Here is a 131,563-nt window from a genome sequence, read left to right as displayed (position 1 = left end):
TGAGTTGTCTTGGGTATGTCTGTATCAGCTTTGAGTTGTCTTGGGTATGTCTGTATCAGCTTTGAGTTGTCTTGGGTATGTCTGTATCAGCTTTGAGTCGTCTTGGCTGTATCTGTATCAGCTTTGAGTTGTCTTGGGTATGTCTGTATCAGCTTTGAGTTGTCTGTATCAGCTTTGAGTCGTCTTGGGTATGTCTGTATCAGCTTTGAGTCGTCTTGGGTATGTCTGTATCAGCTTTGAGTCGTCTTGGGTATGTCTGTATCAGCTTTGAGTCGTCTTGGGTATGTCTGTATCAGCTTTGAGTTGTCTTGGGTATGTCTGTATCAGCTTTGAGTCGTCTTGGGTATGTCTGTATCAGCTTTGAGTTGTCTTGGGTATGTCTGTATCAGCTTTGAGTCGTCTTGGGTATGTCTGTATCAGCTTTGAGTTGTCTTGGGTATGTCTGTATCAGCTTTGAGTCGTCTTGGGTATGTCTGTATCAGCTTTGAGTTGTCCTGGGTATGTCTGTATCAGCTTTGAGTCGTCTTGGCTGTATCTGTATCAGCTTTGAGTCGTCTTGGGTATGTCTGTATCAGCTTTGAGTTGTCTTGGGTATGTCTGTATCAGCTTTGAGTCGTCTTGGGTATGTCTGTATCAGCTTTGAGTCGTCTTGGGTATGTCTGTATCAGCTTTGAGTCGTCTTGGGTATGTCTGTATCAGCTTTGAGTCGTCTTGGGTATGTCTGTATCAGCTTTGAGTCGTCTTGGGTATGTCTGTATCAGCTTTGAGTCGTCTTGGGTATGTCTGTATCAGCTTTGAGTCGTCTTGGCTGTATCTGTATCAGCTTTGAGTTGTCTTGGGTATGTCTGTATCAGCTTTGAGGTGTCTTGGGTACAGCTTTGAGTCGTCTTGGGTATGTCTGTATCAGCTTTGAGTCGTCTTGGGTATGTCTGTATCAGCTTTGAGTCGTCTTGGCTGTATCTGTATCAGCTTTGAGTTGTCTTGGGTATGTCTGTATCAGCTTTGAGTCGTCTTGGCTGTATCTGTATCAGCTTTGAGTCGTCTTGGGTATGTCTGTATCAGCTTTGAGTCGTCTTGGCTGTATCTGTATCAGCTTTGAGTTGTCTTGGGTATGTCTGTATCAGCTTTGAGTTGTCTTGGGTATGTCTGTATCAGCTTTGAGTTGTCTTGGGTATGTCTGTATCAGCTTTGAGTCGTCTTGGCTGTATCTGTATCAGCTTTGAGTTGTCTTGGGTATGTCTGTATCAGCTTTGAGTTGTCTGTATCAGCTTTGAGTCGTCTTGGGTATGTCTGTATCAGCTTTGAGTCGTCTTGGGTATGTCTGTATCAGCTTTGAGTCGTCTTGGGTATGTCTGTATCAGCTTTGAGTCGTCTTGGGTATGTCTGTATCAGCTTTGAGTTGTCTTGGGTATGTCTGTATCAGCTTTGAGTCGTCTTGGGTATGTCTGTATCAGCTTTGAGTTGTCTTGGGTATGTCTGTATCAGCTTTGAGTCGTCTTGGGTATGTCTGTATCAGCTTTGAGTTGTCTTGGGTATGTCTGTATCAGCTTTGAGTCGTCTTGGGTATGTCTGTATCAGCTTTGAGTTGTCCTGGGTATGTCTGTATCAGCTTTGAGTCGTCTTGGCTGTATCTGTATCAGCTTTGAGTCGTCTTGGGTATGTCTGTATCAGCTTTGAGTTGTCTTGGGTATGTCTGTATCAGCTTTGAGTTGTCTTGGGTATGTCTGTATCAGCTTTGAGTCGTCTTGGGTATGTCTGTATCAGCTTTGAGTGTCTTGGGTATGTCTGTATCAGCTTTGAGTCGTCTTGGGTATGTCTGTATCAGCTTTGAGTCGTCTTGGGTATGTCTGTATCAGCTTTGAGTCGTCTTGGGTATGTCTGTATCAGCTTTGAGTCGTCTTGGCTGTATCTGTATCAGCTTTGAGTTGTCTTGGGTATGTCTGTATCAGCAGGTGTCTTGGGTACAGCTTTGAGTCGTCTTGGGTATGTCTGTATCAGCTTTGAGTTGTCTTGGGTATGTCTGTATCAGCTTTGAGTTGTCTTGGGTATGTCTGTATCAGCTTTGAGTCGTCTTGGGTATGTCTGTATCAGCTTTGAGTCGTCTTGGCTGTATCTGTATCAGCTTTGAGTTGTCTTGGGTATGTCTGTATCAGCTTTGAGTTGTCTTGGGTACAGCTTTGAGTCGTCTTGGGTATGTCTGTATCAGCTTTGAGTCGTCTTGGGTATGTCTGTATCAGCTTTGAGTCGTCTTGGGTAAGTCTGTATCAGCTTTGAGTCGTCTTGGCTGTATCTGTATCAGCTTTGAGTCGTCTTGGGTATGTCTGTATCAGCTTTGAGTCGTCTTGGCTGTATCTGTATCAGCTTTGAGTTGTCTTGGGTATGTCTGTATCAGCTTTGAGTTGTCTTGGGTATGTCTGTATCAGCTTTGAGTCGTCTTGGCTGTATCTGTATCAGCTTTGAGTTGTCTTGGGTATGTCTGTATCAGCTTTGAGTCGTCTTGGGTATGTCTGTATCAGCTTTGAGTCGTCTTGGGTATGTCTGTATCAGCTTTGAGTCGTCTTGGGTATGTCTGTATCAGCTTTGAGTCGTCTTGGGTATGTCTGTATCAGCTTTGAGTCGTCTTGGGTATGTCTGTATCAGCTTTGAGTTGTCTTGGGTATGTCTGTATCAGCTTTGAGTCGTCTTGGGTATGTCTGTATCAGCTTTGAGTCGTCTTGGGTATGTCTGTATCAGCTTTGAGTTGTCTTGGGTATGTCTGTATCAGCTTTGAGTCGTCTTGGGTATGTCTGTATCAGCTTTGAGTCGTCTTGGGTATGTCTGTATCAGCTTTGAGTCGTCTTGGGTATGTCTGTATCAGCTTTGAGTTGTCTTGGGTATGTCTGTATCAGCTTTGAGTCGTCTTGGGTATGTCTGTATCAGCTTTGAGTCGTCTTGGGTATATCTGTATCAGCTTTGAGTCGTCTTGGCTGTATCTGTATCAGCTTTGAGTTGTCTTGGGTATGTCTGTATCAGCTTTGAGTCGTCTTGGCTGTATCTGTATCAGCTTTGAGTCGTCTTGGGTATGTCTGTATCAGCTTTGAGTCGTCTTGGCTGTATCTGTATCAGCTTTGAGTTGTCTTGGGTATGTCTGTATCAGCTTTGAGTTGTCTTGGGTATGTCTGTATCAGCTTTGAGTTGTCTTGGGTATGTCTGTATCAGCTTTGAGTCGTCTTGGCTGTATCTGTATCAGCTTTGAGTTGTCTTGGGTATGTCTGTATCAGCTTTGAGTCGTCTTGGGTATGTCTGTATCAGCTTTGAGTCGTCTTGGGTATGTCTGTATCAGCTTTGAGTCGTCTTGGGTATGTCTGTATCAGCTTTGAGTCGTCTTGGGTATGTCTGTATCAGCTTTGAGTCGTCTTGGGTATGTCTGTATCAGCTTTGAGTCGTCTTGGGTATGTCTGTATCAGCTTTGAGTCGTCTTGGGTATGTCTGTATCAGCTTTGAGTCGTCTTGGGTATGTCTGTATCAGCTTTGAGTTGTCTTGGGTATGTCTGTATCAGCTTTGAGTCGTCTTGGGTATGTCTGTATCAGCTTTGAGTCGTCTTGGGTATGTCTGTATCAGCTTTGAGTCGTCTTGGCTGTATCTGTATCAGCTTTGAGTTGTCTTGGGTATGTCTGTATCAGCTTTGAGTTGTCTTGGTTACAGCTTTGAGTCGTCTTGGGTAGGTCTGTATCAGCTTTGAGTTGTCTTGGGTATGTCTGTATCAGCTTTGAGTTGTCTTGGGTATGTCTGTATCAGCTTTGAGTTGTCTTGGGTATGTCTGTATCAGCTTTGAGTCGTCTTGGGTATGTCTGTATCAGCTTTGAGTCATCTTGGCTGTATCTGTATCAGCTTTGAGTCGTCTTGGGTATGTCTGTATCAGCTTTGAGTCATCTTGGCTGTATCTGTATCAGCTTTGAGTTGTCTTGGGTATGTCTGTATCAGCTTTGAGTTGTCTTGGGTACAGCTTTGAGTCGTCTTGGGTATGTCTGTATCAGCTTTGAGTCGTCTTGGGTATGTCTGTATCAGCTTTGAGTCGTCTTGGCTGTATCTGTATCAGCTTTGAGTCGTCTTGGGTATGTCTGTATCAGCTTTGAGTTGTCTTGGGTATGTCTGTATCAGCTTTGAGTTGTCTTGGGTATGTCTGTATCAGCTTTGAGTCGTCTTGGCTGTATCTGTATCAGCTTTGAGTTGTCTTGGGTATGTCTGTATCAGCTTTGAGTTGTCTTGGGTATGTCTGTATCAGCTTTGAGTCGTCTTGGGTATGTCTGTATCAGCTTTGAGTCGTCTTGGGTATGTCTGTATCAGCTTTGAGTCGTCTTGGGTATGTCTGTATCAGCTTTGAGTCGTCTTGGGTATGTCTGTATCAGCTTTGAGTCGTCTTGGGTATGTCTGTATCAGCTTTGAGTCGTCTTGGGTATGTCTGTATCAGCTTTGAGTCGTCTTGGGTATGTCTGTATCAGCTTTGAGTCGTCTTGGGTATGTCTGTATCAGCTTTGAGTCGTCTTGGCTGTATCTGTATCAGCTTTGAGTTGTCTTGGGTATGTCTGTATCAGCTTTGAGTTGTCTTGGTTACAGCTTTGAGTCGTCTTGGGTAGGTCTGTATCAGCTTTGAGTTGTCTTGGGTATGTCTGTATCAGCTTTGAGTTGTCTTGGGTATGTCTGTATCAGCTTTGAGTTGTCTTGGGTATGTCTGTATCAGCTTTGAGTCGTCTTGGGTATGTCTGTATCAGCTTTGAGTTGTCTTGGGTATGTCTGTATCAGCTTTGAGTCGTCTTGGGTATGTCTGTATCAGCTTTGAGTCGTCTTGGGTATGTCTGTATCAGCTTTGAGTTGTCTGGGTATGTCTTATCAGCTTTGAGTCGTCTTGGCTGTATCTGTATCAGCTTTGAGTCGTCTTGGCTGTATCTGTATCAGCTTTGAGTTGTCTTGGGTATGTCTGTATCAGCTTTGAGTTGTCTTGGGTATGTCTGTATCAGCTTTGAGTTGTCTTGGGTATGTCTGTATCAGCTTTGAGTCGTCTTGGCTGTATCTGTATCAGCTTTGAGTTGTCTTGGGTATGTCTCAGCTTTGAGTTGTCTTGGGTACAGCTTTGAGTCGTCTTGGGTATGTCTGTATCAGCTTTGAGTTGTCTTGGGTATGTCTGTATCAGCTTTGAGTTGTCTTGGGTATGTCTGTATCAGCTTTGAGTCGTCTTGGGTATGTCTGTATCAGCTTTGAGTCGTCTTGGCTGTATCTGTATCAGCTTTGAGTTGTCTTGGGTATGTCTGTATCAGCTTTGAGTTGTCTTGGGTACAGCTTTGAGTCGTCTTGGGTATGTCTGTATCAGCTTTGAGTCGTCTTGGGTATGTCTGTATCAGCTTTGAGTCGTCTTGGGTATGTCTGTATCAGCTTTGAGTCGTCTTGGCTGTATCTGTATCAGCTTTGAGTCGTCTTGGCTGTATCTGTATCAGCTTTGAGTTGTCTTGGGTATGTCTGTATCAGCTTTGAGTCGTCTTGGGTATGTCTGTATCAGCTTTGAGTCGTCTTGGGTATGTCTGTATCAGCTTTGAGTCGTCTTGGGTATGTCTGTATCAGCTTTGAGTCGTCTTGGGTATGTCTGTATCAGCTTTGAGTCGTCTTGGGTATGTCTGTATCAGCTTTGAGTCGTCTTGGCTGTATCTGTATCAGCTTTGAGTTGTCTTGGGTATGTCTGTATCAGCTTTGAGTTGTTTGAGCTTTGAGTCGTCTTGGGTATGTCTGTATCAGCTTTGAGTTGTCTTGGGTATGTCTGTATCAGCTTTGAGTTGTCTTGGGTATGTCTGTATCAGCTTTGAGTCGTCTTGGGTATGTCTGTATCAGCTTTGAGTTGTCTTGGGTATGTCTGTATCAGCTTTGAGTCGTCTTGGGTATGTCTGTATCAGCTTTGAGTTGTCTTGGGTATGTCTGTATCAGCTTTGAGTCGTCTTGGGTATGTCTGTATCAGCTTTGAGTCGTCTTGGGTATGTCTGTATCAGCTTTGAGTCGTCTTGGCTGTATCTGTATCAGCTTTGAGTCGTCTTGGCTGTATCTGTATCAGCTTTGAGTTGTCTTGGGTATGTCTGTATGAGCAGCTTTGGGTATGTCTGTATCAGCTTTGAGTCGTCTTGGCTGTATCTGTATCAGCTTTGAGTTGTCTTGGGTATGTCTGTATCAGCTTTGAGTTGTCTTGGGTATGTCTGTATCAGCTTTGAGTCGTCTTGGGTATGTCTGTATCAGCTTTGAGTCGTCTTGTATCTGTATCAGCTTTGAGTTGTCTTGTATGTCTGTATCAGCTTTGAGTTGTCTTGGTTACAGCTTTGAGTCGTCTTGGGTGTCTGTATCAGCTTTGAGTTGTCTTGGGTATGTCTGTATCAGCTTTGAGTTGTCTTGGGTATGTCTGTATCAGCTTTGAGTTGTCTTGGGTATGTCTGTATCAGCTTTGAGTTGTCTTGGGTATGTCTGTATCAGCTTTGAGTCGTCTTGGTATGTCTGTATCAGCTTTGAGTTGTCTTGGGTATGTCTGTATCAGCTTTGAGTCGTCTTGGCTGTATCTGTATCAGCTTTGAGTCGTCTTGGCTATGTCTGTATCAGCTTTGAGTTGTCTTGGGTATGTCTGTATCAGCTTTGAGTCTTGGGTATGTCTGTATCAGCTTTGAGTCGTCTTGGGTATGTCTGTATCAGCTTTGAGTTGTCTTGGGTATGTCTGTATCAGCTTTCTGTATCAGCAGTCGTCTTGGGTATGTCTGTATCAGCTTTGAGTCGTCTTGGCTGTATCTGTATCAGCTTTGAGTCGTCTTGGCTGTATCTGTATCAGCTTTGAGTTGTCTTGGGTATGTCTGTATCAGCTTTGAGTTGTCTTGGGTATGTCTGTATCAGCTTTGAGTCGTCTTGGCTGTCTGTATCAGCTTTGAGTTGTCTTGGGTATGTCTGTATCAGCTTTGAGTTGTCTTGGGTATGTCTGTATCAGCTTTGAGTCGTCTTGGGTATGTCTGTATCAGCTTTGAGTCGTCTTGGCTGTATCTGTATCAGCTTTGAGTTGTCTTGGGTATGTCTGTATCAGCTTTGAGTTGTCTTGGTCTTGGTCGTCTTGTAGGTCTGTATCAGCTTTGAGTTGTCTTGGGTATGTCTGTATCAGCTCTGAGTTGTCTTGGGTATGTCTGTATCAGCTTTGAGTTGTCTTGGGTATGTCTGTATCAGCTTTGAGTTGTCTTGGGTATGTCTGTATCAGCTTTGAGTCGTCTTGCGTATGTCTGTATCAGCTTTGAGTTGTCCTGGGTATGTCTGTATCAGCTTTGAGTCGTCTTGGCTGTATCTGTATCAGCTTTGAGTCGTCTTGGCTGTATCTGTATCAGCTCTGAGTTGTCTTGGGTATGTCTGTATCAGCTTTGAGTCGTCTTGGGTATGTCTGTATCAGCTTTGAGTCGTCTTGGGTATGTCTGTATCAGCTTTGAGTCGTCTTGGGTATGTCTGTATCAGCTTTGAGTCGTCTTGGGTATGTCTGTATCAGCTTTGAGTCGTCTTGGGTATGTCTGTATCAGCTTTGAGTCGTCTTGGGTATGTCTGTATCAGCTTTGAGTTGTCTTGGGTATGTCTGTATCAGCTTTGAGTCGTCTTGGGTATGTCTGTATCAGCTTTGAGTTGTCTTGGGTATGTCTGTATCAGCTTTGAGTCGTCTTGGGTATGTCTGTATCAGCTTTGAGTCTTGGGTATCTTATCAGCTTTGGTCGTCTTGGCTGTATCTGTATCAGCTTTGAGTCGTCTTGGCTGTATCTGTATCAGCTTTGAGTTGTCTTGGGTATGTCTGTATGAGCTTTGAGTCGTCTTGGGTATGTCTGTATCAGCTTTGAGTCGTCTTGGCTGTATCTGTATCAGCTTTGAGTTGTCTTGGGTATGTCTGTATCAGCTTTGAGTTGTCTTGGGTATGTCTGTATCAGCTTTGAGTCGTCTTGGGTATGTCTGTATCAGCTTTGAGTCGTCTTGGCTGTATCTGTATCAGCTTTGAGTTGTCTTGGGTATGTCTGTATCAGCTTTGAGTTGTCTTGGTTACAGCTTTGAGTCGTCTTGGGTAGGTCTGTATCAGCTTTGAGTTGTCTTGGGTATGTCTGTATGAGCTTTGAGTCGTCTTGGGTATGTCTGTATCAGCTTTGAGTCGTCTTGGCTGTATCTGTATCAGCTTTGAGTCGTCTTGGCTGTATCTGTATCAGCTTTGAGTTGTCTTGGGTATGTCTGTATCAGCTTTGAGTTGTCTTGGGTATGTCTGTATCAGCTTTGAGTTGTCTTGGGTATGTCTGTATCAGCTTTGAGTCGTCTTGGCTGTATCTGTATCAGCTTTGAGTTGTCTTGGGTATGTCTGTATCAGCTTTTTGTCTTGGTTACAGCTTTGAGTCGTCTTGGGTATGTCTGTATCAGCTTTGAGTTATCTTGGGGATGTCTGTATCAGCTTTGAGTTGTCTTGGGTATGTCTGTATCAGCTTTGAGTTATCTTGGGGATGTCTGTATCAGCTTTGAGTTGTCTTGGGTATGTCTGTATCAGCTTTGAGTTGTCTTGGGTATGTCTGTATCAGCTTTGAGTCGTCTTGGGTATGTCTGTATCAGCTTTGAGTTGTCTTGGGTATGTCTGTATCAGCTTTGAGTTGTTTGATGTCTGTATCTTTGAGTTGTCTTGGGTATGTCTGTATCAGCTTTGAGTCGTCTTGGGTATGTCTGTATCAGCTTTGAGTTGTCTTGGGTATGTCTGTATCAGCTTTGAGTCGTCTTTGTATCTGTATCAGCTTTGAGTGTCTTGGGTATGTCTGTATCAGCTTTGAGTCGTCTTGGGTATGTCTGTATCAGCTTTGAGTCGTCTTGGGTATGTCTGTATCAGCTTTGAGTCGTCTTGGGTATGTCTGTATCAGCTTTGAGTCGTCTTGGCTGTATCTGTATCAGCTTTGAGTTGTCTTGGGTATGTCTGTATCAGCTTTGAGTTGTCTTGGGTACAGCTTTGAGTCGTCTTGGGTATGTCTGTATCAGCTTTGAGTTGTCTTGGGTATGTCTGTATCAGCTTTGAGTCGTCTTGGGTATGTCTGTATCAGCTTTGAGTCGTCTTGGGTATGTCTGTATCAGCTTTGAGTCGTCTTGGCTGTATCTGTATCAGCTTTGAGTTGTCTTGGGTATGTCTGTATCAGCTTTGAGTTGTCTTGGTTACAGCTTTGAGTCGTCTTGGGTAGGTCTGTATCAGCTTTGAGTTGTCTTGGGTATGTCTGTATCAGCTTTGAGTTGTCTTGGGTATGTCTGTATCAGCTTTGAGTTGTCTTGGGTATGTCTGTATCAGCTTTGAGTCGTCTTGGGTATGTCTGTATCAGCTTTGAGTTGTCTTGGGTATGTCTGTATCAGCTTTGAGTCGTCTTGGGTATGTCTGTATCAGCTTTGAGTCATCTTGGGTATGTCTGTATCAGCTTTGAGTTGTCCTGGGTATGTCTGTATCAGCTTTGAGTCGTCTTGGCTGTATCTGTATCAGCTTTGAGTCGTCTTGGCTGTATCTGTATCAGCTTTGAGTTGTCTTGGGTATGTCTGTATCAGCTTTGAGTTGTCTTGGGTATGTCTGTATCAGCTTTGAGTTGTCTTGGGTATGTCTGTATCAGCTTTGAGTCGTCTTGGCTGTATCTGTATCAGCTTTGAGTTGTCTTGGGTATGTCTGTCTTTGAGTTGTCTTGTATCAGCTTTGAGTCGTCTTGGGTATGTCTGTATCAGCTTTGAGTTGTCTTGGGTATGTCTGTATCAGCTTTGAGTTGTCTTGGGTATGTCTGTATCAGCTTTGAGTCGTCTTGGGTATGTCTGTATCAGCTTTGAGTCGTCTTGGCTGTATCTGTATCAGCTTTGAGTTGTCTTGGGTATGTCTGTATCAGCTTTGAGTTGTCTTGGGTACAGCTTTGAGTCGTCTTGGGTATGTCTGTATCAGCTTTGAGTCGTCTTGGGTATGTCTGTATCAGCTTTGAGTCGTCTTGGCTGTATCTGTATCAGCTTTGAGTCGTCTTGGCTGTATCTGTATCAGCTTTGAGTTGTCTTGGGTATGTCTGTATCAGCTTTGAGTCGTCTTGGGTATGTCTGTATCAGCTTGAGTCGTCTTGGGTATGTCTGTATCAGCTTTGAGTCGTCTTGGGTATGTCTGTATCAGCTTTGAGTCGTCTTGGGTATGTCTGTATCAGCTTTGAGTCGTCTTGGGTATGTCTGTATCAGCTTTGAGTCGTCTTGGCTGTATCTGTATCAGCTTTGAGTTGTCTTGGGTATGTCTGTATCAGCTTTGAGTTGTCTTGGGTACAGCTTTGAGTCGTCTTGGGTATGTCTGTATCAGCTTTGAGTTGTCTTGGGTATGTCTGTATCAGCTTTGAGTTGTCTTGGGTATGTCTGTATCAGCTTTGAGTCGTCTTGGGTATGTCTGTATCAGCTTTGAGTTGTCTTGGGTATGTCTGTATCAGCTTTGAGTCGTCTTGGGTATGTCTGTATCAGCTTTGAGTTGTCTTGGGTATGTCTGTATCAGCTTTGAGTCGTCTTGGGTATGTCTGTATCAGCTTTGAGTCGTCTTGGGTATGTCTGTATCAGCTTTGAGTCGTCTTGGCTGTATCTGTATCAGCTTTGAGTGTCTTCTGTATCTGTATCAGCTTTGAGTTGTCTTGGGTATGTCTGTATCAGCTTTGAGTTGTCTTGGGTATGTCTGTATCAGCTTTGAGTCGTCTTGGCTGTATCTGTATCAGCTTTGAGTTGTCTTGGGTATGTCTGTATCAGCTTTGAGTTGTCTTGGGTATGTCTGTATCAGCAGTCGTCTTGGCTGTATCTGTATCAGCTTTGAGTTGTCTTGGGTATGTCTGTATCAGCTTTGAGTTGTCTTGGTCTTGGGTAGGTCTGTATCAGCTTTGAGTTGTCTTGGGTATGTCTGTATCAGCTCTGAGTTGTCTTGGGTATGTCTGTATCAGCTTTGAGTTGTCTTGGGTATGTCTGTATCAGCTTTGAGTTGTCTTGGGTATGTCTGTATCAGCTTTGAGTCGTCTTGGGTATGTCTGTATCAGCTTTGAGTTGTCCTGGGTATGTCTGTATCAGCTTTGAGTCGTCTTGGCTGTATCTGTATCAGCTTTGAGTCGTCTTGGCTGTATCTGTATCAGCTCTGAGTTGTCTTGGGTATGTCTGTATCAGCTTTGAGTCGTCTTGGGTATGTCTGTATCAGCTTTGAGTCGTCTTGGGTATGTCTGTATCAGCTTTGAGTCGTCTTGGGTATGTCTGTATCAGCTTTGAGTCGTCTTGGGTATGTCTGTATCAGCTTTGAGTCGTCTTGGGTATGTCTGTATCAGCTTTGAGTCGTCTTGGGTATGTCTGTATCAGCTTTGAGTTGTCTTGGGTATGTCTGTATCAGCTTTGAGTCGTCTTGGGTATGTCTGTATCAGCTTTGAGTTGTCTTGGGTATGTCTGTATCAGCTTTGAGTCGTCTTGGGTATGTCTGTATCAGCTTTGAGTCGTCTTGGGTATGTCTGTATCAGCTTTGAGTCGTCTTGGCTGTATCTGTATCAGCTTTGAGTCGTCTTGGCTGTATCTGTATCAGCTTTGAGTTGTCTTGGGTATGTCTGTATGAGCTTTGAGTCGTCTTGGGTATGTCTGTATCAGCTTTGAGTCGTCTTGGCTGTATCTGTATCAGCTTTGAGTTGTCTTGGGTATGTCTGTATCAGCTTTGAGTTGTCTTGGGTATGTCTGTATCAGCTTTGAGTCGTCTTGGGTATGTCTGTATCAGCTTTGAGTCGTCTTGGCTGTATCTGTATCAGCTTTGAGTTGTCTTGGGTATGTCTGTATCAGCTTTGAGTTGTCTTGGTACAGCTTTGGGTATGTCTGTATCAGCTTTGAGTTGTCTTGGGTATGTCTGTATCAGCTTTGAGTCGTCTTGGGTATGTCTGTATCAGCTTTGAGTCGTCTTGGCTGTATCTGTATCAGCTTTGAGTCGTCTTGGCTGTATCTGTATCAGCTTTGAGTTGTCTTGGGTATGTCTGTATCAGCTTTGAGTTGTCTTGGGTATGTCTGTATCAGCTTTGAGTCGTCTTGGGTATGTCTGTATCAGCTTTGAGTCGTCTTGGCTGTATCTGTATCAGCTTTGAGTTGTCTTGGGTATGTCTGTATCAGCTTTGAGTTGTCTTGGTTACAGCTTTGAGTCGTCTTGGGTATGTCTGTATCAGCTTTGAGTTATCTTGGGGATGTCTGTATCAGCTTTGAGTTGTCTTGGGTATGTCTGTATCAGCTTTGAGTTGTCTTGGGTATGTCTGTATCAGCTTTGATGTCTGTCTTTGAGTTATCTTGGGGATGTCTGTATCAGCTTTGAGTTGTCTTGGGTATGTCTGTATCAGCTTTGAGTTGTCTTGGGTATGTCTGTATCAGCTTTGAGTCGTCTTGGGTATGTCTGTATCAGCTTTGAGTTGTCTTGGGTATGTCTGTATCAGCTTTGAGTTGTCTTGGGTATGTCTGTATCAGCTTTGAGTTGTCTTGGGTATGTCTGTATCAGCTTTGAGTCGTCTTGCGTATGTCTGTATCAGCTTTGAGTTGTCTTGTATCAGCTTTGAGTCGTCTTGGCTGTATCTGTATCAGCTTTGAGTCGTCTTGGGTATGTCTGTATCAGCTTTGAGTCGTCTTGGGTATGTCTGTATCAGCTTTGAGTCGTCTTGGGTATGTCTGTATCAGCTTTGAGTCGTCTTGGGTATGTCTGTATCAGCTTTGAGTCGTCTTGGCTGTATCTGTATCAGCTTTGAGTTGTCTTGGGTATGTCTGTATCAGCTTTGAGTTGTCTTGGGTACAGCTTTGAGTCGTCTTGGGTATGTCTGTATCAGCTTTGAGTTGTCTTGGGTATGTCTGTATCAGCTTTGAGTTGTCTTGGGTATGTCTGTATCAGCTTTGAGTCGTCTTGGGTATGTCTGTATCAGCTTTGAGTCGTCTTGGCTGTATCTGTATCAGCTTTGAGTTGTCTTGGGTATGTCTGTATCAGCTTTGAGTTGTCTTGGGTACAGCTTTGAGTCGTCTTGGGTATGTCTGTATCAGCTTTGAGTCGTCTTGGGTATGTCTGTATCAGCTTTGAGTCGTCTTGGGTATGTCTGTATCAGCTTTGAGTCGTCTTGGCTGTATCTGTATCAGCTTTGAGTCGTCTTGGCTGTATCTGTATCAGCTTTGAGTTGTCTTGGGTATGTCTGTATCAGCTTTGAGTTGTCTTGGGTATGTCTGTATCAGCTTTGAGTCGTCTTGGGTATGTCTGTATCAGCTTTGAGTTGTCTTGGGTATGTCTGTATCAGCTTTGAGTCGTCTTGGGTATGTCTGTATCAGCTTTGAGTTGTCTTGGGTATGTCTGTATCAGCTTTGAGTCGTCTTGGGTATGTCTGTATCAGCTTTGAGTCGTCTTGGCTGTATCTGTATCAGCTTTGAGTTGTCTTGGGTATGTCTGTATCAGCTTTGAGTTGTCTTGGGTATGTCTGTATCAGCTTTGAGTCGTCTTGGGTATGTCTGTATCAGCTTTGAGTCGTCTTGGCTGTATCTGTATCAGCTTTGAGTTGTCTTGGGTATGTCTGTATCAGCTTTGAGTTGTCTTGGTTACAGCTTTGAGTCGTCTTGGGTAGGTCTGTATCAGCTTTGAGTTGTCTTGGGTATGTCTGTATCAGCTCTGAGTTGTCTTGGGTATGTCTGTATCAGCTTTGAGTTATCTTGGGGATGTCTGTATCAGCTTTGAGTTGTCTTGGGTATGTCTGTATCAGCTTTGAGTTGTCTTGGGTATGTCTGTATCAGCTTTGAGTCGTCTTGGGTATGTCTGTATCAGCTTTGAGTCGTCTTGGGTATGTCTGTATCAGCTTTGAGTTGTCTTGGGTATGTCTGTATCAGCTTTGAGTCGTCTTGGGTATGTCTGTATCAGCTTTGAGTCGTCTTGGGTATGTCTGTATCAGCTTTGAGTCGTCTTGGCTGTATCTGTATCAGCTTTGAGTTGTCTTGGGTATGTCTGTATCAGCTTTGAGTTGTCTTGGGTATGTCTGTATCAGCTTTGAGTTGTCTTGGGTATGTCTGTATCAGCTTTGAGTTGTCTTGGGTATGTCTGTATCAGCTTTGAGTTGTCTTGGGTATGTCTGTATCAGCTTTGAGTGTCTTGGGTATGTCTGTATCAGCTTTGAGTCGTCTTGGGTATGTCTGTATCAGCTTTGAGTTGTCTTGGGTATGTCTGTATCAGCTTTGAGTCGTCTTGGCTGTATGTCTGTATCAGCTTTGAGTCGTCTTGGCTGTATCTGTATCAGCTTTGAGTTGTCTTGGGTATGTCTGTATCAGCTTTGAGTCGTCTTGGGTATGTCTGTATCAGCTTTGAGTCGTCTTGGCTGTATCTGTATCAGCTTTGAGTTGTCTTGGGTATGTCTGTCTGTCTTGGGTATGTCTGTATCAGCTTTGAGTCGTCTTGGGTATGTCTGTATCAGCTTTGAGTCGTCTTGGCTGTATCTGTATCAGCTTTGAGTTGTCTTGGGTATGTCTGTATCAGCTCTTTGAGTTGTCTTGGGTATGTCTGTATCAGCTTTGAGTTGTCTTGGGTATGTCTGTATCAGCTTTGAGTGTCTTGGGTATGTCTGTATCAGCTTTGAGTCGTCTTGGGTATGTCTGTATCAGCTTTGAGTCGTCTTGGCTGTATGTCTGTATCAGCTTTGAGTTGTCTTGGGTATGTCTGTATCAGCTTTGAGTTGTCTTGGGTATGTCTGTATCAGCTTTGAGTCGTCTTGGGTATGTCTGTATCAGCTTTGAGTCGTCTTGGCTGTATCTGTATCAGCTTTGAGTTGTCTTGGGTATGTCTGTATCAGCTTTGAGTTGTCTTGGTTACAGCTTTGAGTCGTCTTGGGTATGTCTGTATCAGCTTTGAGTTGTCTTGGGTATGTCTGTATCAGCTTTGAGTTGTCTTGGGTATGTCTGTATCAGCTTTGAGTTGTCTTGGGTATGTCTGTATCAGCTTTGAGTTGTCTTGGGTATGTCTGTATCAGCTTTGAGTCGTCTTGGGTATGTCTGTATCAGCTTTGAGTCTGTCTTGAGTTGTCTTGGGTATGTCTGTATCAGCTTTGAGTTGTCTTGGGTATGTCTGTATCAGCTTTGAGTTGTCTTGGGTATGTCTGTATCAGCTTTGAGTTGTCTTGGGTATGTCTGTATCAGCTTTGAGTTGTCTTGGGTATGTCTGTATCAGCTTTGAGTCGTCTTGGGTATGTCTGTATCAGCTTTGAGTTGTCTTGGGTATGTCTGTATCAGCTTTGAGTCGTCTTGGCTGTATCTGTATCAGCTTTGAGTCGTCTTGGGTATGTCTGTATCAGCTTTGAGTCGTCTTGGGTATGTCTGTATCAGCTTTGAGTCGTCTTGGGTATGTCTGTATCAGCTTTGAGTCGTCTTGGGTATGTCTGTATCAGCTTTGAGTCGTCTTGGCTGTATCTGTATCAGCTTTGAGTTGTCTTGGGTATGTCTGTATCAGCTTTGAGTTGTCTTGGGTACAGCTTTGAGTCGTCTTGGGTATGTCTGTATCAGCTTTGAGTTGTCTTGGGTATGTCTGTATCAGCTTTGAGTTGTCTTGGGTATGTCTGTATCAGCTTTGAGTCGTCTTGGGTATGTCTGTATCAGCTTTGAGTCGTCTTGGCTGTATCTGTATCAGCTTTGAGTTGTCTTGGGTATGTCTGTATCAGCTTTGAGTTGTCTTGGGTACAGCTTTGAGGTCTTGGGTATGTCTGTATCAGCTTTGAGTTGTCTTGGGTATGTCTGTATCAGCTTTGAGTCGTCTTGGGTATGTCTGTATCAGCTTTGAGTCGTCTTGGCTGTATGTCTGTATCAGCTTTGAGTCGTCTTGGCTATGTCTGTATCAGCTTTGAGTTGTCTTGGGTATGTCTGTATCAGCTTTGAGTTGTCTATGTCTGTATCAGGTCTTGGGTATGTCTGTATCAGCTTTGAGTTGTCTTGGGTATGTCTGTATCAGCTTTGAGTTGTCTTGGGTATGTCTGTATCAGCTTTGAGTTGTCTTGGGTATGTCTGTATCAGCTTTGAGTCGTCTTGGGTATGTCTGTATCAGCAGCTTTGAGTGTCTTGGGTATGTCTGTATCAGCTTTGAGTTGTCTTGGGTATGTCTGTATCAGCTTTGAGTTGTCTTGGGTATGTCTGTATCAGCTTTGAGTCGTCTTGGCTGTGTCTGTATCAGCTTTGAGTTGTCTTGGGTATGTCTGTATCAGCTTTGAGTTGTCTTGGGTATGTCATCAGCTTTGAGTCGTCTTTGGTCTGTATCAGCTTTGAGTTGTCTTGGGTATGTCTGTATCAGCTTTGAGTTGTCTTGGGTATGTCTGTATCAGCTTTGAGTCTTGGGGATGTCTGTATCAGCTTTGAGTTGTCTTGGGTATGTCTGTATCAGCTTTGAGTTGTCTTGGGTATGTCTGTATCAGCTTTGAGTCGTCTTGGGTATGTCTGTATCAGCTTTGAGTCGTCTTGGGTATGTCTGTATCAGCTTTGAGTCGTCTTGGGTATGTCTGTATCAGCTTTGAGTCGTCTTGGGTATGTCTGTATCAGCTTTGAGTCGTCTTGGGTATGTCTGTATCAGCTTTGAGTCGTCTTGGGTATCTGTATCAGCTTTGAGTTGTCTTGGGTATGTCTGTATCAGCTTTTGTACAGCTTTGAGTCGTCTTGGGTATGTCTGTATCAGCTTTGAGTTGTCTTGGGTATGTCTGTATCAGCTTTGAGTTGTCTTGGGTATGTCTGTATCAGCTTTGAGTCGTCTTGGGTATGTCTGTATCAGCTTTGAGTCGTCTTGGCTGTATCTGTATCAGCTTTGAGTTGTCTTGGGTATGTCTGTATCAGCTTTGAGTTGTCTTGGGTCTTTGAGGTATGTCTGTATCAGCTTTGAGTCGTCTTGGGTATGTCTGTATCAGCTTTGAGTCGTCTTGGGTATGTCTGTATCAGCTTTGAGTCGTCTTGGCTGTATCTGTATCAGCTTTGAGTCGTCTTGGCTGTATCTGTATCAGCTTTGAGTTGTCTTGGGTATGTCTGTATCAGCTTTGAGTTGTCTTGGCTGTCTGTATCAGCTTTGAGTTGTCTTGGGTATGTCTGTATCAGCTTTGAGTTGTCTTGGTATGTCTGTATCAGCTTTGAGTTGTCTTGGGTATGTCTGTATCAGCTTTGAGTTGTCTTGGGTATGTCTGTATCAGCTTTGAGTCGTCTTGGCTGTATCTGTATCAGCTTTGAGTTGTCTTGGGTATGTCTGTATCAGCTTTGAGTTGTCTTGGGTATGTCTGTATCAGCTTTGAGTCGTCTTGGGCTTCTGTATCAGCTTTGAGTCGTCTTGGGTATGTCTGTATCAGCTTTGAGTCGTCTTGGGTATGTCTGTATCAGCTTTGAGTCGTCTTGGGTATGTCTGTATCAGCTTTGAGTCGTCTTGGGTATGTCTGTATCAGCTTTGAGTCGTCTTGGGTATGTCTGTATCAGCTTTGAGTCTTTGTATCTGTATCAGCTTTGAGTTGTCTTGGGTATGTCTGTATCAGTCTTTGAGTCGTCTTGGGTATGTCTGTATCAGCTTTGAGTCGTCTTGGGTATGTCTGTATCAGCTTTGAGTCGTCTTGGGTATGTCTGTATCAGCTTTGAGTCGTCTTGGCTGTATCTGTATCAGCTTTGAGTCGTCTTGGCTGTATCTGTATCAGCTTTGAGTTGTCTTGGGTATGTCTGTATCAGCTTTGAGTCGTCTTGGCTGTATCTGTATCAGCTTTGAGTTGTCTTGGGTATGTCTGTATCAGCTTTGAGTTGTCTTGGGTATGTCTGTATCAGCTTTGAGTTGTCTTGGGTATGTCTGTATCAGCTTTGAGTCGTCTTGGGTATCTGTATCAGCTTTGAGTTGTCTTGGGTATGTCTGTATCAGCTTTGAGTTGTCTTGGGTATGTCTGTATCAGCTTTGAGTTGTCTGTATCTTCAGCTTTGAGTTGTCTTGTATGTCTGTATCAGCTTTGAGTCGTCTTGGGTATGTCTGTATCAGCTTTGAGTCGTCTTGGGTATGTCTGTATCAGCTTTGAGTCGTCTTGGGTATGTCTGTATCAGCTTTGAGTCGTCTTGGGTATGTCTGTATCAGCTTTGAGTCGTCTTGGCTGTATCTGTATCAGCTTTGAGTTGTCTTGGGTATGTCTGTATCAGCTTTGAGTTGTCTTGGGTATGTCTGTATCAGCTTTGAGTTGTCTTGGGTCTTGGGTATGTCTGTATCAGCTTTGAGTTGTCTTGGGTATGTCTGTATCAGCTTTGAGTCGTCTTGGGTATGTCTGTATCAGCTTTGAGTTGTCTTGGGATGTCTGTATCAGCTTTGAGTTGTCTTGGGTATGTCTGTATCAGCTTTGAGTCGTCTTGGGTATGTCTGTATCAGCTTTGAGTCGTCTTGGGTATGTCTGTATCAGCTTTGAGTCGTCTTGGGTATGTCTGTATCAGCTTTGAGTCGTCTTGGCTGTATCTGTATCAGCTTTGAGTTGTCTTGGGTATGTCTGTATCAGCTTTGAGTTGTTTGTACAGCTTTGAGTCGTCTTGGGTATGTCTGTATCAGCTTTGAGTCGTCTTGGGTATGTCTGTATCAGCTTTGAGTCGTCTTGGGTATGTCTGTATCAGCTTTGAGTCGTCTTGGCTGTATCTGTATCAGCTTTGAGTTGTCTTGGGTATGTCTGTATCAGCTTTGAGTTGTCTTGGGTATGTCTGTATCAGCTTTGAGTTGTCTTGGGTATGTCTGTATCAGCTTTGAGTCGTCTTGGCTGTATCTGTATCAGCTTTGAGTTGTCTTGGGTATGTCTGTATCAGCTTTGAGTTGTCTTGGGTATGTCTGTATCAGCTTTGAGTCGTCTTGGGTATGTCTGTATCAGCTTTGAGTCGTCTTGGCTGTATCTGTATCAGCTTTGAGTCGTCTTGGCTGTATCTGTATCAGCTTTGAGTTGTCTTGGGTATGTCTGTATCAGCTTTGAGTTGTCTTGGGTATGTCTGTATCAGCTTTGAGTTGTCTTGGGTATGTCTGTATCAGCTTTGAGTTGTCTTGGGTATGTCTGTATCAGCTTTGAGTCGTCTTGGCTGTATCTGTATCAGCTTTGAGTTGTCTTGGGTATGTCTGTATCAGCTTTGAGTCGTCTTGGGTATGTCTGTATCAGCTTTGAGTTGTCTTGGGTATGTCTGTATCAGCTTTGAGTCGTCTTGGGTATGTCTGTATCAGCTTTGAGTCGTCTTGGGTATGTCTGTATCTGTATCAGCTTTGAGTTGTCTTGGGTATGTCTGTATCAGCTTTGAGTTGTCTTGTACAGCTTTGAGTCGTCTTGGGTATGTCTGTATCAGCTTTGAGTACAGCTTTGAGTCGTCTTGGGTATGTCTGTATCAGCTTTGAGTTGTCTTGGGTATGTCTGTATCAGCTTTGAGTCGTCTTGGGTATGTCTGTATCAGCTTTGAGTTGTCTTGGGTATGTCTGTATCAGCTTTGTCTTGGGTATGTCTGTATCAGCTTTGAGTTGTCTTGGGTATGTCTGTATCAGCTTTGAGTCGTCTTGGGTATGTCTGTATCAGCTTTGAGTCGTCTTGGGTATGTCTGTATCAGCTTTGAGTCGTCTTGGCTGTATCTGTATCAGCTTTGAGTTGTCTTGGGTATGTCTGTATCAGCTTTGAGTTGTCTTGGGTACAGCTTTGAGTCGTCTTGGGTATGTCTGTATCAGCTTTGAGTTGTCTTGGGTATGTCTGTATCAGCTTTGAGTCGTCTTGGGTATGTCTGTATCAGCTTTGAGTTGTCTTGGGTATGTCTGTATCAGCTTTGAGTCGTCTTGGGTATGTCTGTATCAGCTTTGAGTTGTCTTGGGTATGTCTGTATCAGCTTTGAGTTGTCTTGGGTATGTCTGTATCAGCTTTGAGTCGTCTTGGCTGTATCTGTATCAGCTTTGAGTTGTCTTGGGTATGTCTGTATCAGCTTTGAGTTGTCTTGGGTATGTCTGTATCAGCTTTGAGTCGTCTTGGGTATGTCTGTATCAGCTTTGAGTCGTCTTGGCTGTATCTGTATCAGCTTTGAGTCGTCTTGGCTGTATCTGTATCAGCTTTGAGTTGTCTTGGGTATGTCTGTATCAGCTTTGAGTTGTCTTGGGTATGTCTGTATCAGCTTTGAGTTGTCTTGGGTATGTCTGTATCAGCTTTGAGTTGTCTTGGGTATGTCTGTATCAGCTTTGAGTTGTCTTGGGTATGTCTGTATCAGCTTTGAGTTGTCTTGGGTATGTCTGTATCAGCTTTGAGTTGTCTTGGGTTGTCTGTATCAGCTTTGAGTTGTCTTGGGTATGTCTGTATCAGCTTTGAGTTGTCTTGTATGTCTGTATCAGCTTTGAGGTCTTGGGTATGTCTGTATCAGCTTTGAGTTGTCCTGGGTATGTCTGTATCAGCTTTGAGTCGTCTTGGCTGTATCTGTATCAGCTTTGAGTCGTCTTGGCTGTATCTGTATCAGCTCTGAGTTGTCTTGGGTATGTCTGTATCAGCTTTGAGTCGTCTTGGGTATGTCTGTATCAGCTTTGAGTTGTCCTGGGTATGTCTGTATCAGCTTTGAGTCGTCTTGGCTGTATCTGTATCAGCTTTGAGTCGTCTTGGCTGTATCTGTATCAGCTCTGAGTTGTCTTGGGTATGTCTGTATCAGCTTTGAGTCGTCTTGGGTATGTCTGTATCAGCTTTGAGTCGTCTTGGGTATGTCTGTATCAGCTTTGAGTCGTCTTGGGTATGTCTGTATCAGCTTTGAGTCGTCTTGGGTATGTCTGTATCAGCTTTGAGTCGTCTTGGCTGTATCTGTATCAGCTTTGAGTTGTCTTGGGTATGTCTGTATCAGCTTTGAGTTGTCTTGGGTACAGCTTTGAGTCGTCTTGGGTATGTCTGTATCAGCTTTGAGTTGTCTTGGGTATGTCTGTATCAGCTTTGAGTTGTCTTGGGTATGTCTGTATCAGCTTTGAGTCGTCTTGGGTATGTCTGTATCAGCTTTGAGTCGTCTTGGCTGTATCTGTATCAGCTTTGAGTTGTCTTGGGTATGTCTGTATCAGCTTTGAGTTGTCTTGGGTACAGCTTTGAGTGTCTTGGGTATGTCTGTATCAGCTTTGAGTCGTCTTGGGTATGTCTGTATCAGCTTTGAGTCGTCTTGGGTATGTCTGTATCAGCTTTGAGTCGTCTTGGCTGTATCTGTATCAGCTTTGAGTCGTCTTGGCTGTATCTGTATCAGCTTTGAGTTGTCTTGGGTATGTCTGTATCAGCTTTGAGTTGTCTTGGGTATGTCTGTATCAGCTTTGAGTTGTCTTGGGTATGTCTGTATCAGCTTTGAGTCGTCTTGGCTGTATCTGTATCAGCTTTGAGTTGTCTTGGGTATGTCTGTATCAGCTTTGAGTTGTCTTGGGTATGTCTGTATCAGCTTTGAGTCGTCTTGGCTGTATCTGTATCAGCTTTGAGTTGTCTTGGGTATGTCTGTATCAGCTTTGAGTTGTCTTGGGTACAGCTTTGAGTCGTCTTGGGTATGTCTGTATCAGCTTTGAGTCGTCTTGGGTATGTCTGTATCAGCTTTGAGTCGTCTTGGGTATGTCTGTATCAGCTTTGTCTTGGGTATGTCTGTATCAGCTTTGAGTCTGTATCTGTATCAGCTTTGAGTCGTCTTGGGTATGTCTGTATCAGCTTTGAGTTGTCTTGGGTATGTCTGTATCAGCTTTGAGTCGTCTTGGCTGTATGTCTGTATCAGCTTTGAGTCGTCTTGGCTGTATCTGTATCAGCTTTGAGTTGTCTTGGGTATGTCTGTATCAGCTTTATCAGCTTTGAGTCGTCTTGGGTATGTCTGTATCAGCTTTGAGTTGTCTTGGGTATGTCTGTTCAGCTTTGAGTTGTCTTGGGTATGTCTGTATCAGCTTTGAGTCGTCTTGGCTGTATCTGTATCAGCTTTGAGTTGTCTTGGGTATGTCTGTATCAGCTTTGAGTTGTCTTGGGTATGTCTGTATCAGCTTTGAGTCGTCTTGGCTGTATCTGTATCAGCTTTGAGTTGTCTTGGGTATGTCTGTATCAGCTTTGAGTCGTCTTGGGTATGTCTGTATCAGCTTTGAGTCGTCTTGGGTATGTCTGTATCAGCTTTGAGTCGTCTTGGGTATGTCTGTATCAGCTTTGAGTCGTCTTGGGTATGTCTGTATCAGCTTTGAGTCGTCTTGGGTATGTCTGTATCAGCTTTGAGTCGTCTTGGCTGTATCTGTATCAGCTTTGAGTTGTCTTGGGTATGTCTGTATCAGCTTTGAGCTTTTGTCTTGGGTATGTCTGTATCAGCTTTGAGTTGTCTTGGGTATGTCTGTATCAGCTTTGAGTTGTCTTGGGTATGTCTGTATCAGCTTTGAGTCGTCTTGGGTATGTCTGTATCAGCTTTGAGTCGTCTTGGCTGTATCTGTATCAGCTTTGAGTTGTCTTGGGTATGTCTGTATCAGCTTTGAGTTGTCTTGGGTACAGCTTTGAGTCGTCTTGGGTATGTCTGTATCAGCTTTGAGTTGTCTTGGGTATGTCTGTATCAGCTTTGAGTCGTCTTGGGTATGTCTGTATCAGCTTTGAGTCGTCTTGGCTGTATCTGTATCAGCTTTGAGTCGTCTTGGCTGTATCTGTATCAGCTTTGAGTTGTCTTGGGTATGTCTGTATCAGCTTTGAGTCGTCTTGGGTATGTCTGTATCAGCTTTGAGTCGTCTTGGGTATGTCTGTATCAGCTTTGAGTCGTCTTGGGTATGTCTGTATCAGCTTTGAGTCGTCTTGGCTGTATCTGTATCAGCTTTGAGTCGTCTTGGGTATGTCTGTATCAGCTTTGAGTCGTCTTGGGTATGTCTGTATCAGCTTTGAGTCGTCTTGGCTGTATCTGTATCAGCTTTGAGTCGTCTTGGCTGTATCTGTATCAGCTTTGAGTTGTCTTGGGTATGTCTGTATCAGCTTTGAGTTGTCTTGGGTACAGCTTTGAGTCGTCTTGGGTATGTCTGTATCAGCTTTGAGTTGTCTTGGGTATGTCTGTATCAGCTTTGAGTTGTCTTGGGTATGTCTGTATCAGCTTTGAGTCGTCTTGGCTGTATCTGTATCAGCTTTGAGTTGTCTTGGGTATGTCTGTATCAGCTTTGAGTTGTCTTGGGTATGTCTGTATCAGCTTTGAGTCGTCTTGGGTATGTCTGTATCAGCTTTGAGTTGTCTTGGGTATGTCTGTATCAGCTTTGAGTCGTCTTGGGTATGTCTGTATCAGCTTTGAGTCGTCTTGGGTATGTCTGTATCAGCTTTGAGTCGTCTTGGGTATGTCTGTATCAGCTTTGAGTCGTCTTGGGTATGTCTGTATCAGCTTTGAGTCGTCTTGGCTGTATCTGTATCAGCTTTGAGTTGTCTTGGGTATGTCTGTATCAGCTTTGAGTTGTCTTGGGTCTTTGAGGTCTTGGGTATGTCTGTATCAGCTTTGAGTTGTCTTGGGTATGTCTGTATCAGCTTTGAGTTGTCTTGGGTATGTCTGTATCAGCTTTGAGTCGTCTTGGGTATGTCTGTATCAGCTTTGAGTCGTCTTGGCTGTATCTGTATCAGCTTTGAGTTGTCTTGGGTATGTCTGTATCAGCTTTGAGTTGTCTTGGGTACAGCTTTGAGGTCTTGGGTATGTCTGTATCAGCTTTGAGTCTTGGGTATGTCTGTATCAGCTTTGAGTCGTCTTGGGTATGTCTGTATCAGCTTTGAGTCGTCTTGGCTGTATCTGTATCAGCTTTGAGTGTCTTGGCTGTGTCTGTATCAGCTTTGAGTTGTCTTGGGTATGTCTGTATCAGCTTTGAGTTGTCTTGGGTATGTCTGTATCAGCTTTGAGTTGTCTTGGGTATGTCTGTATCAGCTTTGAGTTGTCTTGGGTATGTCTGTATCAGCTTTGAGTCGTCTTGGGTATGTCTGTATCAGCTTTGAGTCGTCTTGGCTGTATCTGTATCAGCTTTGAGTTGTCTTGGGTATGTCTGTATCAGCTTTGAGTCGTCTTGGGTATGTCTGTATCAGCTTTGAGTCGTCTTGGGTATGTCTGTATCAGCTTTGAGTCGTCTTGGGTATGTCTGTATCAGCTTTGAGTCGTCTTGGGTATGTCTGTATCAGCTTTGATTCGTCTTGGCTGTATCTGTATCAGCTTTGAGTTGTCTTGGGTATGTCTGTATCTTTGAGTTGTCTTGGGTACAGCTTTGAGTCGTCTTGGGTATGTCTGTATCAGCTTTGAGTCGTCTTGGGTATGTCTGTATCAGCTTTGAGTCGTCTTGGGTATGTCTGTATCAGCTTTGAGTCGTCTTGGGTATGTCTGTATCAGCTTTGAGTCGTCTTGGCTGTATCTGTATCAGCTTTGAGTTGTCTTGGGTATGTCTGTATCAGCTTTGAGTTGTCTTGGGTATGTCTGTATCAGCTTTGAGTTGTCTTGGGTATGTCTGTATCAGCTTTGAGTCGTCTTGGCTGTATCTGTATCAGCTTTGAGTTGTCTTGGGTATGTCTGTATCAGCTTTGAGTTGTCTTGGGTATGTCTGTATCAGCTTTGAGTCGTCTTGGGTATGTCTGTATCAGCTTTGAGTCGTCTTGGCTGTATCTGTATCAGCTTTGAGTCGTCTTGGCTGTATCTGTATCAGCTTTGAGTTGTCTTGGGTATGTCTGTATCAGCTTTGAGTTGTCTTGGGTATGTCTGTATCAGCTTTGAGTTGTCTTGGGTATGTCTGTATCAGCTTTGAGTTGTCTTGGGTATGTCTGTATCAGCTTTGAGTTGTCTTGGGTATGTCTGTATCAGCTTTGAGTTGTCTTGGGTACAGCTTTGAGTCGTCTTGGGTATGTCTGTATCAGCTTTGAGTTGTCTTGGGTATGTCTGTATCAGCTTTGAGTTGTCTTGGGTACAGCTTTGAGTCGTCTTGGGTATGTCTGTATCAGCTTTGAGTTGTCTTGGGTATGTCTGTATCAGCTTTGAGTTGTCTTGGGTATGTCTGTATCAGCTTTGAGTCGTCTTGGGTATGTCTGTATCAGCTTTGAGTCGTCTTGGGTATGTCTGTATCAGCTTTGAGTCGTCTTGGGTATGTCTGTATCAGCTTTGAGTCGTCTTGGGTATGTCTGTATCAGCTTTGAGTCGTCTTGGGTATGTCTGTATCAGCTTTGAGTCGTCTTGGGTATGTCTGTATCAGCATTGAGTCGTCTTGGGTATGTCTGTATCAGCTTTGAGTCGTCTTGGGTATGTCTGTATCAGCTTTGAGTCGTCTTGGCTGTATCTGTATCAGCTTTGAGTTGTCTTGGGTATGTCTGTATCAGCTTTGAGTTGTCTTGGGTATGTCTGAATCAGCTTTGAGTTGTCTTGGGTATGTCTGTATCAGCTTTGAGTCGTCTTGGCTGTATCTGTATCAGCTTTGAGTTGTCTTGGGTATGTCTGTATCAGCTTTGAGTTGTCTTGGGTATGTCTGTATCAGCTTTGAGTCGTCTTGGGTATGTCTGTATCAGCTTTGAGTCGTCTTGGCTGTATCTGTATCAGCTTTGAGTCGTCTTGGCTGTATCTGTATCAGCTTTGAGTTGTCTTGGGTATGTCTGTATCAGCTTTGAGTTGTCTTGGGTATGTCTGTATCAGCTTTGAGTTGTCTTGGGTATGTCTGTATCAGCTTTGAGTCGTCTTGGCTGTATCTGTATCAGCTTTGAGTTGTCTTGGGTATGTCTGTATCAGCTTTGAGTCGTCTTGGGTATGTCTGTATCAGCTTTGAGTCGTCTTGGGTATGTCTGTATCAGCTTTGAGTCGTCTTGGGTATGTCTGTATCAGCTTTGAGTCGTCTTGGGTATGTCTGTATCAGCTTTGAGTCGTCTTGGGTATGTCTGTATCAGCTTTGAGTCGTCTTGGGTATGTCTGTATCAGCTTTGAGTCGTCTTGGGTATGTCTGTATCAGCTTTGAGTCGTCTTGGGTATGTCTGTATCAGCTTTGAGTCGTCTTGGCTGTATCTGTATCAGCTTTGAGTCGTCTTGGCTGTATCTGTATCAGCTTTGAGTTGTCTTGGGTATGTCTGTATCAGCTTTGAGTTGTCTTGGGTATGTCTGTATCAGCTTTGAGTTGTCTTGGGTATGTCTGTATCAGCTTTGAGTCGTCTTGGCTGTATCTGTATCAGCTTTGAGTTGTCTTGGGTATGTCTGTATCAGCTTTGAGTTGTCTTGGGTACAGCTTTGAGTCGTCTTGGGTATGTCTGTATCAGCTTTGAGTTGTCTTGGGTATGTCTGTATCAGCTTTGAGTTGTCTTGGGTATGTCTGTATCAGCTTTGAGTCGTCTTGGGTATGTCTGTATCAGCTTTGAGTCGTCTTGGCTGTATCTGTATCAGCTTTGAGTCGTCTTGGGTATGTCTGTATCAGCTTTGAGTCGTCTTGGGTATGTCTGTATCAGCTTTGAGTCGTCTTGGGTATGTCTGTATCAGCTTTGAGTCGTCTTGGGTATGTCTGTATCAGCTTTGAGTCGTCTTGGGTATGTCTGTATCAGCTTTGATTCGTCTTGGCTGTATCTGTATCAGCTTTGAGTTGTCTTGGGTATGTCTGTATCAGCTTTGAGTTGTCTTGGGTACATTTTTGAGTCGTCTTGGGTATGTCTGTATCAGCTTTGAGTCGTCTTGGGTATGTCTGTATCAGCTTTGAGTCGTCTTGGGTATGTCTGTATCAGCTTTGAGTCGTCTTGGCTGTATCTGTATCAGCTTTGAGTCGTCTTGGCTGTATCTGTATCAGCTTTGAGTTGTCTTGGGTATGTCTGTATCAGCTTTGAGTTGTCTTGGGTATGTCTGTATCAGCTTTGAGTTGTCTTGGGTATGTCTGTATCAGCTTTGAGTCGTCTTGGCTGTATCTGTATCAGCTTTGAGTTGTCTTGGGTATGTCTGTATCAGCTTTGAGTTGTCTTGGGTATGTCTGTATCAGCTTTGAGTCGTCTTGGCTGTATCTGTATCAGCTTTGAGTTGTCTTGGGTATGTCTGTATCAGCTTTGAGTTGTCTTGGGTATGTCTGTATCAGCTTTGAGTTGTCTTGGGTATGTCTGTATCAGCTTTGAGTTGTCTTGGGTATGTCTGTATCAGCTTTGAGTTGTCTTGGGTATGTCTGTATCAGCTTTGAGTTGTCTTGGGTATGTCTGTATCAGCTTTGAGTCGTCTTGGGTATGTCTGTATCAGCTTTGAGTCGTCTTGGGTATGTCTGTATCAGCTTTGAGTCGTCTTGGCTGTATGTCTGTATCAGCTTTGAGTTGTCTTGGGTATGTCTGTATCAGCAGTTGCTCTTGGGTATGTCTGTATCAGCTTTGAGTTGTCTTGGGTACAGCTTTGAGTCGTCTTGGGTATGTCTGTATCAGCTTTGAGTTGTCTTGGGTATGTCTGTATCAGCTTTGAGTCGTCTTGGCTGTATCTGTATCAGCTTTGAGTTGTCTTGGGTATGTCTGTATCAGCTTTGAGTCGTCTTGGGTATGTCTGTATCAGCTTTGAGTCGTCTTGGGTATGTCTGTATCAGCTTTGAGTCGTCTTGGGTATGTCTGTATCAGCTTTGAGTCGTCTTGGGTATGTCTGTATCAGCTTTCTTGTCTTGGCTGTATGTCTGTATCAGCTTTGAGTTGTCTTGGGTATGTCTGTATCAGCTTTGAGTTGTCTTGGGTACAGCTTTGAGTCGTCTTGGGTATGTCTGTATCAGCTTTGAGTCGTCTTGGGTATGTCTGTATCAGCTTTGAGTCGTCTTGGGTATGTCTGTATCTTTTCGTCTTGGCTGTATCTGTATCAGCTTTGAGTGTCTTGGGTATGTCTGTATCAGCTTTGAGTTGTCTTGGGTATGTCTGTATCAGCTTTGAGTTGTCTTGGGTATGTCTGTATCAGCTTTGAGTCGTCTTGGCTGTATCTGTATCAGCTTTGAGTTGTCTTGGGTATGTCTGTATCAGCTTTGAGTTGTCTTGGGTATGTCTGTATCAGCTTTGAGTCGTCTTGGGTATGTCTGTATCAGCTTTGAGTCGTCTTCTTGGCTTTGTGTCTGTATCAGCTTTGAGTTGTCTTGGGTATGTCTGTATCAGCTTTGAGTTGTCTTGGGTATGTCTGTATCAGCTTTGAGTTGTCTTGGGTATGTCTGTATCAGCTTTGAGTTGTCTTGGGTATGTCTGTATCAGCTTTGAGTTGTCTTGGGTATGTCTGTATCAGCTTTGAGTTGTCTTGGGTATGTCTGTATCAGCTTTGAGTTGTCTTGGGTATGTCTGTATCAGCTTTGAGTTGTCTTGGGTATGTCTGTATCAGCTTTGAGTTGTCTTGGGTATGTCTGTATCAGCTTTGAGTTGTCTTGGGTATGTCTGTATCAGCTTTGAGTTGTCTTGGGTATGTCTGTATCAGCTTTGAGTCGTCTTTGTATCTGGTATGTCTGTATCTGTATCAGCTTTGAGTTGTCTTGGGTATGTCTGTATCAGCTTTGAGTCGTCTTGGGTATGTCTGTATCAGCTTTGAGTTGTCTTGGGTATGTCTGTATCAGCTTTGAGTCGTCTCTGTATCAGCTTTGAGTCGTCTTGGCTGTATCTGTATCAGCTCTGAGTTGTCTTGGGTATGTCTGTATCAGCTTTGAGTCGTCTTGGGTATGTCTGTATCAGCTTTGAGTCGTCTTGGGTATGTCTGTATCAGCTTTGAGTCGTCTTGGGTATGTCTGTATCAGCTTTGAGTCGTCTTGGGTATGTCTGTATCAGCTTTGAGTCGTCTTGGCTGTATCTGTATCAGCTTTGAGTTGTCTTGGGTATGTCTGTATCAGCTTTGAGTTGTCTTGGGTACAGCTTTGAGTCGTCTTGGGTATGTCTGTATCAGCTTTGAGTTGTCTTGGGTATGTCTGTATCAGCTTTGAGTTGTCTTGGGTATGTCTGTATCAGCTTTGAGTCGTCTTGGGTATGTCTGTATCAGCTTTGAGTCGTCTTGGCTGTATCTGTATCAGCTTTGAGTTGTCTTGGGTATGTCTGTATCAGCTTTGAGTTGTCTTGGGTACAGCTTTGAGTGTCTTGGGTATGTCTGTATCAGCTTTGAGCGTCTTGGGATGTCTGTATCAGCTTTGAGTCGTCTTGGGTATGTCTGTATCAGCTTTGAGTCGTCTTGGCTGTATCTGTATCAGCTTTGAGTCGTCTTGGCTGTATCTGTATCAGCTTTGAGTTGTCTTGGGTATGTCTGTATCAGCTTTGAGTTGTCTTGGGTATGTCTGTATCAGCTTTGAGTTGTCTTGGGTATGTCTGTATCAGCTTTGAGTTGTCTTGGGTATCTGTATCAGCTTTGAGTTGTCTTGGGTATGTCTGTATCAGCTTTGAGTCGTCTTGGGTATGTCTGTATCAGCTTTGAGTCGTCTTTGTATCTGTATCAGCTTTGAGTTGTCTTGGGTATGTCTGTATCAGCTTTGAGTTGTTTGAGCTTTGAGTCGTCTTGGGTATGTCTGTATCAGCTTTGAGTGTCTTGGGTATGTCTGTATCAGCTTTGAGTTGTCTTGGGTATGTCTGTATCAGCTTTGAGTCGTCTTGGGTATGTCTGTATCAGCTTTGAGTCGTCTTGGCTGTATCTGTATCAGCTTTGAGTGTCTTGGGTATGTCTGTATCAGCTTTGAGTTGTCTTGGGTATGTCTGTATCAGCTTTGAGTTGTCTTGGCTGTATCTGTATCAGCTTTGAGTGTCTTGGGTATGTCTGTATCAGCTTTGAGTTGTCTTGGGTATGTCTGTATCAGCTTTGAGTTGTCTTGGGTATGTCTGTATCAGCTTTGAGTTGTCTTGGGTATGTCTGTATCAGCTTTGAGTTGTCTTGGGTATGTCTGTATCAGCTTTGAGTCGTCTTGGCTGTATCTGTATCAGCTTTGAGTTGTCTTGGGTATGTCTGTATCAGCTTTGAGTTGTCTTGGGTATGTCTGTATCAGCTTTGAGTCGTCTTGGGTATGTCTGTATCAGCTTTGAGTTGTCTTGGGTATGTCTGTATCAGCTTTGAGTTGTCTTGGGTACAGCTTTGAGTCGTCTTGGGTATGTCTGTATCAGCTTTGAGTTGTCTTGGGTATGTCTGTATCAGCTTTGAGTCGTCTTGGGTATGTCTGTATCAGCTTTGAGTTGTCTTGGGTATGTCTGTATCAGCTTTGAGTCGTCTTGGGTATGTCTGTATCAGCTTTGAGTTGTCTTGGGTATGTCTGTATCAGCTTTGAGTTGTCTTGGGTATGTCTGTATCAGCTTTGAGTTGTCTTGGGTATGTCTGTCTTTGGGTCTCTTGGGTATGTCTGTATCAGCTTTGAGTCGTCTTGGGTATGTCTGTATCAGCTTTGAGTCGTCTTGGCTGTATCTGTATCAGCTTTGAGTTGTCTTGGGTATGTCTGTATCAGCTTTGAGTTGTCTTGGGTATGTCTGTATCAGCTTTGAGTCGTCTTGGGTATGTCTGTATCAGCTTTGAGTCGTCTTGGGTATGTCTGTATCAGCTTTGAGTCGTCTTGGGTATGTCTGTATCAGCTTTGAGTCGTCTTGGCTGTATCTGTATCAGCTTTGAGTTGTCTTGGGTATGTCTGTATCAGCTTTGAGTCGTCTTGGGTATGTCTGTATCAGCTTTGAGTTGTCTTGGGTATGTCTGTATCAGCTTTGAGTCGTCTTGGGTATGTCTGTATCAGCTTTGAGTTGTCTTGGGTATGTCTGTATCAGCTTTGAGTTGTCTTGGGTATGTCTGTATCAGCTTTGAGTTGTCTTGGGTATGTCTGTATCAGCTTTGAGTTGTCTTGGGTATGTCTGTATCAGCTTTGAGTGTCTTGGCTGTATCTGTATCAGCTTTGAGTTGTCTTGGGTATGTCTGTATCAGTCTTGGTATGTCTGTATCAGCTTTGAGTTGTCTTGGGTATGTCTGTATCAGCTTTGAGTTGTCTTGGGTATGTCTGTATCAGCTTTGAGTTGTCTTGGGTATGTCTGTATCAGCTTTGAGTCGTCTTGGGTATGTCTGTATCAGCTTTGAGTTGTCTTGGGTATGTCTGTATCAGCTTTGAGTTGTCTTGTATGTCTGTATCAGCTTTGAGTCGTCTTGGCTGTATCTGTATCAGCTTTGAGTTGTCTTGGGTATGTCTGTATCAGCTTTGAGTGTCTTGGGTATGTCTGTATCAGCTTTGAGTCGTCTTGGGTATGTCTGTATCAGCTTTGAGTCGTCTTGGGTATGTCTGTATCAGCTTTGAGTCGTCTTGGGTATGTCTGTATCAGCTTTGAGTCGTCTTGGCTGTATCTGTATCAGCTTTGAGTTGTCTTGGGTATGTCTGTATCAGCTTTGAGTTGTCTTGGGTACAGCTTTGAGTCGTCTTGGGTATGTCTGTATCAGCTTTGAGTTGTCTTGGGTATGTCTGTATCAGCTTTGAGTTGTCTTGGGTATGTCTGTATCAGCTTTGAGTCGTCTTGGGTATGTCTGTATCAGCTTTGAGTCGTCTTGGCTGTATCTGTATCAGCTTTGAGTTGTCTTGGGTATGTCTGTATCAGCTTTGTACAGCTTTGAGTCGTCTTGGGTATGTCTGTATCAGCTTTGAGTCGTCTTGGGTATGTCTGTATCAGCTTTGAGTCGTCTTGGGTATGTCTGTATCAGCTTTGAGTCGTCTTGGCTGTATCTGTATCAGCTTTGAGTTGTCTTGGGTATGTCTGTATCAGCTTTGAGTTGTCTTGGGTATGTCTGTATCAGCTTTGAGTTGTCTTGGGTATGTCTGTATCAGCTTTGAGTTGTCTTGGGTATGTCTGTATCAGCTTTGAGTTGTCTTGGGTATGTCTGTATCAGCTTTGAGTCGTCTTGGGTATGTCTGTATCAGCTTTGAGTTGTTTGATGTCTGTATCAGCTTTTGTCTTGGGTATGTCTGTATCAGCTTTGAGTTGTCTTGGGTATGTCTGTATCAGCTTTGAGTTGTCTTGGGTATGTCTGTATCAGCTCTGAGTTGTCTTGGGTATGTCTGTATCAGCTTTGAGTTATCTTGGGGATGTCTGTATCAGCTTTGAGTTGTCTTGGGTATGTCTGTATCAGCTTTGAGTTGTCTTGGGTACAGCTTTGAGTCGTCTTGGGTATGTCTGTATCAGCTTTGAGTCGTCTTGGGTATGTCTGTATCAGCTTTGAGTCGTCTTGGCTGTATCTGTATCAGCTTTGAGTCGTCTTGGCTGTATCTGTATCAGCTTTGAGTTGTCTTGGGTATGTCTGTATCAGCTTTGAGTTGTCTTGGGTATGTCTGTATCAGCTTTGAGTTGTCTTGGGTATGTCTGTATCAGCTTTGAGTCGTCTTGGCTGTATCTGTATCAGCTTTGAGTTGTCTTGGGTATGTCTGTATCAGCTTTGAGTTGTCTTGGGTATGTCTGTATCAGCTTTGAGTCGTCTTGGGTATGTCTGTATCAGCTTTGAGTCGTCTTGGCTGTATCTGTATCAGCTTTGAGTCGTCTTGGCTGTATCTGTATCAGCTTTGAGTTGTCTTGGGTATGTCTGTATCAGCTTTGAGTTGTCTTGGGTATGTCTGTATCAGCTTTGAGTTGTCTTGGGTATGTCTGTATCAGCTTTGAGTCGTCTTGGCTGTATCTGTATCAGCTTTGAGTTGTCTTGGGTATGTCTGTATCAGCTTTGAGTTGTCTTGGGTATGTCTGTATCAGCTTTGAGTTGTCTTGGGTATGTCTGTATCAGCTTTGAGTTGTCGTCTTGGGTCTTGGGTGTGTCTGTATCAGCTTTGAGTTGTCTTGGGTATGTCTGTATCAGCTTTGAGTTGTCTTGGGTATGTCTGTATCAGCTTTGAGTCGTCTTGGGTATGTCTGTATCAGCTTTGAGTTGTCTTGGGTATGTCTGTATCAGCTTTGAGTTGTCTTGGGTATGTCTGTATCAGCTTTGAGTCGTCTTGGGTATGTCTGTATCAGCTTTGAGTCGTCTTGGGTATGTCTGTATCAGCTTTGAGTCGTCTTGGGTATGTCTGTATCAGCTTTGAGTCGTCTTGGGTATGTCTGTATCAGCTTTGAGTTGTCTTGGGTATGTCTGTATCAGCTTTGAGGTCTTGGCTGTCTGTATCAGCTTTGAGTTGTCTTGGGTATGTCTGTATCAGCTTTGAGTTGTCTTGGGTATGTCTGTATCAGCTTTGAGTTGTCTTGGGTATGTCTGTATCAGCTTTGAGTCGTCTTGGCTGTATCTGTATCAGCTTTGAGTTGTCTTGGGTATGTCTGTATCAGCTTTGAGTTGTCTTGGGTATGTCTGTATCAGCTTTGAGTCGTCTTGGGTATGTCTGTATCAGCTTTGAGTCGTCTTGGCTGTATCTGTATCAGCTTTGAGTCGTCTTGGCTGTATCTGTATCAGCTTTGAGTTGTCTTGGGTATGTCTGTATCAGCTTTGAGTTGTCTTGGGTATGTCTGTATCAGCTTTGAGTTGTCTTGGGTATGTCTGTATCAGCTTTGAGTCGTCTTGGCTGTATCTGTATCAGCTTTGAGTTGTCTTGGGTATGTCTGTATCAGCTTTGAGTTGTCTTGGGTATGTCTGTATCAGCTTTGAGTTGTCTTGGGTATGTCTGTATCAGCTTTGAGTTGTCTTGGGTATGTCTGTATCAGCTTTGAGTTATGTCTGTCTTGAGGTCTTGGGTATGTCTGTATCAGCTTTGAGTTGTCTTGGGTATGTCTGTATCAGCTTTGAGTTGTCTTGGGTATGTCTGTATCAGCTTTGAGTCGTCTTGGGTATGTCTGTATCAGCTTTGAGTCGTCTTGGCTGTCTGTATCAGCTTTGAGTTGTCTTGGCTGTATCTGTATCAGCTTTGAGTTGTCTTGGGTATGTCTGTATCAGCTTTGAGTTGTCTTGGGTATGTCTGTATCAGCTTTGAGTTGTCTTGGGTATGTCTGTATCAGCTTTGAGTCGTCTTGGCTGTATGTCTGTATCAGCTTTGAGTTGTCTTGGGTATGTCTGTATCAGCTTTGAGTTGTGAGTTGTCTTGGGTATGTCTGTATCAGCTTTGAGTTGTCTTGGGTATGTCTGTATCAGCTTTGAGTTGTCTTGGGTATGTCTGTATCAGCTTTGAGTCGTCTTGGGTATGTCTGTATCAGCTTTGAGTTGTCTTGGCTGTATCTGTATCAGCTTTGAGTTGTCTTGGGTATGTCTGTATCAGCTTTGAGTTGTCTTGGGTATGTCTGTATCAGCTTTGAGTTGTCTTGGGTATGTCTGTATCAGCTTTGAGTCGTCTTTATGTCTGTATCAGCTTTGAGTCGTCTTGGGTATGTCTGTATCAGCTTTGAGTCGTCTTGGGTATGTCTGTATCAGCTTTGAGTTGTCTTGGGTATGTCTGTATCAGCTTTGAGTTGTCTTGGGTATGTCTGTATCAGCTTTGAGTTGTCTTGGGTATGTCTGGGTATGTCTGTATCAGCTTTGAGTCGTCTTGGTATGTCTGTATCAGCTTTGAGTCGTCTTGGCTGTGTCTGTATCAGCTTTGAGTTGTCTTGGGTATGTCTGTATCAGCTTTGAGTTGTCTTGGGTATGTCTGTATCAGCTTTGAGTTGTCTTGGGTATGTCTGTATCAGCTTTGAGTCGTCTTGGCTGTATCTGTATCAGCTTTGAGTTGTCTTGGGTATGTCTGTATCAGCTTTGAGTTGTCTTGGGTATGTCTGTATCAGCTTTGAGTCGTCTTGGGTATGTCTGTATCAGCTTTGAGTCGTCTTGGCTGTATCTGTATCAGCTTTGAGTTGTCTTGGGTATGTCTGTATCAGCTTTGAGTTGTCTTGGGTATGTCTGTATCAGCTTTGAGTTGTCTTGGGTATGTCTGTATCAGCTTTGAGTTGTCTTGGGTATGTCTGTATCAGCTTTGAGTCGTCTTGGCTGTATCTGTATCAGCTTTGAGTTGTCTTGGGTATGTCTGTATCAGCTTTGAGTTGTCTTGGGTACAGCTTTGAGTCGTCTTGGGTATGTCTGTATCAGCTTTGAGTTGTCTTGGGTATGTCTGTATCAGCTTTGAGTTGTCTTGGGTATCTGTATCAGCTTTGAGTCGTCTTGGGTATGTCTGTATCAGCTTTGAGTGTCTTTGATCAGCTTTGAGTCGTCTTGGGTATGTCTGTATCAGCTTTGAGTCGTCTTGGGTATGTCTGTATCAGCTTTGAGTCGTCTTGGGTATGTCTGTATCAGCTTTGAGTCGTCTTGGGTATGTCTGTATCAGCTTTGAGTCGTCTTGGGTATGTCTGTATCAGCTTTGAGTTGTCTTGGGTATGTCTGTATCAGCTTTGAGTCGTGAGTCGTCTTGGGTATGTCTGTATCAGCTTTGAGTTGTCTTATGTCTGTATCAGCTTTGAGTGTCTGTCTGTATCAGCTTTGAGTTGTCTTGGGTATGTCTGTATCAGCTTTGAGTTGTCTTGGCTGTATCTTATCAGCTTTGAGTTGTCTTGGGTATGTCTGTATCAGCTTTGAGTTGTCTTGGGTATGTCTGTATCAGCTTTGAGTTGTCTTGGGTATGTCTGTATCAGCAGTTGTCTTTGTCTGTATCTTTGGGTATGTCTGTATCAGCTTTGAGTTGTCTTGGGTATGTCTGTATCAGCTTTGAGTTGTCTTGGGTATGTCTGTATCAGCTTTGAGTTGTCTTGGGTATGTCTGTATCAGCTTTGAGTCGTCTTGGGTATGTCTGTATCAGCTTTGAGTTGTCTTGGGTATGTCTGTATCAGCTTTGAGTTGTCTTGGGTATGTCTGTATCAGCTTTGAGTCTTGGGTATGTCTGTATCAGCTTTGAGTCGTCTTGGGTATGTCTGTATCAGCTTTGAGTCGTCTTGTCTGTATCAGGTCTTGGGTATGTCTGTATCAGCTTTGAGTCGTCTTGGGTATGTCTGTATCAGCTTTGAGTCGTCTTGGCTGTATCTGTATCAGCTTTGAGTTGTCTTGGGTATGTCTGTATCAGCTTTGAGTCGTCTTGGGTATGTCTGTATCAGCTTTGAGTTGTCTTGGGTATGTCTGTATCAGCTTTGAGTCGTCTTGGCTATATCTGTATCAGCTTTGAGTTGTCTTGGGTATGTCTGTATCAGCTTTGAGTTGTCTTGGGTATGTCTGTATCAGCTTTGAGTCGTCTTGGGTATGTCTGTATCAGCTTTGAGTCGTCTTGGGTATGTCTGTATCAGCTTTGAGTCGTCTTGGGTATCTGTATCAGCTTTGAGTTGTCTTGGGTATGTCTGTATCAGCTTTGAGTTGTCTTGGGTATGTCTGTATCAGCTTTGAGTCGTCTTGGGTATGTCTGTATCAGCTTTGAGTCGTCTTGGCTGTATCTGTATCAGCTTTGAGTTGTCTTGGGTATGTCTGTATCAGCTTTGAGTTGTCTTGGGTATGTCTGTATCAGCTTTGAGTCGTCTTGGGTATGTCTGTATCAGCTTTGAGTTGTCTTGGGTATGTCTGTATCAGCTTTGAGTCGTCTTGGGTATGTCTGTATCAGCTTTGAGTTGTCTTGGGTATGTCTGTATCAGCTTTGAGTCGTCTTGGGTATGTCTGTATCAGCTTTGAGTCGTCTTGGGTATGTCTGTATCAGCTTTGAGTCGTCTTGGGTATGTCTGTATCAGCTTTGAGTCGTCTTGGGTATGTCTGTATCAGCTTTGAGTCGTCTTGGCTGTATCTGTATCAGCTTTGAGTTGTCTTGGGTATGTCTGTATCAGCTTTGAGTTGTCTTGGGTATGTCATCAGCTTTGAGTCGTCTTGGGTATGTCTGTATCAGCTTTGAGTCGTCTTGGGTATGTCTGTATCAGTCTTGGGTATGTCTGTATCAGCTTTGAGTCGTCTTATGTCTGTATCAGCTTTGAGTGTCTTGGGTATGTCTGTATCAGCTTTGAGTTGTCTTGGGTATGTCTGTATCAGCTTTGAGTTGTCTTGGGTATGTCTGTATCAGCTTTGAGTCGTCTTGGCTGTGTCTGTATCAGCTTTGAGTTGTCTTGGGTATGTCTGTATCAGCTTTGAGTTGTCTTGGGTATGTCTGTATCAGCTTTGAGTCGTCTTGGGTATGTCTGTATCAGCTTTGAGTCGTCTTGGTATGTCTGTATCAGCTTTGAGTCGTCTTGGGTATGTCTGTATCAGCTTTGAGTTGTCTTGGGTATGTCTGTATCAGCTTTGAGTTGTCTTGGGTATGTCTGTATCAGCTTTGAGTTGTCTTGGGTATGTCTGTATCAGCTTTGAGTTGTCTTGGGTATGTCTGTATCAGCTTTGAGTCGTCTTGGGTATGTCTGTATCAGCTTTGAGTTGTCTTGGGTATGTCTGTATCAGCTTTGAGTTGTCTTGGGTATGTCTGTATCAGCTTTGAGTTGTCTTGGGTATGTCTGTATCAGCTTTGAGTCGTCTTGGGTATGTCTGTATCAGCTTTGAGTCGTCTTGGGTATGTCTGTATCAGCTTTGAGTTGTCTTGGGTATGTCTGTATCAGCTTTGAGTTGTCTTGGGTATGTCTGTATCAGCTTTGATGTCTGCTTTGAGTTGTCTTGGGTATGTCTGTATCAGCTTTGAGTTGTCTTGGGTCTGTATCAGCTTTGAGTTGTCTTGGGTATGTCTGTATCAGCTTTGAGTTGTCTTGGGTATGTCTGTATCAGCTTTGAGTGTCTTGGGTACAGCTTTGAGTTGTCTTGGGTATGTCTGTATCAGTCTTGGGTACAGCTTTGAGTTGTCTTGGGTATGTCTGTATCAGCTTTGAGTTGTCTTGGGTATGTCTGTATCAGCTTTGAGTCGTCTTGGGTATGTCTGTATCAGCTTTGAGTCGTCTTGGGTATGTCTGTATCAGCTTTGAGTCGTCTTGGGTATGTCTGTATCAGCTTTGAGTTGTCTTGGGTATGTCTGTATCAGCTTTGAGTCGCCTTGGCTGTATCTGTATCAGCTTTGAGTTGTCTTGGCTGTTAATAAAACCTTTCAGGAAAGCTTTCAGGGAAACTCAGAAACTCCCAGCAACTTCAAAATGAATGTTCCCAGAACAGGTGAAATGTTCACTTCCATGCTCAGAACTTTTAAAAGATGTTCATTTTTACCAGTCAGGAAACGTATGGCTTTGTTCCTCCAACCAATGTGAAACCAAAAACATACACTTCCACAACCTCTAAGGGACTGAATGTGCTGAGAGAATAAGAGCGGCAGTTCGTGGGCCGAGTTCCGCTTAGTGGGATAGGTTTGGCCGACACCCTGTTCTTTCGATAACCGCGTCTCCTTCGTGATTAGGTGTAAGTCTCTGATTGTCCACACAATGTCAAAATGTCCTTTCTCTTGGTTGTCTGTTTCCGTGCACTCATTCTGTGAGAGTGGTCTTCTTAGGAGGCAAATCAGCCGTGTTGACGCTCCCAGCTTGGGTAGGAGGGCAGTGTAGGCAACCGATGACTTGAAGAGAATAACCGCTTGGTCCTTCTTGAATTCACCATCTTAGATACAGTACTCAATCATAGCATTGATTGTTAAGAGGTTCCCCTAGTCCTCTTCCTCGTGTTGCATTTCGGGGTCACAACTAGTCATAAACCTCGGCTGCAGCGCATGGTAAACTTAGTCTGCGATGTAAATTGTTAACTTGCATGTTTTATACCCCAGGGTAGAAAGGGGCATTCCCATCTTTATGACAACCTCTCTGGGTTCCCTGGGGCGTGGCTAGTTACAAGGCAAGGTAATAACATAACAAAATCGACATTCATTTTCATACTCCATCTATCATTGTTACCACCATTTTGGCTGAAGGAATATAATGTCCCAAAGTCTATTTATTGCATGTTACAGTTCTGAGGTAGATTCTCCATAAGGCCCACACAGGCATTCCAGTCCCAAACCCTAAAGGAAAATGGATTTGTCTGCAGCCTTAAGATTTACAATGGGCGTGAGGTGTCATAACCCCCCCATCAATCCCTCTATACTTCTCCTCCTCTGCGGGAGGGAGAGATGTCTCTGTAGAACCGTGATCCACTGTAACCTGATCCTCACAGGCCAGTAATGACAAAACGTTCACGGAATGTTTCAATAAGACTTCCCCGGGGCCACACTGCCTGCCCTCCAGGACATCTACAGCACCCGGGGCCACACTGCCTGCCCTCCAGGACATCTGCAGCACCTGGGGCCACACTGCCTGCCCTCCAGGACATCTACAGCACCCGGGGCCACAGCAAGGCCAAGAAGATCATCAAGGACCTCAGCCACAAGAGACACGGCCTGTTCACCCCGCTATCATCCAGAAGGCGAGGTCAGTACAGGTGCATCAAAGATTGTACCGAGAGACTGAAAAACAGCTTCTATCTCAAGGCAATCAGACTGTTAAATAGCCATCACTAGCTGGCCTCCACCCAGTATCCTGCCCTGAACTTAGTCACTGTCACTAGCTGGCCTCCACCCAGTACCCTGCCCTGAACTTAGTCACTTTCACTAGCAGGCCTCCACCCAGTATCCTGCCCTGAACTTAGTCACTGTCACTAGCAGGCCTCCACCCAGTACCCTGCCCTGAACTTAGTCACTGTCACTAGCTGGCCTCCACCCAGTACCCTGCCCTGAACTTCGTCACTTTCACTAGCAGGCCTCCACCCAGTATCCTGCCCTGAACTTAGTCACTTTCACTAGCAGGTCTCCACCCAGTACCCTGCCCTGAACTTAGTCACTGTCACTAGCTGGGCTCCACCTAATACCCTGCCCTGAACTTAGTCACTGTCACTAGCTGGCCTCCACCCGGTTACTCAACCCTGCACCTTAGAGGCAGCTGCTGTATGTACATAGACATGGTACACTGGTCACTTTTTAATAATGTTTGCATACTGTTTTACCCACTTCATATGTTTCATATGTATGTCAAGGCCATTTTATTCAAGTATTGCTGTACATATACTATTCTATGATCCTACGTATTCTTCAGATATACTACATATTCTATCCACGTATATTTCAGATATTTGTAAGTCGCTCTGGATAAGAGCGTCTGCTAAATGACTTAAATGTAAATGTTAAATGATATACTACATATTCTATCCACATACCGTCCATAATGTCTAAGAAACATATGGTTCCCAGAACCTTCTGTAGCTGGCTGGGTTGGTCGTCATTGTTTTCTTGATAACCAATTAACCCCTTTGCCAAAGAGCACCTTCTATCTACTACTGTGTCCCCCCCTCTTTTTCCCACAATATATTTCTATATTTCATATGGAGAGAGACAGGAGATATAGCAGCCTGGGAGTGGGACTACAGAAATGACTATCTTCTCTCTCTCTTAGACAGTCATTAGCTGAGTGATTATCAAAGAGGAGCAGGTTTAATAGAGTTGATATGAACCCAGAACCCTGCAGTCTGTTACGTCCTACCTGCCCGTCCACTCTAACACACTCTCGGTCTGTATCTATGCGGACTACTGACTCTGGGGCAGCACGGTGGGTCAGAGTGGATGGCTCGGAGGGACAGAACTGTGCTAATGAGGTTTCTATTAGAGAGGAGATTAGTCTCTCCTTATCACACGGTGTGTGTGTGTGTTGTTCTCTATTCCCAGATTCCAAGACAGCGAGTGAATAATGGCTCTGTAGTGATCTCAGCCAGTGTCTCAGTGGCAGATTTTCCCCTGAGCAGGAGAGCCAATGGGCTGAGCCCAGCAGAGCCGGGAGAATGGAGGAACAATAGATACTCTCTGTAGATTTGTGTGTTGGTTCTCTGCCTCAGTTTCCTACTGGGGAGAGAGGATAGAAAGAAACTTTAATCAAGCTTTGCCTTTCACTAATCTCCCTTTATTTAAATCTCCTCCTCTCGTCCTTGTCCTTCCCCCATCCATCCCTTTATCCCACAGTTTAATAAGAGTTTAATACGCACACACTACTGAGCCATGTCCTTTGGTGTGATACTGTTATGTTGACTCTCTATGGACACGCAGGAAGTAAAACCTTTTCCTAAAATATACTCCACAACTGTTTATTGTTTTGACCATGTGAGAGTAATCTGTTAGTAATTGGAGAAGGCTGAACACACACACGTACACACACACTTACACACTTACGAAGCTAGGACACCGGCGTCTGGAGGCTTGCCAGAGGTGGCTAACATTACACACACACACACACACACACACACACACACACACACACACACACACACACACACTCACACACACATTCTCCCTCTCTCTAACATTACACTAACTGCACAGTTGAAAGCCAGTAATTCAGATTAAACGTTTTTAAAAAGCGTGTCCGTCTTTGGCTCTGAACTAGCTGTTACCATATGGTATGAGGAGGTAGGAAAGGGAGACAGGGAGAAAGAGATGGCCACAACGCTAAGCTAAGAAGGAAAATGTTTTGAGATGGATAGAGAGGAGCGAGGCAGGGATGGAGGGATAGAGGAGGGGAGGGAGGAAGAGGGATGACAAGGTGAAGACAAGTCTGAGATGGATCAACTGCTGTTCCAGAGAGGATCCCTGGTGTGTGTCTGTGTAGGGGGGTTGGAGCGGGATATCTCAGTCAAAGCCTAGTTCAATGGAGAGTAGACATAAAGTTACTAGATAAACTATCTAAAAAATGGTCTGAAAGAAACACACACACACACTCTCCCCCCGTTCGTCTGTCTCAGTGATTCACTGCGTTATTGATCCACTTGCCATCTATTATTCATTACCCCCCCCTTCACACACACCTGCACCCCTGGTCTTCCACCATAGACACTGGCTGCCTTGGCAACATGGACTAACATTCTGCACGCTGGGAAAGAAAGGGGAAACACAACACCACTTTACAACATCCATCACTTACTAACTGACACACAGACACACACCACACACACACACACCACACAGACACACACCACACACACACACAACACACAGACACACACCACACACACCACACACACACACACCACACACACACACACCACACAGACACACACCACACACACACACACCACACACACACACACCACACACACACACACACACACACACACACACCACACACACACACACACACCACACAGACACACACCACACAGACACACACCACACAACACACAGACCACACACACACACACCACACACACACACACACACACACACACACACACCACACACACACACACCACACAGACACACACCACACACACACACACACACACACACACACACCACACACACACACACCACACAGACACACACCACACACACACACAACACACAGACACACACACACACACCACACACACACACACCACACACACACACACCACACACCACACACACACACACCACACACACACACACCACACAGACACACACCACACAGACACACACCACACAGACACACACCACACAGACACACACCACACACACACACACCACACACACACCACACACACACACACCACACACACACACACCACACACACACCACACACACACACACCACACACACACACACACCACACACACCACACAGACACACACCACACACACACACACCACACAGACACACACCACACACACACACACCACACACACACACACACCACACACCACACACACCACACAGACACACACCACACACACACACACCACACAGACACACACCACACACACACACACCACACACACACACACACCACACACACACACACCACACACACACACACAACACTCTGCACTTCATGGAATGTAGGCCTAGATTCCTTTGCCATGAGGTCACCTCTGAAAGTACACACACAAAGTATACACACACTCAGCTCAGGGAATGCTAATGAGGTCTAAATGCAGGAACAGACAGGGTATGTATGTCTTAATGTACATGTAAATATGTGCAACATAACCCAGCCAGGTAAAATGATGACAACGAGCTCTGGGTGACAGTCAGAATCCCATTGTCCTAACAACTAGAGGAGAGGGGGTATCATAATAACACTGTAACATCACTATAATAACATGACTATAATAACATGACTATAATGACATGACTATAATGACATGACTATAATAACATCAAATCAAATCAAATTGATTTATATAGCCCTTCGTACATCAGCTGATATCTCAAAGTGCTGTACAGAAACCCAGCCTAAAACCCCAAACAGCAAGCAATGCAGGTGTAGAAGCACGGTGGCTAGGAAAAACTCCCTAGAAAGGCCAAAACCTAGGAAGAAACCTAGAGAGGAACCAGGCTATGTGGGGTGGCCAGTCCTCTTCTGGCTGTGCCGGGTGGAGATTATAACAGAACATGGCCAAGATGTTCAAATGTTCATAAATGACCAGCATGGTCGAAAAATAATAAGGCAGAACAGTTGAAACTGGAGCAGCAGCACAGTCAGGTGGAAGTTGAAACTGGAGCAGCAGCATGGCCAGGTGGACTGGGGACAGCAAGGAGTCATCATGTCAGGTAGTCCTGGGGCATGGTCCTAGGGCTCAGGTCAGTTGAAACTGGAACAGCAGCATGGCCAGGTGGACTGGGGACAGCAAGGAGTCATCATGTCAGGTAGTCCTGGGGCATGGTCCTAGGGCTCAGGTCCTCCGAGAGAGAGAAAGAAAGAGAGAAGGAGAGAATTAGAGAACGCACACTTAGATTCACACAGGACACCGAATAGGACAGGAGAAGTACTCCAGATATAACAAACTGACCCCAGCCCCCCGACACATAAACTACTGCAGCATAAATACTGGAGGCTGAGACAGGAGGGGTCAGGAGACACTGTGGCCCCATCCGAGGACACCCCCGGACAGGGCCAAACAGGAAGGATATAACCCCACCCACTTTGCCAAAGCACAGCCCCCACACCACTAGAGGGATATCTTCAACCACCAACTTACCATCCTGAGACAAGGCTGAGTATAGCCCACAAAGATCTCCGCCACGGCACAACCCAAGGGGGGGGGGCGCCAACCCAGACAGGATGACAGTGAATCAACCCACTCAGGTGACGCACCCCCTCCAGGGATGGCATGAGAGAGCCCCAGTAAGCCAGTGACTCAGCCCCTGTAATAGGGTTAGAGGCAGAGAATCCCAGTGGAAAGAGGGGAACCGGCCAGGCAGAGACAGCAAGGGCGGTTCGTTGCTCCAGAGCCTTTCCGTTCACCTTCCCACTCCTGGGCCAGACTACACTCAATCATATGACCCACTGAAGAGATGAGTCTTCAGTAAAGACTTAAAGGTTGAGACCGAGTTTGCGTCTCTGACATGGGTAGGCAGACCGTTCCATAAAAATGGAGCTCTATAGGAGAAAGCTCTGCCTCCAGCTGTTTGCTTAGAAATTCTAGGGACAATTAGGAGGCCTGCGTCTTGTGACCGTAGCGTACGTGTAGGTATGTACGGCAGGACCAAATCAGAGAGATAGGTAGGAGCAAGCCCATGTAATGCTTTGTAGGTTAGCAGTAAAACCTTGAAATCAGCCCTTGCTTTGACAGGAAGCCAGTGTAGAGAGGCTAGCACTGGAGTAATATGATCAAATTTTTTGGTTCTAGTCAGGATTCTAGCAGCCGTATTTAGCACTAACTGAAGTTTATTTAGTGCTTTATCCGGGTAGCCGGAAAATAGAGCATTGCAGTAGTCTAACCTAGATGTGACAAAAGCATGGATTAATTTTTCTGCATCATTTTTGGACAGAAAGTTTCTGATTTTTGCAATGTTACGTAGATGGAAAAAAGCTGTCCTCAAAATGGTCTTGATATGTTCTTCAAAAGAGAGATCAGGGTCCAGAGTAACGCCGAGGTCCTTCACAGTTTTATTTGAGACGACTGTACAACCATTAAGATTAATTGTCAGATTCAACAGAAGATCTCTTTGTTTCTTGGGACCTAGAACAAGCATCTCTGTTTTGTCCGAGTTTAATAGTAGAACGTTTGCAGCCATCCACTTCCTTATGTCTGAAACACATGCTTCTAGCGAGGGCAATTTTGGGGCTTCACCATGTTTCATTGAAATGTACAGCTGTGTGTCATCTGCATAGCAGTGAAAGTTAACATTATGTTTTCGAATAACATCCCCAAGAGGTAAAATATATAGTGAAAACAATAGTGGTCCTAAAACGGAACCTTGAGGAACACCGACATTTACAGTTGATTTGTCAGAGGACAAACCATTCACAGAGACAAACTGATATCTTTCCGACAGATAAGATCTAAACCAGGCCAGAACTTGCCCGTGTAGACCAATTTGGGTTTCCAATCTCTCCAAAAGAATGTGGTGATCGATGGTATCAAAAGCAGCACTAAGGTCTAGGAGCACGAGGACAGATGCAGAGCCTCGGTCCGATGCCATTAAAATGTCATTTACCACCTTCACAAGTGCCGTCTCAGTGCTATGATGGGGTCTAAAACCAGACTGAAGCATTTCGTATACATTGTTTGTCTTCAGGAAGGCAGTGAGTTGCTGCGCAACAGCCTTCTCTAAAAATTTTGAGAGGAATGGAAGATTCGATATAGGCCGATAGTTTTTTATATTTTCTGGGTCAAGGTTTGGCTTTTTTTAAAGAGAGGCTTTATTACTGCCACTTTTAGTGAGTTTGGTACACATCCAGTGGATAGAGAGCCGTTTATTATGTTCAACATAGGAGGGCCAAGCACAGGAAGCAGCTCTTTCAGTAGTTTAGTTGGAATAGGGTCCAGTATGCAGCTTGAAGGTTTAGAGGCCATGATTATTTTCATCATTGTGTCAAGAGATATAGTACTAAAACACTTGAGCGTCTCTCTTGATCCTAGGTCCTGGCAGAGTTGTGCAGACTCAGGACAACTGAGGTTTGTAGGAATACGCAGGTTTAAAGAGGAGTCCGTAATTTGCTTTCTAATAATCATAATCTTTTCCTCAAAGAAGTTCATGAATTTATCACTGCTAAAGTGAAAGTCATCGTCTCTTGGGGAATGCTGCTTTTTAGTTAGCTTTGCGACAGTATCAAAAAGAAATTTCGGATTGTTCTTATTTTCCTCAATTAAGTTAGAAAAATAGGATGATCGAGCAGCAGTATAATAACATGACTATAATGACATGACTATAATAACATGACTATAATAACATCGCTATAATAACATCGCTATAATAACATGACTTTAATGACATGACTATAATAACATGACTATAATAACATCACTATAATAACATGACTATAATAACATGACTATAATAACATCACTATACTAACATCACTATAATATGGCAGTGGTTGGTCGAGGGTGACACTACTTCCAAGATGGGCATGCAGGCAAGCACTCATTAGCTAGCAAGCTCACATCAGATACCATAACACCACTAGACAAAGTCTTAACCTGATGACTCCATACCCTCTGGCCACACATGGTTCCTGTTCCTCCTATTCTGATCAGATTTCTAACATGTGTTAACATATGTTAGGAGTAGAGAGAGGAGAGAGAGTGGAGGGACGAGAGATGACTGTGAATTCACACTCTTCCTAAATAAAAGCAGAACTCCCTCCTCTGTGAGACGGTAGTGTGATGAACAGACAGGATGTATATTTAGCTGCTCTGGTTAACTTAACACTTTGTTACCACTGAGAGCTAGAGCTGAGAAGATCTGCCAATTAACTCAGCCAATAGCATATCTTCTGTTAAGTGGCACCCAATATAATCTCCTCTGTTAGTTAACAACCAATAACATCTCTTCTGTTAGCTATAGCAACCAATATACTATATTATGTTAGTTAGCAGCCAATAGAATCTCTACTGTTAGCTATAGCAGCCAATACAATCTCTACTGTTAGCTACTGTGTAGTAGCAAATTGAATATCTTCTGAGATCTGAACAGGCCTATAGTTTGTCTCTGGCCAGACATACTGAGTTAGCTGCTGACAAACAACGGGATGAAACAACAGCCTATTCTAAGGCCCATTGTGTTAAATAATTAGATTTGATGTCCCGAAACATTGGTTGGTATGTGTATGTCTGAATGAAGTTCATGTGTTAGGGATAGACTCAGTGTTAGGGCAGCCGTACGTGATCTCCTTCAGAAACAGCAGGGTTGATGGAATGCTGCTCTCGGAACAGGAATATAGTTACAGATTTACTATGCTATTACTGGAGGTCTACACACACACACACACACACTAATTCTCCAGTAGCTGTAGCAGAGAGGTAACGTAACGGCCCAGTGCCCCTCCAAGGACAAAAATTCTTTATTACTGAGAAGCGAAGCAGAGGGGAGAGGGAGACAATCGAGAGGGAGGAAGAGAGAAAGAGGAGAGAGGGAGGGATAGAGGAAGAGAAGGGAGAGAGGAGAAGAAAACTGCTAGCCAACAGGCTTTAAACAGACAGACACAGGAGCAGATGGGATCTCACTGCTGCATAGGGGGACTGGGCTGTCCTGACACACACACATACACACACACCAGCCCTCTCTCTCCTGTGGTGCAGTAATTAGAGGTGTGTGTGCCCAGTGGGGATCAGTAATGGTGGGTTTCTCCTGAAAGCCCAGGAGGACAGGGAGAGGAGTGTGTGTGTGTGTGTGTCTGCGTGTGCATGTGCGTGCGTGTGTGTGTGTGTTTCCGGGGGTGGGGGCTGGTGTCACACAGTTTAGCTTGGTAGCTGACTGACTGGTTCAGTAGCAGCACTTTCGCTTTGTAGCTGACTGACTGGTTCAGTAGCAGTACTTTTGCTTTGTAGCTGACTGACTGGTTCAGTAGCAGTACTTTAACTTTGTAACTGACTGACTGGTTCAGTAGCAGTACTTTAGCCTTGTAACTGACTGACTGGTTCAGTAGCAGTACTTTCGCTTTGTAGCTGACTGACTGGTTCAGTAGCAGTACTTTAGCTTTGTAGCTGACTGACTGGTTCAGTAGCAGTACTTTAGCTTGGTAGCTGACTGACTGGTTCAGTAGCAGTACTTTAGCTTTGTAACTGACTGACTGGTTCAGTAGCAGTACTTTAGCTTTGTAACTGATTGACTGGTTCAGTAGCAGTACTGACTGACTGGTTCAGTAGCAGTACTTTAGCTTGGTAGCTGACTGACTAGTTCAGTAGCAGTACTTTAGCTTTGTAACTGACTGACTGTAGCTGACTGCAGGTACTCAATAAAGAATTAATGAAGATTAATAGACTGAACTCTGGTTTTATTATACCATTACACACACACACACACACACACACACACACACACACACACACACACACACACACACACACACACACACACACACACACACACACACACCACTGGCAGCAAGTAAGACGTGTGTGCATGTTATCGTTATTCTACAATCTAACCCTTACCAGCTACAGTTTAAATGACTTTTTAGTAAAATTTTAAGCACTTGTGTGTGAGGCCATAACAACATTCTGCTAAGAGGCAGGAATGTCCCAACACTGTGTATTAGTGTGTGTGTGTGTGTGTGTGTGTTAGAGCAGAGCTAATGTAATGATATAATGCAGGAGAATGTGTTGCACATTAGAGCTTCATGATGTGTGTGTAATGAGCCGCAGAATGGAAGAGTACTACCCTCCCTCTCTTCTCATCTGTCATTGCCTTTCTCTTTCTCTCTCCCCTCTCCCCGCCTCTCTTTCCCTCTCTCCCTTTCTTCCGTCATCTGACTTTCTGTGTGGTGTTCATGTCAGTGGCAGGACAGTGGGGGAGAGGGAGAAGGAGAGAGAGCACACGTATACACAGTACACAGAGATATAGGTGCATTTCCTGGCCTTGCATCAGCTCTGTGTGTTGTGTTCTGGGCCTGGAGTGTCAGGCTGCTGTCAGATCAGTTAGAGCCTCAGGCTGTGTCTGTCTGTCTGTCTGTCTGTCTGTCTGTCTGTCTGTCTGCCCGCCCGCCCGCCCGCCCGCCCGCCCGCCCGCCCGCCCGCCCGCTCGCTCGCTCGCTCTCAGGGCAGGGCTGGAGATGTACACGCTGACATGCCTTACATCGAGTTGACATCACATGACCACTGGAGATGAACAGCATGCCATGAACATACAGCAGGGTGACTTCCTGCTTACTTACATCAACAACAACAGAACCCAAAAACCAGTGTGGACAGGCAGATTTGGAATTGTGTTGTTGACATAGGCACTGAGTACAGGGTCTAACTTCCTTAAGCGTTTCTTGATCTAACCTGTCTTTTTCTCTCCTCTCCCGGCCATGCCCTGTGGGAAGGTCTAACGTCTCTCTCCTCTCTCCTCCAGAGTGTCCCAGCCCTGCCCTGTGGGAAGGTCTAACGTCTCTCTCCTCTCTCCTCCAGAGTGTCCCAGCCCTGCCCTGTGGGAAGGTCTAACGTCTCTCTCCTCTCTCCTCCAGAGAGTCCCAGCCCTGCCCTGTGGGAAGGTCTAACGTCTCTCTCCTCTCTCCTCCAGAGTGTCCCAGCCCTGCCCTGTGGGAAGGTCTAACGTCTCTCTCCTCTCTCCTCCAGAGTGTCCCAGCCCTGCCCTGTGGGAAGGTCTAACGTCTCTCTCCTCTCTCCTCCAGAGTGTCCCAGCCCTGCCCTGTGGGAAGGTCTAACGTCTCTCTCCTCTCTCCTCCAGAGTGTCCCAGCCCTGCCCTGTGGGAAGGTCTAACGTCTCTCTCCTCTCTCCTCCAGAGTGTCCCAGCCCTGCCCTGTGGGAAGGCTCTCTACTCCTACGAGGGGAAGGAACCCGGAGACCTGCAGTTCGCTAAAGGTGACATCGTCATCCTGCGTCGTAAAGTCGACGACAACTGGTACCACGGGGAGCTGAACGGTTGTCACGGTTTCCTTCCAGCTAGTTACATCGTGTTGTTGCGGCCGCTGAGCCAAACTCCACCAACAGGAAAGGCCCTGTATGACTTTGAGGTGAAAGACAAAGACCAGGACAAAGACTGCCTGGCATTCTCGAAGGTACACACACACATGCACACACACACTAAGTCGCTGTAATCCACTGTGTATGCATCTATGAGAGCCCACTGAATGGTTTGTGTTTATCTACTCACTCTACCTTCTCCTCTGTCTGTCTTTCTACCTCTATCTGAATATAGTTATTCTCCTCGTGTGTGGGAGAGAGAGAGGAAGAGAGAGAGCAGAGACCCTCTCTCTCTCTCTCCCCCTTTCCCAGCACAGTGTTTGTGATAAACAGTGATTTGTATTCCCTCCGCTCCTATCCTCTTTAAAGCTCATAATTTGTTCATGCTGTTACACACACTCATCCAGCTAAGTACACTGGAGAATGCAGCATCTCTTGTTCTCTCTATCATTCTGTGTGTGTGTGTGTGTGTGTGTGTGTGTGTGTGTGTGTGTGTGTGTGTGTGTGTGTTCCTCAGCAGCACCTGGTCTGGGTTCACACACTCTCTCAGGATGGATCTGGGGAAAGTGGGCCAAGTCAAAGGACAGAAAGACACAGACACACAGTTCTTTCCACACACACAGACACACACAGAATCACAGCTGCAGTTCCCTAGCTAAATGTCTGAATGGAAGGATGGGCTGAAATTCATGAGAGAGAGAGAGAGAGAGAGAGAGAGAGAGAGAGAGAGAGAGAGAGAGAGAGAGAGAGAGAGAGAGAGAGAGAGAGAGAGAGAGAGAGAGAGAGAGAGAGAGAGAGAGAGAGAGAGAGAGAGAGAGAGAGAGAGAGAGAGAGAGAGAGAGAGAGAGAATTCCTGGTGTTCTTAAAAAACTTCCTGTCTGTTTAATAGGATGAGGTTCTGACAGTGATCAGACGAGTGGATGACAACTGGGCAGAGGGCATGCTGGGAGATAAGATCGGGATCTTCCCCATCCTCTATGTAGAGGTAACAACTCACTCACTCACTCACTCACACACACACACACACACACACAGGGGGTCTTATTAGATAGAGATACATCAATAATTAAGGGTATTCCATCACTTTGACACGGCATGGAGTGTGTGTGTGTGGTTATCTCTGCACGAGGTGGTTTGGGGGGGGGGCATAATTAGGGTGTCCCAGCTGGAGTGGAGCATTGAGGGAGGGAGGTGGGAGCTCTCTCTTCTCCTCTGCTATGCTATCCTCCTGGCTCCTCTCCTCTGGTGGTGTGGCTCTGCGCCATTAACCCTTCACACCCCTTTAATCACACTGCAGTTTGACTTAGGAGTGGGTGTGGGTGGAGAAGACACACTGCAGTTTGACTTAGGAGTGGGTGAGGGTGGAGAAGACACACTGCAGTTTGACTTAGGAGTGGGTGTGGGTGGAGAAGACACACTGCAGTTTGACTTAGGAGTGGGTGGGGGTGGAGAAGACACACTTCAGTTTGACTTAGGAGTGGGTGAGGGTGGAGAGGACACTCTTGCCACAGTGTGTGTGTCTCGCTTGCCCTTTTCGCTGTGCAGATATCAGCTCATCAGCTGTAGTGTCAGACTCATCTAGTGTACTTAATGCACCTCTCACACACACACACACACACACACACACACACACACACACACACAAGCACACACACACACAGTGAGCACTGCTCAAATGAAATATGACCACAGAGAGCAAAAAAGCACATGGTGGAGGATGGGTCTGCCTCAGGGAAGAGCGAATGCGGACACACACACACACACACGTAAAGACAGTGATAAGGGACACATTCAGGTGTTTTGTGTATACTGTGGGAAAGTATGCATGAGATGGCGAGAGGCAAAACATCATATTTGGATGAAGTTATTCACTGTCTGTCTGTGTGTAGCTGACCTTCAGAAAGAGAGTGTGTGTGAGTCTATTGGTCCCCTGAGTGTGATGCTGTCAGTGCAGGATCAATTTATCAGACTCATTTCCATATGGTCTGGCTCTGATTAGCATATCTATTAATATGGAAAACTGACATGTCACACACTGAGACAGATTCACTCCTACAGTCTATACACACACGCACGCACGCACACACACACACACAAAGAGGGAAACAGCGCAGGTGATATTGATGTAAATGAATGTAGCAGTGGCCTCCCCTGAGTTCAACATGGTGAAAAATACGATGGCGCCGGAGGGGAGGGGCTGCCGACTTATCGGTTCTTAAAACTTCTTCAGGATTGGTGGGTCCCCTGCGGGACGGTTGAGCTAACATGGGCTAATGCGATTATGAGGTTGTAAGTAACAAGAACATTTCCCAGGATATAGACATATCTGATATTGGCAGAAAGCTTAAATTCTTGTTAACCTAACTGCACTGTCCAATTTACAGTAGCTATTACAATGAAATAATACCATGCTATTGTTTGAGGATAGGGCACATTTTTGAACATGGAAAGTTATTAATAAACAAATTAGGCACATTTGGGCAGTCTTGATACAACATTTTGAACAGAAATACAATGGTTCATTGGATCCGTAACAAACTTTGTACATACACTGTTGCCATCTAGTGGCCAATATCTTAAAATGCACCTGGGATGGAATAATACATTATGGCCTTTCTCTTGCATTTCAAAGATGATGGTACAAAACAAAAAAACATCGTTTTTTTTCTTTGTATTTTCTTTTACCACATCTAATGTGTTATATTCTCCTACATTCCTTTCACATTTCCACAAACCTCAGTATTTCCTTTCAAATGGCATCAAGAAAATGCATACTACAGACACTCAACCAGACCCAGATCCCTGTGATTCGCTGGAGAAGGAAACTGAGATTTCGTGGAATAAGATCAGGGTGCCTTGCGAGGATCAGACGACGAGTGACTAATCTGCCCTTGCCTTCCGCCCTGCTAGCTAATGTTCAATTGCTGGAAAATAAATGGGACGTGCTGAAAGTACCACAACAGCTGGTGCACGATATCTAAGGAAGTCTCAATGTTTTGCTCGTCTGAGATAGTGTGGTCTACAGCTTATCATGAGATACTCTGTCTACCTAGAGAGTTTTCATCTGCATTTCTTGAAGCTGTCTACATACCACCACAGACCGATGCTGGCTCCAAAACTGCACTCAATGAGCTGTATACCGCCATAAGCAACCAGGAAAACGCTCATCCAGAGACCACCTTTACTCCACACACAGAGATGTGGACAAAGTTCTCCCTCGCACTCCATTTGGCAAATTTGACCATAATTATATCCTCCTGATTCCTGCTTACAAGCAAAAATTAAAGCAGGAAGCACCAGTGATGCTAAACTGCAGGACTGCTTTGCTAGCACAGACTGGAATATGTTCCGGGATTCTTCCGATAGCATTGAGGAGTACACCCCATCAGTCACTGGCTTTATCAATAAGTGCATCGAGGACGTCGTCCTCACAGTGACTGTACGTATATACTCCAACCAGAAGCCATGGATTACTGGCAACATTCGCACTGAGCTAAAGGCTAGAGCTGCCGTTTTCAAGGAGTGGGACTCCTTGAAGCTTACAAGAAATCCCGCTATGCTCTCCGACGAAACAGACAAAGTGTCAATACAGGACTAAGATCGAATCGTACTACACTGTCTCCGATGCTCGTTTGATCTGGCAGGGCTTGCAAACTATTACAGACTACAAAGGGAAGCACAGCCGAGAGCTGCCCAGTGACACAAGCCTACCAGACGAGCGAAATAACTTCTATACTCGCTTTGAGGCAAATACCACTGAAACATACATGAGAGCATCAGCTGTTCCGGACGACTATGTGATCACGCTCTCCGCAGCAGATGTGAGTAAGACCTTCAAACAGGTAAACATTCAGGCCACAGGGCCAGACGGATTACCAGAACGTGTACTCCGAGCATGTGCTGACCAACTGGCAAGTGTCTTCACTGACATTTTCAACCTCTCCCTGTCTGAGTCTGTAATACCAACATGTTTCAAGCAGACCACCATAGTCCCTGTGCCCAAGACAACTAAGGTAACCTGCCTAAATGACTACCGACCCGTAGCAATCATGTCTGCAGCCATGAAATGCTTTGAAAGGCTGGTAATGGCTCACATAAACACCATTATCCCCGAAAACCTAGACCCACTCCAATTTGCATACTGCACCAACAGATCCACAGATGATGCAATCTCTATTGCACTCCACACTGCCCTTTCACACTGGGACAAAAGCAACACCTATGTGAGAATGCTATTCATTGACTACAGCTCAGCGTTCAACACCATAGTGCCCTCAAAGCTCATCACTAAGCTAAGGACCCTGGGACTAACCACCTCCCTCTGCAACTGGATCCTGGACTTCAAGATTGGTAAGGGTAGGTAACAACACATCCACCACACTGATCCTCAACACGGGGTCCCCTCAGGGGTTCGTGTTCAGTCCCCTCTTGTACTCCCTGTTCAGTCATGACTGCATGGCCAGGCACGACTCCAACACCATCATTAAGTTAGCTGATGACACAACAATGGTAGGCCTGATCACCGATAATGATGAGACAGCCTATAAGGGAGGAGGTCAGAGACCTGACCGTGTGGTGCCAGGACAACAACCTCTCCCTCAACGTGATCAAGACGAAGGAGTTGATTTGTGGACTACAGGAAAAGGAGGACCGAGCACGACCCCATTCATCGACAGGGCTGTAGTGGGGCAGGTTGAGAGCTTCAAGTTCCTAGGTGTCCACATCACCAACAAACTAACATGGTCCAAGCACACCAAGACAGTCGTGAAGAGGGCATGACATAACCTATTCCCCCTCAGTAGACTGAAAAGATTTGGCATTGGTCCTCAGATCCTCAAAAGGTTTACCAGCTGCACCATCGAGAGCATCCTGACGGGTTGCATCACTGCCTGGTATGGCAACTGCTCGGCCTCCAACCGCAAGGCACCACAGAGCGTAGTGCGTACGGCCCAGTACATCACCGGGGTCAAGCTTCCCGCCATCCAGGACCTCTATACTAGGCGGTGTCAGAGGAAGGCCCTAAAAATTGTCAGACTCCAGCCACCCTAGTCATAGACTGTTCTCCCTGCTACTGCATGGCAAGCGGTACCGGAGCGCCAAGTCTAGGTCCAAGAGGCTCCAAAATATCTTCTACCCTCAAGCCATAAGACTCCTGAACAGCTAATCAAATGACTACCCAGACTATTTGCACCCCCAGAACGTTGCTGCTACTCCCTGTTATTATCTATGCATAGTCACTTTAATAACTCTACCTACATGTACATAATTATCTCAATTACCTTGACAATGGTGCCCCCGCACATTGAAACATTGACTCTGTACCAGTACCCCCTCTGTATAGCCCCACTATTGTTGTTTACTGCTGCTCTTTAAATATTTGTTACTCTTATCTCTTTATTATTTTTAGGTATATTCTTAAAACTGCATTGTTGGTTAAGGGCTTGTGAGTAAGCATTTACTGTAAGGCCTACAACTGTTCGGTGCATGTGACAAATACAATTTGATTTGATAATGGCATGATGTCACATTGACATTGACCTTTGTGGTGTGTATATTTGTGGGTGTATGTGTGTGTGTTTTTGGTTTTTTTTGGACCAGAAGTCCTCACAAGGATAGTAAAACAAGGAACATTTGGACAAGAGGGGACATTTTACCGGTCCCCACAAGGAGAAAGGCTATTTTAGGGTTAGGTTTAGGGTTACAATTAGGGTTAGGAGTTAGGGTTAGGTTTAGGGTCAGGGTTTTGGGGTTAAGGTTAGAGTTAGGTGTTAGGGAAAATTGGAATGAATGGGATTAAGTTGTTTGATCCCCACAAGGATAGTAAAACAAACATGTGTGTGTGTGTGTGTGTGTGTGTGTGTGTGTGTGTGTGTGTGTGTGTGTGTGTGTGTGTGTGTGTGTGTGTGTGTGTGTGTGTGAGCTCTGAGAGGACCTGTGACTGTGAGACTGAGCATCCGTCTGTGAGGTAGCGTGAGTAGTATTGTTGCTGGGCAGATTCAGTGTGTTTATTATCTGACTAGAAGGAACAGACTACAAGACTACTATCATCCTCTCAGATATGAGCTGCATTACAAACGTTGTTCTCTCCTCCTCCTCTTTCACTGAGTACATAGATACTCCTAAGGCTGTGGCGTGTGGTTGTGTGTGTGTGTCTTTGTGTGTGTGTGTGATCCTTTGTGGCTGGTTTGATGTTCTGCCAACAAGAGCAGGCAGGCTCTGAGAGCCAGGAGATCTGAGATCCTCTCCTCCTCTCTCCTCTCTCCTCCTCTCCTCCTCTCTCCTCTCTTCTCCTCCTCTCTCCTCTCTTCTCCTCTCCTCTCTCCTCCTCTCTCCTCTCTTCTCCTCTCTTCTCTCCTCCTCTCCTCTCTTCTCCTCCTCTCTTCTCCTCTCCTCCTCTCTCCTCTCTTCTCCTCTCCTCCTCTCTTCCTCTCATCTTCTCTACTCTCTTCTCCTCTCCTCCTCTCCTCTCTCCTCTCTCCTTTCTCCTCTCTCCTCTCCTCTTCTCCTCTCCTCCTCTCTCCTCTCCTCTCTCCTCTCTTCCTCTCCTCCTCTCTCCTCTCCTCCTCTCTCCTCTCCTCCTCCTCCTCTCTCCTCTCCTCTCCTCTCCTCCTCTCTCCTCTCCTCCTCTCTCCTCTCCTCTCCTCTCTCCTCTCCTCTCCTCCTCTCCTCTCCTCTCCTCTCCTCTCTTCTCCTCTCCTCCTCTCTCCTCTCTTCTCCTCTCCTCTTCTCTCCTCTCTTCTCCTCTCCTCCTCTCTCCTCCTCTCTCCTCTCTCCTCTTCTCCTCTCTCCTTTCTTCTCTTCTCCTCTCCTCCTCTCTCCTCTCTTCTCCTCTCCTCCTCACTCTAGCTAAATGAAACAGCCAAACAGTTGATGGAGATTGACAAGCCGACACCCAATCCCATCCCTGGCCCCAGCTCTGACCCGCCCCCCGGCCTCCCATTGGGTCCCTGCTCCTCTGGCCCCGCCCCTAACCCATCCTCTCCAGGAAGCAGCAATGGCGCCCTCCAGAGGCGAGGGGAGGAGAGGAGAGGAGGAGAGGAGAGGAAAGGAGGAGAGGGGAAGAAGAATGCTAAGAAGCGCCACTCGTTCACAGCTCTGAGTGTGACCCAGCGGACAGCACAGCTCAACAACAGACACAGTATGGAGATCTCCCACCCTGTCCTCATCAGCTCCTCTGACCCCAGGGCTGCTGCACGGATACAGGACTCTCCCCCCGGTCCCACTCCCTCCTCAGTAGGGGTTCTGGTTCCACCCAGAGTGGCTTCAGTCACCTCAGAACTGCTGGCTCAAGCCAAGGTCCAACTACCACTCAACATGTAAGTTACAGTACAGTTTACTCATCACACAGGCATGGTTCACGAACTGGTAAATCTAGAGGTAAATGAGTTGACTAGCAATGCTGTCTGTTTTCTCTGAGCTGCTGTCCTATCTATATGGTGATACGGAAACTGAGATGAATATAGAGATGCTGTCGCACCTAATTACATATTTCCCCGGGCGCAGGCCTCACACACACACACACACGCACACGCACACACACGCACACACACGCACACACACACACACACACACACACACACACACACACATACACACACACACACAGACACACACACACACACATAGTATCCAGAGCAGGTTGTCCCGCTGATGAGGTCAGACACTTCCATCTCCGACCTGGCAACCAGCCCTGTTGCTATGGGGAAAACGTCCCCCAGTTACCATAGTAACCCAGAGGCAGTGCATGGAGACCTTGTTTACTCTTCCCTCCTATTATTCTTCAGACATGTATTCAGACCTATACATTTGTATATCAAACATATATCCAGCCATACAGTACCCCCCAACAGTATTTGGACAGTGAAGTCAACATTTTTCTTTGAGTTCTTTACTCCAGCCATTTGGATTTGAGTTCATGAGACAATTGTACGGAACCTCTTTTTATGTGGGAGTATTTTATTACATATTTGTTTGACCATTCGAAAAGAATACCAGTCATTTTTTCATCCCGTTATCATGAATGATCTCTGTGTATCCCAGCTACCTGGCCCTGTATGCATATAAGCCCCAGAAGGCAGATGAGTTGGAGCTGAGGAAAGGAGAGATGTACCGTGTCACAGAGAAGTGTCAGGACGGCTGGTTTAAAGGGACCTCTCTACGCACCGCTGCTTCCGGAGTCTTCCCTGGAAACTACGTCACACCCGTGTCACGGTGAGACACACACTTTCTCTCTCTCTCTTTCTCCTTTCACACACACTATCTCTCACACACCCTTTAAAACGCATAGCTCTGTGTGACAGGCAGTCGATAAGCAGCTATGGTGATGATAGTATCCTAGAGCTGATGTCAGTGGTATCATGGTCACTATTCTTACAGGACTCATTGGAACCATTCAGGCTCTCTCTCTCTCTCTCTCTCTCTCTCTCGCTCTCTCTCTCTCTCTCTCTGCAGAGCTCCGTTTGCGGTGGGTGGTTCGCGGAACTCCTGTCTCTCAGGGCAGGTGGGAGGGGCGGGACAGGGGAGTAAGGCAGCCTCCCCCTCCTCCTCTCGTCCCTCACCTCCCCCTTCCTCCCCACAGTCTGCCGCTGCTCAGCTGAAGAACTGCCTTCGCTCTGGACAACAAACAGTTAACCAGGCCCGCTCTGCCATGCAACTGGGTGAGTACCCGCACATACAATACCAGTCAAAAGTTTGAGCACACCTACTCATTCAAGGCTTTTTCTTTATTTTTACTATTTTCTACATTGTAGAATAATAGTGAAGACTTCAAAACTATGAAATAACACACGGAACCGTGTAGTAAACAAAAAAGTGTTAAAATCAAAATCAAATCAAAATATATTTGATATTTGATATTCTTCAAAGTAGCCACCCTTTGGCTTGATGACAGCTTTGCACACTCTTGGCATTCTCTCAACTAGCTTCATGAGGTAGTCACCTGAAATGCATTTAAATTAATTTGTGGAATTTCTTTCCTTCTTAATGCATTTGAGCCAATCAGTTGTGTTGTGACAAGGTAGTGGCGGTATGCAGAAGATAGTGTCACAGATCAGGGTGTGACACTATCTTCTGTCCTTGTGATTGTCTCCACCCCCCTCCAGGTGTCGCCCATCTTCCCCATTATCCCCTGTGTATTTATACCTGTGTTCTCTGTTTGTCTATTGCAATTTCGTCTTGTTTGTCAAGTCAACCAGCATTTTTGTTATCAGCTCCTGCTTTTCCCCAGTCTTTCTTTTTCTCGCCCTCCTGGTTTTTGACCCTTGCATGTCCTGACTCTGAACCCGCCTGCCTGACCACTCTGCCTACCCCTGACCCTGAGTCTGCCTGCCATCCGGTACCGTTGCCCCACCTCTGGTTTACTGACCCCTGCCTGCCTTGACCTGTCTATTGCCTGCCCCTGTTGGAATATTAAACCATTGTCAATTCGATGTGTCAACATCTGGGTCTTACCTTGATTCCTGATAGACAGCCCTATTTGGTAAAAGACCAAGTCCATATTATGGCAAGAACAGCTCAAATAAGCAAAGAGAAACGACAGTCCATCATTACTTTACTTTAAGACATTAAGGTTAGTCAATCCGGAAAGTTTAATGAACTTTGAAAGTTTCTTCAAGTGCAGTCGCAAAAACCATGAAGCTCTATGATGAAACTAGCTCTCATGAGGACCGCCACAGGAAAGGAAGACCCAGAATTACCTCCCTCTGCTGCAGATGATAAGTTCATTAGAGTTACCAGCCTCAGAAATTGCAGCCCAAATAAATGCTTCACAGAGTTAAAGTAACAGACACATCTCAACATCAACTGTTCAGAGGAGACTGTGCGAATCAGGCCTTCATGGTCGAATTGCTGCAAAGAAACCACTACTAAAGGACACCAATAAGAAGAGACTTGCTTGGGCCAAGAAACACGAGCAATGGACATTAGACTGGTGGAAATCTGTCCTTTGATCTGAGTCCAAATTTTTTTATTTTTGGTTCCAACCGCTGTGTCTTTGTGAGACGCAGAGTAGGTGAACGGATGATCTCCGCATGTGTAGTTCCTACTGTGAAGCATGGAAGGGAAGGTGAGATGGTTTTATTTATTTTTTATTTCACCTTTATTTAACCAGGGAGGATAGTTGAGAACAAGTTCTCATTTGCAACTGCGACCTGGCCAAGATAAAGCAAAGCAGTTCGACACATACAACAACACAGAGTTACACATGGAATAAACAAAAGATAGTCAATAATACAGCAGAACAAAAGAAAACAAAAAGTCTATATACAGTGAGTGCAAATGAGGTAAGGCAATAAATAGGCCACGGTGGCGAAGTAATTACAATATAGCAATTAAACACTGGAATGGTAGATGTGCAGAAGATGAATGTGCAAGTAGAGATACTGGGGTGCAAAGGAGCAAGATAAATAAATACTGTATGGGGATGAGGTAGGTAGATAGATGGGCTGTTTACAGATGGGCTATGTACAGGTGCAGTGATCTGTGAGCTGCTCTGACAGCTGGTGCTTAAATCTAGTGAGGGAGATATGAGTCTCCAGCTTCAGAGATTTTTGCAGTTTGTTCCAGTCATTGGCAGCAGAGAACTGGAAGGAAAGACGACCAAAGGAGGAATTGGCTTTGGAGGTGACCAGTGAGATATACCTGCTGGAGCACACGCTACAAGTGGGTGCAGCTATGGTGACCAGTGAGCTGAGATAAGGCGGGGCTTTACCTAGCAGAGACTTTTAGATAACCTGTAGCCAGTGGGTTTGGCGATGAGTATGAAGCGAGGGCCAACCAACGAGAGCATACAGGTCACAATGGTGGGTAGTGTATGGGGCTTTGGTGACAAAACGGATGGCACTGTGATAGACTGCATCCAGTTTGTTGAGTAGAGTTTTGGAGGTTATTTTATAGATGACGTCACCGAAGTCGAGGATCGGTAGGATAGTCAGTTTCACGAGGGTATGTTTGTCAGCATGAGTGAAGGAGGCTTTGTTGCGATATAGGATTCCAATTCTAGATTTAATTTTGGATTGGCGATGCTTAATGTGAGTCTGGAAGGAGAGTTTACAGTCTAACCAGACACCTAGGTATTTGTAGTTGTCCACGTATTCTAAGTCAGAGCCGTCCAGGGTAGTGATGCTGGATGGGCGAGCAGGTGTGGGCAGTGATCGGTTGAATAGCATGCATTTAGTTTTACTTGCGTTTAAGAGGTGGTGCGGGAGTGCTTTGCTGGTGACACTGTCTGTGATTTATTTAGAATTCAAGGCACACTTAACCAGCATGGCTACCATTGCATTCTGCAGTGATAAGCCATCCCATCCGGTTTGTGCTTAGTGGGACTATCATTTGTTCACCTGGAAAAGCATTCCAGGTGAAGCTGGTTGAGAGAATTGCAAGAGTATGCAAAGCTGTCATCAAGGCAAAGACTGGCTACTTTGAATAATCTCAAATATAAAATATATTACAAAATATAGTCACTTTTTAACAATTTTGGTTACTATATGATTCCATATGTGTTATTTCATAGTTATGAAGTCTTCACTATTATTTTACAATGTAGAAAATAGTAAAAATAAAGAAAAAACCTTGAATGAGTAGGTATGTCCAAACTTTTGACTGGTACTGTACATACACTCACACACACACACAAAGATGATTCAGGTTCTAGTGCTGTACATTTTATCCATCTCTCTTATATCTGGCCTCTCTCCCTCCTTGTTTCTCTCCCTCCTTCCCTCTCTCCGTCACGGAGAACATGATGGTATTTAAAGTTTCTCCTGGGAGCCTTATGAGTGCACAGTGAGGAATCGCTTCCCAGAATACACACACACACACACACACACACACACACACACACACACACACACACACACACACACACACACTCCTTCCTCAGTGACATCACTGCTGTTGTTTAGTGGAGGCGTAATAATAGAGCACAGAACTCAATCTCTCCCCACCTCCTCTCTCTCTCTCTCTCTCTCTCTCTCTCTCTCTCCCCACCTCCTCTCTCTCTCTCTCTCTCTCTCTCTCTCCCCACCTCCCCTCTCTCTCTCCCCACCTCCCCTCTCTCTCTCCCCACCTCCTCTCTCTCTCTCTCTCTCTCTCTCTCTCTCTCTCCACCTCCCTCTCTCTCTCTCTCTCCCCACCTCCCCCTCTCTCTCTCTCTCTCTCTCTCTCTCTCTCTCTCTCTCTCTCTCCCCACCTCCCATCTCTCTCTCTCTCTCTCTCTCTCTCTCTCTCTCTCTCTCTCTCTCTCTCTCTCTCCCCACCTCCCCTCTCTCTCTCTCCCCACCTCCTCTCTCTCTCTCCCCACCTCCCCTCTCTCTCTCTCCCCACATCCCCCCTCTCTCTCTCTCTCTCTCTCTCTCTCTCTCTCTCTCTCCCCACCTCCTCTCTCTCTCTCTCTCTCTCTCTCTCTCTCTCTCTCGCTCTCTCTCTCTCTCTCTCTCTCTCTCTCTCGCTCTCTCTCTCTCTCCCCACCTCCTCTCTCTCTCTCTCTCTCTCTTTTTCTTTCTCACTCACACAAATCAACACATCTGGTATCCATTACAAAAGAAAGTATCTTCATAGGTAGGCTATGTGAGTTCAAACTGCCAGCTCTGATGACAGCAGAAACAGGATGCAGGTGGTGTCTAGTAACAGTAAGATACTGTGTAATACTATATAAGAGTGTGTTATAGTGTGTAATGTGTTTGTTCAGTCCACAGCCCGCCCGCCAGTAGCCCAGAGCGTCCCACAGCGGCCATCTCTCCTCTCCGACATCAGAACTCCTCCTCCTCGCGCTGCGCTGGCCAATCGGCTCGCCCAATGTCCATGGTGTCCCCCGGCCCTTCCCCCCTCTCCTCCCCTGCCTCGCGCCCCCTCTCCTGCCTCTCCTCCCCTCTCCTTCCCCGTTCCTCTCCCCTCTCCTGCCTTATCCCTCCCAACGCCAGTGCTGCCCTGCTCAATGGAGATTCAACCAATCCCTTCCAGCCACCCTCACCTGGCCCCTCCCACAGCAACGCCCAGGGGGCAGTCCCCCCAAAACCAGAGAAGGTGAGTCATCTAGCTGTCTCTCTTTCTGTCCTCTCATCTCTCTCTCTCCTTGCTCCATGCTCACAACAGAGTCTGGTTCCCACATCACACTGCTTTAAAATCTTTCAACATGATGCCATAGTCAGGATATAGACAGGGATTATTAAAGGAATAGCTAGGGGAAAAGGTGTTGGGGGGGAAGTTGCTTGCACCTGGACATGGTGCAGAATCCTCCAACGACAAACAGGCAGACTACCAGTGTAACAGGGCTGTCTCTGTGTTTCTGTCTTCATCTTGATGTGTATATTAAAGCTGAGTCCACGGTGACAATGATGGATGGTAGAGATGTCTGTGAGAGAGGAGCCTATCTGGCTTCACAGACACAAGATGAGACAGTTTGTGGCAATAAGATTTAATCTGAAGCTGGGCAGAGACTAAGACAAATAGACTAGGGAACGACCACGATAAACATTCTTTGGCTATGAGCTATGATAGATCATCTATAGTATGATTTAGTCTCATAGCATCAAGCCTCCTATCTTTCCTAACCATTTTATTTCCCACATGCATTGGCTTATTATGCGTTGGAGTTTGCTGCCTGATTGAGCTGTGTGTGTCAGGGACTTTGAGATTTGTGGTGTGTGCGTGGATGTCTTTGCGTGTGTTATGAGTCCTGCTGTGCCGTCACAGACGCCTCCATACTCATTATGCGCTGATAATTGGCTCACCCATCACCTCTAACATGCACACAGGCACATGATTACACACACACTCACTCACTCACACACACACACACACACACACACACACACACACACAGAAACACACACACACACACACACACAGAAACACACACACAGAAACACACACACAGTAAGTTCCACCTCACATACATCGAAACTAAATTATCTGCTCTGTATATGTGCTGCTCTCTAGTGGCAGGTCAGAGAACTACACTCAAACTTCAGATACCGTACTGGCAAACAGAAGGTGTCATTATTACATCAGGTAGACACCAGATAACTGTCTCTGAGACCAGGAGTGATACTGTCAGACAAAGAGAACAGATAGTCTGTAGATGAGTGAAAAGAAGAGACTTATCATTTTATAATCCCCTTCTCTTCTCCGTCTCGTTCTCTCTGTCCGCAGAAAGAGAAGAAAGGAGGTCTGCTAAAGCTTCTCTCGGGAGCCGCGGCCAAGAAGAAGTCATCTCGCTCTCCCCCGTCCTCCCCCCCGACCCTCCCCCTGTCGGGTGCCGTCCTCCCACATCACACCCGCTCTGGTTCCTGTCCTATGGAAGCTCAGGGGCGTGCCGGGTCTTGTCCAATTGAGAGTGAGATGGTGGGGGCCATGGGGTTAGAGCCTCTGCACAGGAAGTCAGGATCCCTCGACCTCAACTTCCCCCGGTCGCCCCCGACGCCCCGCACCGGAAACGCACTGCTGGCCCTCCGACCTGAACCAAAACCCCTGTCCAGAGAGAGGTATACATATACAGTATTGTGGTTACACACACTCTCATACACACACCCTGTTCAGAGAGAGGTATACATATACAGTATTGTGGTTACACACACTCTCATACACACACCCTGTCCAGAGAGAGGTATACATATACAGTATTGTGGTTACACACACTCTCATACACACACCCTGTCCAGAGAGAGGTATACATATACAGTATTGTGGTTACACACACTCTCATACACACACCCTGTTCAGAGAGAGGTATACATATACAGTATTGTGGTTACACACACTCTCATACACACACCCTGTTCAGAGAGAGGTATACATATACAGTATTGAGGTTACACACACTCTCATACACACACCCTGTCCAGAGAGAGGTATACATATACAGTATTGTGGTTACACACACTCTCATACACACACCCTGTCCAGAGAGAGGTATACATATACAGTATTGTGGTTACACACACTCTCATACACACACCCTGTCCAGAGAGAGGTATACATATACAGTATTGTGGTTACACACACTCTCATACACACACCCTGTCCAGAGAGGTATACATATACAGTATTGTGGTTACACACACTCTCATACACACACCCTGTCCAGAGAGAGGTATACATATACAGTATTGTGGTTACACACACTCTCATACACACACCCTGTCCAGAGAGGTATACATATACAGTATTGTGGTTACACACACTCTCATACACACACCCTGTCCAGAGAGAGGTATACATATACAGTATTGTGGTTACACACACTCTCATACACACACCCTGTTCAGAGAGAGGTATACATATACAGTATTGTGGTTACACACACTCTCATACACACACCCTGTTCAGAGAGAGGTATACATATACAGTGTTGTGGTTACACACACTCTCATACACACACCCTGTCCAGAGAGAGGTATACATATACAGTATTGTGGTTACACACACTCTCATACACACACCCTGTCCAGAGAGAGGTATACATATACAGTATTGAGTAGTATTTATTAGGATCCCCATATATCATAAATAACACAATACATTATTACATTATTACTCTGTTAAATGTACAATATAAAATCCACAATACCACAGCATTACAATGTGTGTGCATGTAGAGTGTGTGTTAGTGTGTGTATTTGTCAAAAAATCGAATCTAATTTTATTTGTCACATGCTTCGTATACAACAGGTGTAGACTAACAGTGAAATGCTTACTAACGGGCCCTTCCCAACAATGCAAAAAATCATTATAATAATAACACAAGGAATAAATACACAATGAGTAACGATAACTTGTCTATTTACCAGGGTACCAGTACTGAGTCGATGTTCAGGGGTACAAGGTAATTGAGGAAGATATGTACATATAGGTAGGGATAAAGTGACTAGGCAGCGAGGTAGATAATAAACAGTAACAGCATCGTATGTGATGAGTCAAAAGAGTTAGTGCAAAAAGGGTCAATGTAGATATTCTGGGTAGCTATTGGTTAACTATTTAACTAACTATGCTGAGCAAAAATATAAACGCAACATGCAATCATTTAAAAAATGTTACTGAGTTACAGTTCATATAAGGAAATCAGTCAATTGAAATAAATGTATGAGGCCCTAATATATGGGTTTCACATGACTGGGTATTTATTTATTTATTTTTTATTTCACCTTTATTTAACCAGGTAGGCAAGTTGAGAACAAGTTCTCATTTATAATTGCGACCTGGCCAAGATAAAGCAAAGCAGTTCGACACATACAACAACACAGAGTTACACATGGAGTAAAACAAACATACAGTCAATAATACAGTAGAAAAATAAGTCTATATACAATGTGAGCAAATGAGGTGAGATAAGGGAGGTAAAGGCCAAAAAAAGGCCATGGTGGCAAAGTAAATACAATATAGCAAGTAAAACACTGGAATGGTTGATTTACAGTGGAAGAATGTGCAAAGTACAGATAGAAATAATGGGGTGCAAAGGAGCAAAAATAAATAAATAAATACAGTAGGGGGAGAGGTAGTTTTTTGGGCTAAATTATAGATGGGCTATGTACAGGTGCAGTAATCTGTGAGCTGCTCTGGCAGCTGGTGTTTAAAGCTAGTGAGGGAGATAAGTGTTTCCAGTTTCAGAGATTTTTGTAGTTCGTTCCAGTCATTGCCAGCAGAGTTATTTGTAGTTGTCCACATATTCTAAATCAGAACCGTCCAGAGTAGTGATGTTGGACGGGCGGGCAGGTGCAGGAAGCGATTGGTTGAAGGGCATGCATTTAGTTTTACTTGTATTTAAGAGCAATTGGAGGCCATGGAAGGAGAGTTGTATGGCATTGAAGCTCGTCTGGAGGGCTGTTAACACAGTGTCCAAAGAAGAGCCAGAGTATATAGAATGTTGTCGTCTGCGTAGAGGTGGATCAGAGACTCACCAGCAGCAAGAGCAACATCATTGATGTATACAGAGAAGAGAGTCGGTCCAAGAATTGAACCCTGTGGCACCCCCATAGAGACTGCCAGAGGCCCGGACAACAGGCCCTCCGATTTGACACACTGAACTCTATCAGAGAAGTAGTTGGTGAACCAGGCGAGGCAATCATTTGAGAAACCAAGGCAATTGAGTCTGATGATGAGGATGTGGTGATTGACAGAGTCGAAAGCCTTGGCCAGGTCAGTGAATACGGCTGCACAGTATTGTTTCTTATCGATGGCGGTTAAGATATTGTTTAGGACCTTGAGAGTGAGGTGCACCCATGACCAGCTCTGAAACCAGATTGCATAGCGGAGAAGGTATGGTGGGATTCGAAATGGTCGGTAATGTGTTTGTTGACTTGGCTTTCGAAGACCTTAGAAAGGCAGGGTAGGATAGATATAGGTCTGTAGTAGTTTGGGTCAAGAGTGTCCCCCCCTTTGAAGAGGGGGATGACCGCAGCTGCTTTCTAATCTTTGGGAATGTCAGACGACACGAAAGAGAGGTTGAACAGGCTAGTAATAGGGGTTGCAACAATTTCGGCAGATAATTTTAGAAAGAAAGGTTCCAGATTGTCTAGCCTGGCTGATTTGCAGAAAGAGTCCAGATTCTGAAGTTTCTGGGAGCGATAAAATAGGTTCAAAGTATAATGTACAGACAAAGGTATGGTAGGATGTGAATACAGTGGAGGTAAACCTAGGTATTGAGTGATGATGAGAGAGATATTATCTCTAAAAACATCATTGAAACCAGGTGATGTCATCGCATGTGTGGCTGGTGGAACTGAAAGGTTGGATAAGGTATAATGAGCAGGGCTAGAGGCGTAGAGCGTGAAATAAGCCAATAAACACTAACCAGAACAGCAATGGACAAGACATATTGACATTAAGGAGTGACATGCTTAGTCGAGTGATCATAAGGGTCCAGTTAGTAGTGAGGTTGGTTGGGGTAATGGCGATTCAGACAGCTAGCCAGGCCATCGGTAGCAAGCTAGCATAGGATGGTCTGTTTTTAGCCACCTTGTGCGTTTCCGTTAGTAGATTAGTGGGGTTCCGTGTGGTAGAGGGGATCAATCCAATTGGCAAAATAGATATAGTTATAGTGACCCAAGAAAAATGGTCCAATAGACCTATTCAGATAGCAGCCGATAAGACAGCTAACGATTAGCGGGCCGCAGATGGGCGTTCAGGTAACGTCACGACGGAGGGGCCAGTTGGATAACTCCCTCGGGCAGATAACGTCGGTAGTCCAGTTGTGAAGGCCCGGTGGGGCTCCGCATCGGCAGTAAAACGGGTCCGGATAGGTGATTGTAGCCCAGGAGTGGCTGATGGAACTCGTCAGCTGGCTAACTCCGGAATAATTGATGTTTGCTCCGGGATCGACGTAAGCCAATAGTCACACGGATAGCAGCTAGCTGGCTGCGAGATCCAGGTATAAATGTCCAGAGCTTGTGGTTGAAATCCGGGGATATGGAGAGAAAAATAGGTCCGGTATGTTCTGGTCTGAGTCTCATTGTACAAAACTGGCGAAAGCTTTTCGAGCTAAAGGATAGCTGATGACCACAAACCGTGGTTAGCTGAATACTAACGTTAGCCAGTAAACTGGCTAGCTTCTGGTTAGCTTCTGGCTAGCTTCTGATTAGCTTCTGGATAGCTTCTGGTTAGCTTCTGGCTAGCTTCTATTGTGGATTTCAGATTTGAGGTAAATAATGCTTTTTTTAAATTGGTGAGGCGGGTTGCAGGAGAGTGTTTTGAAGTTGAGTTTTTGGAAAAGAAAATATATAAAAGATATAAAAAGAAAGATGTAAATATATACAGTATATACACGGGACACAACAAGACTAGGACAAAGGACGTCTGACTGCTATGCCTTCTTGGAACAGGAGATATGCATCTGAGATATGTATACAGATATGCATCTGTTGTTCACAGATACCTTTTTTTAAAAGGTAAGGGAGTGGATCAGAAAACCAGTCAGCATCTGGTGTGACCACCATTTGCCTCATGCAGCGTGACACATCTCCTTCTCATAGTTGATCAGGCTGTTGATTGTGGCCTGTGGAATGTTGTCCCACTCCTCTTCAATGGCTGTGCAAAGTTGCTGGATATTGGCAGGAACTGGAACACGCTGTCATACACATCAATCCTGAGCATCCCAACATGCTCAATGGGTGACATGTCTGGTGAGTATGCAGGCCATGGAAGAACTGGGACATTTTCAGCTTCCAGGAATTGTGTACGGATCCTTGTGACATGGGGCCATGCATTATCATGCTGAAACATGAGGTGATGGCGGCGGATGAATGGCACGACAATGGGCCTCAGGATTTCGTCACGGTTTCTCTGTGCATTCAAATTGCCATCGATAAAATGCAATTGTGTTTGTTGTCCGTAGCTTATGCCTGCCCATACCATAACCCCACCGCCACCATGGGGCACACTGTTTACAACGTTGACATCAGAAACCCGCTCGCCCACATGACACCATACACACTGTCTGCCATCTGCCTGGTACAGTTGAAACCGGGATTAATCCAAGAAGAGCACACTTCTCCAGCGTGCCAGTGGCCATCGAATGTGAGTATTTGCCCACTGAAGTCGGTTACGTCGACGAACTGTAGTCAGTTCAAGACCCTGGTGAAGACGATGCGCATGCAGATGAGCTTCCCTGTGACAGTTCCTGACAGTTTGTGCAGAAATTCTTTGGTTGTGCAAATCCACAGTTTCATCAGCTGTTCAGGTGGCTGGTCTCAGACGATCCCACAAGTGACAAAGTCGGATGTGGAGGTCCTGGGCTGGCGTGGTTACACGTGGTCTGCGGTTGTGAGGCCAGTTGGACGTACTGCCAAATTCTTTAAACGATCTCTGGTGAACGTTCCTGCAATCAGCATGCTAATTGCATCTGTGGCATTGTGCTGTATAACAAAACTGCACATTTTAGAGTGGCCATTTTTGGCCACGGCACAAGGTTCAGCTGTGTAATGATCATGTTTCTTGATATGCCACACCTGTCAGGTGGATGTATTATCTTGGCAAAGGAGAAATGCTCACTAAGGGATGTAAAGGGATGTAAACAAATTTGTGCACAATATTTGACAGAAATAAGCTTTTTGTGCGTGTGGAAAATTTCTGGGATCTTTTATTTTAGCTCATGAAACACAAACTTTACATGCTATGTTGTGTTAACATGTTGTGTTTATATTTTTGTTCAGTGTATTTAGCAGTCGTATAGCTTGGGGGTAATTATAATAATTAGCTGGGTGCTTACATTTGTCCGATTTCATACATGTACTATAGAGTGCATTCGGAAAGCATTCAGATTTCCACATTTTTGTTAGGTTACAGACTTATTAGAAAATGGATTACATTGTTGACAAAGCAAAGACAGGTTTTTAGAAATGTTTGAAAATTGATCAAATAAAAAAAAGTTAATATGACATTTACATAAGTATTCAGACCCTTTACTTAGTACTTTGTTGAAGCACCTTTGGCAGTGATTACAGCCTTGAGTCTTCTTGGGTATGACGCTACAAGCTTGGCACTGCATTTGGGGAGTTTCTCCCATTCTTCTCTGCTGATCCTCTCAAGCTCTGTCAGGTTGCATGGAGAGCGCTGCTGCACAGCTATTTTCAGGTCTCTCCAGAGATGTTAAATCGGGTTCAAGTCCAGGCTCTGGCTGGGCCACTCAAGGACATTCAGAGACTTGTCCCGAAGCCACTCCTGCATTGCCCTGTTGGAAGGTGAACCTTCGACTCAGTCTGAGGTCCTGAGCACTCCGGAGCAGGTTTTCATCAAGGATCCTGACTTGTCTCCCAGTCCCTGCTGCTGAAAAACATCCCCACAGCATGATGCTGCCACCACCATGCTTCACAGTAGGGATGGTTCCAGGTTTCCTCCAGATGTGACACTTGGCATTCAGGCCAAAGAGTTCAATCTTGGTTTCATCAGACCAGAGAATCTTGTTTCTCCAAGCGGGCTGTCATGTGCCTTTTACTGAGGAGTAGCTTCCGTCTGTTTTCACTTTTTCATAATGGGGTATTGTGTGTAGATTGATGAGGAAAACAATTAATTTAATCAATTTTAGAATAAGGTTGTAACGTAACAAAATGTGGAAAGGGTCTGAATACTTTCCAAATGCACTATATATATTATGTGAATTGGAAATTCGTTTTTTGCATATCCCACTCTCCCGAGCCACCCTCGGAGAGTGGGGTCACAGCCAGGGATCAGCCATTATTGATGGCGACCCTGGATACATTTTGGTTAAGTGCCTTGCTCAAGGGCACATTGACAGATTTCTCACCTAGTTGTCTTGGGGATTTGAACCAGCGACCTTTCAGTTACTAGCCCAATGCTCATAACCGCTAGACTACCTGCCACCCTAGAAGCTGTTCAGGGTCCTGTTGTTTCAAGACTTGGTGCATCGCTAACGCTTGCCGTGCGGTAGAAGTGCAAACCGTCTATGACGGGTGGCTGGAGTCCTTGACAAATTTTTGGGCCTTCCTCTGACACCGCCTGGTGTAGAGGTCCTGGATGGCAGGGAGCTCGGCCCCAGTGATGTACTGGGCCGTACTCACTACTCTCTGTAGCGCCTTGCGGTCTGATGTCAAACAGTTGCCATACCAAGCGGTAATGCAGCCAGTCAAGATGCTCTCCAATGGTGCAGCTGTAGAACGTTTTGAGGATCTGAGAGCCATGAATGTTTTCAGCCTCCTGAGGGGAAAGTGGCGTTGTCGTGCCCTCTTCACAACTGTGTGTGGACATCGAGGAACTTGAGGCTCTCGACCTGTTGCACAACAGCCCTATCTATGTTAATGGAGGCCTGTTCGGCCCTCCTTTTCCTATAGTCCACAATCAGCACATTGAGAGAGAGGTGGTTGTCCTGTCACCACACTGCCAGGTCTCTGACCTCCTCTCTATAGTCTGTCTCATCGTTGTCGGTGATCAGGCCTACCACTGTGGTGTCGTCAGCAAACTTAATGATGGTTTTGGAGTCGTCGTGGGTGAACAGGGAGTACAGGAGGGAACTAAGCACGCACCCCTGAGGGTCCTCTGTGTTGAGGATCAGCGTTGCAGATATGTTGTTGCCTACCCTTACCACCTGACGGCGCGTTAGGAAGTCCAGGATCCAGTTATAGAGGCAGGTGTTTAGTCCCAGGGTCCTTAGCTTAGTGATGCGCTTTGTGGGCACTATGGTGTTGATCGCTGAGCTGAAGTCAATTAACATTATTATTCACATAGGTTTTCCTCTTGTCCAGGTGGGAAAGGGCAGTGTGGAGTACGATTGAGATTGCGTCATCTGTGGATCTGTTGGGGTGGTAAACAGATCTGTTGGAGTGGGTCTAGGGTTCCTGGCATTAGGGTGTTGATGTGAGCCATGATCAGCCTCTTCATAGCACTTCATGGCTACCAACGTGAGTTCTACATGGCGGTAATCATTTTGGCAGGTTACCTTGCTTTCTTGGGCACAGGGACTATGGTGATCTGTTTTAAACATGTAGGTATTACAGACTCGGTCAGGGAGAGGTTAAACATGTAGGTATTACAGACTCGGTCAGGGAGAGGTTGAACATGTAGGTATTACAGACTCTGTCAGGGAGAGGTTAAACATGTAGGTATTACAGACTGGGCCAGGGAGAGGTTAAACATGTAGGTATTACAGACTCGGTCAGGGAGAGGTTAAACATGTAGGTATTACAGACTCTGTCAGGGAGAGGTTAAACATGTAGGTATTACAGACTCTGTCAGGGAGAGGTTAAACATGTAGGTATTACAGACTGGGCCAGGGAGAGGTTAAACATGTAGGTATTACAGACTCTGCCAGGGAGAGGTTAAACATGTAGGTATTACAGACTCGGTCAGGGAGAGGTTAAACATGTAGGTATTACAGACTCGGTCAGGGAGAGGTTAAACATGTAGGTATTACAGACTGGGCCAGGGAGAGGTTAAACATGTAGGTATTACAGACTCTGCCAGGGAGAGGTTAAACATGTAGGTATTACAGACTCTGCCAGGGAGAGGTTAAACATGTAGGTATTACAGACTCTGCCAGGGAGAAGTTAAACATGTATTACAGACTCTGTCAGGGAGAGGTTAAACATGTAGGTATTACAGACTCTGCCAGGGAGAGGTTAAACATGTAGGTATTACAGACTCTGTCAGGGAGAGGTTAAACATGTAGGTATTACAGACTCGGTCAGGGAGAGGTTAAACATGTAGGTATTACAGACTCGGTCAGGGAGAGGTTAAACATGTAGGTATTACAGACTCGGTCAGGGAGAGGTTAAACATGTAGGTATTACAGACTCTGCCAGGGAGAAGTTAAACATGTATTACAGACTCTGTCAGGGAGAGGTTAAACATGTAGGTATTACAGACTCTGCCAGGGAGAGGTTAAACATGTAGGTATTACAGACTCTGTCAGGGAGAGGTTAAACATGTAGGTATTACAGACTCTGTCAGGGAGAGGTTAAACATGTATTGCAGACTCTGTCAGGGAGAGGTTAAACATGTATTACAGACTGGGTCAGGGAGAGGTTAAACATGTAGGTATTACAGACTCTGTCAGGGAGAGGTTAAACATGTAGGTATTACAGACTGCCAGGGAGAGGTTAACCATGTAGGTATTACAGACTCTGTCAGGGAGAGGTTAAAAATGTAGGTATTACAGACTGGGCCAGGGAGAGGTTAAACATGTAGGTATTACAGACTCTGCCAGGGAGAGGTTAAACATGTAGGTATTACAGACTCTGTCAGGGAGAGGTTAAACATGTAGGTAGTACAGACTCTGTCAGGGAGAGGTTAAACATGTAGGTATTACAGACTGCCAGGGAGAGGTTAAACATGTAGGTATTACAGACTCTGTCAGGGAGAGGTTAAACATGTAGGTATTACAGACTGGGCCAGGGAGAGGTTAAACATGTAGGTATTACAGACTCTGCCAGGGAGAGGTTAAACATGTAGGTATTACAGACTCGGTCAGGGAGAGGTTAAACATGTAGGTATTACAGACTCTGTCAGGGAGAGGTTAAACATGTAGGTATTACAGACTCTGCCAGGGAGAGGTTAAACATGTAGGTATTACAGACTCTGCCAGGGAGAGGTTAAACATGTAGGTATTACAGACTCTGCCAGGGAGAGGTTAAACATGTAGGTATTACAGACTCGGTCAGGGAGAGGTTAAACATGTAGGTATTACAGACTCGGTCAGGGAGAGGTTAAACATGTAGGTATTACAGACTCGGTCAGGGAGAGGTTAAACATGTAGGTATTACAGACTCTGCCAGGGAGAAGTTAAACATGTATTACAGACTCTGTCAGGGAGAGGTTAAACATGTAGGTATTACAGACTCTGCCAGGGAGAGGTTAAACATGTAGGTATTACAGACTCTGTCAGGGAGAGGTTAAACATGTAGGTATTACAGACTGGGCCAGGGAGAGGTTAAACATGTAGGTATTACAGACTCTGCCAGGGAGAGGTTAAACATGTAGGTATTACAGACTCGGTCAGGGAGAGGTTAAACATGTAGGTATTACAGACTCTGTCAGGGAGAGGTTAAACATGTAGGTATTACAGACTCTGCCAGGGAGAGGTTAAACATGTAGGTATTACAGACTCTGCCAGGGAGAGGTTAAACATGTAGGTATTACAGACTCTGCCAGGGAGAGGTTAAACATGTCGGTATTACAGATTCGGTCAGGGAGAGGTTAAACATGTAGGTATTACAGACTCTGCCAGGGAGAGGTTAAACATGTATTTCAGACTCTGTCAGGGAGAGGTTAAACATGTAGGTATTACAGACTCTGCCAGAGAGAGGTTAAACATGTAGGTATTACAGACTCTGTCAGGGAGAGGTTAAACATGTATTACAGACTCTGTCAGGGAGAGGTTAAACATGTAGGTATTACAGACTCTGTCAGGGAGAGGTTAAACATGTAGGTATTACAGACTCTGTCAGGGAGAGGTTAAACATGTAGGTATTACAGACTCTGCCAGGGAGAGGTTAAACATGTATTACATACTCTGCCAGGGAGAGGTTAAACATGTAGGTATTACAGACTCTGCCAGTGAGAGGTTAAACATGTAGGTATTACAGACTCTGTCAGGGAGAGGTTAAACATGTAGGTATTACAGACGGGGTCAGGGAGAGGTTAAACATGTAGGTATTACAGACTCTGCCAGGGAGAGGTTAAACATGTAGGTATTACAGACTCTGCCAGGGAGAGGTTAAACATGTAGGTATTACAGACTCTGCCAGGGAGAAGTTAAACATGTATTACAGACTCTGTCAGGGAGAGGTTAAACATGTAGGTATTACAGACTCTGTCAGGGAGAGGTTAAACATGTAGGTATTACAGACTCTGCCAGGGAGAGGTTAAACATGTAGGTATTACAGACTCGTCAGGGAGAGGTTAAACATGTAGGTATTACAGACTCTGTCAGGGAGAGGTTAAACATGTAGGTATTACAGACTCTGCCAGGGAGAAGTTAAACATGTATTACAGACTCTGTCAGGGAGAGGTTAAACATGTAGGTATTACAGACTCTGCCAGGGAGAGGTTAAACATGTAGGTATTACAGACTCTGTCAGGGAGAGGTTAAACATGTAGGTATTACAGACTCTGTCAGGGAGAGGTTAAACATGTAGGTATTACAGACTCTGTCAGGGAGAGGTTAAACGTGTAGGTATTACAGACTCTGTCAGGGAGAGGTTAAACATGTAGGTATTACAGACTATGTCAGGGAGAGGTTAAACATGTATTGCAGACTCTGTCAGGGAGAGGTTAAACATGTATTACAGACTGGGTCAGGGAGAGGTTAAACATGTAGGTATTACAGACTCTGTCAGGGAGAGGTTAAACATGTAGGTATTACAGACTCTGTCAGGGAGAGGTTAAACATGTAGGTATTACAGACTCTGTCAGGGAGAGGTTAAACATGTAGGTAGTACAGACTGCCAGGGAGAGGTTAAACATGTAGGTATTACAGACTCTGTCAGGGAGAGGTTAAACATGTAGGTATTACAGACTGGGCCAGGGAGAGGTTAAACATGTAGGTATTACAGACTCTGCCAGGGAGAGGTTAAACATGTATTACAGACTGGGTCAGGGAGAGGTTAAACATGTAGGTATTGCAGACTCTGTCAGGGAGAGGTTAAACATGTATTACAGACTGGGTCAGGGGAGAGTTAAACTAGGTATTACAGACTCTGTCAGAGGTTAAACAGAGGTACAGACTAAACATGTAGGTATTACAGACTCTGTCAGGGAGAGGTTAAACATGTAGGTATTACAGACTGCCAGGGAGAGGTTAAACATGTAGGTATTACAGACTCTGTCTGTATTACAGACTCTGGGAGAGGTTAAACATGTAGGTATTACAGACTGCCAGGGAGAGGTTAAACATGTAGGTATTACAGACTCTGTCAGGGAGAGGTTAAACATGTAGGTATTACAGACTCTGTCAGGGAGAGGTTAAACATGTAGGTATTACAGACTCTGCCAGGAGAGGTTAAACATGTAGGTATTACAGACTCGGTCAGGGAGAGGTTAAACATGTAGGTATTACAGACAGGGAGAGGTTAAACATGTAGGTATTACAGTCAGGGAGAGGTTAAACATGTAGGTATTACAGACTCTGTCAGGGAGAGGTTAAACATGTAGGTATTACAGACTCTGCCATGTAGGTATTACAGGAGAGGTTAAACATGTAGGTATTACAGACTCTGCCAGGGAGAGGTTAAACATGTAGGTATTACAGACTCTGCCAGGGAGAGGTTAAACATGTAGGTATTACAGACTCGGTCAGGAGAGGTTAAACATGTAGGTATTACAGACTCGGTCAGGGAGAGGTTAAACATGTAGGTATTACAGACTCGGTCAGGGAGAGGTTAAACATGTAGGTATTACAGACTCTGCCAGGGAGAGGTTAAACATAGGTATTACAGACTCTGTCAGGAGAGGTTAAACATGTAGGTATTACAGACTCTGCCAGGGGTTAACATAGGAGACTCTGCCAGGGAGAGGTTAAACATGTAGGTATTACAGACTCTGTCAGGGAGAGGTTAAACATGTAGGTATTACAGACTCTGTCAGGGAGAGGTTAAACATGTATTGCAGACTCTGTCAGGGAGAGGTTAAACATGTATTACAGACTGGGTCAGGGAGAGGTTAAACATGTAGGTATTACAGACTCTGTCAGGGAGAGGTTAAACATGTAGGTATTACAGACTGCCAGGGAGAGGTTAAACATGTAGGTATTACAGACTCTGTCAGGGAGAGGTTAAACATGTAGGTATTACAGACTGGGCCAGGGAGAGGTTAAACATGTAGGTATTACAGACTCTGCCAGGGAGAGGTTAAACATGTAGGTATTACAGACTCGGTCAGGGAGAGGTTAAACATGTAGGTATTACAGACTCTGTCAGGGAGAGGTTAAACATGTAGGTATTACAGACTCTGCCAGGGAGAGGTTAAACATGTAGGTATTACAGACTCTGCCAGGGAGAGGTTAAACATGTAGGTATTACAGACTCTGCCAGGGAGAGGTTAAACATGTCGGTATTACAGATTCGGTCAGGGAGAGGTTAAACATGTAGGTATTACAGACTCTGCCAGGGAGAGGTTAAACATGTATTTCAGACTCTGTCAGGGAGAGGTTAAACATGTAGGTATTACAGACTCTGCCAGAGAGAGGTTAAACATGTAGGTATTACAGACTCTGTCAGGGAGAGGTTAAACATGTATTACAGACTCTGTCAGGGAGAGGTTAAACATGTAGGTATTACAGACTCTGTCAGGGAGAGGTTAAACATGTAGGTATTACAGACTCTGTCAGGGAGAGGTTAAACATGTAGGTATTACAGACTCTGCCAGGGAGAGGTTAAACATGTATTACATACTCTGCCAGGGAGAGGTTAAACATGTAGGTATTACAGACTCTGCCAGTGAGAGGTTAAACATGTAGGTATTACAGACTCTGTCAGGGAGAGGTTAAACATGTAGGTATTACAGACGGGGTCAGGGAGAGGTTAAACATGTAGGTATTACAGACTCTGCCAGGGAGAGGTTAAACATGTAGGTATTACAGACTCTGCCAGGGAGAGGTTAAACATGTAGGTATTACAGACTCTGCCAGGGAGAAGTTAAACATGTATTACAGACTCTGTCAGGGAGAGGTTAAACATGTAGGTATTACAGACTCTGTCAGGGAGAGGTTAAACATGTAGGTATTACAGACTCTGCCAGGGAGAGGTTAAACATGTAGGTATTACAGACTCGTCAGGGAGAGGTTAAACATGTAGGTATTACAGACTCTGTCAGGGAGAGGTTAAACATGTAGGTATTACAGACTCTGCCAGGGAGAAGTTAAACATGTATTACAGACTCTGTCAGGGAGAGGTTAAACATGTAGGTATTACAGACTCTGCCAGGGAGAGGTTAAACATGTAGGTATTACAGACTCTGTCAGGGAGAGGTTAAACATGTAGGTATTACAGACTCTGTCAGGGAGAGGTTAAACATGTAGGTATTACAGACTCTGTCAGGGAGAGGTTAAACGTGTAGGTATTACAGACTCTGTCAGGGAGAGGTTAAACATGTAGGTATTACAGACTATGTCAGGGAGAGGTTAAACATGTATTGCAGACTCTGTCAGGGAGAGGTTAAACATGTATTACAGACTGGGTCAGGGAGAGGTTAAACATGTAGGTATTACAGACTCTGTCAGGGAGAGGTTAAACATGTAGGTATTACAGACTCTGTCAGGGAGAGGTTAAACATGTAGGTATTACAGACTCTGTCAGGGAGAGGTTAAACATGTAGGTAGTACAGACTCTGTCAGGGAGAGGTTAAACATGTAGGTATTACAGACTCTGTCAGGAAGAGGTTAAACATGTAGGTATTACAGACTCTGTCAGGGAGAGGTTAAACATGTAGGTATTACAGACTCTGTCAGGGAGAGGTTAAACATGTATTACAGACTGGGTCAGGGAGAGGTTAAACATGTAGGTATTACAGACTCTGCCAGGGAGAGGTTAAACATGTAGGTATTACAGACTCTGTCAGGGAGAGGTTAAACATGTAGGTAGTACAGACTCTGTCAGGGAGAGGTTAAACATGTAGGTATTACAGACTCTGCCAGGGAGAGGTTAAACATGTAGGTATTACAGACTCTGTCAGGGAGAGGTTAAACATGTAGGTAGTACAGACTCTGTCAGGGAGAGGTTAAACATGTAGGTATTACAGACTCTGCCAGGGAGAGGTTAAACATGTAGGTATTACAGACTATGTCAGGGAGAGGTTAAACTTGTAGGTATTACAGACTCTGTCAGGGAGAGGTTAAACATGTAGGTATTACAGACTCTGTCAGGGAGAGGTTAAACATGTAGGTATTACAGACTCTGTCAGGGAGAGGTTAAACATGTATTACAGACTCTGCCAGGGAGAGGTTAAACATGTAGGTATTACAGACTCTGTCAGGGAGAGGTTAATCATGTAGGTATTACAGACTCTGTCAGGGAGAGGTTAAACATGTATTACAGACTGGGTCAGGGAGAGGTTAAACATGTAGGTATTACAGACTCTGCCAGGGAGAGGTTAAACATGTAGGTATTACAGACTCTGTCAGGGAGAGGTTAAACATGTAGGTATTACAGACTCTGTCAGGGAGAGGTTAAACATGTAGGTATTACAGACTCTGTCAGGGAGAGGTTAAACATGTATTACAGACTCTGCCAGGGAGAGGTTAAACATGTAGGTATTACAGACTCTGTCAGGGAGAGGTTAAACATGTAGGTATTACAGACTCTGTCAGGGAGAGGTTAAACATGTATTACAGACTGGGTCAGGGAGAGGTTAAACATGTAGGTATTACAGACTCTGCCAGGGAGAGGTTAAACATGTAGGTATTACAGACTCTGTCAGGGAGAGGTTAAACATGTAGGTATTACAGACTCTGTCAGAGAGAGGTTAAACGTGTAGGTATTACAGACTCTGTCAGGGAGAGGTTAAACATGTAGGTATTACAGACTCTGTCAGGGAGAGGTTAAACATGTATTGCAGACTCTGTCAGGGAGAGGTTAAACATGTATTACAGACTGGGTCAGAGAGAGGTTAAACATGTAGGTATTACAGACTCTGTCAGGGAGAGGTTAAACATGTAGGTATTACAGACTCTGTCAGGGAGAGGTTAAACATGTAGGTATTACAGACTCTGTCAGGGAGAGGTTAAACATGTAGGTAGTACAGACTATGTCAGGGAGAGGTTAAACATGTAGGTATTACAGACTCTGTCAGGAAGAGGTTAAACATGTAGGTATTACAGACTCTGTCAGGGAGAGGTTAAACATGTAGGTATTACAGACTCTGTCAGGGAGAGGTTAAACATGTATTACATACTCTGCCAGGGAGAGGTTAAACATGTAGGTATTACAGACTCTGTCAGGGAGAGGTTAAACATGTAGGTATTACAGACTCTGTCAGGGAGAGGTTAAACATGTATTACAGACTGGGTCAGGGAGAGGTTAAACATGTAGGTATTACAGACTCTGTCAGGGAGAGGTTAAACATGTAGGTATTACAGACTCTGTCAGGGAGAGGTTAAACATGTAGGTAGTACAGACTCTGTCAGGGAGAGGTTAAACATGTAGGTATTACAGACTCTGCCAGGGAGAGGTTAAACATGTAGGTATTACAGACTCTGTCAGGGAGAGGTTAAACATGTAGGTAGTACAGACTCTGTCAGGGAGAGGTTAAACATGTAGGTATTACAGACTCTGCCAGGGAGAGGTTAAACATGTAGGTATTACAGACTATGTCAGGGAGAGGTTAAACTTGTAGGTATTACAGACTCTGTCAGGGAGAGGTTAAACATGTAGGTATTACAGACTCTGCCAGGGAGAGGTTAAACATATAGGTATTACAGACTCTGTCAGGGAGAGGTTAAACATGTAGGTATTACAGACTCTGTCAGGGAGAGGTTAAACATGTATTACAGACTGGGTCAGGGGAGAGGTTAAACATGTAGGTATTACAGACTCTGCCAGGGAGAGGTTAAACATGTAGGTATTACAGACTCTGTCAGGGAGAGGTTAAACATGTAGGTATTACAGACTCTGTCAGGGAGAGGTTAAACATGTAGGTATTACAGACTCTGTCAGAGAGAGGTTAAACGTGTAGGTATTACAGACTCTGTCAGGGAGAGGTTAAACATGTAGGTATTACAGACTCTGTCAGGGAGAGGTTAAACATGTATTGCAGACTCTGTCAGGGAGAGGTTAAACATGTATTACAGACTGGGTCAGAGAGAGGTTAAACATGTAGGTATTACAGACTCTGTCAGGGAGAGGTTAAACATGTAGGTATTACAGACTCTGTCAGGGAGAGGTTAAACATGTAGGTATTACAGACTCTGTCAGGGAGAGGTTAAACATGTAGGTAGTACAGACTATGTCAGGGAGAGGTTAAACATGTAGGTATTACAGACTCTGTCAGGAAGAGGTTAAACATGTAGGTATTACAGACTCTGTCAGGGAGAGGTTAAACATGTAGGTATTACAGACTCTGTCAGGGAGAGGTTAAACATGTATTACATACTCTGCCAGGGAGAGGTTAAACATGTAGGTATTACAGACTCTGTCAGGAGAGGTTAAACATGTAGGTATTACAGACTCTGTCAGGAGAGGTTAAACATGTATTACAGACTGGGTCAGGGAGAGGTTAAACATGTAGGTATTACAGACTCTGTCAGGGAGAGGTTAAACATGTAGGTATTACAGACTCTGTCAGGGAGAGGTTAAACATGTAGGTAGTACAGACTCTGTCAGGGAGAGGTTAAACATGTAGGTATTACAGACTCTGCCAGGGAGAGGTTAAACATGTAGGTATTACAGACTCTGTCAGGGAGAGGTTAAACATGTAGGTAGTACAGACTCTGTCAGGGAGAGGTTAAACATGTAGGTATTACAGACTCTGCCAGGGAGAGGTTAAACATGTAGGTATTACAGACTATGTCAGGGAGAGGTTAAACTTGTAGGTATTACAGACTCTGTCAGGGAGAGGTTAAACATGTAGGTATTACAGACTCTGCCAGGGAGAGGTTAAACATATAGGTATTACAGACTCTGTCAGGGAGAGGTTAAACATGTAGGTATTACAGACTCTGTCAGGGAGAGGTTAAACATGTATTACAGACTGGGTCAGGGAGAGGTTAAACATGTAGGTATTACAGACTCTGCCAGGGAGAGGTTAAACATGTAGGTATTACAGACTCTGTCAGGGAGAGGTTAAACATGTAGGTATTACAGACTCTGTCAGGGAGAGGTTAAACATGTAGGTATTACAGACTCTGTCAGAGAGAGGTTAAACGTGTAGGTATTACAGACTCTGTCAGGGAGAGGTTAAACATGTAGGTATTACAGACTCTGTCAGGAGAGGTTAAACATGTATTGCAGACTCTGTCAGGAGAGGTTAAACATGTATTACAGACTGGGTCAGAGAGGTTAAACATGTAGGTATTACAGACTCTGTCAGGGAGAGGTTAAACATGTAGGTATTACAGACTCTGTCAGGGAGAGGTTAAACATGTAGGTATTACAGACTCTGTCAGGGAGAGGTTAAACATGTAGGTAGTACAGACTATGTCAGGGAGAGGTTAAACATGTAGGTATTACAGACTCTGTCAGGAAGAGGTTAAACATGTAGGTATTACAGACTCTGTCAGGGAGAGGTTAAACATATAGGTATTACAGACTCTGTCAGGGAGAGGTTAAACATGTATTACATACTCTGCCAGGGAGAGGTTAAACATGTAGGTATTACAGACTCTGTCAGGGAGAGGTTAAACATGTAGGTATTACAGACTCTGTCAGGGAGAGGTTAAACATGTATTACAGACTGGGTCAGGGAGAGGTTAAACATGTAGGTATTACAGACTCTGCCAGGGAGAGGTTAAACATGTAGGTATTACAGACTCTGTCAGGGAGAGGTTAAACATGTAGGTAGTACAGACTCTGTCAGGGAGAGGTTAAACATGTAGGTATTACAGACTCTGCCAGGGAGAGGTTAAACATGTAGGTATTACAGACTCTGTCAGGGAGAGGTTAAACATGTAGGTAGTACAGACTCTGTCAGGGAGAGGTTAAACATGTAGGTATTACAGACTCTGCCAGGGAGAGGTTAAACATGTAGGTATTACAGACTATGTCAGGGAGAGGTTAAACTTGTAGGTATTACAGACTCTGTCAGGGAGAGGTTAAACATGTAGGTATTACAGACTCTGTCAGGGAGAGGTTAAACATGTAGGTATTACAGACTCTGTCAGGGAGAGGTTAAACATGTATTACAGACTCTGCCAGGGAGAGGTTAAACATATAGGTATTACAGACTCTGTCAGGGAGAGGTTAAACATGTAGGTATTACAGACTCTGTCAGGGAGAGGTTAAACATGTATTACAGACTGGGTCAGGGAGAGGTTAAACATGTAGGTATTACAGACTCTGCCAGGGAGAGGTTAAACATGTAGGTATTACAGACTCTGTCAGGGAGAGGTTAAACATGTAGGTATTACAGACTCTGTCAGGGAGAGGTTAAACATGTAGGTATTACAGACTCTGTCAGGGAGAGGTTAAACATGTAGGTATTACAGACTCTGTCAGGGAGAGGTTAAACATGTATTACAGACTCTGCCAGGGAGAGGTTAAACATGTAGGTATTACAGACTCTGTCAGGGAGAGGTTAAACATGTAGGTATTACAGACTCTGTCAGGGAGAGGTTAAACATGTATTACAGACTGGGTCAGGGAGAGGTTAAACATGTAGGTATTACAGACTCTGCCAGGGAGAGGTTAAACATGTAGGTATTACAGACTCTGTCAGGGAGAGGTTAAACATGTAGGTATTACAGACTCTGTCAGGGAGAGGTTAAACATGTAGGTATTACAGACTCTGTCAGGGAGAGGTTAAACATGTAGGTATTACAGACTCTGTCAGGGAGAGGTTAAACATGTAGGTATTACAGACTCTGCCCGGGAGAGGTTAAACATGTAGGTATTACAGACTCTGTCAGGGAGAGGTTAAACATGTAGGTATTACAGACTCTGCCAGGGAGAGGTTAAACATGTAGGTATTACAGACTCTGCCAGGGAGAGGTTAAACATGTAGGTATTACAGACTCGGTCAGGGAGAGGTTAAACATGTAGGTATTACAGACTCTGTCAGGGAGAGGTTAAACATGTAGGTATTACAGACTCTGCCAGGGAGAGGTTAAACATGTAGGTATTACAGACTCGGCCAGGGAGAGGTTAAACATGTATGTATTACAGACTCTGCCAGGGAGAGGTTAAACATGTAGGTATTACAGACTCTGCCAGGAAGAGGTTAAACATGTAGGTATTACAGACTCTGCCAGGAAGAGGTTAAACATGTAGGTATTACAGACTCTGCCAGGGAGAGGTTAAACATGTAGCTATTACAGACTCTGCCAGGGAGAGGTTGAACATTGTAGGTATTACAGATTCGGTCAGGGAGAGGTTGAACATGTAGGTATTACAGACTCTGTCAGGGAGAGGTTAAACATGTAGGTATTACAGACTCTGTCAGGGAGAGGTTAAACATGTAGGTATTACAGACTCTGCCAGGGAGAGGTTAAACATGTAGGTATTACAGACTCTGCCAGGGAGAGGTTAAACATGTAGGTATTACAGACTCTGTCAGGGAGAGGTTAAACATGTAGGTATTACAGACTCTGCCAGGGAGAGGTTAAACATGTAGGTATTACAGACTCGGTCAGAGAGAGGTTAAACATGTAGGTATTACAGACTCTGCCAGGGAGAGGTTAAACATGTAGGTATTACAGACTCGGTCAGGGAGTGGTTAAACATGTAGGTATTACAGACTCTGTCAGGGAGAGGTTAAACATGTAGGTATTACAGACTCTGCCAGGGAGAAGTTAAACATGTAGGTATTACAGACTCTGCCAGGAAGAGGTTAAACATGTAGGTATTACAGACTCTGCCAGGAAGAGGTTAAACATGTAGGTATTACAGACTCTGCCAGGAAGAGGTTAAACATGTAGGTATTACAGACTCTGCCAGGGAGAGGTTAAACATGTAGCTATTACAGACTCTGCCAGGGAGAGGTTAAACATGTAGGTATTACAGATTCGGTCAGGGAGAGGTTGAACATGTAGGTATTACAGACTCTGCCAGGGAGAGGTTAAACATGTAGGTATTACAGACTGGGTCAGGGAGAGGTTGAACATGTCAGTGAAGACACTTGCCAGATGGTCCGCACTCTGCTCTGAGTACACATCCTGGTAATCCTTCTGGCCCTGCGGCTTTGTGAATGTTGACCTGTTTAAAGTTCTTGCTCACATCAGCTATGGAGAGCATGAGCACATGGTCGTCCGGAACAGCTGGTGCTCTTATGCATGCTTCAGCGTTGCTTGCCTCGAAGTGAGCATAAAAGGCATTTAGCTTGTCTGGTGGGCTTGCGTCACTGGGAAGCTCGCGGTTTGGTTTCCCTTTGTAGTCCATAATAAACCCTGCCACATCTGACGAGCATCAGAGCCGGTGTAGTAGGATTCAATGTATTGACACCTTGCCTGTTTGATGGTTTGTTTGAGGACATTGCAGGATTTCTTATAAGCGTCCGGATTAGTGTCCCTCTCCTTGAAAGCGGCAGCTCTAGCCTTTAGCTCGGTGTGGATGTTGCCTGTAATCCATGGCTTCTGGGTAGATTTGCCAAATGGAGGGCGAGGGAGAGCATTGTATACATCTCTGTGTGTGGAATAAAGGTGATCTAGAGGTTTTTTTCCTCTGGTGTCACATGTGACATGCTGGTAGATGTTTGCCTGCATTAAAGTCCTCGGCCACTAGGAGCGCCGCTTCTGGATTAACATTTTCTTGTTTGCAAATGGCCTTTTACAGCTCGTTGAGTTCGGTTTTAGTGCCAGCATCGGTTTGTGGTGGAAAATAAACGGCTACGAGTAATATAGATGAGAACTCTCTTGGTAGATAGTGTGGTCTACAGCTTATCATGTGGTATTCAACCTCAGGCGAGCAATACCTCAAGACTTCTTTAATATTAGACATCGCGCACCAGCAGTTATTGACAAATAGACACACAACCCCGCCCCTCGTCTTACCAGACGTAGCTGCTCTGTCCTGCTGAAACACGTTGAAGCCAGCCAACTCTATATTATCTGTGTCGTCGTTCAGCCAAGTCTCAGTGAAACATAAGATATTAGAGTTTTGAATGTCCCATTGGTAGGATAGTCTCAATCATAGATCGTCCAGTTAGTTTTCCAGTGTTTACACGTTGGCCAATAATACAGAGGGTAGTGGTGGTTTAGTTACTCGTCGGTGAATTCATACCAGGCACTCTGCCCTTCTCCCCCTTTTTCTCTGTCTTTTCTTGGGCCTTGTCTTGACAAAGCAGTTTAACCTTCGTGTCGGACTCATTAAAGAAATAATCTTCGTCCAGTTTGAGGTGAGTAATCGCTGTTCTGATGTCCAGATGTTATTTTCGGTCATAAGAGACGGTAGCAGCAATATTATGTACAAAATTAGTTACAAACAATGCAAAAAGAATAAATAAAACAGCACAGTTGGTTAGGAGCCCGTAAAAGGGCAGCCTCCCCTCTGGCGCCATTATAATCTCAATTAACTTATTTATGAAGCCAGTGACTGAGGTAGTAAACTCCTCATTGCCAGCGGATGAATCCCGCAACATATTCCAGTCTGTGCTAGTGAAACAGTCTTATAGCTTAGCATCCGTGTCATCGGACCACTTATAATATCTAATATAACCCCTCTTTTTACGCTACTGCTACTCTCTGTTCGTCATATATGCAGTCACTTTTACCATACCTACATGAACATACTACCTCAATAATCCTGACTAACCAGTGTCTGTATATAACCTTGCTACTCTTATTTTCAAATGTCTTTTTACTGTTGTTTTATTTCTTTACTTACCTACACACACACACACACACACACACACACACACACACACACATACTTTTTTTTTCTCTGCACTATTGGTTAGAGCCTGCAAGCAAATATTTCACTGTACACCTGTTGTATTCGGCGCACGTGACAAATAAACTTTGATTTGATTTATAATAATAATAATATATGCCATTTAGCAGACACTTTTATCCAATGCGACTTACAGTCATGCATATGCAAGCACCATGCTCTACCACCTGAGGAGCGCCTCCGTATTGAGCATGTCACTGGTACTTCCTTATTGACTTTTTGCTTGTAAGCAGGAATGAGGAGGATTGAGTTATGGTCAGATTTGCCAAATGGAGGGCGGGGCGGACATTTTTATTGCGTATTTGTGCGGAGTAAAGGTGAGCTAGAGTTTTTTAGCCTCTAGTTGCACAGGTGACATGCTGGTAGAATAGTTTTTCTGCGTTATATTCACCGGCCACTAGGAGCTGCCTCTGGGTGACCATTTTCTTGTTTGCAGTTCGTTGAGTGTGGTCTTAGTGCCAGCATTGGTTTGTGGTGGTAAATAGACAGCTACGAAAAATATAGATGAAAACTCTCTTGTTAAATAGTGTGGTCGACAGTTTATCATGAGGTGTTCTAACTCAGGCAAACAGAACTTAGAGACTTCCTTCATATAAGAGATTGCGCTCAAGTTCTTGTTAACAAAGAGACACAAACCATGTGGCCATGTCAGTTTACAATCTAGGGTTACACCAATATATACTGTGTTACAACAAATATACTGTGTTTACACACACTCTCATACACACACCTTGAAACATACGCTAGTCTATGCCACTGCAGCACAAAAAAGAAATGAGCCTCTGATCATCACTCTTCTCCTATCCCCATCGGTGTGTGTCAGAGATAATAGTGCCCTCCAGCACACACACACGCAAGCAAGCGCAAGAAAGTGCAAGCACGCGCAAGCACTAGCGTGCACACAGAAACACACACACACATACGCACACACACAGACACACACACACTCACAGCATGGAGCTTGATTCTAGCTGTAGGTTATCAGTCCTTCAGCGGTCACTGTGAGCTATAGCTCCTCTGGTTTACACAGACATGTATTTTTTCTCTGAGAGCAGCCGCTTAACATACACACACACACTCACACACACACACACACTGCTCCAGACACACTACTCCAAAGTGTCATGCACTTATAAATCTGTGTGAGCCGTTTATGTACAAGACTGCTGAATGATATTGACCTGAGTAGCTGCATATATCAACTCTTACTGTATGTGTGCATGTGTGTGTGTGTGTTTATGGTGTGTGTGTGTCTTAATATGAGTTACAGTGCATCATTATTCATAACTCTCCCTCCCTAGGTATCGTGTGGTTGTGCCCTACCCCCCTCAGAGCGAGGCAGAGATCGAGCTGAGAGAGGGAGATGTGGTGTTTGTTCATAAGAAGAGAGAAGATGGCTGGTACAAAGGCACTCTGCAGAGGACTGGACGCACTGGGCTCTTCCCCGGCAGCTTTGTAGAAATCTTCTGAACAGGATCGCTACACACACACACACACACACACACACACACACACACACACACACACACACACACACACACACACAGAGCATACAGTTGAAGTCGGAAGTTTACATACACTTAGGTTGTTTACATACACTTAACTTGTTTTTGAAGCACTCCACAAATTTCTTGTTAACAAACTATAGTCTGTTGTGTCATTTACAAAGTAGATGTCCTATGTCATTTTTCCAACAATTGTTTACAGACAGATTAATTTCACTTATAATTCACTGTATCACAATTCCAGTGGGTCAGAAGTTTACATACACTACGTTGACTTTGCCTTTAAACAGCTAGGACAATTCCAGAAAATGATGTCATGGCCGTTAGAAGCTTCTGATGGGCTAATTGACATAATTTGAGTCAATTGGAGGTGTACCTGAATGTATTTCAAGGCCTACCTTCAAACTCAGTGCCTCTTTGCTTGACATCATGGGAAAATCAACAAAAATCAGCCAAGACCTCAGAAAATTGTAGACCTCCACAAGTCTGGTTGATCCTTGGGAGCAATTTCCAAATGTCTGAAGGTACCACGTTCATCTGTACAAACAATAGTACGCAAGTATAAACACCATGGGACCACGCAGACGTCATACCACTCAGGAAGGAGACACATTCTGTCTCCTAGAGATGAACGCACTTTGGTGCGAAAAGTGCAAATCAATCCCAGAACAACAGCAAAGGACCTTGTGAAGGAGGAAACATGTACAAAAGTATCTATATCCACAGTAAAACGAGTCCTATATCAACATGACCTGAAAGGCCGCTCAGCAAGGAAAAGCCACTGCTCCAAAACCACCATAAAAAAGCCAGACTACCGTTTGCAACTGTACATGGGGACAAAGATCGTACTTTTTGGAGAAATGTCCTCTGGTCTGATGAAACAAAAATAGAACTGTTTGGCCATAATGACCATCGTTATGTTTGGAGGAAAAAGGAGGATGCTTGCAAGCAGTGGAACACCATCCCAACCGTGAAGCACGGTGATGGCAGCATCATGTTGTGGGGGTGCTTTGCTGCAGGAGGGACTGGTGCACTTCACAAAATAGATGGCAACATTTCAAGACATCAGTCAGGAAGTTAAAGCTTGGTCGCAAATGGGTCTTCCAAATGGACAATGACCCCAAGCATACTTCCAAATTTGTGGCAAAATGGTTTAAGGACAACAAAGTCAAGGTATTGAAGTGGCCATCACAAAGCCCTGACCTCAATCCTATAGAAAATATGTGGGCAGAACTGATAAAGCGTGTGCGAGCAAGGAGGCCTACAAACCTGACTCAGTTACACCAGCTCTGTCAGGAGGAATGGGACAAAATTCATCCAAGTTATTGTGGGAAGCTTGTGGAAGGCTACCCGCAACGTTTGACCCAAGTTAAACAATTTAAAGGCAATGCTACCAAATAGTAATTGAGTGTATGTAAACTTCTGACCCACTGGGAATGTGATGAAAGAAATAAAAGCTGAAATAAATCATTCTCTCCACTATTATTCTGACATTTCACATTCTTAATATGAAGTGGTGATCTAATTGACCTAAGACAGGGATTTTGTACTAGGATTAAATGTCAGGGATTGTGAAAAACTGAGTTTAAATGTATTTGGCTAAGGTGTATGTAAACTTCTGACATCAACTGTATGTTTTACTATCCTTGTGGGGACCTAAAATTGATTTCCATTCAAAATCCTACTTTCCCTAAACCTATTTTCCCTAACCCTAACACTAAACCTAAACCTAACCCTTACCCTAACCTTAACCCCTAACCCTAACCCTGATTGTAACCCTAACCCTAAACTTAACCTCTACGCCTAAAATAGCCTTTGTCTTCGTACGGACCTGGGAAATGTCCCCATGGGGGATCATTTTCCTTTTTTACTATCCTTGTGAGGATTTCCGGTACCCACAAGGATAGTAATACCCACACACACATAACACAACACACACCGCCACCCCAGCTCCAACCAGCCTCAAAGGAGCAGGGGCCTTTATCCACGCAGGCACTCCCAGGACAGCTATGGGAAGGGTCCTTCATCAACCTCATCAATGACTTATGATGTTGACATCATCAGGCGGTGCATAGTATTTTTCTACTGCTTCAATGTGTATATGCTCTAAACATGAGTGTCCATATGAATGTGTGGTATGGCTAGAGACAGGCCGGACTGGTTACAGAAGCACCTAAAGACCCTGGCTTACCTTATACTTGTTCCTTCTGGTCGGTGTGTGTGTGTCTGTGTGTGTATGTGTGTGTTTATGTGTGTTTATGTGTGTGTGTGCGCGTGTGCGTGTGAGTGCATGCGCGTGTGACCAGCAGTGGTTAATACCAGCCATGTGGCAGCTCAACAACGGGACAGAAAGCACACCAATGGTCTCAAATGGTCTTAAACATACCTCACGTCTGGCAAGCTACATCAAACCTCCTATTTCACTGGCGAAGCACACAACAGTACTCCTCTTTCATTGGCTAAGCACACAATGGTGGTCCTTTTTTATTGGCTAAGCACACAACAGTACTCCTCTTTCATTGGCTAAGCACACAATGGTGGTCCTTTTTTATTGGCTAAGCACACAGCAGTATTCCTCTCTCATTGGTTAAGCACACAACAGTGGTCCACTCCTATCTATGCACACAACGACTGTTTCATTGACTCAGCAAAAAACAGCTGTTCAACAACAGAAGTAGGATCAACTGGTTTAGAAGAGTAAAGCAGATAAGTCTACAGGTCAGGAAGACATAGTGAAACAGAAGCACACAGAGTTAGGAAGGCCAGAACAAGTTGGCTACAGCACAGATGAGACTAGATCTACAATAGACAGACAGCACACTCCGTCTCAGCACAAAGCACACCCTTGTGTGAGACCATCTGGTTCTGATTCGAGTAGCAGCAGCCGGGGAGTCTGGGTAATCCCCGAGTTGGGTGACAGACAGATGACTTTAAACACCCAAAGATTCAGATTAGATTAGAGTCTTTCCATCAAGCCCTGATACAGACACACACATACACACCAACACACACACTGTGATGTGAAAGGACTGGATGGGTCCCAGTCCCTCCCCTCCTACTCCTCCCCCTCAGAGAGAGAATAGAGTGAAACCCGGTCCAGAAGCAACCCTTAGCCCCAGATGAACCAGCTGTAACCCTGTTTCTACTGAACCCAAAATGCCAGCCTGTTTGTCTGTTTCTACTATTTGTCTGTGGATCTAAATCACCTCCTTGTTGGAGATGCAGCACTTCCACATGATTCAGTCACCACACAGCACCCATCTTGCTATTCCTGCTCCCCAGTGTTCCCATGAGTCAGTGTGTTCAGGTCAACTGTCTTTCTGGTTTGTCTGACAAGACTTTACAGATTGTCTGGTGTGAGTACTGTACCACTGACAATACTTTACAGATTGTCTGGTGTGAGTGCTGTACCACTGACAAGACTTTACAGATTGTCTGGTGTGAGTACTGTACCACTGACAAGACTTTACAGATTGTCTGGTGTGAGTACTGTACCACTGACAAGACTTTACAGATTGTCTGGTGTGAGTACTGTACCACTGACAAGACCTTACAGATTGTCTGGTGTGAGTACTGTACCACTGACAAGACTTTACAGATTGTCTGGTGTGAGTACTGTACCACTGACAAGACTTTACAGATTGTCTGGTGTGAGTGCTGTACCACTGACAAGACTTTACAGATTGTCTGGTGTGAGTGCTGTACCACTGACAAGACTTTACAGATTGTCTGGTGTGAGTACTGTACCACTGACAAGACTTTACAGATTGTCTGGTGTGAGTACTGTACCACTGACAAGACTTTACAGATTGTCTGGTGTGAGTGCTGTACCACTGACAATACTTTACAGATTGTCTGGTGTGAGTGCTGTACCACTGACAAGACTTTACAGATTGTCTGGTGTGAGTGCTGTACCACTGACAAGACTTTACAGATTGTCTGGTGTGAGTGCTGTACCACTGACAAGACTTTACAGATTGTCTGGTGTGAGTGCTGTACCACTGACAAGACTTTACAGATTGTCTGGTGTGAGTGCTGTACCACTGACAAGACTTTACAGATTGTCTGGTGTGAGTGCTGTACCACTGACAAGACTTTACAGATTGTCTGGTGTGAGTACTGTACCACTGACAAGACTTTACAGATTGTCTGGTGTGAGTGCTGTACCACTGACAAGACTTTACAGATTGTCTGGTGTGAGTACTGTACCACTGACAAGACTTTACAGATTGTCTGGTGTGAGTACTGTACCACTGACTTCTCATGCTGAATCTAATGCTGTCTAACTATGAGAGAAGTGTTACAAGAGAAGTGTTACATTACTTCAACAGAAAATAAAGAATATATATATATATATATATTTATACAGTACCAGTCAAAAGTTTGGGCACACCTACTCATTCCAGGGTTTTTCTTTATTTGGACTATGTTCTACATTGTAGCATAATAGTGAAGACATCAAAACTATGAAATAACACATATGGAATCATGTAGTAAGCAAAAAGGTGTTAAACAAATCAAAATATATGTTATATTTTACATTCTTCAGAGTAGCCACCCTTTGCCTTGATGACAGCTTTGCACACTCTTGGCATTCTCTCAACCAGCTTCAACTGGAATGCTTTTCCAACAGTCTTGAAGGAGTTCCCACTTGTTGCTGAGCACTTGTTGGTTTGTTTTCCTTCACTCTGCGGTCCATCTCGTCCCAAAACATCTCAATTGGGTTGAGGTCGGGTGATTGTGGAGGCAAGGTCATCTGATGCAGCACTCCATCACTCTCCTTCTTGGTCAAATAGCCCTTACACAGCCTAGAGGTGTGTTGGGTCATTGTCCTGTTGAAAAACAAACGATAGTCCCACTAAGCACAAAACAGATGGGGTGGCGTATCGCTGCAGAATGCTGTGGTAGCCATGCTGGTTGAGTGTGCCTTCAATTCAAAATAAATCACCAACAGTGTCACCAGCAAAGCATCCCATCACACCTCCTCCATGCTTCATGGTGGGAACCACACATGTGGAGATCAGCAGTCTCCTATGAACAGTTGATGTTGAGATGTGTCTGTTACTTGAATTCTGTGGAGAATTTATTTGGGCTGCAATTTCTGAGGCTGGTAACTCGAATGAACTTATCCTTTGCAGCAGAGGTAACTTTGGGTCTTCCTTTCCTGTGGCGGTCCTCATGAGAGACAGTTTCGTCATAGCTCTTGGCGGTTTCTGAAACTACACTTGAAGAAATTTTCAAAGTTCTTGAAATGTTTCCAAATTAACTGACCTTCACGTCTTAAAAGTATTGATAGACTATTGTTTATCTTTGCTTATCTGAGCTGTTCTTGCCATAATATAGACTTAGTCTTTTACCAAATTGGGCTATTTTCTGTATACCTGTATCTTGTCACAACACAATGCATTAAGAAGGAAAACATTTCCACAAATGAACTTTTAACAAGGCACACCTGTTAATTGAAATGCATTCCAGGTGACATGATTCTGGTTGAGAGAATGCTATGAGTGTGCAAAGCTGTCATCAAGGCAAAGAGTGGCTACTTTGAAGAATGTGAAATATAAAATATATTTTGATTTGTTTAACACTTTTATGGTTACTACATTATTCCATATGTGTTATTTCATAGTTTTGATGTCTTCACTATTATTATACAATGTAGAAAATAGTAAAAAATCAAGAAAAACCCTTGAATGAGTAGCTGTGTCCAAACTTTTGACTGATACTGTATATTGTCCAGATTATTTATATTTCGTGGGTGCCAGAGTTGCCCTCCGCTGGTGACCAGCATTCTACCATGTGATCATGTGATCATTAAACATTGTCTCGTAATGATGACCTCGTGGTTTGGTTTGGTTTTTCATGTCAAGTGCATTTTTGCAATAAATGCCTTTGTTTTAATACAACCTGTCTCGCCTCGTGCCTGTTGACAAACATGCTATCTCACTACTGCCTCCTCTCCATCACTTCCTTCCTCCCTCTCTCTGTCCCGGTGGAGGTGGGTGACAGCAAGGCTGTCAGGAATAATCACCTCACACCTATTTGCATTTAGAGTGAAGCTAAGGCCTGGCTGACACACATGCTATATAGGTGGAGAGGTGTGTGTGTGTGTGTTTGACACTGTGTGTGTGTGTGTCATCACAGGGTAGAGAGGTGTGTGTGTGTGACACTGTGTGTGTGTGTGTGTGTGTGTGTGTGTGTGTGTGTGTGTCATCACAGGGTAGTTAGGTGTGTGTGTGACACTGTGTGTGTGTGTGTCATCACAGGGTAGAGAGGTGTGTGTGTGACACTGTGTGTGTGTCATCACAGGGTAGAGAGGTGTGTGTGTGTTTGACACTGTGTGTGTGTGTGTGTCATCACAGGGTAGAGAGGTGTGTGTGTGTGTGTGTGTGTGTTTGACAGTGTGTGTGTGTCATCACAGGGTAGAGAGGTGTGTGTGTTTAGGAAACTGGGCTGTAAGGACACTGATCACCATTCTAGTCAACCCTTCTCTGATGCCAACAGCACTTCTACATGCCAGGTTCTGTGTTGGTGTGTTTCTATTCAGGATACAGGTCACCCCAACCCAGATATCCCATCCTCCTCAACAAGGTCAACCCAGCCCACGACCCACTCCAACCCACTACCCACGCACATGCTTCATCCACTGTTTCCACGCATACACACACAAACACCCCTGGTCCGGCACAAGACAGGTTTGACCTCGTTCAGTCCCTCACCAAGCCTAAAACCTCTATATACAAACAAACACGCACAGCTCAGCTGCTGCAGATACTGTATTTATGTAGATTCCACAGCATCAACTGGCCACATTCCAGATCTGTGTGTGTGGCAGTCAGCCAGGCAGCACAGCAGGGTGTCAGGAGAAGGTGAGAAGGGCATAGAGCTTCATGAAGAGAACACTGAAGATCATAGATCATCTCAGTAGGGCAGTAAACACCCTTTAAATAGTCTACAGACCACTAGAAACATAGCTGAAAAGAATAAAGCATACATTTTTGAGAGGTTGGTGAGAGATTGATGAAAATATCTAGACTTCTTTGTTGATATTCTGAGTGTTCTATTGGTCGTTATTTAATATATAAATTATATAATGAGGATGAGAAATAATTTTGAACGAGAAATGTGTCATAGTGCATGGCAGTTTCTCTCTATAGTTTAAAGCAGTTGTTTCGCGCCCTCTAGTGTCTCAGTACTACACTGCAACCACAAATATTTCCATGAGGACAATGGCCAGGGCCACGTTCATTTGCCAAACGTTGCAGATAGAAATGCCAACAGAAATGCCAAATTAATAGAGAAGAAATGATTCCTTGTCGGAGAAGCATGTTTGTTCAAGCTACATTACATAGTTATATCTGAACATTCCAAAGCAGAGGAAATGTAGAAAAATATCTAATTATTATGATTATGATTATTATTATTATTGATCAGCATAACAATAACACAATATTTTAGTTGTCCGTGTTTATTATGATTTTAATGGCAAAGCAACATTTTAAAATCCAAATATGAGGTAACCTCTCCTTTGGCAATGTTAACACATGTTTCCCATGCCAATAAAGCCCCTTGAATTGAATTAAATATATGGCCAATATCTCACGGCTAAGGGCTGTTCTTAGGCACGGCGCAAGCAATAATTCGATTTTCATAATAGCAAGCAAGCTAGGACTGTTCTTGGAAGAACCTTTTGGGGGCATTTTTCGGTGTCAAGAACCCCAAGGTTCTTCAAGGAACTTTGAGGATCTTAGAAGAACCCTTGTTGAACCCCTATTTTTTTAACTCTAAAATTCACATAAATAAAACGCAATTTTAGGCTACATTTCGGGAATTTTTCACTTTCTTTGTGAACAGCAGCGGTTTGTATGATTGTATATAACGTTGCATTTACATAAATGATTGGTAACCCCTTCTTTAAACACAATGGTATCATCCAAATGAAAACCTCCCACAGCTACCATGGTGGCTCTATCACGGATGGGACCCCTGTTAATTTCAAACAGAACTTTGGATCCAAAATGGCCAAACAAGTATGCCAGTTTCACTGATCTGTAATCACGTTGCTATGGGAGGGGATGATGTTTTGATGCTACTGCGACCCCTGTCTGTCACACACGGTTTGTCTCTCGGAGGAGAGAATCGGAGAGTAGGGATTAGGATGATGGTGATAATGAATATGCTGTTATCGGCGTACTTCAGAGACCTGTCAGTGATGCACGGATGAAACGATGCAACGTGGGAAAGAAACATTTTAAATCGTTATTATTGTGTTGGCTATTTCCACAATTTCTTCTAAATGGCGACCGAATGCACAGAACAAGCCGTCCTGGAGTTCCTAACGGAGAGAGGAGGGTTGGTCAGACATATGGACCTGATTGATCATTTTGAATCCGTGTGGAAAAGTGATGCGTCAAAGAAAACACTGTTCAATGAAAGGTTGAACCGTCACGTTGACAGCGTTGCTTTCATAAAACTGGAGGATGGAGTGAAATTCGTGTGTTTGAAGGAAAACAGCACAAGCTCGGTGAAGCACACAGACCCTGGCAACGATGGAGAGAGTAACGGCAACGGGGTGTGTGGTAGGGACCGCCCACTATCTGAATCTGGAGAACGGGATGGGAGCAGCAATGTCAGCGGAGATGGAAACGGACATTCTAGTGATAAATGTGATTCACCTGAAAAAGACTCAAATGCACCCGAAGCCCTATCTTGGCTTGATAATAGCATGGAATCAAACGGTAATCTTCATCATGCATGCTGCCTAGAGGAAGGTAAAGTTAGTGATGTTACCTCAGGTGGAGTCACAGAGGTGAAGCTTAGAGAAGTTAGTGATGATACCTTCTCAGGTGGAGATGTGAAGCTAAGAGACAGGAGGAGGAGAGAGTCAGCTCCAGCACTGGGGACAGACTCAAATGTGTTGGCTGGACAGGTGCAGGTGAGGGGAAGTAGGAGGACCTCCCGGGGCTCCCAGAAGGCTCTGCTGACCAGCGCTCTGTCAGAGGACGGTGGGTGGGAGGGACTGGATGGAGACTGGAACACCCCCAAGAGCAGCCGCAGGAACTTCATAGAGCTGATGATGAGCAGTTCCCCACAGGTAGACTACTCACACTTTTATTTTATTCTATTGTATGTACAGATTTTCCACACTGGTTCTGGTCTAAGGTTGTTTAGGCTGCCATTTCTGAGATGTAGCCTACTAATTGTTCCTTTCTGTCTTTGCCTGTCTCCAGGTACGTCGGTCTCTGATCAACCGCGGCTCTCGTCTCAGAGACTCTGTCAGGAGCGATGGTGACTCCACCTCTCTCCTGTCGTCTGCAGACGGGGACTGTGTCTCAGTGGCCCTGGACCCCCTGGAGCATGAGTGGATGCTGTGTGCCTCGGACGGCCAGTGGGACAGTCTGTATCCGCTGCTAATCCTGGACCCCAGCCTGCTGACCAAGAGGGACTTTGTGACGGGCTTCTCCTGCCTCCACTGGGCTGCCAAGCAGGGCAATGAGGAGCTGTTGACACAGCTACTGGAGCATGCCAAGCAGAACAATGTCCCTGTGGATGTTAATGTACGCTCTAGTGCTGGGTACACTCCCCTTCACCTGGCTGCTATGCATGGACACACACAGGTAGGTGCTCTCCTCCTGCCCTGCCCTCCACCCTGCCCTGCCCTGTCCACTGATATTGTTTTCTATGGAGTGCTTGTTAGGTGGTTTAAATCAAGTTTTCTGTGCTGTGATTGTCAGGTGGTGCATGTGCTGGTAGACCAGTGGTCTGTAGACCCAGAGGCCAGAGACTACAGCGGGAGGAGAGCTGGCCAGTACCTTCCCCCTGGAGCCCCCTCTACTGCAGCCCTGGAGCCAGGGGTGGGACCAGCCCTGTAGGAGGAGGAGAATCAGACACGGAGAACGCAGACAGTGGGGCACAAGGGCGGTGGAGATTACCCAGAGTTCTCCAGTCCAACCTGAACCCACTGAGGCTGCTGAACGGATCAGGGGAGGGGGGAGAGGTGAGGGGAGGGGGGGCAGGAAGGAGCAAGGCTGTTCAGAGGAAGTCATCTCTGAGTCGGATCAACGCACGGCTCCACCGGGGACGCCATAAGACCCAGATCATCCACAGCACCTCCTTCAGAGGGACGGGGGAGGGAGTGGAGGAGGGAGAAAGGGGGGAGACCAGCCCAACCAGCCCCCTCAAAGGCAGACCAATTTCCAATCTGTTTGGATAAGTCACTGCAGTGTTAGAATCGCACATGCAGTAACAGATCAAAAGCGGCCCTAATAACCAGCCTACTGATTATGATACCATTACGACATGGGATCTAGTACTAAGGGCCCAGTTTCCACCCAACACATATTACATTTAGTCCTGGACTAAAAAACATGAGTATGCTTTTCCATTCAGGTGTAGGCTTAAACTGGGTCTGGGAACTGTAGGCCTACTTTCAACTTTAGATTTGGCACCGTTTACTAGTCACTGGGAAATTAATCCCAGAACTAAAATATTGCGTAATTTGGTCAGATGCTCATACCGTTTATGTTTCTGTAATCTGTCCACAAGAGATTACTGAGAAATAGATCTGGGATCATTTTACTGTACGAAAAATGTTCACTCAATAGATCTGAATCCTGTGGGGATTTAAGGTGCTGCTTACAGTAATTACCTCTACATAATTCTTTAATATATTTAACATAATTATTTAACTTCTACAATTATTATAAAGACAAGTCAAAATAACCACTGAACACCTTCAACACGAATCTCGATGTAACTGCACATGTCACTTTGGAGGTTTAACCAGAATGAAATAGGTGAGTCTATAACCTATTGATTGTATAGATGTTTTACCAGCAGTAAAGTTAGAAAAACTCTGCACATTTTAAGTTACATTCGCTAGACTGTGAATGGTCTATTCCTGAAATGTTCAGGAATAGAAAAAGAAAGGGTCAGAACTCCTAGAATTGAGATGGGGGGAAAAAGGAGTCCCCATGTCAAAAAGAAAGGGTCAGAACTCCTAGAATTGAGATGGGGGAAAAAGGAGTCCCCATGTAAAAAAGAAAGAAAACGTAATCACTTGGTTTTCTTTACAGCAGATCAAATCCATATAGGCAGAACTGTAGCCAATGAGTAGGACATACTGTACATCTATGGCCCATTCCACAGTCCCTGCTCTACAAACAGTCATTCATTCAATCACGTTTTTTACTTGTTCATGAATTTACCATAGAATAAATACATGTTTTCATTCTGTGGAACAAATGTCCCTGAATATTTTTACCTATATTTTCTCACAATAAATGACTGTTAATATTTCAAATGTTTTTGGACATACCCTCAAATTCTCCAGCATGATCATCGTAGTGTTGAGCTGAAGTTCCTCACTCATATGTTGCAGTTTAGATGTCGTCATTGTCTTTGTATACTATAGATAAATACTGCATATTGTACAGACCAGTCTGACTGCTGGGAACCTGATGTCACTTTTCCTAATGTTGGATGAATGCAAAGATGCTGTGCACTGCCTGTCTGTCTGTGTCTGTCTATGTGTTTTCTTGGTCTGTCTGTCTGTCTGTCTGTCTGTCTGTCTGTCTGTCTGTCTGTCTGTCTGTCTGTCTGTCTGTCTGTCTGTCTGATATTGTCTGATTCCTCTCCAGTTTTGAGCCATTGTATATGTATTATACACTTGAATGTTTCTCCTCTCTTCCCAGATTCCTTTCATAGTGCCCCTTCTTTTCACTTTGAATCTTATTGCGGAAATAAAGCAATAACTGTTTTCATACATCTGACGCCTGTGTGTTTTTGTAGTCAAAGCAGAAGTATACAATTACTTTACACAGAGGTATTGCTATAGATATTGAATGTCTATACGAGACTAATGCTGAAATGTAATGATAGGTCTGCTGTGGTGTGGTTGAATTATTGATGCTCTTTGATTGGCTATAAACAGTTGAGGTTAATCTAGTATGCATTACTCTGCAGGTGTACAGGCTGTTAGATGGAGCTGCTATGCACCTGTTACTGTTCACAGTCAACTCCCAGTCAGCACCTGTTGTGTTCATGATGTGTGCTCTGCTCTCCTCTTTCCTCTCCTCCCTCATCTCTCATATCCTCCCTCATTTCTCCTCTCATCCCTAATCAGTGCTTGACTTGAAATAGGTTACGGTACTCATTTTGTGTGTTGGTACTGTTTATATTTAGGTGTAAGAGCTCCACAATACTTTTGAGCTAATATTCTATAAGAGGAACAGGAGCTCAAGCAGTAGAACATTTGAGGTGCCCAAGTCAAGCGCTGTCCCTAATCTGTACTGAAGGGAGTTTAGTACTGAGTTGCCCCCGCAAAGAAGTTGACCAATTTCTCTTGTAAAAAAAATGACTGAAGTTCAGTTTATCTGTGATGATGACAGAGCAGGGTGCACAGCAGAACAGAACCGGGTGAGTGCTGCCAGGGCCTCATGGCTGCTTGCCTGACCTACATAAACACTGAGGGGAATAATGCCTATTATGTAAATTCCTCCACATCTTTTCAGGGAAACTGTGCCAACTTTACTGCCCGGGGCTCTAGCTCTCTATAGCACCGCTGAATCAATGAGAGGGATGAGAGAGGGAGGAAAGAGAGAGCGGGTGCTGCTCACTGTACTTCACTCTATTGGGGTGCTCACTCTACTTCCCCTACTCTCATGCCTACTCCAGCCGTAGGTTTCCATTTGCAGAAATCTTAGAAAGACGAAAGGAAAAGTCTATTTGCCAATATTTTGTCAAAATGTAATCATAACGTTTGCTGCTCTCTAGTGGATACTTTTGATACCATTTTTTGTTGTTGACAATTTGCAATTTATCCGTGCACGATTTTGTATTTAAAAAAATATGAAGAAATGTCATATGTTACATATTCAATCAAAATATTTCTTAAATTCGTTAGTAAATCATTACGGTATGCACAAATGCGCTTCAGGAATCGTCGCAAGGTGGCGATAAATGTTTAATTCTACAGTAAAAGGATTTCGTATGTCTATGGTAAGTTCAAAGTTCACCCAACTCTCAAGTTTCCGCCAGTAGCTTCATTTGTTGTGGAGATAACTGCAGTTAACTGACGTATTGTGAACATATTCTCGTTTTAGCACATACAAACAACATAAAGTACATATATTTAGCTGCTAGTGAAACAGGTTGGTGTTTATACGTCAATAACTGTAAATGATTAGTGTTTGTTTTGAGGGTAAAAGTGCTGCGGCCGCATTGGTTACCGTTAGCCAGCTAACGTTACTGTAACTGCTGTGCTAGCTATCTGAAACCACTCAGTCGTAACGTTAGCAGCTAGTCGGCTAGCTATCTTTGTTTTTTAGTTTCAGTGCTAACTAGCTACATATCGGATATTTATCTAGTTTACTACCAAATGTGTCACAGTGATGTCTGCTTTCCCACTAGTGACTCGATAAAAGACGCCAAAATCATGGCTAATGTTTGAAATTAAATACTATTAGCTAACGTTACAGTAGCTAGCAAAATAAATACATTCATTGGCAGTTTCTGTATGAATTATAGTTAGTTGGCTGGCCAGCCAGATATCCAGTGATTGTAGGCAATTAGTGTTTGAAAGACACAGCACATCTACACATTTTCCACACGGATCCCATTGACTATCTCCACTCTCTCTCACCCCCCTCTTTCTCTTCACCCCCCAGCTTTCTGTAGTCAGGTGTCATGATGACCACCATCGTCCATGACACCACTGAGGCGGTGTGTCTGTGTCAGGAGTACAACCTGTTCTTGAAACCCATCGCCAAGATGACGGTGAATGATACACATCTATACTGTCACATACACTTGGACCTAAAGTAGTTCAATGAGCATCTCCAACTTAATGTATTTGACTTCCAGGTGAGCATGTATTGTGATATGTATTGTGTGATTTCTCTTTCAGGTGAGTGTGGCACTGCCCCAGCTGAAGCTGCCTGGGAAGAGCATCTCTAACTGGGAGGTGATGGAGAGGTTGAAGGCCATGGTAGCTCCTGAGCAGTTCTCTGCCCTCAGGTAGGCATGGGCCCTATGGGCAATTCCACAGTAACAGTCATGCTGACAATATGCTTTTTCACTTTAAAATGTATGTCAAACATAAACCAATGATTGCAAAACAAACCATACAACTATATGCACAAGGATGAATTTTAACAATTTCCAATTAAAATATTGCAATAACATATTTATTTGAAGAACAGTTCAGATGCAAAGTTTGTTAACATAATGACTGTTTGAGCCATCATTTTGTTACCAAACAGTTCTTCAAATAAAATTGTACTATTTTCTACACTGTAGAAGATATCAAAACTATGAAGTAACATATGGAATCATGTAGTAACCAAAACAGTGTTAAAGAAATCAAATATATTTTATATTTGAGATTCTTCAAAGTAGCTACCCTTTGCCTTTGACAGCTTTGCACACTCTTGGCATTCTCTCAACCAGCTTCATCTGGAATGTTTTACAATAGTCTTGAAAGAGTTCCCACATAATCTGAGCACTTGTTGGCTGCTTTTCCTTCGCTCCACGGTCCAACTCATCCCAAACCATCTCCAGGTCATCTGATGCAGCACTCCATCACTCCCCTTCTTTGTCAAATAGCAATTACACAGCCTGGAGGTGTGTTGGGTCATTGTCCTGTTGAAAAAAATATTATAGTCCCACTAAGCCCAAACCAGATGGGATGGTGTATCGCTGCAGAATGTTGTGTTAGCCATGCTGGTTAAGTGTGCCTTGAATTATAAATAAATCACAGACAGTCACCAGCAAAGCACCATCACACCTCATCTTCCATGCTTCACAGTGGGAAACACACATGCGGAGATCATCTGTCCACCAACTCTGCGTCTCACAAAGACATGGCGGGTTGAACTCCTCAGACCAAAGGACAGATTTCCACCTGTCCATTGCTCGTGTTTCTTGGCCCAAGCAAGTATCTTATTGGTGTCCTTTAGTAGTGGTTTCTTTGCAGCAATTTAACCATGAAGGCCTGATTCACGCATTCTCTGAATAGTTGATGTTGAGATGTGTCTGTTACTTGAACTCTGTGAAGCATTTATTTGGGCTGCAATTTCTGAGACGGGTAACTCTAATGAACTTATCTTCTTCAGCAGAGGTAACTCTGGGTCTTCCATTCCTGTGGCGGTCCTCATGAGAGACAGTTTCATCATAGCGCTTAATGGTTTTTGCGATTGCACTTGAAAAAACGTTCAAAATACTTGACATTTTCCGTATTGACTGACCTTAATGTCTTAAAGTAATGATGGACTGTTCTTCTTGCTGTAATATGGAATTGGTCTCTTACCAAATAGGGCTGTCTTCTGTATGCCACCTCTACCTTGTCACAACACAGCTGATTGGCTCAAACTCATTAAGAAGGAAAGAAATTCCACAAATTAACTTTTAACAAGACCCACCTGTTAATTGATTTGCATTCCAGGTGACTACCTCATGAAGCTGGTTGAGAGTGTGCAAAGCTGTCATCAAGGCAAAGGGTGGCTACTTTGAGGAATCTCAAATATAAAATCTGTTTTGATTTGTTTAACACTTTTTGTTGGTTACTACATTATTTCATATGTGTTATTTCATAGGTTTGATATCTTCACTATTATTCTTCAATGTAGAAATAAAGAAAACCCCTTGAATGAGAAGGTTGACTGGTACTGTACATTTTAAAGTGAAACATTTGAGTCTCAGCATCACCCTGTCACCATGCAATTGCCCCTATCTATAGGAACATATTCATACTGTTAGTCATAGGCCACATGTTTTCTATGTGTGGTGTTATAGCTATAACCAAGCTAATAACTCTACAATAACCAACATTAAACTGTGACAATACTGATAATATGGCCAATGGGTTGCCTGGTATCAATATTTTCTGGTACTGATATATGTATTGTATGGAGAGGTAAACATCCCACCTCTGTCTCCGCAGGATCTCTAAGAGCACCATGGACTTCATCCGTTTTGAGGGCGAAGTGGAGAACAGAGGGGTGGTGAAGATCCTGCTGGCCAAACTGGATGGGAAGAGCATCAAACTCAGCGGCTTCACTGACATACTCAAGGTAGCGGAGATAATGTTGTGTAGGCTTGAAAATGTACGGGGGAAATGTAAAGTGTAGCAGTCTGTATTTTTGGTCATGGACAGCCTTCCCCAGGTTCTTGCTAAACAGAAGTCTCTTTCTCCCAATCGACTGATAATAATGAATAATTTCTCTGTGGGATGTCTAGGTGCGTGCGGTAGAGAATAAGATGGACTTCCCGACACGTTATGATTGGGACTCGTTCTTCCGTGACGCCAAGGACATGAACGATACTGTTCCAGGAGAGAGGCCAGACACCATCCACCTGGAGGGCCTGCCCTGTCGCTGGTTTATCCTGCCTGACGGACCACCCGACCGGCCCTCCGAGACTGCCCTGCAGGCTGTCTTCCAGGTACGGAGGGACGCACCATATACCTAGCAATCACTCAATCCATCATCGATCGATCAATCAATCACCCTAACACACACATCCCCACTAACTCTAACGTACACACCCCCTATCTCCTCCCAGGGTTTTGGTCCGGTGCGTCACGTGGACATCCCCATGCTGGACCCGTACAGAGAGGAGACTCTCGATAAGAACTTCAACACCTTCACCTTCGGTGGCCATCTTAACTTTGAGGCGTATGTCCAGTACCAGGATTACGATGGCTTCGCCAAGGCCATGGACACACTGAGAGGCATGAAGCTCATGTACAAAGGAGAGGACGGCAAGGCTGTGGCCTGCAACATCAAGGTACTGAACTACACACACTATCCATGCTACAAATATTTTAATGCATGTTAACATCAGAAGCCTCCTCCCTAAGTTTGTTTTATTCACTGCTTTAGCACACTCTGCCAACCCTGATGTCCTAGTCGTGTCTGAATCCTGGCTTAGGAAGACCACCAAAAATTCTGAAATTTCCATCCCCAACTACAACATTTTCTGACAAGATAGCACTGCCAGAGTAGAGTTCTGTCATACTATCCAGGTCTGTGCCCAAACAATTCGAGCTTCTACTTTAAGAAATCCACCTTTCCAGAAATAAGTCTCTCACCGTTGCCGCTTGTTATAGACCCTCCTCAGCCCCCAGCTGTGCACTGGACACCATATGTGAGTTGATTGCCCCCCATCTATCGTTAGAGTTCATACTGTTAGGTGACCTAAACTGGGATAAGCTTAACACCCCGGCCGTCCTACAATCTAAGCTAGATGCCCTCAATCTCACACAAATTATCAAGGAACCTACCAGGTACAACCCTAAATCCGTAACGCGGGCACCCTCATCCTGACCAACTTGCCCTCTAACTACACCTCTGCTGTCTTCAACCAGGATATCAGCAATCATTGCCTTATTGCTTGCGTCTGTAATGGGTCTGCGGTCAAACGACCACCCCTCATCACTGTCAAACGCTCCCTAAAACACTTCAGCGAGCAGGCCTTTCTAAATCAACCCGGCCCGGGTATCCTGGAAGGATATTGACCTCATTCCGTCAGTAAAGGATGCCTGATTGCTGTTTAAAAGCTCTTTCCTCACCATCTTAAATAACCATGCCCCGTTCAGAAACTGCAGAACTAAGAACAGATATAGCCATTGGTTCACGCCATCCTGTTTCGTACTGCATTAGCATCGAATAGCCCCTGTGGTATGCAACTTTTCAGGAAAGTCAGGAACCAATATACACAGTCAGTTAGGAAAGCTAAGGCTAGCTTTTTCAAACAGAAATGTGCATCCTGTAGCACTAATTCCAGAACGTTTTGGGGCACTAAAGTTCATGGAGAATAAGAGCACCTGCTCCCAGCTGCCGCCACTGCACTGAGGCTAGGAAACACCGTCACCACCGATAAATCTACGATAATCAATAATTTCAATAAGTATTTTTCTACGGCTGGCCATGCTTTCCACCTTGGCCAACAGCTCTGCACCCCCCGCAAAAACTTGCCCAAGTCCCTCCCGCTTCTCCGTCAATTCCCCCCAGGTGTTCTCCGTCAAATCCAGACAGCTGATGTTCTGAAAGAGCTGAAAAATCTGGATCCCTGCAAATCAGCTGGGCTAGACAATCTGGACCCTCTCTTTCTAAAATTATCTTCCGAAATTATCTGCAACCCCTATTACTACGCTGTTCAACCTCTTTCATATCGTCTGAGATCCCCAAAGATTGGAAAGCTGCTGCGGTCATCCCCCTCTTCAACGGGGGAGACACTCTAGACCCAAACTGTTATAGACCTATATCTATCCTGCCCTGCCTTTCTAAAATCTTCGAAAGCCAAGTTAACAAACAGATCACCGACCATTTCGAATCCCCCCGTAACTTCTCCACTATGCAATCTGGTTTCCAAGCTGGTCATGGGTGCACCTCAGCCACGCTCAAGGTCCTAAATGATATCCTAACCGCCATCGATAAAAGACAGTACTGTGCAGCTGTCTTCATCGACCTGGCCAAGGCTTTCGACTCTGTCAATCACTGCATTCTTATCGGCAGACTCGATAGCCTTGGTTTCTCAAATGACTGCCTCACCTGGTTTACCAACTACTTCTCAGACAGAGTTCAGTGTGTCAAATCGGAGGGAATGTTGTCAGGACCTCTGGCAGTCTCTATGGGGGTGCCACAGGGTTCAATTCTTGGGCCGACTCTTTTCTCTGTATATATCAATGATGTCGCTCTGGCTGCTGATGACTCTCTGATCCACCTCTATGCAGACTACACCATTCTGTATACATCTGGCCTTTCTTTGGACACTATGTTAACAAACCTCCAAACGAGCTACAATGCCATTCAACACTCCTTCCGTGGCCTCCAACTGACTTTAAATGCTAGTAAAACCAAATGCATGCTCTTCAACCGATTGCTGCCCACACCCGCCCGCACAACTTGCATCACTACTCTGGACAGTTCTGACTTAGAATATGTGGACAACTACAAATACCTAGGTGTTTGGTTAGACTCTCCTTCCAAGACCCACATTAAGCATCTCCAATCCAAAATTAAATCTAGAATCGGCATCCTATTTTGCAACAAAGCCTCCTTCACTTCATGCTGCCGAACATACCCTCGTAAAACTGAACTATCCTACCGATCCTTGACTTCGGCGATGTCATTTACAAAATAGCCTCCAACACTCTACTCAGCAAATTGGATGTAGTCTATCACAGTGCCATCCGTTTTGACACCAAAGCCCCATGTACTTCCCACCACTGCGACCTGTATACTCTCGTTGGCTGGCCCTCGCTACATATTTGTCGCCAAACTCACTGGCTCAGGCTCTGGTCATCTATAAGTCTTTGCTAGGTAAAGCCCCGCCTTATCTCAGCTCACTGGTCACCATAGCAGCACCCACCCATAGCACGTGCTCCAGCAGGTATATTTCACTGGTCATCCCCAAAGCCAACACCTCCTTTGGCTGCCTCTCCTTCCAGTTCTCTGCTGCCAATGACTGCAACGAATTGCAAAAATCACTGAAGCTGGAGACTTTAACTTTAAGCATCAGCTGTCAGAGCAGCTTACCAATCACTGTACCTGTACACAGCCCATCTGTAAATAGCACACCCAACTACCTCATCCCCATATGGTTACTTATTTAAAAAATGTTTTGCTCTTTTGCACCCCAGTATCTCCACTTGCACATCATCATCTGCACATCTATCACTCTGTTAAAGCTAAATTGTAATTATTTATTGCCTTACCTTCCTAATCTTACTACATTTTCACACACTGTACATATATTTCTCTATTGTGTTATTGACTGTACGTTTGTTTTCCCATGTGTTACTTTGTGGGTTTTTTTTTGTCGCACTGCTTTTTTTGTTGCACTATTTTGGCCAGGTCGCAGTTGTAAATGAGAACTTGTTCTCAAATGGCTTACCTGGTTAAATAAAGGTTAAATAAAAATAAATAAACAGGCACAAACATACAGTGTCCAAAACTTTAAGAACACCTTCCTAATATTGAATGCATCCCCCCTTTTCCCTCAGAACAGACTCAATTCTTCAGGGCATGGACTACAAGGTGTCGAAAGTGTCCCATAGGGATGCAGGTCCGTGTTGACTCCAATGCTTCTCACAGTTGGCAAGTTGGGTGGTGGACCATTCTTGATACACACGAGAAACTGTTGAGCTTGAAAAACCCAGCAGATTTGTCTTTGTTGACACAAACTGGTGTGCCTGGCACCTACTACCTTACCTTGTTCAAAGGCACTTAAATATGTTGTCTTGCGTATTCACCCTCTGAATGGCACACATCCACAATCCAAGTCTCAATTGTCTCAAGGCTTAAAAATAGTTATTTAACCAGTCTCCTCCCCTTCATGTACACTGATTGAAGTGGATTTAACAGGTGACATCAATAAGGCTTTCATAGCTTTCACCTGGTCAGTGTGTCATGTAAAGAGCAGGTGTTCTTAATGTTTTGTACACTCAGTGTATATAACCACACTAAGAGGGATGAAACATAAATAGAAGAGAGAGGCGGTAAGGCTGGGTTAGATCTGGGCTAGATCTGGGTTAGGGTTGAGGGGATTGTCCTGTTGTGTGTTAGTTAATGAGTTGGGAGGGTTAGAGTACAGAAAGGCTTGTGTAGGGCAACAGGTTTAAGGCCTTTTAGTGAAATGAAAGTCAGGGCCGTATTATAATTCTAAGGATCACTGGGCTAAACCAGGGACCTGGTCCCTAATCCAAAACTAAGCCGTACTGCCTTAATGAAGAGGATGGAGAGAAAGAGGGCGGGGCAGAGGGAGAAATGAGGAGAGAGATCTGAGTGTCTAATCCACAGGGGTCAAAGCCTCTCAACCCAAATTAAGAGAATGAGGGGAGGAGATGAGGAGGAGATGTGGGGGAGGGGGTGGTATGAGAGTAGCATGTCTGTCTGTCTTTTTGTCAGGTGACCTGAGTGTCACTAGTGCACCCTGCAGTCCTACCCCAACTCTAATTAGGACTCACTGTATTTTTCTATTTGTCTGTCAGGTGACCTTTGACACCAGTAAGCACCTGAGTGACGTGGCTCTGAAGAGACGCCAGCAGGAACGACTGAGAATACAGGAGCTGGAGAGACAGAGGGAGGAGCAGAAACGCAGCGAGAAGGAGGAGGGGGAACGCAAGGAGGAGGAGAGGTATAGTGAGAAAAGAGGAAAATAATGAATGTGCTTGGTCTGAAAACACTGACCCCTGTCCATCTAATCCTTTCTTCTTTACTGTCCCTACCGTTTTCCTAGTCCTTGCTTCTTACGTGTCTCTACCGTGATCTTAGTCATGGTGATGGCTCTTAGGCCGGGATTCAGTCCGAATCACGCAATAGCACAGGTCAATATACAGCCAACAAAGCGTCTTTCAAAGGCATTAGCCCGACGTTTGCAGGGACTACTTTCATGGTAAACACAGCTCAACCATAAATTACCTTTAAAAGTAAATGACCTAGTCTTCAAGTGTGTAGAGAGGTGCTTCCACCATATTGTGGTCACCCATCCAGTCCAGATCTGCGAACAGAAGGTGGTAGGAACCAGTGGCGGTCGGTGTCGTTTAAGATGAGGGAGGACGGTTGTTTTTTTCTTTTTTTGAGCATGGCCTTATTTCTATTACAGCATATTGGATGACTGTCATTCGTATTCCATTCACCCAGCTCAATGTAACATCAATAGGTTTAGGCTACTACATGGTACTCTACATGATACTCATGAGGTTGCTACAACCCAGCCTGTGAATGAAAGTTTACAATGTAGGTGCACAGGTCGAGAGAAATTTAACGAATCATCGTAAGACATTGTGCAAGGGAGTATTGAATGTATCAATCAATCTTGCCTGCATCTTGCTGATCTAGGGTGTAATCATTGGTCCAACAGTTGCAAATTAGTTTCTTTTGGACCAATTTGGGTATGTTTATCCCCATTTCGTTCCATTTGCTTCAGTTTAAGAAAAGTCTTTCAACAGAATCGGCAGAGTGAATACACCCCTGATCACACGCAAACACAGTTCACTTTCATAGCAGCCACACACAAACAGCATGATCCTTTCAATCATTGGATAATTTGCATCTACACGCTCTCCTCACCTTTTCCTTTCGCTTGTGGACTTCTGTACACAACATATCAGCTGTCTGTGATCAGGCGAGAAAACCTTTTCAAGCCAAACCTTCATATTATAACCGTTAACCACTACACACAGCCTACATTATTCTCACCATATTAGTTAACGTGAAGTTAACATAGCTACTAGAACTAACGTGTTAGTAAACCTGTTATAATCATGCAGTACAGTGTACAGTTAGCAAGCAGTTTAGCAGTTACACCGGCAGGCCCCGGTGGCAATAAATTATTAAAACCAAAAGCTTACCTTGACATGGAAGAGTTCCCGTGTTGGATAGCCAGAGCCAGCTAGGTAACATAGCATCCCTCTCTGTTTGAGCTGGGTGTTTGAATAGGCTAAATTAGCTAGCGACATTTGCTAGCTAAGTGAAATAGGGCGGGGGGAATGAAATAAAGCTAGCTCTCTCTCTCTTTTGCTTCTTCAATGTTTTTTTCTTTTAACTGTTCCAACTACTGTCTCGGTAAACTATTCACCACATTGTTTGCACTGCAGTGCTAGCTAGCTGTAGCTTATGCTTTCAGTACTAGATTCATTCTTTGATCCTTTGATTGGGTGGACAACATGCTGCAAGAGCTCTGATATGTTGGATGACGTCCTCCGGAAGTTGTCATAATTACTGTGTAAGGCTATGGAAGGGGCTGAGATCCACGAGCCTCCTAAGTTTTTTATTGAAGTCATTGTACAGAAACTAGCTGTCCTCCAGCTACATCATGGCGCTACCCTACATAGTTGAGGCTACTGTAGAGCTTCATTTCAAAACATAGTGTTTTAATTAATTATTTGGTGCCATGAATATATTAAGTATAACTTTCTAAGTGTTTCACTATTTTTATTTTTATGAAATTCACTGAGGAGAATTGGTCCTGCCCTTCCTCCTCTGAGGAGCCTCCACTGGTAGGAACTAGGATACTGGGGCCTGTATTGGTTGACAGTAGCAGAACTATGTATTAGACTAGATGATGTACCATGCTTCTGCTGTGGTTGTAGGAAACACAAAAAGGTGGAGGAGGAGGAAAAGGTGCAGAGGAAAGTGGAGAGGATACGGAAACGAGAGCAGAAGCTGAGAGAGAGGGAAGAGAAGAGGAACATAAAGAAGGTGAAGAGGAGGCAGGAGGTGGAGCAGAAGAAGTTGCAGTTGAAGATCGCGACGGAGGAGAGAAGGCTGTTGTTGGCTCAGCGGAACCTGGAGTCTATACGCCTTATGGCTGAACTACTGGGCAGGGCCAAGGTACACACACAACTACAGACACTTGATATATGGCGCCATTGAACATTCAATAGGGAAACATGCTGATAGGAACCACTTAATAATTTCTCCCTTCCCTCAGGCTCTGAAACAGCAGCAGCAGGAGAAAGACAGAGCGGAAAGAGAGGAGCAAGAGAAGGAGGAGTTAGTCAGGCAACAGGAGGAGTTAGCCCGGCAGAAGCAGCTCGAGGCCTGCAGGCGGGAGCAGGAGGCGGAGCTGAGACGTGTGGAGTTAGAGAAGGGGCGTGCCTTGGATCTGCAGCGCAGAGAGAGAGAGCTGAGGGAGAGACTGGTTAGTAACCTGCTGAAGAAGGCTGGAGGAAAGGGAGAGAACCAGACCTCCACCACCCAGCCCTCTGCCCTGACCATGCCCAGGGGAGAGAGCTCCGACCTGGGGAAGACGGCCAGGGCCCTGGGGGTGAACGGGGTTAGACCAAGGGGAGAGGAGAGCCCCAGAGCTACCGTACGATCACACGTCACTGAGAAACAGATAGGAGAGAGGGAGGAGAGGCGAGGAGAATGGGAGGAGAGGCGAGGGGGCAGAGAGGACAGGGAAGGAGGCATGGAGGAGAGAAGAGGTTATGGGTTGAGAAGCAGAGAGGTAAGGGAGAGGAGTCGGTCCCACAGCCGGGGCAGGAAGTGGTACAGCCGGAGACGCAGCGGTAGCAGGAAAATAAGAAGCTCTAGTAGAAAGAGTGATAGTCAGAGGAGAAGGAGTAGTGATAGCAGACGGAGGAGAAGTGGTAGTTCTAAGAAGAAGAGAAGCTATAGCAGGGGGAGGAGTGGTAGTTGTATCCACAGGAGACGCAGTCACCATGGACGGGGCTGCAGCAGCAGGAGCACAAGCCGTGATTGGAGCAGAAGCTCTAGTGGGAGGAGCCACAGCAGAGGGAAGAGGACACATAGACATAGAGACAGCAGGCACAGATCTAGTAGCAGCAGCTCTAGGAGTAGAGAGAGGAGCAGCGAGAAAGACAGGAGCAAGGAGAAGGAGAGGAGTGGAGACAGGAGCAGCGATAGAGACCGGGACTCCAGGAAGCATAGTAGTAGTTATTCCAGACGACACTAAACGGTCAACACAGCCAGAGGAGACAGAAGAGGACCCTATGCCTGGGCCTAGTTTAAGTAATGCACAGTCAGGGGGTCTGGTTCTGTATGCTGCTACACACTGTCTCTGGACCATATCAGCTTCTTACAGTCTCCACACACACACACACCTCTTTCTCTCCCTCCCTCCACCAATGCTCTTCGTTCATCTGTAGGTTACAGAATGCTACACTGCTATTATGTTCTGTTTGACACATGTAGTGTAGATGCCATATGTACTGTAGTTTGATCACTTGGTTAGTATGTGTCTCCTTTGAGGAAAGATAGAAAAAATACTTAAACTTTTTAGGGTCACAGTGAATGGCCTGTTTTGTGTTTCAGAATAACAATATTACTGGGTTTCTGGGAACTGTAGTTCAGTATTAGAGCACTTCAGCAGGGATCTGTAGTCCTATGGCCAGACACCACACAGTCTCAGTAGATAGACAGCTGAAGTCTAAGTCAAGTGGTTTCCCCTAGGATAAAGAGAACGAAGCCAAAGATAATCAGACAAAAAAATGTCCAACAGCTTAAACAGACACACGTTTCCGAATTCCACGTCTAACTACCAGACTAGACAGTAGTTTCAGTTCTAACTTGATATCACTAGAACATAGAGTGGTTCTGTGAGATTTAATGATGTCTGCAGTGTTCTGGTGAGAGAGAATTTTAGGTGACTGTTTTGAAGCACCCACCCCAGACTGAAGCCTAGTGTCACCATGTTAACTTTTTGAATGGTGTTCCTGCTAGTTCAAGCCAGGAGCCTGCTTGTCTGTGTACATTTAATTTGCCTTATTGATGAGTGTGTGAACAGAGCAGAGTGAGTGGGTAACGTTGTATATAGGTTGTATTAAGGTTCAGGGTGTCGTCAATCTGCTGTATATGCTCATGTTTCTCTGTTCTGGTGGGTGGCTGCATGTCCTCAACACACTGTCATTTTATTTGTTGAAATAAAGAAACGACAGAAAAGATGTGATTTATTTTGGATGAATATTCTGAATGGATGGATAACTTAATGCCTACTATATCATTCCTTCTAAACATTTCATTATTCTAGCGAACCTGTGGTTCTATTACAAACTAAAAAAAATGTTTGTGTAGTTATAGTAGTGGGTGTTAAAACAGGCCCCAGTGTAATGACAGTATGAAACAGAATGAGGTGTGTGTGTAGTGTTTATCAGGGACCCAGTGTATTGAGGTCTGAGCCCCTGACTGTAATCTGGGTAATTTGACTAATCTGATTATTCTGCTCCGACTGGGGCTGCACTCACACACACACAAGACCTATGGGCTATCCGATTAAACCTCAGACTGAGGCAGCAGTGGTCATTAATATTACTCCCTCAGTCGTTTGCACTGCCACACATTTACAAGAGCTATTGGCTGTTTCACTACAACACACACGAGGACTAGCAGCAGTAGCAGAACCAGGATCGACTTGGGACCAACTCATACAGGATACACTACTAAAGGACTCGATCTCCTTTGACAACAGGAGGCCTCGCAGGAACACTCAGTCTCATACAGCGACAGACACAAACCTACGCTGGTCAAGCAGAAGTGTCTAGTGAGAGGCTGAGGGACCAGGGAAGACTTTTCTAATGGAGCCAGCTGGTACTACTACTACTGTTACTACTGCTGCTGCCTACCCCCGGAAGATTCTGGACTATATGGAAGGCTTCCTGGTCTCTAAGGTAAAACACACACATAGGATTCAAGTCCCATTCTCAACCACTGTTTGATGTGTGTGTTTGAGCCTGCCCTCTCTCCCTAGACCCTGTTCACAGCCTGTGAGCTGGGTGTGTTTGACCTGCTGGCCTCGTCACAGCACCCCCTGTCTCTAGAGGAGGTAGCACTGGGAATCAGGGCCAGCCAGGACGGGACTGAGAGGCTCCTGGCAGCCTGTACCGGGCTGGACCTACTCAATACACACACACTGGAAGGACAGGGTAATGCACACACACACACTGGACGGACAGGGTAATGCACACACACACACTGGAAGGACGGTAATGCACACACACACACATAGGACACACACACGGACAGGTAATGTAATACACACACACACACACACACACACAGGGTAATACACACACACATGCACACACACACACACACAGGACTGTAATGCACACACTGGACGGACACACACACACACACACACACACACACGGATGGACAGGGTAAACACACACACACACACACACACTTGGATGGACAGGGTACACACACACACACACATAGGACGGACACACACACACACACACACACACTTGATGGACAGGGTAACACACACACACACACACACTGGACGGACAGAGTAATACACACACACACACAGGACGGACAGAGTAATGCATGCACACACACACACACACTGGACGGACAGGGTAATGCACACACACACACACACTGGACGGACAGTGTAATACACACACACACACTGGATGGACAGGGTAATACACACACACACACACACTGGATGGACAGGGTAATACACACACACACCCACTGGATGGACAGGGTAATACACACACACACACACACACACTGGACGGACAGAGTAATACACACACAGGATGGACAGAGTAATGCATGCACACACACACACACACACACTGGACGGACAGGGTAATACACACACACACACTGGATGGACAGTGTAATACACACACACACACACACTGGATGGACAGGGTAATACACACACACACGCACACGCACACTGGACGGACAGAGTAATACACACACACACAGGACGGACAGTGTAATGCACACACACACTGGACGGACAGGATAATGCACACACACACACACTGGACAGACAAATGCACACACACACACACACTGGATGGACAGGGTAATGCAAACACACACTGGATGGACAGGATAATGCACACACACACACTGGACAGACAAATGCACACACACACACAGACACACACTGGACGGACAGGGTAATGCACACAATACACACACACACACACTGGATGGACAGGGTAATACACACACACACACACACACTGGACGGACAGGGTAATGCACACACACACACACACACACACACTGGACGGACAGGGTAATACACACACACACTGGACGGACAGGGTAATACACACACACACACTGGACGGACAGGGTAATGCACACACACACACACACACTGGACGGACAGGGTAATACACACACACACACACACACTGGACGGACAGGGTAATGCACACACACACACACACACACACTGGACGGACAGGGTAATACACACACACACTGGACGGACAGGGTAATACACACACACACACTGGACGGACAGGGTAATGCACACACACACACACACACTGGACGGACAGGGTAATACTCACACACACAGTGGATGGGCAGGGTAATGCACACACACACACACTGGATGGACAGAGTAATGCACACACACACAGACAGACTGGATGGACAGGGTAACTCTCTCTCTCTCGCTCTCTCTCACACTCACTCACTCACTCTTTCATATACCCCTCTCTGTGTCTCTAGTGACGTACAGTAACACAGAGCAGTCCAGTGTGTATCTGACCCAGTCCAGTCCAGTGTCCCTGACCCAGTCCATCCACTACAGCTCCAAGACCATCTACCTCTGCTGGCATTACCTGACTGACGCTGTGAGGTGAGTCCTCTCACCTGAGTTGTGTTCACCAAGGAGAACATATTTGGATTTGAATTGAAACAGGAACCTGACCTTTGTCCCCCCAGGGAGGGCAGTAATCAGTATGAGAAGGCGTTCGGTGTCAAATCTGAACATCTGTTTGAAGCCCTGTACAGGTGACACACTCATACACACACAGCGCTTCATCTCTACTCTACCTTTACTCTCTCTCCATATTCTCCTTCTCCACATATTCTCTCTCTCCCTCTGCTTTCCTGCCTGGAGAAAAAGTGTCAGTGGAATGAGAAATGTTGTGGAATGGCCTTGAGGTTCACAGTCAATCTAATGAGAATGGTATTTTTTATGGTTCAGTGATTTTCAAGGATCACATTTAGAGAGCAGTTTATATTTGCTGGGCACAGCTGTCTGGTACTGTATCTGTGAAAAGAGTGTGTGTGTGTGTGTGTGTGTGTGTGTGTGTGTGTGTGTGTGTGTAGGTCTGAGGAGGAGATGGTAAAGTTTATGCAGCTGATGAACTCCATCTGGAACATCTGTGGTCGAGACGTGGTGACGGCCTTCAACCTCTCACCTTTCACAACCATCTACGACCTCGGGGGTGAGGAGTTGTGTGTGTGTTTACCATCTTGACATAAGGTGAAAGGTCACTGTGTAGAGTAGAGCTGTGTGTAATAACTCCAAAGACCACAGGGGGTAGCTGTGCAGCTACAAGCTGAGGCTGACACACTTTATTGAAAAGGAAAGAGAACGAGGGAGAGGCTAGGGAGAGAAAAAGTTCTGTGCGTTTTGTTTCCCTTTCATTCTGTTTTCTTCTTTTTTCTTCTTTGATTCCTTCTCTCCCCTGTCCTGTACTATTGAACTGTTTGTGCGTGTGTCTGTGATATATGAGTGGGTGTGTTCAGAATACAGATTCCACTAAAAAGAGTTCTGATAAAGCACACCCAACCTAAAGACTCAACAGTCTTCCAGACAGGCCAGGTTTCTACAAGTGTTCTCTGTAGACACTGTCTGGGTGTAAAACCCACATAGAGATGACACATCACATCACAAACACACACCAGGGCTGGGCGGGCTCTCCTGGGACTCACAGCACCTCATTGGTCAGTTAAGGATTATTGCTCTGTTAATAGGTTACCATGGCAACATATTCCTGTGATTATAAATACTATATTACATATCACTGCATCAATCTCTCTCTCTTTCTCTAGGTTGTAGTGGAGCGCTAGCCAAGCAGTGTGTGTTGGCGTACCCAGAATGCACTGTGACGATCTTTGACCTCCCCAAGGTGGTGAAGACATCTAGAGAACACTTTGTTACCGATGACAACCAGAGGGTCAGCTTCCATGAAGGTAGACAACTCCTACACCGACAGACAGCCAATCAGTGACCTCAGACAGAGCGATGGGAGGAGCCATTGTCTTTGACTGACAATATTTGTGTATGTGTGTAGGGGACTTTTTCAAAGATGCGCTGCCAGATGCTGACCTCTATATTCTGGCGAGAATCCTTCATGACTGGACAGACGTGCGCAGCATAGAACTACTGACCAAAGTCTACAGGGCCTGCAGACCAGGTACACACACAGACACACACACACACACATCCTCCTCTATCGCTCTCTCTCTCCTTCAGTCATTCTCTCTGGTGAGAAAGATCAGATGCGACTTGGCTCTGTCTCTGTGTGTGTGTGCAGCCAGGTCACCTGTGATACAAGTCAGTATTCAACGCCCATCCATGTCTGACGACTTTATGAGATGACGTGGAAACTGGCCACTAGAGGCAACAGTGAGCGCTCTCATTCCAAATGTTGCTAGTTCGAATCCAGCAATATCATTTTTTCGATTTTAGTTTTAAGCCTATCCCAAACCTTAACCCTTATCTTAACTATTCAGAGTTAATGCCTTATCTTAACCATTCAGAGTTAATGCCTTATCTTAACCATTCAGAGTTAATGCCTTGTCTTAACCATTCAGAGTTAATGCCTTGTCTTAACCATTCAGAGTTAATGCCTTGTCTTAACCATTCAGAGTTAATGCCTTGTCTTAACCATTCAGAGTTAATGCCTTGTCTTAACCATTCAGAGTTAATGCCTTGTCTTAACCATTCAGAGTTAATGCCTTGTCTTAACCATTCAGAGTTAATGCCTTGTCTTAACCATTCAGAGTTAATGCCTTGTCTTAACCATTCAGAGTTAATGCCTTATCTTAACCATTCAGAGTTAATGCCTTATCTTAACCATTCAGAGTTAATGCCTTATCTTAACAATTCAGAGTTAATGCCTGACCTCAACCCTTATCTTAACCATTCAGAATGAATGCCTTATCTTAACCATTCAGAGTTAATGCCTTATCTTAACAATTCAGAGTTAATGCCTGACCTCAACCCTTATCTTAACCGTTCAGAATTAATGCCTTATCTTAACCATTCAGAGTTAATGCCTTATCTTAACAATTCAGAGTTAATGCCTGACCTCAATGCCTTATCTTAACCATTCAGAGTTAATGCCTTATCTTAACCATTCAGAGTTAATGTCTAACCTTAAGAATTTGGAGTGAATGCCTTATTTAACCAATCAGAGTTAATGTCTTATCTTAACCATTCAGAGTTAATGCCTTGTCTTAACCATTCAGAGTTAATACATTGTCTTAACCATTCAGAGTTAATGCCTTGTCTTAACCATTCAGAGTTAATGCCTTGTCTTAACCATTCAGAGTTAATGCCTTGTCTTAACCATTCAGAGTTAATGCCTTATCTTAACCATTCAGAGTTAATGCCTTATCTTAACCATTCAGAGTTAATGCCTTATCTTAACCATTCAGAGTTAATGCCTTATCTTAACCATTCAGAGTTAATGCCTTATCTTAACCATTCAGAGTTAATGCCTTATCTTAACCATTCAGAGTTAATGCCTTATCTTAACCATTCAGAGTTAATGCCTTATCTTAACCATTCAGAGTTAATGCCTTATCTTAACAATTCAGAGTTAATGCCTGACCTCAACCCTTATCTTAACCGTTCAGAATTAATGCCTTATCTTAACCATTCAGAGTTAATGCCTTATCTTAACCATTCAGAGTTAATGCCTTATCTTAACCATTCAGAGTTAATGCCTTATCTTAACCATTCAGAGTTAATGCCTTATCTTAACCATTCGGAGTTAATGCTTTATCTTAACCATTTGGAGTTAATGCCTTAACCATTCAGAGTTAATGCCTTATCTTAACCATTCAGAGTTAATGCCTTATCTTAACCATTCAGAGTTAATGCCTGACCTCAACCCTTATCTTAACCATTCAGAATTAATGCCTTATCTTAACCATTCAGAGTTAATGCCTTATCTTAACCATTCAGAGTTAATGCCTTATCTTAACCATTCGGAGTTAATGCTTTATCTTAACCATTTGGAGTTAATGCCTTAACCATTCAGAGTTAATGCCTTATCTTAACCATTCAGAGTTAATGCCTTATCTTAACCATTCAGAGTTAATGCCTTATCTTAACCATTCAGAGTTAATGCCTTATCTTAACTATTCAGAGTTAATGCCTAACCTTAAGAATTTGTAGTTAATGCCTAACCTTAAGAATTCAGAGTTAATGCCTTACCTTAACCATTCAGAGATAATGCCTAACCTTAACCATTCAGAGATAATGCCTAACCCTAACCATTCAGAGATAATGCCTTACCTTAACCATTCAGAGATAACCCCCTAGAGTCGATGTCTCTGCTCCCCCGCGGAAATCTAAATGGCATAATAAAAAATCTGTCAGTTTAAGGTATAGATGTTGCACCTCCTCATCTGGTATGAAAGGTGATAGAGATACAGCAGTGTTTGTCAGACCATGAGACATCCCGAAAATCAGTCTTCTCACAAAATCATCTGTAGCATCCGACGGTTGAGACTGTCACAAACACGATGGTGTTCTCCATGTTGCTCTACGACCCCCACACTGTTCTTGGGGCTCGTCTGAAGTCGGTACAGCCGATCTGCCAACTTCTGTACTCAAGTACTGTATATTGAGACTGTTTAGTGCCCAAAAGAAGGGGTTAAATACAAGTTGAAAAATTATAATAATGTTTCCTGATCATTCTTATATCTCTCAGATCTTGGACAGACATTTCAGAACAAACTTCCTACCTTTTTTTTGTTATACTTCAAGGGGTCTTAAAATTCTGAATCAAATAGCAAAATGATCCTTGGTATGATCTTCTTTAAACAATTCCATATAGCTTAGTAGGGTTAATGCCTGAACTTAACCTTAAACACTTAGAAATTTGACGTTTCGAACAACCTTGAAATTTGAGGTTTGAGAAACATGAATGGACGCCCTATTCTGACGTGAGACTGTGAGAACTGGTAGCCAAATTCTGTTTGTTGTCGTCTGTGTGTTTGTGTGTCCCATAGCTGCACTGTCACAAATACCACCCCTCTCCTTACTCTTCTGCACCCCCTCCCTCGCCTCGGGTGACTGTGTCAAGAACAGCATCCTATCAGACAAGCCCACAAGTAGGCACACACAAACACTATGGTCTTTGAGAGCTCCGCTGTAGCCAGAGGCTTGTTACATAACACAAACACACTCACACACTGGCAAGAACATAACACACACACACACACATTCCGCAGAGGTGCAAATGAGGATATTCTTTTAACCTTCAGTTCAACCTTCTGATAGAAACTAACAGAGTAAGCAGCAGTCTGGGAAGGACAACTGAGGAAGAATGCACATTGACTAACATCACAGCCAGGCCATCGTAGCCCAGAGCCAAAGAACGCAATCAGGCACTCATTATATGTTTTCTGTGTGTGTGTGTGTGTGTGTGTGTGTGTGTGTGTGTGTGTGTGTGTGTGTAGGAGGAGGTGTGTTGGTGGTAGAGGCGTTGCTGTGTGAAGACGGGTCAGGGCCTCTGACAGCCCAGCTGTACTCTCTGAACATGCTGGTGCAGACGGAGGGGAAAGAGCGGACGGCAGCAGAGTACACTGCCCTGCTGACAGCCGCAGGGTTTCAAAACATACAGGTGGAGAGGACAGGCAAGATTTATGATGCTGTCCTGGGACGCAAGTAGAGAAGTCTCTATATCTACTGTTGATGTTGCTGATGTACAGATCTGCTATCTTAATTTGATCACTCTGTTGTCGCAAAGAATTTTCACAATGCGTTTTGCAGTGTATTCAACGTTTGAAAGGGCAAAATATCAGACTTGATTAACGGAAAATGAATCAACCCCTACAAAAATATAGATGAATTACAATCTACATAATAATTCACATTTCCCGTTGCTGGAGGTTTATTATTAACAGAGTCAAATTAAATGATAGACCGTTATTATCTCTGTAGACCTGTCTATCTCTGTAGCCTAGGTAGTAAACCTATTGTCTTTGTAATCTTTATCTGTATGTTAAAACCTTTGTTCTTCTGATAGGATAGACTATTTACCCATTAAAACTGTGTTGTTCTACAGTCAATGTTCTACAGCTTCTCTGTTTCTGATTGGTTCTCTGATTGGTTCTCTGGGGAGGTAAAGGGAGGGAGGGTGGAAGTAAAGTAGAGGAGGGGGGTTCAAGGACATTCATCATCCTCTTCTCTTCCCCTCCTCCTCTTCACCAGACTAATCTGGCCTCAGGCTGGTTCACTTCACTTCACACCACACTAACACTCTGTGATGATGTCACTGTTCTTTATCCAGAGGCCTTTGCATGACGCTCCTGTAAGACAACTGCTCCAGGGCATACTGGGGATACACTCACATCCACTGACCATGTGTGTTTATGTGAGTCTTGGTTATTCTTGGCAAAAGTAAACTTTTTTTGTAGAGGTTATAGCAAGATTTTCCTACTGTAAATTTTGGAATGAAAACCACATTTTGCTGTAGGAATATTATTGAAATATTAGCTCTGCATGGGCTCCTGAGTGGCGCAGCGGTCTAAGGCACTGCATCTCAGTGCTTGAGGTATCACGACAGACACCCTGGTTTGAATCCAGGCTGTATCACAACCGACTGTGATTTGGAGTCCCATAGGGCGGCGCACAAATTGCCCAGCGTTGTCCAGGTTTGGCCGGTGTAGGCCGTCATTGTAAATAAGAACTTGTTCTTAACTGACTTGCCTAGTTAAATAAAATGATCGGCCCTGGTCTAACAAGGCCTTGTTTGATTATAAGTACTTAGGTGATAGTGGCCTTGTGGTTGGAGTGTCCTCCTGAGATTGGAAGGTTGTGAGTTTAATCCCTCATACCAAATACTGTAAAAATGGGACCTGATGCATCTCTGCTTTGTACTCAGCATTAAGGAGATAGATTGGGGGTAAGGCCCTATGATAGACTAGCATCCTGTCCAGTGGGTGTACTTGTACATCAAGCTGCCTCACCCTACAGAAACAATGAGCCAATGAGCCATTCTGGCTTGCACAAGCCAATATAGACACACACACAGACAGTCACACACTTCTCACAATTCAATAAAAAACTTTTTTGATGTAAGCCTGCTTTTCTCCAGTATAAACATTCAGTTACTCATGCTGAGGTCTCGGTGACAGCAGTATTGAGCTAAGGAGGAAGCCTGTCTGCCCTGTAGTCTACACACACAAACTATTTTCACACATTCATTACCAGACACCTGTGGCCAGCAGACATGAATTACTCTCTGAATGATTGCACAACTCTGATTCTTTTTCCTCCTCCCTCCACTTCCTCATCACTCCTCTCCCTCCCTTTCTTCCTTCCTCTTCCTCCTTCCAGAAGTAGACTGGTGTGTTTTAGGTTAGGGCTGTGGGGTTGGAAGGTTAAAGCTGTGTAAAGATGCTTCAATGAATCTCAAATATATTATATCTGTGTTTCTAAGGGCTTCTCTTACTAAGTACTCATTCAGGGGTGGGTCTCAGCACAGTGTGTGTCTGTCCATGTGTGTGTAGCTGTCTGTCTCTGAGGACATATCTCAACCCTGATAATCACTTATTCCTCTCCCTCTCTCTCCCTTCATGAGCAGTGAGGTTTATAATAATGAATGTAAAATTGGACAGAGAGACAGGTACTGAGGGGTGAGACAGTGATGTTTGTAATGTAACAAGACAGTGAGACAGGTATTGAGCAGTGAGACAGTGATGTTTAAGGTTAAATGGATGCGGTTGCTGTGGGTGACTGCTGCCAGGGGAAACTGGCCTTTAAAAACATCCAACCACAGTTCAACTCATTAGCGTATTCCCAATGATTATTTTCATTACAGTAAAAATGCAACGGTCCTAGGCCTGTCTCTCACAGCATCAAGCCAGACACACGCACTCAAGCATGCGCATGCAAGCACACATACCACATAGCACACACATACACAAAACAGAACGATTGATCAGTTCTACCACTGTTGATTAAGATCAAGTCTGGCTAAAGTCAGCTGTGTCAGTCATGTCATGTCTGTCAGTGGAGAAATCTTGGTAGCAGAACTGATCAGAACTGATTAGATCATGTGGATAATTAGCCAGCTCCACTCTCATTATCTGTACATGGCAACATAATGAGCTGTGGCAAGGATAGCAAACATTTACATTTAAGTCATTTAGCAGACGCTCTTATCCAGAGCGACTTACAAACATTACTATTGTATCTGTCTGTCTGTCCGCCCGTCCGCCCTCCGTCTGTTCGCTCACTCATCCGGCCCTCAGTGACATTACTACTGTCTGTCCGTCCGTCTGTCCGTGTGCCCATCCATCCATCCATCCGGCCCTCAGTGACATTACTACAAACCTCTGACTATCCAAGCATGCTGCACGTTGCTCTACATACGTATACTGTCACTATAAATGCATAGAGACGTTTTATAAATAGATCATCCTCACATTTTAGGAACCAAATGTAGGCTACATTAAATGTATACAAATTCAGAAAGGAGCGACTGGAAATGAGAGGAGCAGAGAGAGAGGACTGGAAATTGGAGGAGCAGAGAGAGAGGACTGGAAATGAGAGGAGCAGAGAGAGAGGACTGGAAATGAGAGGAGCAGAGAGAGGACTGGAAATGAGAGGAGCAGAGAGAGAGGACTGGAAATTAGAGGAGCAGAGAGAGGACTGGAAATGAGAGGAGCGGAGAGAGAGGACTGGAAATGAGAGGAGCAGAGAGAGAGGACTGGAAATGAGAGGAGCAGAGAGAGGACTGGAAATTGGAGGAGCAGAGAGAGAGGACTGGAAATGAGAGGAGCAGAGAAGGACTGGAAATGAGAGGAGCAGAGAGAGGACTGGAAATGAGAGGAGCAGAGAGAAGGACTGGAAATGAGAGGAGCAGAGAGAGAGGACTGGAAATGAGAGGAGCAGAGAGAGGGAAATGAGAGGAGCGGAGAGGAGGACAGCAGAGAGAGGACTGGAAATGAGAGGAGCAGAGAGAGGACTGGAAATGAGAGGAGCAGAGAGAGAGGACTGGAAATGAGAGGAGCAGAGAGAGGGAGCAGAGAGAGGACTGGAAATTGGAGGAGCAGAGAGAGGACTGGAAATGAGAGGAGCAGAGAGAGAGGACTGGAAATGAGAGGAGCAGAGAGAGGACTGGAAATGAGAGGAGCAGAGAGAGGACTGGAAATGAGAGAGCAGAGAGAGGACTGGAAATGAGAGGAGCAGAGAGAGGACTGGAAATGAGAGGAGCAGAGAGAGAGGACTGGAAATGAGAGGAGCAGAGAGGACTGGAAGTGGAGGAGCAGAGAGAGAGGACTGGAAATGAGAGGAGCAGAGAGAGGACTGGAAATGAGAGGAGCAGAGAGGACTGGAAATGAGAGGAGCAGAGAGAGAGGACTGGAAATGAGAGGAGCAGAGAGAGAGGACTGGAAATGAGAGGAGCAGAGAGAGGACTGGAAATGAGAGGAGCGGAGAGAGAGGACTGGAAATGAGAGGAGCAGATAGAGAGGACTGGAAATGAGAGGAGCAGAGAGAGGACTGGAAATGAGAGGAGCAGAGAGAGAGGACTGGAAATGAGAGGAGCAGAGAGAGAGGACTGGAAATGAGAGGAGCAGAGAGAGGACTGGAAATGAGAGGAGCAGAGAGAGGACTGGAAATTGGAGGAGCAGAGAGAGAGGACTGGAAATGAGAGGAGCAGAGAGAGGACTGGAAATGAGAGGAGCAGAGAGAGGACTGGAAATGAGAGGAGCAGAGAGAGAGGACTGGAAATGAGAGGAGCAGAGAGAGAGGACTGGAAATGAGAGGAGCAGAGAGAGGACTGGAAATGAGAGGAGCGGAGAGAGAGGACTGGAAATTAGAGGAGCAGATAGAGAGGACTGGAAATGAGAGGAGCAGAGAGAGAGGACTGGAAATGAGAGGAGCAGAGAGAGGACTGGAAATGAGAGGAGCAGAGAGAGAGGACTGGAAATGAGAGGAGCAGAGAGAGGGGACTGGAAATGAGAGGAGCAGAGAGAGAGGACTGGAAATGAGAGGAGCAGAGAGAGAGGACTGGAGAGGAGCAGAGAGAGAGGACTGGAAATGAGAGGAGCAGAGAGAGAGGACTGGAAATGAGAGGAGCAGAGAGAGAGGACTGGAAATGAGAGGAGCAGAGAGAGAGGACTGGAAATGAGAGGAGCAGAGAGAGGACTGGAAATGAGAGGAGCAGAGAGAGAGAGGACTGGAAATGAGAGGAGCAGAGAGAGAGGACTGGAAATGAGAGGAGCAGAGAGAGAGGACTGGAAATGAGAGGAGCAGAGAGAGAGGGCTCAAACGGCTGCTAGATTCTCTTCCTCCAAGCTGTCACTGACTCATCCTAACAAGTTTCAAAATATAGATGATTTAAATGTCTAAACTTTGGGTTTTGATAATATGAATGTCTAATACTGTACCTACTGTACATACATACGTAATGAAAGTGGTTTGGGTTGGATGAGAAGGAACCTTGCCTGAGACATGAAGGCTCCCTGAGCTAATGCCTAGTCTTTAAATCAGTAATACAGTCTCCAGAGAGTCCTGGTTAGTATTATGTGTGTTCCAGCAGGTGTTTCCTGTGTGTAGCAGAGAGAACCAATCATTATGGTAATGCATCAGACAACTATCAGATGGGCTTCCCTGCTGCTGCTGCTGCTGCTGCTGCTGCATGGGAATAAGCTGCTCATATCTTATTCTGACACTGGAGGTGTGTGTGCATGTGCCTCTTTTGCTGAAAACATGTCATAGTTGTATGTAGAAGGCATAAGGATAGTATTGCTAATTTGCTGTGTTTCTGTGTGCGCGCACATGTGTGTGCTTGTGTGTGTGATTACGGAGAGAAAGGCAGTGTGTGATAGCTGCCGCATTCAGAGAGGCTGTAAAGCTCAGAGCTGATGATGACTGGAGAGACGAATAGCTACAGTTGAAGTCGGAAGTTTACATACACTTAGGTTGGAGTCAATAAAACTCGTTTTTCAACCACTCCACAAATTTCTTGTTAACAAACTATAGTTTTGGCAAGTTGGTTAGGACATCTACTTTGTGCATGACACAAGTCATTTTTCCAACAATTGTTTACAGACAGATTATTTCACTTATAATTCACTGTATCACAATTTCAGTGGGTCAGAAGTTTACATACACTAAGTTGACTGTGCCTTTAAACAGCTTGGAAAATTCCATAAAATGATGCCATGGCTTTAGAAGCGTCTGATTGACATCATTTGAGTCAAATGGAGGTGTACCTTGGATGTATTTCAAGACCTACCTTCAAACTCAGTGCCTCTTTGCTTGACATCATGGGAAAATCAAAAGAAATCAGCCAAGACCTCAGAAAAAAATTGTAGACCTCCACAAGTCTGGTTCATCCTTGGGAGCAATTTCCAAATGCCTGAAGGTACCACGTTCATCTGTACAAACAAGTGTATGCAAGTATAAACACCATGGGACCACGCAGCCGTCATACCGCTCAGGAAGGAGACGCGTTCTGTCTCCTAGAGATGAACGTACTTTGGTGCAAAAAGTGTCATCCCAGAACAACAGCAAAAGGCCTTGTGAAGATGCTGGAGGAAACAGGTACAAAAGTATCTATATCCACAGTAAAACGAGTCCTATATCAACATGACCTGAAAGGCCACATAGCAAGGAAGAAGCCACTGCTCCAAAACCTCCATAAAAAAGCAAGACTACCATTTGCAACTGTACATGGGGACAAAGATCGGACTTTTTAGAAAAATGTCCTCTAGTCTGATGAAACAAAAATAGAACCGTTTGGCCATAATGACCATTGTTATGTTTGGAGGAAAAAGGGGGATGCTTGCAAGCCAAAGAACACCATCCCAACCGTGAAGCACAGGGGTGGCAGCATCATGTTGTGGGGGTGCTTTGCTGCAGGAGCGACTGGTGCTCTTCACAAAACAGATGGCATCATGAGGAAAGGAAGATTATGTGGATATATTGAAGCAACATCTCAAGACATCAGTCAGGAAGTTGAAGCTTGGTCGCAAATGGGTCTTCCAAATGGACAATGACCCCAAGCAAACTTCCGAAGTTGTGGCAAAATGGCTTCAGGACAACAAAGTCAAGGTATTGGAGTGGCCATCACAAAGCCCTGACCACAGCTTAGGATTTGAACTTGTATGTGGGTGCCTAAGAAAATACAGAAGAACAATTCAACAGCTTGAACCGACCTGGCAGGAACTCTGAGGAACCCAAGAGAGCATAGGGAGTACTTCTCAAGGTTTCCCTAATCTCGGGGGAATGGAACTATCGGCTGGGCAGTGATACACAGTGGTGAGAACTATAGAGATTAAACTCTCCTACTGTTTGTGAGGAAGTATGTGGGTATGAAACCTACTGTTTGTGTGGAAGTATGTGCACAGCAATAAAATGGATGTCTTTGTATAATGGACTTTAGAACTGTCTCTGAAGAAACTGTCCTAGCCTTTTGCATAAGCTGAGTCTTTGACTAATTATTATTAAACCCATGGTCTTACAAACCTCAGGGGTTGGTCAAAGTTATTGATTTATTGATAGTTACTATCATTGGGATTGAAAATTCTCGTGACACTAAGGCAAAGTATTTATTATGTTTATAAGGTTTATTTAGTTATTCGTTTTCCATGTTTGTCATGCTACTTTTAGCCTGCTAGCCAAGATGTTAGCCAGTCATGCTAGCTTGTAATGATGTGTACCATATGCCTCGTTTAGGATAGCCTATACAGTGGGGAGAACAAGTATTTGATACACTGACGATTTTGCAGGTTTTGCTACTTACAAAGCATGTAGAGGTCTGTAATATTTATCATATGTACACTTCAACTGTGAGAGACGGAATCTAAAACAAAAATACGGAAAATCACATTGTATGATTTTTAAGTAATTAATTTTCATTTTATTGCATGACACAAGTATTTGATATATCAGAAAAGCAGAACTTAATATTTGGTACAGAAACCTTTGTTTGCAATTACAGATATCATAAGTTTCCTGTAGTTATTGCACACACTGCAGCAGGGATTTTGGCCCACTCCCACATACAGACCTTCTCCAGATCTTTCAGGTTTCGTGGCTGTCGCTGGGCAATACGGACTTTCAGCTTTATTTAACTAGGCATGTCAGTTAAGAACTAATTCTTATTTTCAATGATGGCCTAGGAACAGTGGGTTAACTGCCTGTTCAGGGGCAGAACGGCAGATTTCAGCTCGGGGATTTGAACTTGCAACCTTCCAGTTACTAGTCCAACACTCTAAAATGGCACGTGGGCACCTGCTTCTATAAACCAATGAGGAGATGGAAGAGGCAGGAATTTCAGCGTGATCTGCGTCAGAAATAGGATTGACTTCTATTTTAGCCCTTGGTGTCGCAGACGCTCGTTGACGCGCGCGAACAGTGTGGGTGCAATAATTGAATAACATGGATTTCTACATTTATTTTGCTACACTCGCGCATGCGAGTGTCTGGTCTGGCCAGCATGTTAGTATTTTTCACTGTGAGTAGTCAGTCTTGTGGACATTGAGGCAGGAAGAAAACTTTCCTATTGTGATGCTGTATATGCATTTAACACATGCACGCACACAAACTCCAACACAAACACACACACACAAATTGAAGGTGTGAATAGCCTGCTGTACTGTATGATGTGTTTCAGCTCTGTGTTGCCTGCAGGCCAACACTCTCCCTCTTATATCTGACAGACCTTTTATTCCTACAGTTTGTCTTTGAGAACCCAATGTCCATAGATCACTGACACACAAGCATACAGATACGCGCACTCATGTATGCACATGCACACACACACACATTCTCCTTTCTCTCCTCTTTTCTTCCTTTCTTCTTCTCTCCTCTTCTCTGTCCTCGCCTCTCATTCTGTCCTTAAAACATACAGCTTGTTAAGTCACTCATTCTCAACAGATGAGTCATTCCAGCCTCCAGTCTAGCCAGAGTCCTAGTAAACACACGTTTATTTCCAGCCTGAAACACACACAGCCTGAAACACAAACTACATTTTCTTATCTGAAGCCTCTGCTAAACCGTTCCTTCCCCAGGGTGCGTCCTTCCATTCATCCGTCTGTCTGTCTGCTGGATTTGACTCATTACTGCAATACAGGGGGCTGGACACACACACACAGCTCTCACATCTATCAGGGTGTCATCTCTCACATACATCAGGGTGGCATCTCTCACATCCATCAGGGTGGCATCTCGCACATCCATCAGGGTGTCATCTCTCACATCCATCAGGGTAGCAGCTCTCACATCCATCAGGGTAGCAGCTCTCACATCTATCAGGGTGTCATCTCGCACATCCATCAGGGTGGCATCTCTCACATCCATCAGGGTGGCATCTCTCACATCCATCAGGGTGGCATCTCGCACATCCATCAGGGTGTCAGCTCTCACATCCATCAGGGTGTCAGCTCTCACATCCATCAGGGTGGCATCTCTCACATCCATCAGGGTGGCATCTCTCACATCCATCAGCGTGGCATCTCTCACATCCATCAGGGTAGCATCTCTCACATCCATCAGGGTGGCATCTCTCACATCCATCAGGGTGTCAGCTCTCACATCCATCAGGGTGGCATCTCTCACATCCATCAGGGTGGCAGCTCTCACATCCATCAGGGTGGCATCTCACATCCATCAGGGTGGCAGCTCTCACATCCATCAGGGTGGCAGCTCTCACATCCATCAGGGTGGCATCTCTCACATCCATCAGGGTGGCAGCTCTCACATCCATCAGGGTGGCATCTCTCACATCCATCAGGGTGGCAGCTCTCACATCCATCAGGGTGGCATCTCTCACATCCATCAGGGTGGCAGCTCTCACATCCATCAGGGTGGCATCTCTCACATCCATCAGGGTGGCATCTCTCACATCCATCAGGGTGGCAGCTCTCACATCCATCAGGGTGGCATCTCTCACATCCATCAGGGTGGCAACTCTCACATCCATCAGGGTGGCATCTCTCACATCCATCAGGGTGGCATCTCTCACATCCATCAGGGTGGCAGCTCTCACATCCATCAGGGTGGCATCTCTCACATCCATCAGGGTGGCAGCTGTCACATACATCAGGGTGGCATCTCTCACATCCATCAGGGTAGCAGCTCTCACATCCATCAGGGTGGCAGCTCTCACATCCATCAGGGTGGCAGCTCTCACATCCATCAGGGTGGCGTCTCTCACATCCATCAGGGTAGCAGCTCTCACATACATCAGGGTGGCATCTCGCACATCCATCAGGGTGGCAGCTCTCACATCCATCAGGGTGGCAGCTCTCACATCCATCAGGGTGGCAGCTCTCACATCCATCAGGGTAGCAGCTCTCACATCCATCAGGGTAGCAGCTCTCACATACATCAGGGTGGCATCTCTCACATCCATCAGGGTAGCAGCTCTCACATACATCAGGGTGGCATCTCTCACATCCATCAGGGTATCAGCTCTCACATCCATCAGGGTGGCAGCTCTCACATCCATTAGGGTGGCATCTCTCACATCCATCAGGGTGGCAGCTCTCACATCCATCAGGGTGGCATCTCTCACATCCATCAGGGTGGCAGCTCTCACATCCATCAGGGTGGCATCTCTCACATCCATCAGGGTGGCAGCTCTCACATACATCAGGGTGGCATCTCTCACATCCATCAGGGTAGCAGCTCTCACATCCATCAGGGTGGCAGCTCTCACATCCATCAGGGTGGCTCTCACATCCATCAGGGTGGCAGCTCACATCCATCAGGGTGGCATCTCTCACATCCATCAGGGTAGCAGCTCTCACATCCATCAGGGTGGCATCTCTCACATCCATCAGGGTGGCAGCTCTCACATCCATCAGGGTGGCATCTCTCACATCCATCAGGGTGGCAGCTCTCACATCCATCAGGGTAGCAGCTCTCACATCCATCAGGGTGGCAGCTCACATCCATCAGGGTGGCATCTCTCACATCCATCAGGGTGGCAGCTCTCACATCCATCAGGGTGGCATCTCTCACATCCATCAGGGT

General features: G+C 44.7%; 3 protein-coding genes and 1 pseudogene across 4 annotated transcripts; all 4 read left to right on the top strand.

Annotated features, from left to right (window-relative positions):
• Positions 1-38,906: 38,906 nt before the first annotated feature.
• LOC115111716 (E3 ubiquitin-protein ligase SH3RF3) lies at positions 38,907-88,043 on the top strand. The gene is made up of 11 exons (XM_065005729.1): positions 38,907-39,148; positions 49,310-49,328; positions 49,422-49,697; positions 50,492-50,587; positions 56,449-56,918; positions 57,643-57,813; positions 57,903-57,954; positions 58,181-58,259; positions 62,288-62,622; positions 63,751-64,082; positions 87,875-88,043. The coding sequence occupies exons 1-11, from the start codon at positions 38,907-38,909 to the stop codon at positions 88,041-88,043; spliced, it is 2,241 nt and encodes a 746-aa protein (XP_064861801.1).
• An 8,166-nt stretch (positions 88,044-96,209) lies between these two features.
• Positions 96,210-99,808, top strand: LOC115115827 (ankyrin repeat domain-containing protein SOWAHC-like; annotated as a pseudogene).
• A 1,291-nt stretch (positions 99,809-101,099) lies between these two features.
• Positions 101,100-113,489, top strand: LOC115111709 (A-kinase anchor protein 17A-like). Of its 2 annotated transcripts, XM_029638055.2 has the most exons (9): positions 101,100-101,229; positions 101,746-101,854; positions 101,985-102,094; positions 104,019-104,148; positions 104,315-104,518; positions 104,639-104,863; positions 109,071-109,216; positions 111,174-111,414; positions 111,515-113,489. In XM_029638055.2, the coding sequence occupies exons 2-9, from the start codon at positions 101,765-101,767 to the stop codon at positions 112,499-112,501; spliced, it is 2,133 nt and encodes a 710-aa protein (XP_029493915.1). In that variant the 5' UTR covers positions 101,100-101,229; positions 101,746-101,764; the 3' UTR covers positions 112,502-113,489. The 2 variants fall into 2 exon arrangements, with proteins under 2 accessions (XP_029493915.1, XP_064870051.1); XM_065013979.1 differs by lacking the exon at positions 101,100-101,229 and adding an exon at positions 102,885-103,009 and having other exon boundaries at positions 101,762-102,094.
• Positions 113,490-113,639: 150 nt separating this feature from the next.
• LOC115111702 (acetylserotonin O-methyltransferase) lies at positions 113,640-121,638 on the top strand. Its single transcript, XM_029638043.2, has 8 exons — positions 113,640-114,212; positions 114,293-114,467; positions 116,047-116,176; positions 116,263-116,331; positions 116,653-116,771; positions 117,382-117,522; positions 117,624-117,746; positions 121,027-121,638. The coding sequence occupies exons 1-8, from the start codon at positions 114,120-114,122 to the stop codon at positions 121,236-121,238; spliced, it is 1,062 nt and encodes a 353-aa protein (XP_029493903.1). The 5' UTR covers positions 113,640-114,119; the 3' UTR covers positions 121,239-121,638.
• The last annotated feature ends 9,925 nt before the right edge of the window (positions 121,639-131,563 follow it).

The sequence above is a fragment of the Oncorhynchus nerka genome, linkage group LG3 (genome assembly GCF_034236695.1).
Source record: "Oncorhynchus nerka isolate Pitt River linkage group LG3, Oner_Uvic_2.0, whole genome shotgun sequence".
In the NCBI taxonomy this organism is placed as follows: Eukaryota; Metazoa; Chordata; class Actinopteri; order Salmoniformes; family Salmonidae; genus Oncorhynchus; species Oncorhynchus nerka.
Note: the sequence above shows the minus strand (reverse complement) of the source record. Positions and strands in the feature narration are given on the sequence as shown.

Excerpts from the sequence above, each read along its gene's own strand:
- LOC115111716 (XM_065005729.1), top strand. The coding sequence starts at position 38,907 with ATGACAAAACGTTCACGGAATGTTTCAATAAGACTTCCCCGGGGCCAC. Across the intron at positions 50,588-56,448 it reads TCCCCATCCTCTATGTAGAG|CTAAATGAAACAGCCAAACA; the intron begins GTAACAACTCAC and ends TCCTCACTCTAG. Across the intron at positions 57,814-57,902 it reads TACGTCACACCCGTGTCACG|GCAGTCGATAAGCAGCTATG; the intron begins GTGAGACACACA and ends TCTGTGTGACAG.
- LOC115111709 (XM_029638055.2), top strand. The coding sequence starts at position 101,765 with ATGATGACCACCATCGTCCATGACACCACTGAGGCGGTGTGTCTGTGT. Across the intron at positions 101,855-101,984 it reads AACCCATCGCCAAGATGACG|GTGAGTGTGGCACTGCCCCA; the intron begins GTGAATGATACA and ends TTTCTCTTTCAG. Across the intron at positions 104,519-104,638 it reads CCCTGCAGGCTGTCTTCCAG|GGTTTTGGTCCGGTGCGTCA; the intron begins GTACGGAGGGAC and ends ATCTCCTCCCAG.
- LOC115111702 (XM_029638043.2), top strand. The coding sequence starts at position 114,120 with ATGGAGCCAGCTGGTACTACTACTACTGTTACTACTGCTGCTGCCTAC. Across the intron at positions 116,772-117,381 it reads AACCATCTACGACCTCGGGG|GTTGTAGTGGAGCGCTAGCC; the intron begins GTGAGGAGTTGT and ends CTCTTTCTCTAG. Across the intron at positions 117,523-117,623 it reads GAGGGTCAGCTTCCATGAAG|GGGACTTTTTCAAAGATGCG; the intron begins GTAGACAACTCC and ends GTATGTGTGTAG.